At 42.2% G+C, this 124,154-nt stretch overlaps 2 protein-coding genes across 4 annotated transcripts; both read right to left on the bottom strand.

Annotated features, from left to right (window-relative positions):
* Positions 1-24,364: 24,364 nt before the first annotated feature.
* Tpd52l3 (TPD52 like 3) lies at positions 24,365-26,317 on the bottom strand (the record flags this gene model as incomplete). The annotated part of the gene is given in 6 exon segments (XM_060388318.1): positions 24,365-25,596; positions 25,599-25,649; positions 25,652-25,894; positions 25,897-25,963; positions 25,965-26,032; positions 26,035-26,317. Coding segments are annotated over 6 exon segments (876 nt in total), but the record flags the coding sequence as incomplete, so codon positions are not given.
* A 42,611-nt stretch (positions 26,318-68,928) lies between these two features.
* On the bottom strand, positions 68,929-101,788 carry Il33 (interleukin 33). 3 transcript variants are annotated; one of them, XM_021647893.2, is made up of 8 exons: positions 101,642-101,788; positions 79,593-79,700; positions 76,564-76,689; positions 75,912-76,028; positions 74,183-74,308; positions 73,606-73,656; positions 72,365-72,462; positions 68,929-70,733 (listed from the first exon to the last, which is right to left on the bottom strand). In XM_021647893.2, the coding sequence occupies exons 2-8, from the start codon at positions 79,687-79,689 to the stop codon at positions 70,551-70,553; spliced, it is 798 nt and encodes a 265-aa protein (XP_021503568.1). In that variant the 5' UTR covers positions 79,690-79,700; positions 101,642-101,788; the 3' UTR covers positions 68,929-70,550. The 3 variants fall into 3 exon arrangements, with proteins under 3 accessions (XP_021503568.1, XP_021503570.1, XP_021503569.1); XM_021647895.2 differs by having other exon boundaries at positions 74,183-74,290; XM_021647894.2 differs by lacking the exon at positions 101,642-101,788 and adding an exon at positions 83,491-83,634.
* Positions 101,789-124,154: the final 22,366 nt, after the last annotated feature.

Genomic DNA, 124,154 nt, shown 5'->3' with positions numbered 1-124,154 from the left:
TAGTCCCTACTGGCCTCAAGTTAATTGTGCTGGGATGACACCCAATACCAAATTCAGCTTGGAGAGCTCAGTTTAAAGTCTATGGGTTATACAGTTGGCACTGACTGATGAAAGATTAGTGGCTTTGGAAAGCTAGTGTTTGTGCAGGCATATGTTTTTGTGTATGGGTGTACAGTCTTCGACATGTACCTGTCTCTTGCACAAACATACTCATGTATGTATAAAATGTATGCATGTACACGTGTGTGTACACATGTGTTCAGCACAGAGGGACTTTAAATTAGCAACGGTTTCACAATAGAGGAAAGCCCTGAGTCACAAGATGCTGTAGTTTCACTGTTCTTTTACTAGATAGAATAAGCAGGATCTGGGGAAGTGTTCAGCCTCAAGCAGTTTGTCCTAGGAGAAGGTGGGGTAAGAGTTCAGAGCTTGGGACAAACTTCTGTGTCAGGGCATATTTCTAAAACGGCAAGTATAGAAAGAATCTCACTGTGAAGAATCAAGAAAGGGCTCTCTGCTGTGAACCTTAGACCCACAGCACCCAGTTCTATGCTATTGCCTTAAAACAAACAAACAAACAACAAAAAAACAGTCTCAGTCTATAGCCCCAGCTAGTCTGGAACTCACATGCTCCAAAAACTATTTTTATTCACCTTTCTGAAATTATAAGATTGAGGGAGGGGCAAATTAGAGCAAGATTTTATTATTTATTTATTTATTTATTTTGAGATAGGGTCTCACGTATCCCAGGCTGACTTTGAACTTACTGTGAAGCTGAAGAGAGAAGAGAGCCTGGAACTTCTGATCCTCCTGCTTGTACACGCCATGCTGGGATTTCAGGCATGTATCACCACTCTTGGTTTTATGGAGTGCTGGGAATTGAATTCCAGATTTCCTACAGGTTAGGCACACACTCTACCAATTGAGCTACACCCCTAGTAAAGACACAATCTTTCAGTTCTTCCCCACCCCCTCCACCGAGACAGCATTTCTGTGTGTAGCCCTGGTTGTCCTGGAACCATGTAGACTAGGCTGATCTTGAGCTGAGAGATCTGTCTGCTTCTGCCTCCAAAGTGCTAGGATTAAAGGAATGGGTTACCATTGCTAGGCAAGACACAACTTAAGAATGCCTTACGTGTGCGTGTTGTATGTGTGTACTCTTGAATGCCACAGCACTCATGTGCAGATTAGAGTCGACTTGCTGAAGTCAAGATAATTGAATATGAATTATCCTTCCATAATTGGATTCTGGGGATCGAATCTCCTCCTTCTCCTTCTCTTCCTCTTCTTCTTCTTGCTCTCCTCCTCCTCCTCCTCCTCCTCCTCCTCCTCCTCCTCCTTCTTCTTCTTCTTCATCTTCCCTCTTCTTGTTCTTCTGAAAAACATTATATCCTTATTGACCTCCCTAAAATATAATTTTAATATTTCTATGTAGTGCTCATTTTCATAACAGTACTTTATCTGGGGTATTTAGGCCCCAGCCTCCCTCCAACCTTCCAACCCTACAAAGGAGAGAGAAGGTTAGTGTGGAGAGAGGGTCCCTTTACTTCTCCCTGCTGTTGAGGATCAAGGGCTTATATTAGGGCTCTACACCAACCTCTGGCACCCACAGACACAACCAGCAGTCACCTTCACACTGCTGCACCCCAAAAGTTTCTCTACACAGTCCATCTCTCACATATCCCCAAGCTGCTACAGGCCATGTGCCAATACTGCACACACCTGGCCACACTTCCTGTTTATATCCTGAGTCCTAGACTACACCCCTTTCCATGCCCACATGTGGAAAGCCACCACAAGCTGGCAAAAGACACGCCTGAGACAGTTAACAGGTGTGGACAAACTGTAGCTCAACTAAAATCCCACAGTTGGGATTAAAACAAAAGCATATTTACATAACACAGAAAGAAACCAAAACTTCCTTACATTTCTATCTTTTTAAAAGTGAGTCAAAAGCAAACTGTAGGTTATGTAAGACTTCATGGAAGTTGCATATTTTTTAAATTCTTTTTCTTTGTCAGAAATAGGATTTCTCTGTGTAGCCTGAGATGTCCTGGAACTCACTCTGAAGATCAGGCTGACCTCAAATTCAGCGATCCACCTGCCTCTGCCTACTACATGCTGGATTAAAGGGGTGCACCACCATATCTGGCAAATTCTTTATATTGCTATATTTTTATTTTCTATTTTTTAATTTTTATTTTTTATATTAATTACAGTTTATTCATTTTGTATCCCAGCTATAGCCCCCTCCGTCATTCCCTCCCAATCATACCCTCCTTCCCTCGTTTCCTCCCATGCTCCTCTCCAAGTCCACTGATAGGGGAAGTCCTCCTCCCCTTCCATCTGACCCTAGCCTATCAGGTCTCATCAAGACTGGCTGCATTGTCTTCCTCTGTGGCCTGCTAAGGCTGCTACCCCCTCAGCGGGAGGTGATTAAAGAGCCAGCACTGAGTTCATGTCAGAGACAGTCCCAGTTCCCATTACTAGGCAACCCACTTGGAGACTGAGCTGCCATTGGCTATATCTGTGCATGGGTTATCTCCATGCATGATCCTTGGTTGGAGTACCAGTCTCAGAAAAGATCCCTGTGCCCAGATTTTTTTGGTTCTGTTGCTCTCCTTGTGGAGTTCCTGTCCCTTCAAGGTCTTTCTATCTCTCCCTTCTTTCATAAGATTCCCTGCACTCTGCCCAAAGTTTGGTTATGAGCCTCAGCATCTGCTTTGATACCCTGCTGTATAGAGTCTTTCAGAGGCCCTCTGTGGTAGGTTCCTGTCCTGTTCCCTGTTTTCTCCCTCTTATATCCATCCCATTTGCCTTTCTACATGAGGATTGATCATCTTACCTAGGGTCCTCCTTCTTGATTAGCTTCTTTAGGTGTACAGATTTTAGTATGATTATCCTATATTATATGTCTAATATCCATTTATAAGTGAGTCTTTCTGCTTCTGGGATACCTCACTCAGGTTGATCTTTTCTAGATTTGCCTGTAAATTTCATGATTTCCTTGTCCTTTGCTTTACAGAAGCTTTTCAGTTTCATGAGGTCCCATTTATTGTTGCTCTTAGAGCCTGTGCTGTTGGAATTCTGTTCAGAAAGTTGTCTCCTGTGCCAATGAGTTCAAGGCTCTTCCCCACTTTTTCTTCTAACAGGTTTAGTGTGTCTGGTTTTATGATGAGGTCTTTGATCCACTTGGACTATAGTTTTGTACAGGGTGATAAGTATGGATCTATTTGCATTTTTCTACATGTGGATATCCAGTTGGACCAGCACCATTTGTTGAAGATGCTGTCTTTTTTTCCATTGTATTGTTTTGGCTTCTTTGTCAAAAATCAAGTATCCATGGGTTTGTAGACTTATTTCTGGGTCTTATATTTGATTCCATTGATCCATCATTCTGTATCTATGCCAGTACCATGCAGTTTTCATTACTATTGCTCTGTAGTACAGCTTGAGAGAGATCAGGGATGGAGATACCTCCTGACGATCTGTTGTACAAGATTGTTTTAGCAATTCTGGGTTTTTTGTTTTTCCATATGAAGTTGAGAATTGTTCTTTCAAAGTCTGTAAAGAATTAAGTTGGTATTTTGATGGGAATTGCATTGAATCTTTAGATTGTATTTGGCAGGATGGCCATTTTCACTATGTTAATCCTACCGATCCATTAACATGGGAGATCTTTTCATCTTCTGATATCTTCTTCAATTTCTTTCTTCAGAGACTTGAGGTTTTTTTCAAACAGGTCTTTCACTTGGTTGGTTAGAGTCACACCAACGTACTTTATGTTAATTGTGACTATTGTGAAGGGTGTAGTTTCATTAATTTCTTTATCAGTCCTTTTGTCTTTCCTATACAGGAGGGCTACTGATTTTTTTAAATTTAATTTAATTTAATTTTTTTAGTTAATTTTGTATCTAGCTACTTTGCTGAAGGTGTTTATCAGCTGAAGGAGTTCTCTGGTTGAATTTTTGGGGTCACTCATATATACTATCATATCATCTGCAAATAGTGATACTTTGACTTCTTCCTTTCTGATTTGTATCCCTTTGATCTCCTTTAATTGTCTTATTGCTCTAGGTAGGACTTCAAGTACTATGTTGAAGAGATAAAGAGAGATTGGGCAGTCTTGCCTTGTCCCTGATTTCAGTGGGATTTAAGTTTCTCTCCAGTTAGTTTGATGTTGGCTATAGACTTGCTGTAGATTGTCTTTACTGTGTTTAGGTATGTTCCTTGTATACCTGATCTCTCCAAGACTTTAAACATGAATGGATGTTGGATTTTGTCAAATGCTTTTCAGCATCTAAGGAGATGATCATGTGTTTTTTCTCCTGCAGTATGTTTATACATTGGATTAAATTGATAGATTTCCATATACTGAACCATCTCTGATGTCTGGGATGAAGCCTACTTGGTCATGGTGGATGATATCTTTGATGTGTTCTTGGATTCGGTTTGCAAGTACTTTGAGTATTTGTGCATCAGTGTTCATAAAAGAGATAGGTCTGAAGTTCTCTTTTTTTTTGTTGGGTCTTTGTGTGGTTTAGGTATTGAGGTGACTGTGGCTTCATAGAATGAGTTAGGTATTGTTCCTTCTGTTTCTATTTTGTGGAACAGTTTGAAGAGAATTAGAGTTAGCTCTTCTTTTAAGGTCTGGTAGAATTCTGTACTGAAATCATGTGGCCCTGGGCTTTTTTTTGGGGGGTGGGGAGAGACTTTTGATGACTGCTTCTAGTTCCTTGGGGAATATAGGACTATTCAATCTATTTATCTGATCTTGATTTAATTTTGGTAAATGGAATCTATCGAGAAAATTCTCCATTTCATTTAGATTTTAAAATTTTGTGGCATATAGGACTTTTTAGTAAGACCTAATGATTGGATTTCCTCAGTGTCTGTTGTTATATTCCCCGTTTCATTTCTGATTTTGCTGATTTGGATAGTTTCTCCTTGCCCTTTTAGTTAGTTTGGCTAAGGGTTTGTCTATCTTGTTGATGGTCTCAAAGAACCAGCTCTTGGCTTCATTGTTTCTTCAAATTGTTTTCTTTGTTTCTAATTCATTGATTTCAGCTGAGTTTGATTATTTCCAGGCATCTACTCCTCTTGGGTGTGCCTACTTTTTTTTTTCTAGGGCTTTTAGGTGTGCCATTAAGTTGCTTGTATGAGATGTCTCAAAATTTTTTTCTGGAGGTACTTAGTGCTATGAACTTTCCTCTTAGCACTGCTTTCATTGTGTCCTGTAAGTCTGGGTAAGTTGTGCCTTCATTGAATTTTAGGAAGTCTCTAATTTCTTTTTTCATTTCTTCCCTGACCAAACTGTTGTTGAGTAGAGAGTTGTTTAGTTTCCATGAGTATGTAGGCTTTTTGTTATTTCTGTTGTTGTTAGGGTTCAGTTTTAGGTCATGGTGGTCTGATAGGATACCCTGCTGCCCACTGCTGCAGACCTGGGAGGCTGGTACAGTCGCTCGCTAGGAGGCCCTGGGAAGCCTGTACAGCTGGTACAGCCGCCAGCCCACATGCTGTCTCAGTTACCCATCACAGAGGTTCATGCTTGGGGCAATCACTACAGCCTCCACTGAGCAGGGAGGCCTATGCTTGGGGCAAGGGGAAGTGCAGGGCGGTTGAATAGTCACCACTTTCAGTCCCTGGAGATGTCCTATATTTTGTTTTTCAAAAACTTACTTTTTAATTTATTTCCTGTCTATGAGTGTTTTGCCTTCATGTATGCATGTGCACCAGATGGCTGCCTGCTGTCCTCATGGGTTAGAAGGGCCTGTCAGATCCCTTGGAACTGGAGTTACCATGGTTATAAGCTCCCAGGTAGGTGCTGGGAACCAAACTAGAATCCAAAGAGCAGTAAGTGGTTTAAACCACCAAACTCTCTCTCTAGCCCCTAATTTTATATTTTATATTAATTTCCTCTGCTACATACCATGTATTTGATCATTTACATTTCTCTTTCCTTTTCCAACTCTTTTGACACCCCCCCAACACATCTGTCTCACAATTTCATTTCCTTTTTTTATATTGTTGTGTGTATGTGTGTGTGTGTGTGAGAGAGAGAGAGAAAGAACATTCTCTTCCTTTTTGTTCTAGTAGCCATGCCAAACCTAGCTCTTGTGCCTTCATACATGCACTTAGCTCCCTGAATTTTTCAGGGTTCTTGGATGCTTATGGCAGGAACTCAAGGGTCCTGCCTGACTCATCTGGATCACTTGACACTTAAACATGACAGTGGCTTAGAGTCTGTGAACTAAAATTACCAGACATCTTGACATTATACTGAGGAAAAGGGACCTGATCAGGAAAGTAGTAATATTGGAATGGATTTACCTAAAAATTCATCATTGTGTTCCCTTGGAAGGAACAGAGGAACATTTCCATCCCTAAGGCAATAAAAACATTCTAGTGCTAGGTACATTAGTTTATTGAAAACACTATGGCTACCTCTTTTCTGCAAGTTAGCCTTATAGATGTGGCCATGCAATTGGGCTGCCTAATATCAACATAATGATGTGATCCCAGAATGACAGGGACAGTGACAGGACTTAATTTTGAGAAGCATAATAACTGTAATTATTATATCGTGCATCAATGCCACAGTAGCAATTAGAGTGCTTTAATCTACATGGATTTGTGGCTATTTTAGGGGAAAGGCAGATGGAAAACTGACCAGGATATTGCTTGATTTGTAAGATGAAAGAAAATTAAGAGGTAGAAAGCAGGAGGCTGACATCAGTATTGCAATGGGAACACCGAGTAGTGTCAAAAGCTAACCTGAGTCACACATCCAGAGTCTACTGATCACGTGAGGGACCAAGAGTCCCTTGAGAAGAATCTTGACAGCACTTTCCAAGTAAATATTCCGAACCTTTCCTAAATGAACTCTGGGCATTTGCAAAAATAATTGCTAGGGTCTCTCAGCTTCTGCTAAGGTTATTATCCTAGTCTTTGAATGTGTAAGTGGAGAAGATCCTGAACTGTGGATTAAGGGCTCAGTGTCCCTACCCCACCATGGGCCTATATCCTAAAGGTTCCACAACTTCCCAAAATAATACCACTGGCTGGGGATCAAGTGTTCAAACACCTGAGTCTGTGAAGACAGTTCCCATCCTCCCTTTGTAAACTATGACCAAGATCTGTGAATACACAATCTTGAATCTTTTCCTCTTTTTCAGCTTTAATATCATTTATCTCTCACTCTTCACTCCTTGGTACTGAATTTCCAATGAACTAGCACCAAAACTTCTATGTGCTCTGTTTTCTTGAAAATCTCAGCTTAGAAAATGGTCATCCTCTTAATCCAACTAAATAGATTTAGAAAGTGAAGATAAATGTGTAGGTAAGCAGAAGCCATTTTTGGAAGACAGTTTCTCTCTACTGTTTATATAAATATTAATAGAAATGAAGTAGAAGTCAAATAGATTGCTGTCGAAAGTTGCCTGGAGTGATAGACATTCTGAGTACCTGTACAGCACATAATTGTTTTTATTCATACTTACCTTTAAGTAAGTGTCTGCAAGCCAGTGTTCATGAACATTCTTTTCAAGTAACAGGTAGTAAATATCCAAGACCCTACACCAGAACTGACTTGTAATTATAATTGGTCTTTTGGCTTGGAAATTGTTTAAGACCATTATCTTAGTTACTGTGTTCTATTGCTGTGAAAAGACACTTTGGCTAGGTCAACTCTTATAAAAGAGACAGAGAGACAGAAACAGAGGGAGAGAGAGAAACTGAGACTGGACCTAGCATGGACTTTTGAAACCGCAAAGCCCACCTCCAATGACACAGTCTTCAATAAGGCCACACCTTCTAATCCTTCCCAAATAGCTTCACTAAGTAGGGACCAAACATTCAAACATATGAGCCTATGGGGGCAATTCTCATTCAAACTACCAAAACTCTCAATGGCAAAGTTATGTTGTTGAATTAGTTTAGCAGCCAATTTGTGAAACTCTGAAGTTAATCCTCAAACTTCTGAGGTGACAGGCACGTTATAAGCCCTGAATCTAAGTCCCAGCTTAAAACAAAACAAACAAATAAGCAAACAAACAAACTGGCGCTAAAGGCTCCACTTGAGGAATGAGGTTTCCTATATGATTTTGCCTTGATTTTGAGACAAGTTCTCACTGTGTAGCTCAGCATGGCCTCAAGTCCAGATCCCTTTGATCCAGCTTTCCAAGGGATGAGAGTACAATGGTGCACCATCACACTCAGCTGATTTCTGGTTTTAACTAAATTTCAGTGAGTTAGGAATGGAAGTGGGGATGAGAGCTGGGGCCTACAGACTGATTGTATCTCTAATATACTTCATTTGAGAAGCCATGGAAGATAATGGATCAGCTCCTGGAAACCCAACAGCCATTTTTATAAGGGGGTGATGGGGGTACAGTCACTGGAGCAGTCATTGCTGTTTGCTGGAGAAAGGGCTTATCTTCTAGAGCCTTATCAGCTATCCTGTGGGGGCAGGGAGAAGCATTATGATTCATGATTAAGGCCCAACCTCAAGAGAGGAATGTGTGACAACCTGCTCAGGTCACCAAGCTTGAGTCTCCACACATTAACAAGCTTCTAAACAAGGCTCTAGGTGTTGTTCACACATAACCCAGCCTCCTCCTCTTCCTCAGGTGGAACCACAGCGGTGACTGTGTGTGCAGGGCAGTTCATGTGCATGTTCAGACTCTTCTGCCAGCACTTGTCACCCTCATACAGGATCCCTAGCTTTCAATGAGACCTGTCCTTTATGCTGACTGCATTGCTCTTCCTTTACTTCTGAGAGGCTTTCTTAGAAACTGTTGTGCAGCATGTGTTATCTTAATTCTAAGGGTTGTTTCTGTGCTGATAATAATGTTCAAGAATGTCACCTTCTCGTAAGTGACCTTTTGTCCTTCAGAGAAAGGTGCATTGTGTGCATTGTGTATGGTGCTTTACTACAGAGATGTCCCTGGGAAGTCCTTGGTAATAGTGGCTAAATGTTTAATAGTAACAATATCAGCTTGGCTCTGTAAGTATTTGGATGTTGATTATTGAAGTTTGGGGACAATTATTACTGACTGTCTCGGACCACCAGCTCCCAAGTATGAAACAAAGACCTTTTATTAATTATTAAAGACTGGCCTTAGCTTAGGCTTGTTCTCCAAATAGCTCTTAAATTATTCCATTTATATTAATCCATGTTCTGCCACCTGGCTCATTACCTCTTCTCAGTCCCGGTATCTGTTTCTTCCTACACATAAGGCTGGCGAATCTCTGCTCCTGATTCTTTCCCAGAGTTCTGTCTCTCCTGGAAGTCCTGCCTTCCTCTCCTGCCTTTGCTATAGGCGGTCCAGTTCTTTATTAAACCGATCAGAAGGTGTTGGAGGAAGTGTTTGCAAAATATCATGCAGCCAAAGAACAACAATACCAACATCCAGCTTGTACTCAGCTCTCTGCTTGTACAGAAGTCAGCATTTGAATATACAAAGGCAACCTTCACACAGTGTACAAAAAGGTCACCCCAACATCTCCCCCTTTTAGTCCAATAAAAGGCTCTTTTTCTAACACCAATTAATGCTACACAATCTGGCAGGAATTACATTCACAGTATCCAGTTCATTGTATTTAACAGCCTTGGAAAAAGTATTCAGTTATTTACTCACTATTTTAGTGAGGCCAAAGTTCTAGACTTAAATCATTTTCTCTCATAACTTGCATTACTAACCTAAAAACATCTTTTAGACCTTAAATTATTTTCTTAAATCCTTCACAACTTAAGCATTTGTGTCTCTCAACCTTTATAAAGTTTACATCTCTTTTGCAAGTTTTTTTTTTTAATGTGGTAACAAGGAAAACTATAACTATCTAGTCTTCAACCCCATCAGAGACCTGAGAAGGATAAGTATTACCTGAATAAACAGGAAGTGCAGAGCAAGCAGCTTCCAAAACTATAGAAATGACAGAGACTGCGGGCTGCCTGAACAGGCACTCAAGGTTTGTCTACAATGTTGGAGCATCTACCTCTTCAGTGTGCAATAGGGGAGGTTCCCCTTTCTCCACATCCCCTCCAGCATGTGTTGTCACTTAAGATTTTGATCTTCTGATAGACTAGGATCAGAAGGAAGTAGAGGAAGACCTCCCCTATCAGTGGACTTGGGGAGGGGCATGCGTGGAGAAGGAGGAGGGAAAGTGGGATTGGGAGGGAAGGAGAGAGGGGTTTATGAGGGAATACAAAGTGAATAAAGTGTAATTAATAAAAATTAAAATTAAAAAATACAAACAACAAAAAAACAAGATTTTGATCTTAGCCATTCTGATGAGTGTAAGATGGAATCTTAGAGTGTTTTGATTTGCATTTCCCTGATGACTAAGGACATTGAGCATTTCTTTAAGTGTTTCTCCACTTTTTGATATTCTTCTATTGACAATTCTCTGTTTAGCTCTGTACTCCATTTTTAAATTGGATTATTTGGTTTGTTGGTGTTTAATTTCTTGAGTTCTTTGCATATTCTTGATATATATTGAATTTCTTAATTATCCTAAACAGATTGTGATAGTAGCTTTCAAGGACTAGAACTTTACATTTTAAAATCAGTTGCATAGTATAATACCTTAAACAAAAGTTGAAATACACACACACACACACACAATGTTGTAGCAAAATAACCTTAAATTTGAGTGAATATACAAAATCTATACCAACGTAAAATATTTGGCTTGTTGATGCTCTTTAATTTAAAAGTAGATTCAACAATCTATCCTTTTGTTCTATCATTCCTATATCCCCCTTTTTTCATCCCTTCTCCCCCTTTCTCCCCTAACATTAGATAGGAGAGAAAGAAGGATAAAGGACAGAAGAAGAAAGAAAAAAAGAAATCCCTGAATCTAACCTCTACTTTCTTTCCTTCCTGACCAAGACCATTTACAACTTGCAAACAACTGACATTAAATGAAGACAAAAATCCATCACCCTCATAACAAGTAAAAACCACCCACCCCACCTCTTTGGAATGTTCTCTTAAAAGTGCTTCCTGCTGTCTGGGGACAACAGTGTCTTTTGGTGGTCCTAAGAAATTTGGGATATTGACCAAGTCCTGGGAAAGCTAGCTGTATCATTTATTGTTCAGTCTCTATGTGATGAAAAAGTGCATGGATTAACTGAAGTCCTAGCTGTAACAATCTGTGAGGCTGAGCCATCTTAGATGGCCATTTGGAAGTTGTTCTGGATGGAGATTTTTGAAGAAGTAGCTATTGAGGCAGGATGTGAGGATGGATCATCTGGGCTCCTTGTCATGTCTTCATTTGTGTTTGGTCCTTTTGTTCTAAAAGCAATACAAACTTTTAAAGGTAATATACAGTTCTGCATTAACACATGTAGGGAATGTATAGTGAGCACAAATCAGATAAAGGTAATTCTATGCTCTATGTTTGAGCAGGAAAGGCATCAAACTTTAGTCCTTTTGAACTATATAATCAAACTGTGATATAAATTTTCATCCATGCCATATGAAAGGGTGGCATATAAAAAAAAGTTATAAGGACTCTGTAGCTAATAAGTTTTATTGGCTATGCAGAGAAATTTTCATGTCTCAGCCAGTTTCAGACCTATTCCCATGTAGAGGGACCAGCATTTATGTTACCTGTTTTGTTGTTCTTCTTGGTTTCTTTCTTCATGTCTGCAACCAAGATTTTCAAGAGATCTCCCCTGGTCAAATCTGACCTTTTTTTAATTTTCATGGAATCCACAGCTTTTCTTCTCCTGTGGAAACAAAGACCAAACCTTTCCCCTAATGCAACACATTTCCTGACATCCATTCTAAAGTTAGGACCTCTATAGGCTGCTCAAATTCTTTTTAAAATCAAGCAGCTATGCTACCTGTCTCATTAACATTTTAAAAATATAAAGTCAATAAATCATTATTTAATCTATCTCTGGGAGATCCCATATCCCCCTTCTGTTCTATGAGCATTTCCTTTAAAGTCCTGTTAGATCTCTCTATAACTGCATATTTTATAGGATTGTAAGATATATCTGTAACAGTTTCTATGTCATAATCTAAAAAGTTGTTTTATTATAATGGATACATATGCTGAGGCATCATCAGCTTCAGTTTGCAAAGCTTCTCTAAGATAGCCATCACCTCTAATAAACATGCAGTCTCAGAATCATAGTTTTCAGAATTCAAGGCAAAAAACCCATTGGAATTCGGATATGTGTCTATGATATGATGCACATACTTTAATTTTCCACACTCTACAAAATGAAACACATAAGCTATTGTTTGACATTGCTGTAAGGTAGCATCATTAAATAAAATTTGTATTCTTGATTTAGTATATTGTCCTTCATCTAGGAATTGATCCTTGACAATATAAATACAATATCTAGTCTAATTATGTTGGTTCATAGCTGAAGTTTTTTTTATCTATCTTCTCTATGGGCTGTCATTCTGCAGTCTTGTCAAAAGGTAGCACGTAAAGCTTTAGATTGAATTCCTCTGAAGAGATTTTATTCTGAAGGAAAGGATTTTCCACTCTCCTTTCTATTGCCTCCATTCTAGCTTTTTTCAGTCTTTTTCTTCTTGAAGTCTGCTTTAAATTTATCTTTCTTAAAGAGGATATATAAAATTGTAATCATTACCATCTATATTTATTTCTATGTTGATAATAAAAAAATTTTAAGGGATCCATATGTCCTCTGTCACTGAATTTTCCATTTTTTAACATAGAAAATATTTTTTGTAATCTTTCTAACTTTCTCCTTCCTTCACAGAGTTTATTATGCAATTTTATAGAATGTTTTTACTTATTTATCTTTCTCCTTCCTTCAAAGACTTTACTTTTTATATTCAATACTTGTTTTGAATACTTTATATTCAAATACTCAGTATTTCTTTCTATGACCATGTAGTGGGAGTTTTGGATTCATTAAAAACTCAGTTATGTTATGCAAACATGTTTTTGTTTTAATTCCAGGTATGGGATATGGTGCTGCTTTAAATTGTCCATCGCAGCAGACTACTTGCCTTGTGCAGGCTCTGAGAGGAGACTGATCTTTGCCAGCTGCAAATAGTTTAATTATGGGGACTCTAAGAGAGAATAAATGCCAGAGCCAGAAGGGGGGCATGCTTTGAGAAAGAAGGCTGCTGCTGCTCTTCCTGCTGCTCCTGGTTGCCTTTGTTGCAGTTTGATGAGAAGTTGGAGATACTCTGACAAAGAAGATTAGAATGCCCCAAGAAATGATGACCCTAACCAGCAGAACATAGCTAAAGAAAGCTATGCGTCCTCTTCCCACTAACTGGTGTTGGGGTGTCGGAAGTGATTGGAGAGGAGAAGGGAGGTAGAGGCATAATGACCCCCCCAAAATAAATAAACACAAAAGAGTCCCAGATGTAGGGCTTAGAATAATGGAAAATATGGTTTCTAATGTCATAGAGGGGACAGCAGGTACAAAGGAATGAATATACTGTTTCAGAATGTCAACAGAAAGTTTACTGTGGCTGCTGCTGCTGGGTTCTCTCCTGCTTTGCTACAAGAGGGGATTTTCTATTTCTTCCTCTTTGTCTTCTTCCTGTAATCTATTTTTTAGAAGGTTGGGAGAATGGCTAAACAATTGGAAAAGTTGCGAGCGGGCATGGAGGGATCTGAGAAACAAAAATGTATGAAATAGAAAAACCAGAAATGCCATTCAATTCTCTCATTTTTTGAAAGGACTGCAGAGCTGGCTGTGCAGCTAGAGAGTTTGCAGGTAGAGAGGAAAGTGCTTGGGAAACGAACAGCGCCCTAGAAATGGGAGAACAAAGAGGTTCATACCTGGTACCTGAGAGCCAGAGTTTTCCACAGTTTCCTCCTTGCCCTGCTCAAGAGCTTTCAGTGTAAAGTTCCCACAGCCCATGGGCAGACTAGGGAGCCGGAAGAGCAGAAGGCTGCACAGGGTGAAAGGGTTAAAGAGAAACAGCCTATTTTGAGAGAAGGGGTTAAGCTTGGCAAACCAAGCTGCCAAAAGATTACCAATGTTAGCTTTCTAGTAGCCACCAAAAGCCTCAGATATCAAAATGCTCCATGCTTCAAAATGCAGTAAATTCAGTCATTTGAAAAAAAAAAAAAATTGTGACCAAGCTGCTAAAAGCCTCAAAGGTCAAAATAGCCAGTTTGTTAACTGGGAGAAATACAGTACATTTCCCTGGACAAGCAATCAAGCCACTTCTGGCAGCACCGAGTTCTTGGTAAGAAGGCCCAAGCTTCTCAGTGTGTGTAGATGCTGTGGCGAAGAGCATCACTGTACTAGTGAATGCAGGTCCAAGAGGAACTTACAAGGTAGCCTCTTGTCACTAGAGAGAAGCTGTGGAGTCCTAGCTTGAGGCTCAGCAGCAGAAAGAACAATTGTTCCAGACAGAAGCAGCTGAAAGCTACCAGATTACAGAAAAGAAAGAAAGAAAAACAAACAAAACAAAACAAAAAAACCTACTGATTTGCATTTGGTTCGTTGATAATCTCCTCTTAAGAAAGCAACAAGTCTCATTCATTTTCGAGAAAAAGCTTTTTTTTTTTTTTTTTTACTAAAAGGGAGAAATGTAGTGGAAGTTTTGGTGTCTTTAAAAACTATGTTATGTGACCTCCCCACCCCCCCCCCCAAGGGAGGAGCAGTCCTGCTAGGCCACAGAGGAGGACTTTGCAGCCAGTCCTGAAGATACCTGATAAATTAGGGTCAGATGAAAGGGGAGGAGGTCCCCCCAAGCAGTGGACTTGGAAAGGGGCACTGTGGAGATGAGGGAGGAAGGGAGGGATTGGGAGGGAATGAGAGAGGGGGTTACAGCTGGGATACAGAGTTAATAAAATGTAACTAATAATAGTAAGATCTGGAGAGGACAGGAACTCCACAAGGAGAGCAACAGAACCAGAAAATTTGAACACAGGGGTCTTTCCAGAGACTCATACTCCAACCAAGTACCAGACATGGAGATAACCTAGAACCCTTGCACAGATGTAGCCCATGGCAGTTCAGTGTCCAAGTGGGTTTCACAGTAATGGGGAGAGGGACTGCCTCTGACATAAACTGATTGGCCTGCTCTTTGATCACCTCCCCCTGAGGGGGGAGCAGCCTTACCAGGCCACAGAAGATGACAATGCAGCCACTCCTGGTGAGATTTGATAGACTAAGATCAGAAGGAAGGAGAGGAGGATGTCCCCTATCAGTGGACTTTCGGAGGGCCATGCATGAAGAAGATGGAGGGAAGGTGGGAATAGGAAGGGAGGAGGGAGTTGTTTATGGGGGGATACAAAGTGAATAAAGTGTAACTAATAAAAGTTTTTTAAAAAGTTAAAAAAGTACAAGAGAGAAAAGAAAAGAAAAAAAAGAAAAAAAAAAACCTATGTTATGTAAATGTGTCTTGTTTTCATCCTAGCTGTGGGATATGAGGCTGCTTTAGTTTGTTCAGAGATCAGCAACAGATTATTTGCCTTCTGCAGGCTCTGAGTGGAGTGTGTTTTTTGCAACCTGTGGATCACTTAATTCTGAGGACTCTGAGAGGGTGTAAATGGCAGTGCCCAGAATGAAGAGGGGCTAGCAGAAAGAAAGCTGCTACTGCTCCCCATCCCCACCCCACTGGTCCTGGTTTCTGTTGTGGTTTGACAACAAAAAGAAGTTGAAGATATCCTGAAATAAAGATTGTACTTACCCCAAGGAACCCAATGACCCTAGCCAGCAGGAAGTAGCTAAGGAGAACTATGCCCCCTCTAACTTTCCCACTAATCTTTTACCTGGTGTTGAGGTGTTGGAACTGATTGGGGTAGAGAAGGGCGGTAGAGGCCTAGGGAACCCCAATAAAATAAATAAAAAGTATGCATTCATGACTGTCTATGTTAAAATTCTTTACTTTTTTTAGCAACTTTTTTTATGCACCTTTAAAAACATTTCTATTTCTCTTTTTCTCTTCTTTAGAGACTTTATTTTGTACATGCATTTACTTATTTCTCTTTTACTGCTTTCTAATTTAATATCTTTTTCTGCATTTAATTTTCTCTAAGTTCTTTCCCATCTTATGTGGCTTATTCTTTTTATATTATTTAACTCTCTCTTTAAGGACTTTATCATTTTCAAACTATTTTTGTTATTGTTTTGTTTTGTCTGAGACAGGGTTTATAACTGGACTTTGTTGGACTGCCTATAATGCCATGGAGGCCCTTCATTAAATATTAAAGATTGGCCTTAGCTTAGGTTGTTCCTCAACTAGTTCTTAAATTATCCCGTTTATTTTATCTATGCTTTGCTACTTGACTTGTTATCTTTCCTCAAACTCTCAGTCCCAGCACCCAGCTTCTTCCTTCGTGTCTGGCTGGCAAATCTTTGCCCTTGATTTTTTTCCCAGAGTTCCTATCTCTCCCAGAAGTCCTGCTTTCTTCTCCTGTCTTTGCTACCAGTAATTCAGCTCTTTATTAATCCAATTAGAAGGTGTTGGAGGGAGTCTTTACAAAGTATGATGCAGCCAAAGAATAACAACACCAATGTTTGGCTTATACTCAGCTCACTGCTGGTACAGAAATCAGCATTTGAATAAGCAGATAACCTCCACACAGTGTACAAAAAGGTCACCACAAAATGGTTCAGAGTCACATGGACTTAGATTCAAAGGTTCTTGCTACCTTGGATAAGCTGTGAAGACTTGAATGAAGTCCTTGATCTTTCTGTTTCACTTTTAGGATTTGTAAAATGGAAATATTAATTTGTTCTCAAAGGGCAAGATTTTGATGCTGAAAATTAAAGACAGTAATATATGTGAACTCCTTGGCATATAGCAAATTTATCGGTTTGTTTTTTTTTACTGTTCTCAATAATTTTTAGATGACTCCAAGACATATTTTACACAAACAAGCTTTAAAAGTGTCATATGAGAAAATATGTTTCATCTCTTGCTATTTTCAAATTGTAATCCCTTTTTCCCCCAATAAACCTGTAGGACTAAGGTTATATCTCAGTGGTAAAGGGCTTGCCTACCATGTCCAAAGCCCTGAGTTTTGATACATATCCCATTAAAATAAAAGGGCAAAAGTTCAGTGTAGAAACATTTCCATGCACCAGAAGTATGTGCTATGGGTCCCCCAAAAGGACAAGTATGGGTGTTGCTAGCCTGCATGGAAACAGTGGCTAGAGCTCACTTAACCATGGCATCTTTTCACAATCAACTAGGTTTTGGCTGCATCAGTTACTCTTTCTTTATCTCTTCCACATGCACAGAATATTATATTAAAGTTGCTAAAATGAAACTTATAATCTGAGTCTGGATAAATTTTAGTTCACTAAAATAAACTTGTTTTTTTTTTCTTCTTTTAATTATTGTGTATATCTGTATATGGGTATGTGTAGATGTGTGCAGGTCCCCATGGATGCAAGAAAGTGTGTGATGCCCTAGAATTGCAGTTACAGGTAGTTGTGAGCCATCTGATGTGGGCACTAGGAACCAAACTGCCATCCTCTGCGAGAGTAGCAAGCACTTATAACTGCTGAACCATCTTTCCAGCCATTTTGAGATACGGTTTCAAACTGTACTGTCTTCTGAGTCATAGTGATCCTCCTGCCTCCCTCCTGAGTGCTGAAATTACTGACGTGAGACACCATGCCTAGTTAAATCATGTGTTTTTATCAGACACATCCTTATAGTTTTTGTGGTCGAAAAGCCCAAATAAGCTCACATCAAACTTCCTTGTTGGCAGGAATCATAAGTTTGAAGACAGCCTAGGCTACATAGCAAGAACCTGTCTTGAAAAAACAAACCAAATCAAAACAAAATAATCAGGAACCAATGGATGTGCTGGCCAGAGGCTTCAGAATCCTTTAAGATTTTGCCAGAAGGCTGTGAACATTTTTCCTGACCTGTAGAAGGTAGTAAGAGAAAACTCTCAAGCACAAAGGACACTTAAGCTTTCCTTTTCCCACAAACTGGATGATGATAAAAAAAAAAACATAAAAAATAAAAAAAAAAACAGAAAAACAAAAAACAAAACTCAGTGTATCGTTTTCTTTTACTTGAGAGTTTCACCATCTGGCCCCGTTTAGGAATGGCAAGATTCTAGCAGCTTATTTTCAGCCAAATTGCATTTGTTGGCTAGCTATGTGTAACCCATTGTAGCAGATTCACAACTCAACTGAAGGACCGGCCACCCAGTGAAGGTGTTTTAACAGAGAAATGCTTTCAAAGGGTCTAGCCAGCGATCCTCGATTTGAGAGACACTGCATTTCCCTACCTGCCTTGAGCTTCTGTCATGCAGGTCACATCCTCATTCCCCCAAAAATAACACACATGGAGTGAGGGATCTCAGAGCTTGGGCCTGGGGTGAGAAGCACTGTGAGAAGCTATGACATTTTTTTCTTGCTCAGTTTTAGAAACTCCTTCGTATTCACTAACTCTGCCACACACAACCTCTTCCTTTGGAGACAGCATGCGTCTTCTAGTTTTGGCCTGAAACAAAGAGTCATCGATAGTTCTATGGCCTTTGAAGTGAATACATTGCTTTTTCCGTACTCTATGACATTAAGGTGCTAGTCCATCGTATTGCAAGGAGGATCCACAGACTAAAGTCAACCCTAGTTAATGGTAACTCTTCTTCTCCTTCAGAAACTCATGCTTGCTTTGTCCACACTTCAGAAGAAATCTAGTGTTAGGTTCTCAAATAGTTCTTCAACATCTGTTGGCTAATAGAGAAAGGTTTGGGGTAAGAACATGACCAAGGGGAGAGGGTGATGTTGGAGAGGGCAGGAGTTCATGTCTCACAGCCTCCCCTAGTGCAGAGAAGCTGAGCTGAGCACTGGACGGAAAATTAAAAAGACTGCAAAGCTGGGACAGCTGTTCCTGAACAACCACCACCTCCTCCTCATCTTCTTCCTCCTCTCTTCTTCCTTCTTTTTAAAATCTATTTATTCACTCTACATCCTGATTGCAGCCTCATCCCTCCCAGTCTCCCCTCGCATGCCTCTCCCCCCACTCTCCCCATTCCTTCTCAGAGAAGGAGGAGGTCCTCCACGGGTACCAACCTGCCTGGCACATTAAGTCCCTGCAGAACTAGGCACATCCTCTCTGATGAGGCCAGACAAGGCGGCCATGTTAGGGAAATGTATGTTGTCATTGTTTTTGGAAATGGAGAACTGTTGACAAGATTTTTTAAAATTAAAGTAACCAAATAAGAATTGTAAAAATAAGACAACACAACACAACAACAAAACATCTTGAAGGCACCACCTACAGTGAAGCAAGCAGAAGTCAAAGCTAAAGAGCTTACAAGCCAGCTATACAGCAGGTTATATCTCCTCTGCCTTCAGGCTCTTATGAAGGAACCTCGAGTGTATGGAATCCAGACGCCTCGTTAGTTTGGTTTGGATTACCGTGGACTGTTGTTGAAATGATGGGAACTAGAAAAGATCATCCTGAGTGCGGTAACCCAGAAGCAGAAAGACACATATGATATATACTCACTTGTAAACTGAGCCAAACTTTGGGCAGAGTGCCAGAATCCTTATGGAAGAAGAGGAAGATAGAAAGACCTGAAGGGGCCAGGAACTGCACAAGGAGAACAACAAAGCCAAAATACCTGGGCCCAGGGGCCCTGCAGAGACTGATACTCTAACCAAGGACCATGCATGGAGAGGACCTAGACCCCCTGTTCAAAGGAAGCCCATTGGCTGCTCAGTTTCCAAGTGGGTTCCCTAGTAAGGGGTACAGGGGCTGTCTCTGACATGAACTCAGTGGCTGGCTCTTTGATCACCTCTGCCTGGGGGTGCAGCCTTGCCAGGCCACAGAGGAAGATAGATGATGCAGCCAGCCTTGATGAGACCTAATAAGCTAGGGTCAGATAGAAGAAGAGGAGGTCCTCCCCTATCAGGGGACTATGGAAAAGGCATAGAGGGAGAAGAGGGAAGGTGGGTGGGACTGGGAGGGAATGAGAGAGGGGGCTGCAGATGGGATACATAGTGAATAAATTGTAATAAATAAATATATAACTAAATTTAAATTTAAAAACAAAACAAAACCTATTAGGCCTTTTTCTCTCGACATATGCAATCATTGGTACTCTTCCTTACATGCAAGTTAAGAAAAACATTTTCTGCTAATTTTGTAAATTTTCTTTACTTCAAACAATACTTCCTTTCTTAGCGGTGCTGATGATCAAGCCTAGGGCCTTAACAATGGTTATCAACTTACCCACCACTGAACTACACTCTTAGTCTGTATGCATTGCCCTGTCAAATACCCCAGATGTCACTTTGCCAGGACAACAACTGGGAGGTACAACAACACTGGCTGCCCATTTCCTCATGTGCACATTTGTCGTTAGAAGCAACAACCAATGATCAAAGCACAGGTGTTCCCTATTTGGAAGGTGGAACCCTTTCTGCCAAACCCAGCTCCTATGAGGTGTATTCAGAGTGCTCAATGACCCGGTACATAGCTGTCTGACACAAAGTTAAGGGACAGCTGCTAGGAATTAAAATTGATTAAAAATTAACCGCAATTTACACTTCAAGCCTTCCCCTCAAGGTTGTAGTACCACAGCAGTTCCCAGAGTCCCTGAATTATTCCATCAGGCTGATTTTGCCAGTGAGGTTGGTGTCTGGGCTGGAAGATAGAATTACTGTGCTTTTCAGCACTGTACCCTCCAAGCACCTCTCTATGCTTGTTGTGATAGTGTACTGCTTGTCCTTTTGTCTTATGCTCGAGTTCATGCAAGAATTGCAAGTCTATAACCCAGGTACAACTGTTGTGAAAGTTTTGGTGTCTTTAAACATGCAGTTATGTTACGTAAACATGTTTTTGTTTTAGTCCCAGGTGTGGGATACGGGGCTAGTTCAGATGGCCCACAGCAGCAAACTATTTGTCTCATGCGGGCTCTGAGAGGGGCTCTTTGCCAGCTGTGGATAGTTTAATTCTGAGAACTCTGGAGAGGGAATGAATGCCAGAGGCTATAGAGAGAACAGGGCTTCAAGAAAGGCCACTGCTGCTTTCCCATGCTGCTCCTGGTTGCTGTTGTTGCAGTTGGATGAGAAGAAGTTGGAGATACCCAAAACAAAGATTGTACTTGACCCAAGAAACCCAATGACCCTAACCAGCAGGAAGTAGCTTAAGAGACTTACAGCCCTTTGCCCAACTAATCTTTCTCTGCTACCTGGTGTTGGGTGTTGGAAGGTATTGGGGTGAAGAAGGGAGATAGAGATATTTAAAAAAAATCAATAAAATATATATAAAAAGAATGGCGACACCCTACTTCTTGGCAGCGTCAACACATGACACCATTATGCCTTAGTGGCCTCAGCCATCAAACCCATGACCTACCACATGTGCAGTTCTGAGTCAGTGGTCACTGCCTGCCACTCAGTGACCTACATAAGCCATGAGAATGAAGTGATTATACAGTTTTTCCTCAGAGCTGGAATTCAGCACTTTTAATGAATCGTGTAGTAAAAGTAAGTGCTACAGAAGCCCCCAGAAGTTTCTGGTGAATGTTTCTAAAAGTAATGCTGGGTTACAAAGGGTATGTATAACGCTATTGGATAAGAGGTTTGGTGACCCAGCCCCATCATCATGGATCATGCCACCCGTGAGACAAAACATGGCTAGTCTCGGAACATTCAAGCTACTATAACAAAACGTTGTAAACTGGCTTATAAACAGCAGGAATATATTTCTCCTTGTTTTGGAGATCAAAAAAATCCAAGATTGAGGCAGAAGATCCACTGTTTCCTAGTGCATAGATGGTACCTTGGTGTGCCACAGCTATGCTGAAATCCACTTAAAAAATCAAAAGCAAAATTAATATGCCATTTCTATTTCAAAGTTATACATTCTTCTTATCTTGCAAATGTAGTCATCTGTCTCTTCCACAATGTCAGTTCCTCAGCCTGGGAGATTCTCTCTCTTAAATATTTCTCTGGTGACTGTTACCTTTTAACTGAAGTGCTCCGATCCCTCCTTGTTTCCTTCAGGGCTGAGTACTGCTGCCTGAAGCAGCGTAGAGGAGTGTGCTGCTGATCTAGTGCCCGGTTTTCCCCATACACATCACTCACCATCCTCTTCTTTTTCTGGCCTCAGTGACTTACAGGTATTTCTTGGAATATGTTTCTGGCGCATTCCTTCATGGCTCAGGTCTTCTGCACATCATATCAATATTCTACTTGTCTGGCAAACTTCTAGCCTTTTTAAGATTTTATGCTTCTATGAAGTACATTTATTTCCTTCCAGACATTGTCTCCCAGACATAGTCCAGGATGGCTTCAAGCTTTTTTTTGTTTTGTTTGTGAGATAGGATTTCTCTGTGTAGCCTTGGCTTGTGTGCAGGACTTGATTTGTAGACTAGGCTAGCCTCAGACTCACAGAGATCTGCCTGCCTCTGCCTCCCTGAGTGCTGGAATTACAGGTGTGTGCCACTCTGCTCAGCTGGCTTCAAGATCTTAATCCCTTGCCTTAGACTCCCAAGTACATTAGCCATCATGGCTGTCTCTATATAATTTTTATTTACCTTCCAAGACACAACTAAACACAACCTCCCAGAGGACTTCCTTCGTCTGTGGCACACATCTCTATTTAGGCACATACCACAGTATAATCCCAATGATCCCAAGCTAATGATTCAAGAATCTGAGAGTTTCTAACATATGGAGCTCTCATTTTTATAACTCTACTTCATTTGGGGTGTTTAGGCCTCAACTGCTTTTCCAACCTCCCAACCCTAATAGGAGAGAGAAGGTTAGTGGGGAGAGAGGACCCTTTTACTTCTCCTGGCTGTTTAAGGTTGAAGGGTCTTTGGGGGCTATACCAAACTCCATCAACAGCAGACACAGCCAGTGGTCTCTTCCAAACTGCTACACCCCAAAGCATTTTTATCCACCTGTTTGCTCCAGACCACCACACAGTCTGTCTCTGGTCTCTCCAAACTGCTACACACCAACAGCAAACACCAAACCTCCTCTTTCTGGGTTCTCAAATTTATATCCTCAGAGCCCTAGACCAAGCCTTCTCCTTGCCACACATGGAAGGCCATCACCAGCTGGCAAAAGCCACGCCCCACATGAGATAATTAATAGGTGTGTACAAACTATAGCCCAACTTGGCATTAAAACAAAAGCATATTTACATTACATAACTGAGTTTACAAAGAACCAAAACTTCCATTAAAACCGTATGTGGCTCAGGTCTACTTAACCTCTGTGCCTTCAGCACAGCTCCTAACACACAGGCCTGTTTGTCTTTGAATACATAAAAGGCTCAGATAAAGATTATTTTTATTTAAAAGCTGGCCACGGTGGCTCATGCCTTTAATCCTAGCACTCGGGAAGCAGAGGCAGGAGGATGGCTGTGGGTTTTTGGTCAGCAAGGCCAGGACAGCCAAGGCTACACAGAGAAACCCTGTCTCAGAAAAAAATAATAATAATTCAAAATTAAAAATAAATAATCTCTCAGATCCAAGGTTTGCTATCTGATGTGTGTGATATTTTCTCATTAATTTAGTAAGAATTTATTATTTATTTTAACTTAGACATAGTAGGATAGGACGGATAAACAAAATCAGAAATGTGCTTTACTGTTTTCATGTAACTAAGAATCTGTTGAAGATATTCAGGCATAGTGGTACATGCCTGTAATCCCAGTACTTAGAAGCCTGAGGCAGGTGGATCACAAGTTTGAGGACAGCCTTGTCTATTAAATATTAAGACACCCCCCCTCAAAAATTTATTTGGAAAACTGTTCTAACATTTTTTAGTTACTAAATAAGAGAGAATATACTTTAGGTTTGGCCCACAGTATCAATGAGATCATCTACAACACAAGCCTTTTAATATGTAGGTCGCTGCCCATTGGCCAACTTCATTTTTTTTCTTGTTGTTTTCTCTTTTATTCTCCATCATAGAGAACTATCTGAGTCGATAATTATAGTAAATCAAGAAGTAAACATGTAAAAGACTTGTACATCTTGTTTTAATCCAAGCAAAAACGTGGCCTTTGGAACTCTGTGGAGGATTGGGTTTTATCAAGAGCTTTACACTGACAGCAGTATTTAGTTTCTAACAAAAGGGATGTGAGAGGAACACTCAGGAAATAGCAAAATAGGATCAAGTACTTGGCCTGGAAGGCCATCTTGTAGGCAATGATAGGTTATTGAAATATACTCAAGCAAATAGTGGACTGCTGTGCTTCGAGGCTACAGAAACTCCTATTTCAGACAGTGTGGTGGGAGGAGCGAAGAAAGCTGCTGGGACAGGCATTTTGAAAAAGTAAAACAAGAAACAAAACACAAACACAAACACAAATCAAAACCAAAACACGTTTCTGCGAGAATCACATAAAAGAAAGTTTGAACAAACTCAAACCAAGTTCCTACAGGTTCCTATTGACTGTGTGTGTGTGTGTGTGTGTAGGGTTCTTCTTTCTCCCATGTTGAGGTTCAAAACAGGGGCAGGTTTAGAGTCAAGCAGAATAGTAATATACGTTAAGTTAGGCTAGCTCCAAGGCTTAACAGCAGCAATACAGGGTTTGGTATTCTTTCCGGCATGTTTAGGAGGCAGGTGGGGTGAGCTTTATCCTTCTTAAATCTGGCTACTTTGTGTCCCTCCGTCCCTTAGATGAAGGTGATTTCTAATTGGCAATTGTAGCAGAATAGGATGCGGCCACATGGGTTAAGCTTTGAAGCCCAGCTTTAATATACAAAGAGAGCAAAAGTATAGGCAATGTAAATTCATATTTTCACTTTGAGTCCAAAACAGTAATCTCCTGAATTAAAGCTAAGTTGATTTCCTGAATTGGCCACTTTGAAAGATCAAAGTTTTATAAAATGTATTATTTTTAGAATAACAATCAGTGGCTAATATATTTTTTTCTCTTTTCTGGCAGCCTTAAGATGGACAGTTTTCTTGATTGTGTTTTAAAAATAAACAACTGTGAGGTCAGAGATGTAGCTCGGGAGTAGAGAATCTGCGCAGCATGTGCGAGGCACTGGGCCGCACTGCCAAGCCTGCAATAAAATCAAGGTTGTAGGTCAGGTGGCGCTCGTAAGCAGTGGGGAGAACACACAGGCGGGCTGTTTCACACCTTTCTCCAGTGCCAGAGAAAAATGTCTTTGGCCTTCTAATCGATTAATCTTCCAAAGAGTTTGGCATCTGGTCTAAGCCCCCTTGTGGAGCCATTTACTGTGTCCATGAAAAGTCACCTCAGAAAAGCTAACAAAGAGACGCGTTTCATCTACAAACTTTAGTGTTAATAACTAGTATAAAACTCGAGCTTCTCTCTTACTTAAGAACAGAAAATGTCTCTGCAGAAACGGGTATTCCCGTTATCAAACCTGGACCTGTGTCCGCATCCAGAATTATAATAACTTTCCCATTGTTGGCTGTTTGCGGGGTTTTGTTTGGCAAGTGAGATGAGGGAAGAGAGATTTTGTACCGGTTTGGCAGCCAAGCAGGGCGAGCACAAACAGCTTACTGTGGCTTCAGAGCAGAGGAAAGCAGTTGATCTCCAGGTTCTGGAACGGTTCCACGTCCACTCCCCGGAATCGACTGTGGATCGCTGCCACTCGCTGGTGACGAAAGGAGACCACTGCCAAGCTCTCTGCCACCTGCAACTCTAGCCTTGACTGTCCCATCAGCCCTTCAAGAGATCTGAAGGTGGATGGCTTCTTCATGTCTTCAAACTTCCCGCGGTGGCAGAGCCCACCCAGGACAGGGCCGCTCAAGTCTTCCGCTTCATGCAGGAGTTGGAGGCGTGAACATTATGCCGGCTCTTGGAAATCTTCTGCCTCGGTTCCACCAAGGCCACGCAGCCTAGCTTCCTCCCGAGTTCGCTACACGGCTTCTCTTGGGCTGCCAGCACCTCACCTAAGGTTGAGAGCTCTTCCTCCAAGTCAGTGAGCTCAGATTTGAGTTCCCTTTGCTCAGCCTCATCAGATCCGGTTTTGAAGCTGAATGAGATCCATAGGTGGGCGCAGAGGTCTCGGTAGTGGCATCTGGGAGGGGACAGGGAAGAATCTTCATTCAGGAAGTCCAGGTCCAGTTCTTGGTAGAGAGAGTCCAGTCCTTTGTGGAGGAATAGCTGGGGCTGGTGGAGCTGCAGTCCAGGGCTGCAGGCTCAGACTTCTGGTCAGTGGGATAGGACTCTAGGTGAGGTGGGTCCGTATCTTGGACAGCAAAATTCACGTGCTGGCTGATGAGAGGCTGCGTCCTGCCGAGAGGAGCGGGTGCTTTGGACGGGGATGCACTTCCCGGCGGTAGGGAGCGAGGTGGCAGCCTCAGAGGCAGGACTTCCTGTCCAGAGGGCTGGTGGTCGTCCGCACCTCTCTCGGTTTCCGGCTCGTCTGTGGCGGTGTTTCAGGGAATTGTTTCTGCATCTTGTGATGTAAGCGGAGCCCAGATTATTATCGGGATGCATATCTTCTTCCCTAGCAGCAGTGACAGAGGCCAGGTGTGCACACCAAATTGTGTGTCGCTCCTTCTCTACCACACCAGTGGAGCTCAAAACTAGCAGGCTTGCCCCCTCGCCATCCTCCTGGCCCAGGCTCCCAAAGTTCCCCCTCCTCCACAGGAGAAACTCCAAGGACCCTTAAGATGGACTTAAGGTACCCCAGAAGGCTGCAAAGGACCGTTAGGAAAGTAAGTCTGAGCAGCCACAATTGTCTTATTTTGGGCGATTGTGGGTTTTGTTTGTTTATTGGGTTGGTTGGTTTAGTTTGGGTTTTGCTTTGTTTTAGAATTAAGCTCATTGAGAGCAAAGACAATTGCACCTTGAGAATTTAGCGATAAGACATTTGCAACCGGACAGCAAGGAATTTTAATACTGCAGTTGTGTTTTCTTTCCTCCACCTGCATGTATTCATATTCCTCAAAGCATGTCTGTCCACATTAATGGCTGCCAGTTGTGGGAGCTGGTTTCTGTCCAGAAACCCAGAGCCAATTAGGTGGGCTCTGAGAGGGCAAACCATTACTTCCCTTAATTCACCCACTCTGTAACTCACACACAGAGGTGTCAAGTATCTCTTAGCAGTATCTTTGATAAGGCTTAGACCTGGTGACCCTGGACGCTCTCGGTCATCCTTGCGTCCTTGCATTACGTTGTGGAACGTAACACAACACACTCCACGTGCTTCGGGAATCTGTTGTCCTCGTGTCTGTGTGCCAGCATCCAAGCCACCCTCAGCTCTCTTTTAGGTTTATATTCAATAATCCTTTCACACAACCCGGTAGTGCTTGTTCCTATTACCTCTGAGGGTGTGCTTCTCTGGATTAAACAATGATAACTATTCTTATTGAGCGTATGAAGGCGGGTGTGGGTTTTGGCTGCGTGTAGGAAGGTCTGAAAAGTTCAGCAGCGCCTCACCTAAACGCCGCCAGTTTGTTCCCGGATAGACTTTTCCTCCTTTGCTGTAAGCTCCCGTGGTTTCAAGAATACTTCCAGACCCTGACCACACCCTGATCGTCCACAACTGATAATTAAAAGGTTTTTTTTTTTAATCCTCCTGATTAACTAGCTAATGGGAACCATACACTGAACATTCAGAGTTGATATTTCAAATTACTGGGTCTGAATTCCACCTGATATCCCTTCTTTGGATTGTTTTTACCACTAACCTTACCTGCCATTTTCTTGTATATATGTTTCTGTTCTCAAAACATGAATTCTTTGGTAGCTTTGATTCTATTTGGTGCATTATTATTATTTTTTTCTCCTAGCAAAACTGAGTTGTCCCATTTCTCACACTTGGTTTACAGATCCCAAATCAAGACATGGCATCTGGAAGGAGGCCTCCTCGTTGGCAGCGTTCTCGCCTTCTTTATCTAGGCTTAGTGACACAATGGAGCATTTTATTAGGCTGTTATTATTAGGCTTATGTGTAACCATATTGAACATGCTTATATTTTGAAATAGATCCGTCAAACAAAACTTCATTTGATTTACAGAGAACCTAATCAGTTGTTTCCAAAAAGCTGTTCTTTTAAGGTGTAAAAATACCAAATAGTGAAATAACCTATGTGATATACTATTAAAGGGCGTGAGACTGCTCATTAGAAACAGAAAGCTTTTTGAACCTATTTTGGCAACAACAACAAAATCAACCCAGGAACGTGTGGCTTTTCTGTCCTTTGTAGATAACAAAGCTGAAGCTGCTACTGACCTACACTGACTAAAGAACAAGCTTTGAGATACTTAACCTAGTAAATGCGATGGGTTTATACAAGTCTGCCCAAGCGTAAAAAGTAAATGAAATTTTAAGTAAAACTTTTCAGTTATGTGGAGAAACCTGTATAATTTATTAATAAAAATTCTGGAATATAAATGCAAAACAATACCTCTGCTGGAGAGCTTACCTATCCAGGCCTTTTGACCAAAGTTTGCTCTTTACCTACTGAGGAAGGATGGCGTTGTGGAAAATAAGCTCGATGCGCAATGTCAGAAGAATGAGGGTAAAGCGGGCCTATGAATCAGAAAACACTTGGTTCATTACATGCAGGTAGATAGAGATTGTCTGCCCTGTCAAGGGAAAAATGAGCTCGGCCTGTTTCTCTGCTTAAGGCCTAGAAACTCGGAGGCCATCTTAGAAAGGAGCAGGCTCTGGACATAGTTAACTTGCCACTGGGTTCTCATTACCCTCTCTCTCTAACCTACACTCTGAATGAATGGCGTGCCTTTCCAGTGGAGGTGTAGACCACGCTGCTGGAATGCCTGCAGCGGTCCAGAGGCATTCAGAGGAGCTGGTGGCATGTTTCTGTATGTACGACTCATTAGTGAAAAAGGAAAGTTTATCTACAGGCTACGCAGATCTTGAGTACCAGGAGGCCGGGTTCGGTCAGGGCAGGGGTTAGAGTGGCTGCAGGGGTCTCCTTAAATGGCCAGATACAGGGTGTTTTGTCTGCCTAGAGAAGAGAACCAAAACCCATGAAAGGGTTAATCCTGAGCAAATAGACTCCCAGAAGTGATTCCGAGTGGGGGGTTGTGTGTGCTTGCACGCGTGAACAGCATTTGTATGCTCCTGAATGCTAAAGTCCTGAGGCTAGGCATTGAGAGGTTAGAGCCAGCAAATGGGGGCCAAAGCAGTCTGACTTCTTGTATCTAAGTCTTCAGTGCCTGAAGATATAAAGGTTACTAATAGAACCTGCAGACGGTTTAAAGGTTATGGTCATTGTGGTGGATTTGCTGCAATACAAACAAACAAACAAATAAACACACACCCTGGACCAAAGTCTCCAGCAGCTTAGCTACTCTTGTTTTACAACTGCCGTGCCTGCTTTGATAACAGCATGATAATGACTTTATTTCCTCAATCCCGGGGCACGATCAATTACAAGACACCTCTTCATTTTAATAAGAGGTTTCTAGAAGGGCAGCCCAGTATTAAATTGCACATCGATTTTTAAGATCAATTTTTAAGGAACACCACTTTTAGGAATAGTAATTGCCACAAAATGTGTATGTTTAAAATAGGGAAATAGAGCAGTGAGGCAGCCAACTGCAGACATCAACGCCTCTGTTTATTCTACTACAATTTAGGTCAGACTTTCTTCTTCCCATTCTAAGAGGGAAGACAGAAGGAGACTGGTTTCTTGTTAATACTGCTATAGTAATAAAAGAACAAATATCTTGCTATTTATGTTTGGAAATGCTGCAGTGAAACCCTTTATTTCACATGCTAACTTAAAAATTAAATCAGCAGCCAGGCAGTGGTGGTACTCACCTTTATATCCAGCACTCAGGAGTTTGAGGCCAGCCTGGTCTACAGAGTGAGAGTTTCAGGATAGCCCAGGCTACACAGAGAAACCCTGTCTCAATCCCCCACCCCGAATTAAAACAAGACATGGAGACAGCTAATGTTTCCTGACTATGCCCCAGGAATTATTAATATTTTCACATTGCTTCAATCCTCAGTATTCTTGGGAGGAAGGTATAGAAAGGCCATTAAGGGTCTGGGGAGATGGCTCAACAGGTAAAGTGCTTGCCGAATAAGTGTGAGGACCTGTGTTCAGATCCCCAGAACCCATGTGGAAGATGGGAGGCACGATGGGAGAATGCCGAGGCTTGCGGCCAGCTAACTATGTGCCACACTCAACAACGAGGAAGAGACCCTGTCTCAAGGTGGAAGGCACAGACTGACCTCCAAGGTTGTCGTCCGACCTCCGTGTGTGTGTATTGGGATGTACGCATCTATACTCAAATGAATGTGCGCACACACACACACACACACACACACTATATATATATATATATTACAATATACACGTATACATCATACTTATTGCACACATATATATCACACACTTTTCTAGTTTCATTTTTGTTGCTGTGACAAGTACCCCGACCAAAAATAACTTGGTGCGAGACAGGGCTTATTCAATTCAAAATTCCGGGTCACGGTGCATTATTAAAGGAAATTAAAGCAGGAACTCGAAGGCAGGCCTGCTTGATCTTTCTCACCTTACCTCTGGCCAAGAAATTCACTTCCTAACAAAAGAAGTACAGCTGGAGGTGTGGAGGGCGTTGCTCACTGGCTGGTAGGCAGGCAGGCCTGTGCTCAGCTAGCATTTATATCCAGCTTAGGACATGGTGCCTAGGAATGATGTTGCCCACAGTGGGCTGACAAGGCAATCCCTCACAGACTTGTCCACAAGGCAATGTGATCTAGGCAATGCATCAGTTGAGATTCTCTTCCCAGATAATCCCAGATTATGTCAAGTTGACAGTTAAGGCTAACCACACACACACCCAGATCAGTATCCCTCGTTGGCAAATAATAACTGGGTAGCCTCACACAATTTCCCCTAGGCAGTGCCGCTTCATGAACTATAAAACTGTGAAGACTCAGCCTCACAGAAGTGGGACTAAATTATATGGCTTAAAAAAACACACCTCATTTTCAAAGAATGTTCATCCCTAAACTTTCGGAAATGTACCACACATACAAAATACGTAGATCCCTTTAAAAGCCATCACTAAGCAATTATTTACCTGTTACTTGTCTAAGGAAGCGGTTTATGTCAATGATTTCACAGTTTTTTGTATGCCCTTCTTGTTCTTCTCTTAATTGCCACCCACATTTTAGATTGCCACTTTTGGTCTTGATAAGAGTTTACCTCCTATGTACGAATTAGTTAGTTGTGTCTGTTTTTGAACCTTAGATAAACTGAATCACACCTATGTGTTCTTCCGCATGCTTGCATACTGCTTTTAGATCCATGTTGCTGTTACTGCCGCTTCTTCATTTTCACTGGTGTATGGCATCTTAGGCTGTGCCTAAATCTCAGTATATTTATACATTTTATAACTGACGGAAGTTTACTAAGGCACTGGGCGACTCAAAGGTCAGTTTCCCCATGTGCCTCCCCATGCTAGGGCCTGTCCACTGTGGTACATTCTCGTGTATATGCTTAATGCTTTAAGGCATAAGTGATTTTATGCACAGTTTGAATCCCTTTCCTGAGCGACATCCTGATGCCCATTTAAGAGATTCCTTCTCTAGGCCCATTTTCTTTCTTTTTATTTTTTTCTTCACAATTTATTCATTACATATCCCGATTGAAGCCCCCTCCCTCAACTCTCCCAGTCCCACCCTTCCCTCTTCCCCTCATCCTCTTCCCCTAGTCCACAGAAAGGGGGAATTCTCCATTATTGCCATCTGCCCATAGCTTGTTAAGTCTCATCAGGACTGCTTGGATCCTCTTCCTCTTTGTCCTGGCAAAGATGCATCATCAGGGGCGAGTGATCAGAGAGCAGTCAACTGAGTTTATGATAGAAGTAGCCCCTGCTCCCCTCACTCAGAGATCTACATGTAGACTGAGCTGCCAATTGGCTACATCTGAGCAAGGGGACTAAGTCCTCTCCATGTATGGTTCTTTGTTGCTGCCTCAGTCTCTGCAGGACCCCCTGGGCTCAGATCTTTTAGTTTTGTTGGTCTCCTTGTGAGGCTTCTGTCTCCTCTATGCCTCTCTATTCCCACCCCTCTCTTCTTCCATAAGACTCCCTGTGCTCTGCCCAAAGTTTTGCCGTGAGTCTTAGCATCTGCTTCAATCCCCTGCTGGGTAAATCCTTTTCAGGGGACCCTCTATAGTAGGTTCCCATCCTGTTTCCTCTCTTCTACTGCTTCTGGTTTGCCATTATGAATGAGATTTAAGCATCCTCCCTGAGGTCCTCCTTACTGTTTAGCTTCTTTAGGTCTGTAGATGGCTATCCTATATTATGAAGCTAATATCCACTTATTAGTAAGTGTATACCATGCTTGTCTTTCTGTTTAAGGGTTACCTCACTCAAGATGATCTCTTCTAGTTGCCTGCAAATTCAAAATTTCCTTGTTTTTTAATAGCTGAGTAGCATTCCATTGTGAAGATGTGCTACAATTTCTGTATCCATTCCTTCATTGATGGACATCTAGGTTGTTTCCAGATTCTGGCTATTACAAATAAAGCTGCTTTGAACATAGTTGAGCAAATGTCCTTATTGAAAAAGTGGGGAAGAACCTCAAACTCATTGGCACAGGAGACAATTTCCTGAACAGAACAACAACAGCACAGGCTCTAAGACCTACAATTAATAAATGGGATCTTGCGAAACTGAAACGCTTCTGTAAAGGACACTGTCAATAGAACAAAATGACAGCCTACAGACTGGGAAAGGATCTTCACCAACCCTACATCTGATAGAGGGCTAATATGCAGAATATATAAAGAACTCAAGAAATTAGACACCAACAAACCAAATAATCCAATTAAAGAATGGGGTGCTAAGCAGATAATTCTCAACAGAGGAATATAGAATGGCAGAGAAACACTTAAAGAAATGCTCAATATCCTTAGTCATCAGGGACATGCAAATCAAAACAACTCTGAGATTCCATCTTACACCCATCAGAATGGCTAAGATAAAAAACTCAAGTGACAACACATGCTGGAGAGGATGTGGAGAAAGGGGAACCCTCCTCCATTGCTAGTGGGAGTGCAAACTTGTATAACCACTTTGGAAATCAATCTGGCTCTTTCTCAGAAAACTGGGAGTAGCATTACCTCAAGATCCAGCTGTATCACTCCTGAGCATATGCACAAAAGATGTCCCACCATTCGATAAGGACATTTGCTCAACTATGTTCATAGCAGCTTTATTTGTAACAGCCAGCCCCATTTTTTTATCCCCTCCCCAGGACTCATTTTATGCTGTACTTCCCGACTACAGACTATTGCGTTTTTACAAACTGCAAGCTCATTCACACTCTCCTGCTTCAGAGCCTTTGCTCATGGCCTTTGCTTGCCCTGCCTGGAAAGTTCACTGCTCTCTGCCTCTTCCCCATTTCTCAAGTGTCTCCTGGGTAGTGAAGCCTTTTTCTAGTCTGCAATTTTCCTTGATGTGGCAGAGTTCCTGCAGTCAGTGTCTCCGAGTTTATTTATTTGGCTTTCAAAGTGTTAGGTATCTCAGGAAGTGAAACCGCACAGCTTTTCCCAGTGCCTGGAAAGATGCAACAGTTCTGCTTCATGCAGTTATAAGTGTAATGGGCAGGAACTGTGGGGCTGCCACTGAGCATTGCCAGTCCGTCACTTTGCAAACTCCCTTGTTTAGGGTAAGGACACAAATATATTCTTGTCATTTAGAAAGGACATGAATCTTTAATTGGACTTAAGGCCCACTCAACAAGAGGAAAAGCAGGCCTGCTACTGGAAACTTAGCCAGCTACCAAGGGCCAGTGAGATCATGGATCTTGGAGGAGAACCTACAACCATCACTTTACTGAACCAGCCTAATCCCTAACTACATTCTAAATATTTATCCCTCTGTTTACAAGAAATGGAAATCGTTACAGAAAACCACAACCAATCACAACTCAGAGTTGAGGAGCTCAGTCCCAGCTGACATATCTACAACACATCTCCTGTTCCTACGACTAAGGTATCATTTTGCAAAAGGGGATAGAATTATTTTAAGAACCAGAGGAACAGGATGTTTGCTCTGAGACTGTATCTCCTAGAAATGTCAGAAGATGCTACGCCCATGGCTCTCCAATATGGCTTACTAACACATGTGCTGGGCGAGGAGGACTCCAAAAAACTTGCTAAAATGGAAGGGGAAAACTCAAGAGGTCTCAGCCCTACACAACTACAGGCAACTAAAGAAAGCTGAGAGCAAGAGAAATAGTCTTCCCCAGGGAAGGGCACAACAACTAGTTATTTAATATCAAATAGTCAGCCCTGAAAACATTGTACAGACTGAGCAGGTTGTATTTTATTTAGAAACGCACACACAACAATAACAAAATGAAAGGAAGCCATGAACAAGTGTTGGGGGATACATGGGAGGAATGGGAGGGAGGAAAGGAAGAGAAAATGATAAAATTTTATGCTAATCTAAAAAGAATGTCTTTTACGCTGGGCATGGTGGCATACACCTTTAATCCCAACACTTGGGAGGCAGAGGCAGGCGGATCTCTGTGAGTTCGAGGCCAGCCTGGTCTACAAAGAGAGTTCCGGGACAGCCAAGGCTACTCAGAGAAACCCTGTTTCAAAAAAATAATGTCACTTAATGGGAGATGGATGAATCACTTGTTATTTTTACTTGCTTTCAGGACAAGGAGATCCCAGGTGACTTTCTTCAAAACCAACAAGATAAATTCATCCCCTTTGGAGGAGTTAGTTTTATTGCATTAGAAAGAAAATCTCCCTTTTGGTTTTCTCTGTGTTTATCTTATGTCAGCTGCTCATCTGCAGAGGATCTCACTAAGAAAAACCCGAAGAGATAGGCAGAGACAGGAAATAAAAACCAATTTAGTTGGTTGCATTTTTTTTTAAAAATAAGCTCTCCATTTTAGAGTAGTTTAAGGCTTACAGGAAAGCTTAAAGCGTATAGAAAGTTCTTTTGGTTGATTTCTTATCTACCAGGTGCGTTTGTCACAACTGGTGACAATTTGTATCTTGCTATTCATTGAGCTCCACAGTTTCACTGTTTAGGCCTTCATGAGTATTTGTATTCTTAAACCCCATCTGCTGTACTTCCCTAGATTTACTTCTGGTGTATTCGTAGCCTTTTCTAGTGTGTGACAGTTTTCCAGAATTCTCTTATTTTTGATGTCCATGGACTCTTGAGAAATCCAGGTCAGGTATTTTGAGAATGTCTTTCATTTTGAAGTTAATCTGATGCTCCCACGTGAAGACAGGGGTTCTGGGTTTTTGAGAAGGTAATCAAAGAGGTAAGCTAGCATCGTTTGAACTGGATTAATTTCACTTGGGCTAAAAGCCTGGTGGTAAGAGCAGAGAGGAGCCAGAAGGCTAAATTCAAACACAGAGTTTCAGTCGTTTGTCATCTGTGCATGTCAGACAGTTACCCCAGCTCTCTCTGGTCTTTGGTTCTCATCTATAAAGTAGATGTAGTGAGAAATTCATGAAGTTATTCAGTGTAGAAAAGGAACTTAGAATAGTGCTTGGCAAATGGAAAATATTATGTATGTGTGTGGGTTAATGCATGCTGTTAATTGTGCTGTCTAGTCTTATGTGAGCTTGACACACAGTTATCTGAATGGAGGGAACCTCAAGTGGAAAGATGCCTCCATAGCATCTGGCTGTAGACATCCCTGTAAGGCGTTTTCTTCCTTCCCTCCTTTCTTTCTTTTTTTTCTTTTTCTTTTTTTCAAGTTAGGGTTTCTTTGTGTAGCCTTAGCTGTCCTGGACTCACTTTGTAGACCAGGCTGGCCTCGAACTCAGAGATCCACCTGCCTCTGCCTCCCTGAGTGCTGGATCAGAGGTGTGTGCCACCATGTCCAGCTTCTAGGTCATTTTCTTAATTAGTGATTGATGGGGGAACGCCCAGCCCATTGTGGGTGGTGCCATCCCTGGTCGTGGTGGTCCTATGTTCTCTGAGAAAGCAGGCTAAAGCAAGCTATAGTGAGCAAGTCAGTAAGCAGCATCCCTTCATGGCTTCTGTATCCATGGCTTCATGGCTTCTGGAGGCTCTTGCCTCCAGGTTCCTGCACTGTTTGAGTTCCCATCCTGACTTCCTTCAATAATGAACAGCAATATAGAAGTGTTAAGCCAAATAAACCCTTTTCTCCACAACTTGCTTTTTGGTCATGGTGTTTCATCCCAGCAATAGAAACCCTAAGACATCAGTGTTCCTGGCTGGCATGAGATTGATATGCTTCTACTATGTAAAGCTACCAGCTCTCTCTATCTCGGACAAGTAAGCAATTTGTATTTAGTGAAGAAAAATTTAAACTATAAGCATTAATCATGAAAGATCCTTGTCTTGCTGTTTCTGGGAATTTTGAATTTTCCCCACAGTTTTTCCTACAAACTATGTTGCCAGGGCTGGAGACAAGGCTCAGGAGTTAATGAATGTTTGTTGTGCAATCATGAGGATTGGAGTTTGGATCCCAGCACCCAGGCATCCTGCAAATACCCGTAACGTCAACACTGAGAGATCTGATGCCTTATTCTGGCCTCCATGTTCTCACAGGCATTGGTCACCTTTACAAATGTGTGTACATGCACACATGTACTGCACACACAGACACACACACACAATCCTTAGACATCTGTTCCATGTACCAGTGGGTGCTACTTTGTGGATTTTCACTGTCCCTTTGCACAGTTCACCTGTTGACCTGGCATTCAAGTACCTTATCACTCTCAGTCTCACATCAGAATCCTGTCTTTTTAGCCACTGATCCATTGACATGCTTTGGTCCTCTAGGCCAGGAGAGCACCGCTGACTAATAACCTGTGATGGAGTTATTACTGCTTCCTTCCCTTTGGCCCAAGCAGAAGACTCCTCAGCTCTTACTAGTGTTAGAAACAAAGACTCAACATTGCTCACTGGATGCTACTGGCAGGTGTGGACACCCACAAAGGGAAGACCATTGCACCTGCAAATCGGTCTGTTTCCCATGTGCTTTCCACCCGTGATTCTAAGTGATCGTGCGAAATACTGGTTCCCAATGTGAAAACATTCATTACCTGTTTGGGTTTCTGAAAATTCCATTACAAGCTTCAAAAAAAAAAAATTGTGCAAATCCAAATGCTCATGTCGTTTGGATTTTTTTAAAAAAGACATAGGCCGCACTGCCTAACCAAGGCAGGCCTTGAACTCACCATGTAGCCCAAGCTGGCTTTACACTCATGATGATCCTCCTGTCTCAGCCTCCCAAATCCAGGGATTACAGGTATGAACCACCAGGCTTGACAAAAATATCCATATCTTAATATGTAAGTTCTGTCTTTTACCACTTTTTGTTTGTTTGTTTGTTTCTTGGTAAACTGGGCCAGTGGCCACAATAGCAGCATTTGTGGGGACCTGTATGTATTCCACATGTGTGTGCAAGTCAGTGTCCACAGATGAGCAGCTCTTGTGTTGAATCAACAAAGAGAATTTTGTGTTTTCCTTTGGCAGAAGGATCTTCAATTGCAACCTGTAGACACTTTAAAGCACATCACACACACCATTTTTAGAGTAATCCCACGAGGGAGAACTATTGTTGCTCCCAGTTTCACAGGTAAAGAAGCAGAGCCAGGGAGGTTGAACAGCTCTCTCACATTCATGGCACTATTAAGTGGCAGGACTGGAATCCTGTGCTGAGGATTGAACCCAGGACGTTGGGCATTGTAGGCAAGCACCCTGCTGCTGAGCCACCCCACCCCCCAGCCACTTGTGACAGCTTCTCAAAGCTGGCATTCCCCTTTGGCTTTGAAAATAATGTTCTTAAAGCAGAACGTTTGGACAGTAAGGAGAGGCGCACAAAGGAATTCTGCTACCGGGAGATAATTATTAAAGCTCTTGATTACACTCTCCCAGCATGCTCTCTGTGTGCCTGTGTCTGCTAGCTTTGGGTTATATGGACTGTCTTTTTATCTATTGTCTTCTCCCAGCAGAACATATCAACATTCCCCGTATCATTAAATATGCATTCTTCGATAATGATCTATGAATATTTTAAGTACTTTTATTTTCAAAATTAGCCTTTAAAAAATATGTAAAGCAATCACAAGACATAAAACTGTATGACAGAACCTCTGCCTTTTCCCGAGCTTCAGACTCCTCAAAGATCCAGACCCTTCCCTTTCAGTGTGCTACTCTGCAGCTAGTCGGGACAAACAGATACGGGGACAAACTGGTTTTCTCTTTCTTATGCACAAATGTCAGCACCCTGAATTAATTTTACCCTGTGCTTTCTCTTTGCTTAAGGTTCCTGGGAAAATGCTTTGTATTAATATTTGAAGAGCTTTCTTGTTTTTGTTTTTGTTTGTTTCTCTCTTTAAATATATGATTGAATGTTTGCGTGAGTGGAGCACACAGCCACACTGAGAGGCTGTTTTGTCATCTGACTGGCCTAACCAGTATGACGTTCTGCCTCGCCAGTGGCTGCACTCACATAACAGAGGTATGGTAGGCTGCTCTGATCTCTGCAGAGAGAAACGAGGCAACGCGTATCAAAACACGCATGAGCTCTGACCAACAGTCTCCTTCTAGGTGCTGCCCCACACATACCATGGTGTCCACACGTGGGTTTTGCTCCTTTCATTTTCCTTAGAAATAACATATTAAATCACAAATGTATACAGGCTTGTTCACTGCACACACACATTTAAATGTGAGATTTTTGAGATGGCCTGACTATGCAGCCCAGGCTGGCAATCTTCCTTGTCCCCCAAGTGTTGGGATGACAAATATGTGCCACAGTGCTCAACATCTTATTTTAAAAAGCTGCAAAGTGCAACACACACACACACACACAAAATTGCAGGTAACTAGGAAAGGCCTCTGTGGCGGGAGGGCCCCTAAAAGTGGTGCCAGAATGAGGGAGGCACAAGGGCCCAGCTGGCCAGTGGGACCTGAGTCCCTTGATCGTGACTCCTGTCTGAGATTTCAGTACCTTGGCTGTGCCCCAAGTCTGGCGTGGGAGGGCAGATTTTTCCCATGTGTTCCATAATTGCCTGTGGTCAGGCCTGAGAGATCACACACAGGGTTTTGGGCAGAGGTCAACCTCCTCACTAAGAAATAATTTATATGTCCCTCACTGGAGTACTGACTGTTTACGGCAAACACGTACAGCGTTTCGCAGTATGGCAGAGAAACCTGATTCTGGTGGCAGCGTGGTCAGGAGTCTTGCTGGAAACGGATGATTCACCTGAAATGAATGACTGAAGTCTTTAAGGAATGTGGCGGCAGCAGGGCTAGCAGCATGGAGGCCATTGCTGTCGCTAGATCTGACCAAGTGCGGGAGAGAATGGCGAGAGCAGCAACTTGAGGGATGTGCCGTTCAGTAGCCGAATATAACTGCTTCTGAGCTACAGCCCAGCCAGGGGCCTGGGGCCTTCACACCTTGAAGAAGCCACTTGTCTTTTGCTAATGCTTTTTATCTGCCTCACCCATGTGAAGCCAGAGGGCCCAGGAACCTGTTTGATGTGGTCTGCGTGGGCGTAGGATGGAGGGAGTAGGGGAAGAAGAGAAGTCGCAGAGGCAAACAAAATGTCCAGCTCAGCAGGGCCACTGTATGACTACATGCATATTCAAAGTGGCATCTGTTTTGCATCCGGTTTACTTGCAGATAGACCTTTTGCTCATTACTGAGTCATTTAATTAAATATTTGCATGTCTATTCTAATTTCCACAAGAGTGGCTGACGCAGCCTCCAGAAAGCTAGTACTGTTTGCTGCATGTGGACCAGCTTGTCCTCCTGTGTGTTCGTTAACGGTGGGTATTATCATCAATCTTTGCCAGTTCAGTAGAGGAGAATTCTGTCTTCAACCGGTATGTCTGTGGCTTCTGGCTTTACTTAAAACTACAAGGCGGCTTTGCGTTTGCCACACTGCGTCATGTGACACCAGCGCCCCAGATGAAAAGGGCCTCCTAACGTCTACTGGCGAAGCTTACGGCTCAGGGCTTTTTTAGTGTTCTAGATCCCCACTTCTAAGGATAAGCAGGCAAACAAAGACGGTCAGATAGCTGGGGAAAGCTGTATGAAAGGAAAGGTAACAAAACACAGACCAAAAAAATAATAATAATAACTTGGGGGTTGGAAATTTGCTTGAGTCGGTAGAGGCTCTTGTCACCAGAAGGACACGAGTTTGAGCCTCAGAAACCTTATGGTGGATGGAGCCAGTTGGCTCCCAGAAGCTGTCCTCTGACCTCCGCACGTGCAGTGGCCCACTCCCAATAAAGACATCAATGGAAATTTAAAATGATCTGGAGAAGACAAACAGTGTGGGGCCGGGAGATGATAGCGCGGTTAGATGGTAAGGATGCAAGCGCTAGGACCTGAGTTTGATGCCCAGCGCCGGAGTGAAAAGTCAGGCGTGGATTAGATTCCTGTAATTCCAGTGTTGAGGAGGCAGAGGCTGGCCTTTCCTGGGGCTCCCTTGCCACCCAGCTTAGCCTAACTGGTGAGCTCCAGATCCCAGTGAAAGACTCTATCTCAAAAACAAACAGACAAACAAACAAACAAAGATAAAAGCATGGTGGATGGTTCTTTGGGAGTGATGCACAAGGTTGACCCCTGGGCGCACACACATACATGTGTACTCACGTGGGTATCCCACACACATGCACACTTACATCCAGGTATCCACCCCACTTCCTCGCAGAAGACAATTCTGATCTTGCATCTCTGTTTTTGTACTAGGCTACTGAGTCCTTGAGGCCTATGCCAGGGAGTGGTCTAGTTGGGACATCAGAGTAGAGCTACCCTTAGCTTTTTGAGAAGTCTCCACAGATTTCCATAGTGGCTGTGCCAGTTTGCAGTCAAATCAAGAGTGAATAAGGGTTCCTTCTCACCTTCTCAGCACAACTGCCAGCGTTTGTTATCATTTGTCTTCTTGATCCTAGCCATTCTGACCGGGGTAAGATGAAATCTCACAGTACTCTTAATTTGCATTATTCTAATTGCTAACGATAGTAAACACACCTAAAAGTGATTTCTTTTTTTTTCCTTCCTTCCTTCCTTCCTTCCTTCCTTCCTTCCTTCCTTCCCTCCATTCTTTCCTTCCTTCCTTCCTTCCTTCCTTCCTTCCTTCCTTCCTTCCTTCCTTCCTTCCTTTCTTCAGGGTTTTTCTGTGTAGCTTTAGCCATCCTGGAACTTGCTCTGTAGACCATGCTGGCCTCAAACACACAGATTTCTCCCTGCCTCTGCTTTCCAAGTACTAGGATCAGCCTAGCTGTCTGTCTGTCTTTCTGTCTTTCTTCCTTTCCTCCTTCCTTCCTTCGTTCTATCGTTCCTTCCTTTCTTTTATTTTCTTTCTTTCTAAGGTGTTTCTTATCTGTTTTGAATTCTTCTTGTGAGAATTCTGCTCTGATCCATAACCACCCCATGTTTGTCCTTCATTCCATTGGTCCTATTGTCAGTCCTATTTGTCAGCTGTTGACCTTAATTCCTGAGCAAATAAATACAGTGTTATTCAGAAAGCTTTTCCTGCACATGTATCTGGCAGGGCACTAGAGTTTTCATCTAGAAATGTCAGCACTTCAGGTTTCACACTGAGGTTTCTGATCCATTTGAAGTTAAGTGAAACGATAGATACAGGTTCAAGCCAGGCAGTGGTGGTGACACCTTTCATCCCAGCGCTTGGAAGGCAGAGGCAGATGGATCTCTATGAGTTCCAGGAGAGCCTGGACTATAGAGTAAAAGTTCCGCAACAGCCAGGGCTACACAGAGAAACCCTGTCTCAAAAGAACCAAAAAACCAAATGAAACTAAACAAAACCATTCATTTTCTTGACAATGCCATCTTTCCTCTAGTGTGTATTTCTGGCATTTTTGTCAAATATCCGATGTCTGTAATTACATGTGTTCAGATTTGAGTCTTCTATATTTTTCCATCTACATACTAATTTCACATCTTACTGTCAAGTTACATGTGGACCAAATAAGCCAATCCCTTAGGCCTCGAGGCCTAAGTTGTAGCCTATGTATTTAGACGATTCCCGAAGTAGGCTGCGCCTTTCCTGACACTGACAGGGTATGGGGTGATGTCTGGCATCACAACGTATGGCAATGCCCTGACAATATCTGGGTTGGTGACTCAATGACTGATTCTCCAATTACCAATTAGAAAAACACCACCACTTGCTCTAGGGTCCTTTTCGTGTTTGGACCTTTTGTGTTTCTCCATGTCTGTTTCTTCTCAACTTGATTTGCTCATTTCCTTCTAACACGGACTGCATACTTAGCCTAGCTATTGCTTCATGTAAATTTTACGTATAGTCACTTCATTTAGTTCAGAACCTTTATGATAAGTACACAGAGTTTGAAAAATCATCTCTTTCTCTATTCCTTTCCCTTCTGTGTGTTGCTCTGAGCTCTTCTACCCAGGCCACGAAGGAATTAGAACCCTCCCATGTTTTGGAGAGGAAGAATGGTGTGAGTTGAAGAGGACCTTGCAATGGCTTAGCGCTCAGAGTTCTGAAACAAAGCACCATAGACGGTGTGATTCAAAGAACAGGGGCTTCTCACAGTTTCAGAGGCTAGAAGACGTAGCGTAAAGACGGTGAAGACCTCCCTTCTGGCTTGCTATCTTCTCGTGTCCTATGCCTAGAGTTCTCTGGTGTCTCTTTCCCAACCCCGTGACCTCAGGTGTAAGTTAGACACCTCAACACAGTGATGAAAACCTGGGAGAACAATTTAAGGAGAAGAAAGCTTTATTTCGGCTCGTGGCTTCAGAGGTTTTCAAGGCTGCCCAGATCCTTTCCTTTAGGCCTGAGGCTAGGGATCACAGTGGGGCAGTGAGAGTGCTTGGTAGAGCAGGCTGCCGTGTTATAGAAATGAGGAAGCAGAAAGCAGTAAGAAAGGAGCAAGGTTAAACTACACACTTTGAAGGTACACAACCAAAAGCTCACTTCCTCTTATTAACCCCACCTCCTAATTTTTAAAAAAGAGTTATTTATTTTATCTATATGAGTGCTCTGTCTTCACATACAACAGAAGAAGCAATCGAATTCCATTACAGATGGTTGGGAGCCACCATGTGGTTGCTGGGAATTGAACTCAGGACCTCTGAAAGAGCAGCTAGTGCTTCTGATTGCTGAGCCATCTCTTCAGCCCCCTGCCTCCTAAATTTGCTAACACCTCCCACAACAGTGCACCAGCTGAGGACCAAACCTCAAACACATGCTGGGACATTTTATACTGAGAAAACCATTAAACTCATCTCCTTGAGGCTCTGCCTCCAAAGGCGTTGTAAACCAGGGTTTCAACTTAGAAATTTTGGGAGCTCACAGAAGTCTCTGCTCACCCTGAGTTCAATAGCAAATCCTAGCTCCAGTCACTGGCCAGTTAGTTCATGTGCAGCATTTATAAAGCAATGTTTCTTAAACTTTAATGTACATGAAGTTAGCCTGGGAACAATATTCATGTAATGAAGATAATTTAGATCCTTACATAGATCTTAACAATTCCTGCCTCCCGTCTTCCTCCCGGGATGTTGGGGACAAACGCTATACATTACAAGCCCTCTACCATTGAGTTACATCATTATTAGCCCTTGGTCTTTGAGATGGAGTCTTGCTGTGTACTTCAGAGTGGCTAGGAAGTTGCTATACAGCACCAACTGGCATCAAATTTACAATCCTCTTGCCTCCACTACTGGAGTATGCAAACGCTGGGATTGCAAGTATGAGCTAGGGTGCCTGGCAAGAACCTAATTCTAACCTCCTCCCGGGCAGTGCTGCTGCTGCTGCTGTTATAGGGACTGTATTTTCAGGAGCTGTGATGCAGGCCTCAAATACTCAGAAGCATTTGGAAACTTAGGACTTGAGCTCTCTTCATAAGAACCACCTTATACATGAGGTGTATGTATAAGTCACATATGTATAAAATTATGTGTAAAAGAGCAATGTCTGTTAAATATGGCTTAATATGTTAAAATTATATTTGGTTTCAAATAATGTGCTTGGTGCTGTAGATCTTAGACCCAAATTTCACCACCACTTCCACTGGCCTGATTTTCCTTGGCTATTCTAACTCTCCTTCTGAGATGGGACTGAGCAAAGATCTCTCTTTGGGGAAGAAATTAGGAGCTGGAAGGAAAGGACAGAGCCAGAAGAATGTTGGTAGGCATGGGTCAACTTCACTTTTTCTGAAAATTGCATTATTATGCCAGGTGCAGTAGTGCCTGCCTGCAATCCATGACCTTGGAAGGCAGAGGCAGGAAGATCAGATTTTAGGTCATCTTTGGCAACCTAGTAAGTCTAAGGCCAGCCTGGGCTACATAAGATGTCTCAAAACACCAAAAATTCTGAACATTAAAAGTACTTCCCAAACCTTAGGCTCTGTGACAACCACCTCGGGTGCTCAAGAACCCTGCAGACCATGGGCTGCGTTCTCATTTGTTAGCATTTGAGGGGCAGAAGAATGCATTTTAAGGGGTACTCCGGGTGAGTCTGACAGTTGGACTTGGACTGTTTTGAGAAACAGTGAATTTCCAGACTGGCCATCACCCCTGGAGAAGTAAAAGAAAACAGGTAAATATTCCTATCTGATCGCCTGGAACCTTTTGAGTTTCAGTAAGAGAAAACAAAAGATTCCCTCCACCCACCAGCAGACTGTCTGCAGCCGTCTCTCTGTAAGCCTGGCAAATGCAAATCAGCATCACCCACAGTTCACAGGAGCCTGGGAGTGTGGAACTGCAGTCTGAGAGTGTTTCCTCCCTCGTTTCTGTAGTCCCTGGGGAAATGACCTCATTTTACATGGTGTCCAGGAAGCACACTTACAGACGGTGCCTTCACGGAGCACACCACACACACACACACACACACACACACGCACAGACACACGCGCACACACACACACATACACACCACAGTGCATTCACGGAGCACACCACACACACACACACACACACACACACACACACCACAGTGCATTCACGGAGCACACCACACACACACACACACACACACACACACACACCACAGTGCATTCACGGAGCACAGCACACACACACACACACACACACACACACACACACACCACAGTGCATTCACGGAGCACAGCACACACACACACACACACACACACACACACACCACAGTGCATTCACGGAGCACAGCACACACACACACACACACACATGCACACACACACGCGCACACACACACACATACACACCACAGTGCATTCACGGAGCACAGCACACACACACACACACACACACACACACCACAGTGCATTCACGGAGCACAGCACACACACACACACACACACACACACACACACACACCACAGTGCATTCACGGAGCACAGCACACACACACACACACACACGCGCACACACACACACACACACCACAGTGCATTCACGGAGCACAGCACACACACACACACACACACACACACACACACCACTGCATTCACGGAGCACACCACACACACACACACACACACACACACACACACACCACTGCATTCACGGAGCACAGCACACACACAGGCATGCACACACATCTTATACACACAGAGATGGGGCGTGCACAGAGTACACCATACGAGTACACCCATTCACACATGTCATCAGAACTTGTACTACACCAATTTTGTTGTGGTGGCAATCAGATACCTCAAAGTCTGGAGACAACCCGTGGCGCTGACCCTGGGGTTAGGGGCTAAACCCACTTCTTCAGAAACACGAAGCTCCTGTAGCCCCTTCACAGACGTTGGCAAGCCTAGGGCGGGAACAGGGCTGTAAAATCAGGTGGCTAGGGACAGCGGACCTCAAAGCCAGTACTCAGACATCAGACGTTTAATTCAGCGCTATTTCCACCGTGGCCTTACTATAATAGCAAAGTAAACACTTGTGTTTATTTTAAAGATCCCAGTCGGTTTTCTCCCAAAACAGAGGGAGCTATTTGTATCTACTAGATTGCTTGCACAAATGTCTTTTCCCTAACTGACCGCTAGATGGCAGTGCAAACTCTCCTGACAATGGACGATTGATCAGTTTAGTTAAGAATTCAGGTTTGTATTCAATATTGGCACCCATGTCCTGTAACTTTCCAAATTGGTGCTGCTTTGTAGGGAAGCTGAGAATTATTGCCTCCCTGGAGAAACTGTTACGTGATAACTGCTTTCAGCATAGGAAGTCTAATAGATGGTTAAGCACAATTGTAGTAACTATCATTTTTCAAAGAAATACTCTGCTTAGTACAAATAACCCAATTTTAAAAATGGGGTACAGAATTAAGCAGAGGGTTCTCAAAAGATGAAACACATATGACCGATAAGCACGTAAAGAAATGCTCAGTACCATTAGTCATCAGGGAAATGCAAATCAAAACCACCCTGACATTTTTTCTTAGACCTGTCAGAATGGCTAAGATCAATAAAACAAATGACAGCTCATGCTGGGAGGATGTGGAGAAAGGGGAACATTGCTGGTGGGAGTACAAGCTTGTACAGGCCCTATGGCTATCAGCATGGCAGTTTCTTGGGAAGCTGGGAATAGATCCACTTGGGTATATGCCCAAAGGACTCCATATCCTACTACAGAGACACTTGTTCATCCATGTTTTTTTTTTCTGCTTTATTCATAATAGCCAGAAATTGGAACCAATGTATATGTTTATCAACTGATGAATGAATAATGAAAATGTGGTACATTTACACAACGGGATATCACGCAACTGTTACAAAAAAAGAAATTATGAAATTTGCAGGTCATTGGATGGAGTTGGAAAAAAAAATCATCCTGAGTGATGTGAACTCAAACTTAAAAAGATAAATACTGGGTGTTTTCTCTTACATGCGGATGATAGCTTTTAAGCCTTCCGTATGCATGCCAAAAGCCACATTACCACAGCAGTTAGGTTTCTAGTAGGGAACTGGGGAGGAGGGGAGGATCATCCAAAGAAGGAGAAAAGAAGGGGATGGGGAGCTGGAATGGGTGGATTGGGGAAGGAAAGGGAAGAGGAAGTTTGGTGATTTGACACCCCCCCCCCCCAGGCTCTTATGTTTGAATGCTTGTTCTCCTCTCCAGATAGTGGAACTAGAGATGTGGCCTTGTTGGAGGAAGTGTGTCACTGAGGGAGGGGGAGCTTTGAGGTTTGAAAAGCCCATGCCAGGCCCAATCTCTATTTCTCTGCCCACTGCCTGCGAATCAGGATGTAGCCCTCAGCTACTGCTCCAATGCCAGGCCTGTCTGTGTCCTGCCAGGGTGAGCACGGACTAGCCAGCGAAAGTTGCAAGCGAGCCTTCAGGTAGAGCTATCCTTTATAAAAGTTGTCCTGGTTATGGTGTCTCTTCACAGCAAGAGAAACCTCCAGTGCTGGGAAGAGGTTCCAACTAGTTGAATTGTGTGATCCATCTTAAAATTCGTGTGAAAATCCAAAACATTAGGACTAGACAAGACAGTACTGAAAAAAGAAACAAGTTGGAGCACTCTGTATTGGGTATGAGGAGTACAGTGTTTGTGCTGCTACCAATTCAAAGACATACTGACGGGGCAGGGTATGAAGACAGTAAAGAAGCCCCTGCATGTGTACGGACACTAAATTGGCACAGGAGGGGTAGATGTTTGAATGAATGCTGCTGGGAAAAATCGATGTTATCAATGTCATTAAGATAAATTCTAGGAGCAGCAAAATTCGTACGTCAAAGACAAAGTTATAATAATCCACAGGTTAAGAGTGGTCATTGCTCTTGCAGAGGATCTGGGTTCAATTCCCAGCACCCACAGACCAGCTGACAATCATTTGTAACACTAGATCCTGGAGATTTGACACCCTCTTCTGGCTTCCACAGGCACTGCATGTATATAGTACACATACATATACATACATACATACATGTAGGCAAAACATTCATAGATATGGAATAGGAAAGTAATTCTTTCTTAAATTTTTATTAAACCCTTTTTTGTTTTGTTATTTTTTATTTAATTATTTATTTATTTTTTATTTATTTTTTTTTTGAGACAGGGTTTCTCTGTGTAGCCTTGGCTGTCCTGGAACTTGCTCCGTAGACCAGGCTGGCCTGGAACTCATGAGATCAGCCTGCCTCTTATTTCCTCCCCCTCCCCCCCCCGTGCTGGGATTACAGGCGTGTACCACAGTGCTCAGCTAAACTTGATGATATTTTAATATTATATATGTAATGTAAATTCACTAAAAGTTAGCATAAAGAATGAAAATACATGGAGCTGGAGAGATGGCTCAGCTATTAAGGGTGCAGAGGACCTGAGTTTGGTTTCCAGTACTGAAATCCTCACAACTTTCTGTAATTCCAGTTCCAGGTTTCTGTGGGCACCTGAATACGTGTGGCACATACAGACGTACATATATACATACACATGAATAAAAATATTTTAGAAATATTTTAAAAATTAACTGTTTTTAAGTTAAAAAATTTAAATGTATTTTTAAAAACAATAAAGTACATTTAGAAGTGGTAACACATATGAGATAGAGCCAGGGAGGTCACCACTGTGGCCAGCTTGGTCTACATAGTAGTCTTGAGACTCCATCTAAAAAGAAAAACAAACAAGAAACAAAAAAAGAAATGGAAGAGGAGAAGGAGGAAAGAAAAAGAAAGACGGAAAAAATGAAGGGAGAAAGAAAAAAGAGAAAGAAAGAAGAGAAACAAAGAAGAAAAAGGAAATACAAGGCATCAGTCAGATGGTGTTGGACCACACTTTTAACCCAGCATTCGGGAGGCAGAGGCAGGTGGATCTCTAAGTTTGTGACCAGCCTGGTCTACTGAAAAAGTTCCAGGACCAACGCTTCACAGAGAAACCCTGTCTCAAAATGAGCAGCACCAGCACCCCCAAAAGAAAAGAAAAGAAAAGAAAAGGCATAAATTCAAATGCATCATTCACAATGCATATACTTGGCCAAAGGTCAGTATCCAAAATCTGCATATGAGTTCATCATCCCAGCTTTAAAAAGCTCAACAGAAAGATAAAAATGTGGACAAGAATTTCACAGCACAAGAAATCTAATCAGCTCATTAACCTGTTAAGCTGACTCATTAATAGTAAAAGAAATTGACTTTATTAAAACAAAGATAGAATGACACCCAACTAATGAGACTGGCAAAGAGTTAGTCTAACAATGAAGTAGGAGTAAGAATGTGATGTGGCCGGGCTCAGTAGCACATGCCTGTAATCCCAGCACTCAGGGAGGCAAAGGCAGGCAGATTTCTGTGAGTTTGAGGCCAGCCTGGTCTACAAAGCAAGTCCAGGACAGCCAAGGCTAAACAGAGAACCCTGTCTTGAAAAACAAAACAAAAAAGAATGTGAAGTAAAAAAAGAATGCATACATCATGCCCAGGAGTGTAAATTCATATAACCACTTCAGAAAAGAATGTAAGATAATTTTTTTTCTACCCAAGGATTCTATACATCCACTCTGTTAGTTCCTGTGATCGAATGCCTGACAGAATCAATGTAAGGGAGAAAGACTTTATTGTGAGTCACTGTCCAAAGGGATAGAGTCCATGATGACAAGAAGATATGGTGGAAGGAGTGGTGCAGGGCTGGGGCAGTGGAAGCGTGAGGTGGCCAGAGACATGGTAGAATCCAGCAAGCAGAGTGGTAAGCACAAATGTAACTCCACCTTTATGCACCTGTTAGTATAATGTTCTTGTGGAATGTATACAATGTACCCTTGTTCATTCCCATGCTGATTTCTCTACCCCAGTGTCTGGTTTCAATCCAGACATTGCATTGTGATGTTTACTCTCAGCGCCACCTGTGTAAACGTGTTTACACAAACAAGTTCATGTAAACATGCCACCATTTGTTCTCTGTATTGTCAATAAAACAACCAGCCAATGCTGAGCAATGGAGAGAATAGGATGGGGCGTCCTGGTCCAGAGGGGAGGAGAAGAAAGCGAGTGGGAGGAGTCAGTGAGGAGAGAACTTCAGGAGAGGACTTGGAGCCATGAGGAGAGATGAACCAGACCTAAGATATGACTGAAAGCAAGTATAATGTGGGAATCTGAATGGGAGGAAACTATGTGGGTTTGAGGTTTAGGATGGAATAACTATTGCCCAGCGTCGTGCTCTAGGTTAATTTAATACATCCCAGTCTCTGTGTGGTGATTTGGGTTTACAGCTGGTTTAGGAATAACCACTGTTTAACTAAAAGATAAATCAATAATAAATATTAATAATCAACATCACACGGTGTACCAACGTGGGGCAGAGTTTACAGTGATATAGAAAGTAAAACTATAGAGCAGCTCTGTCCTTAAAAACAAAGCAGAGGAAGTTCCTAAACAAGCTCACAGATTCCTGATTAGACAGAGTTTCCACAGAGCAGCAAAGCCTCCCGCAGGCTGCAGAAAAACAAAAATTGAAACATACAAAACCCAGAGAGGCAGTTTGTTTAGGCAGAGAAAAAAAAAATGTGGCTCTTTAACAAGAGAGTTTCTCGAAGCCTTTTCTTAGCCAAGGCAGAAAGCGAAATCCCTTGGAGAGGCGGTTCTTGCCAGTCTGAGGAGCAAATGTTTGTGGACCCAATAACTTTCCAGAGTGAGGAAGGGGTCAGGATCCAGGGAGGGAGGCAGGAAAAAATACCTCTCGCTGGAAACAGGAGCATTGTGAGACACAGCACAGCACAAAAGAACATAGACTGGGAACAGATCTTATGATCAGGTAAACTGTTTAATAATCACACTTTTATGCTATACACAATTTTTAAGTAAAGCAGACAGAATGGGAGAGACAATAAAACAGATTTCTTGGAGCTTGGCTGATAATCTCTTCTACAGTTTTAAGACAGAAATAAAGGAAAAATTAGAAATGATGACTATGATTATATCCATAGGCCTCAATTTAACTTTAATACTGGATTAGCCTTTTATGTCTTCTCAAGGGCAAAGGCTTTAGAAAAGACACTGGAACAATACAAAGAACAAGTAGAACAATATAAAGAAAAAAATGAAGGTTGGAAACAGGACATAAAACAAGAGATACAAAAACTTACAGAATAGGATAAGCAACAGTGAGATAGGGCAGAGGTTTTAGAAAAGATACTGGAACGATGCAAAGAACAGTTAGAACAATATAAAGAAAAAAATTAAAAGTTGGAAGTGAGGCATGAGACAAGAGATTATTGAACAAAACAAACAACAGAGAGATAGGTGTGAAATATGGGTACAGACCTTAAAAGAAGAGTTTAGAATACTAAGTAAAGAAAATACTCAGGCAAAGGTGAAAGATAAAAATAAAGCCAACCAAAGGTGGTTAGAAAACAAACATTAGATTATCCAGTCAGTGTACAGCAGAGACCAGCAGATGATGATGATCCACATAGGATTATCACGAAGCTGAGTGGCGCCCTGTGGAAGTGCTAAACCTGAGGAAATTCAAGGAAAGAGTCACTAATTTTGGGATGCGTTCACCATTTGTAAAACAAATGCTGACTTCCTGGTCAATCAGAAGTAGAGAAATCCCAAAAGACCGCGAGGATATGGCATAGGCAGTATTAGAACCTGGGGCATATTTACAATGGCTTTCATGGTGGAGAGAAGAGGCTAGAGAGATAGCACACAAAAATAGAGCCAAAGGTGCTGGTGTTTCTAAGAAACAGCTGCTTGGTGATGGACGGTATGCTGACACAGAGATACAAGCTGTATGTAATGAAGAAACCTTAGCATTATGTCACCCAGCAGCCTTAAATGCCTGGGACAAGGTTGAACAATCAGGAAAAAGGCTTGAGCCATTCTCTCAGGTCATACAAGGTCCAAGTGAAACATACACTAACTTTTTGCAAAGATTGACCTCAGATGTGGATAGAAGTATATCAGATCCACTAGCTAGAAAGGCACAAATAGAATTTTTAGCTTTTGAAAATGCTAATACTGAATCAAAGAGGCAATAAGGCTATTAAGAGCAAAATCCTCACCAATGGACGAATGGATTAGAAATACGATTGACATCAGACTTCACTCACCCAGTATGACCTTAATAGGAGAAGCTAGCCCTAAAGGCCTTAGGAAATGTCTTAATTGTGATGGACGAGGTTACTACAAAGGAAATTACAAGGAAAACAAAAATAATTCGAAAAGGGAGCCCGTGCTTCCCAGAATATTCAGAAGATGTGGCAAGGGTCGACATTGGCCTAATAAATGTAGAGCAGCAACAGATAAATAGGGTAATCCTTTATCAAAAAACGCCAAAGGGGGCCTCTGAATACAGGACAGGGATACTCTTCCACAAGAAAATTAAACACCACTGCTTTGGGAATAAACATTAAAAAATCAGATAGAGAGGTCGGAGAAAATTCTACAGATAAATTAAAAAAAAAACAAACAGGAAGGAAACAAAAAACAAATATGCTGGCTAACCTCTGTAGATGATCAAAGGTCAAAGTTAAAGATAATTTTAAATAATAATGAAATTGAAGGCATGGTGGATACTGGGGCTGATGTCACAGCTATCACTCCTAAATCCTGGCCCCCAGATTGGCCACTTCAAGAGGTGGATATCCAATTCCAAGGAGTTAGAATTTTATCTAAAGTGAAACAAAATGTCAGATGGCTTAAATGTACAGGACCAGAAGGTCAAATAGGAAAACTAAGGCCATACGTGGCTGAGATAACCATAAACTTATGGGGAAGAGATCAGTTACAACAATGGAAGACCCAGATTAACATCCCCCCAGTTTCAGAGGCAAGCCAAAAAACAGGTAATACTCCTGATAAAATTTTTGATGAAGTAAATAGAACTTTGCCTTGTTGGGGATTATAGATTGCTCCCAAAAAATACAAAGAGGAGATTCTATTAATTGCCTAGGATACAAAATAGGTTTACAGAAAATTCAACCATGAAAGGTACAAATTAGAAGAAACCAATTAAGAACTCTTAATGATTTTCAAAAATTGCTGGGACATAGTAACTGGCTACAGCCTACCATTGGTTTAGCTACCCAAGAGCTAAGTAACTTATTTCAAACCTTACAGGGTGATAAGGACTTACAGAGTTGAAGAACGTTATCAGCTGAAACTGAAAAGGAATTGGCTCTGGTAGAAAGGAAATTACAAGATTCATATATAGACTGTATTGAGTCAGATATGGCCTATGTTTTGGTTATCTTGCCTTCCACTCATTCTCCCACAGGAATTCTTATTCAGAGGGAGGATTATGTCTTAGAATGGATATTTTTGGCACACAAACAAAATAAAAAACTAAAAACCTATATAGAAAAGGTTTCTGAATTGATCCTAAAAGGAGAAATGAAACTTCGTCAATTAGCTGGACTAATTCAGCTGAAATTGTGGTGCCCTTTACCAATGCTGAGATTGTCTTGTTATGGGCAGACAGCAAATATTGACAAAGAGCTTACAGTGAATTTTTGGGAGAAATCAACAGCAGATATCCAAAGAGCAAGGGACTTCAGTTTATAAAAAGAACCAATTGGATTCTCCTTCGTATAAAAAAAGGAACTCCAATTTCTGGAGCTCCCACATTTTATACGAATGCCAATAAATCAAAAAGGGCAGGTTATAAGTCAGAAAATCTGAGTAAAGTGGTGGAGAGTCCTTATGATTCAATTTAAAAAATCAGAATTATATGCAATTTTCTTGATGTTATCAGATTTTTCAAGACTCTCTTAATATACTCACTGACTCTCAATATGCAGAAAGAGTTGTTCTGCATATAGAAACTACTGATCTAATGCAGGATAATTCAGACTTAGCTTCACTGTTTCTTCAGTTACAACAAGTAATCAGAAATAGAAACAATCCATTGTATATAACACATACCAGATCTCAGACAGGTCTACCAGGCCCTCTAGCAAAAGGCAATGATGAAATTGATCAACTAAAAACAAATATGCTGGCTAACCTCTGTAGATGATCAAAGGTCAAAGTTAAAGATAGGAAGTTATGTTAGAGGCCTCACAGTTTCATAAAAAAAAAAAAAAAAAAACACCATGTTGACAGCAACGGTTTAAAAAGAGAGTTTTCTGTCACTTGGCAACAAGTCAAAGAAATTGTGAGAAAATGCCCCACTTGTTCTTTATGTAACCAAACTCCACTACCTTCAGGAAGTAACCCTAAAGGTAACCAAAGAAATGGAATTTGGTAAATGGACATGTTTTATTTTATAGAGTTTAGGAAACTGAAATATGTGTACCATAATATAGACACATATTCAGGGTTTCAATGGGCAACAGCCTTAAGTTCTGAAAAGGCTGATTCGGTTATTACACATTTATTAGAAGTGATTGCAATTATGGGTTTACCTAAACAAATTAAGACTGACAATGCTACAGCGTATGTCTCTAATAAAATGGAACAAATTTTTACATATTATAAAACATGTCACAGGTATACCTCACAATCCTACCAGTCAAGCAGTCATTGAAAGATCCAATCATACTTTAAGGGACATGTTTAACAAACAGAGAGGGGTATCAAAGATCTCCAGAGATAGATTACATAATGCTTTTGTTAACCTTAAATTTCTTAAATGTCAATGAACAACAAACAATGTCTGTGGAGAGACAGTGGGTTATAGAAAAAACTGCCAAGTTATTTCAGCCTATATATTTCAAAGATACCCTAACCTCACAAGGGAGAGCAGGGAATGTGTTACACTGGGGAAGAGGTTTTGCATATATTCATACAGGAGAAGAGAAATTATGGGTTCCATCAAAACTAATAAAAATCAGATATGACAGATGAAGAAGACACCAGAAGATCTTGGCCACACACAAGAAGAAAGAAATAAAGAAGACTAAACAGAACAGGTAACATTAAGTGCTGATCCCTTCACATGGGAACAACTCTGAAACTGACTGAGACAAAGAAAAGAAATGTCTCCAGTCAGAATTTCAACATTACATTGCCAATAAATCCTTGGTTACAATACCCTCAATTTATTATGCCATTTTTTAAAAATTGGTTTACAGTTTGGCTTCATTCTGCATACATTTATAATTTTGGGACTGTATAATATTTTTGAGAAATTATATGTTTGCAAAACAAAAGGACCAGACACTGGAGACGCTGGATCAAACCTGATGGAATCCTCCTTCCAGCATGCTGAGACATTGACACATCTGTTCCAGCATCTTGCATGTTCCAGCATTCTGCTTGTTCTGGCCTCAACTGCTTCAATTGCTGTTTCTCATCAAAGTCTGCTCCCAAGAGACCTTTGAAAAAAACTGCTAGTCTCAGTTGGTCCAACATTTTAGACTGTTTCAAACAGGACTTCTATTAAGCCTGAAATTCTATTAAGCCTTAAATTCTATTAAGCAACATTCACAGACTGAACCACACATGTTAATGCTTACTTAATTAACAATTTTTCCCAATTTCGTTTGGACTCCCGAACATGATTTCTGTGTGTCCAAAATGTCAGCTTAAAAAATTCATGAGAACAAGGTCCAATTTCCTTTAAAGGGGTTTGGGTAGGTTTTGGGTTTTTTTTTTGGGGGGGGGGCTATGATTTGTTTATTATCATTGGGAGATGGTTATATTAGGTAATGCAAGTTAATTGTTAGTTAAGTAACTCATAGTCATATCAGACACTAGTCTAATTTATCACAAGAGTATACATTCTAGGGTTAACAGATATGATTCTATAAAGATAGGTAAGTCTTCAAAAACCCCAGAGACCTACAGAATATGGCATTTAAAAATGTCTTTAGTATTTTAAAGATTCTTTGACGATGAATCTTCAATGAATCAGCACCCAGCCTACCTCGAAGATGATGAGCATTAGAGAACCTCCATATGGAGATGGCTTCAAATATGGCAGACAAGCCACTAGGGCCAAAAAAAATATATGTCCTTATTTCACGACAGACAGAATTCTGCCAAAAATGGGCAAGCTTAAATGCAGGACAAGTTGACTGCTGAACTCTGCTAAGACAGGGTAAGCAAGTTCTAAATAGTTCTTGCTTCAGATATATGTCTGTTAAAAATACTGAGCCAGGAGGCTGAAGATGATACTCTAATGTTATAGAGAGTTTTGGGTGATTGTTGAGGCAGCAAACTGTCTCTGTCAATTTTTTATTTTTTGGAAGCTGCTAACATGCACTTCCTATTTGCTCCAGTAACTAATTTTATTCCTTCTCAAGTCTCTGGTGGGGTTGAAGACCAAATAGGTATAATTCCACAATTAAGCTTAAGTTGTTTAGAATTTAATGTTTTCATATAGGTAATACCAATAAGGATAAAAGTTAATTTAGGTATAGAACTCTAAACTTGTCACGATTGGATAATCAGATACTTTCTCCTAAGTTGCTAAATACACATGGACTGGACATTGCACATGTAGATTTTACCTAATAGTTTTCATAACTTTTTAATTATTATTGTATTGAAAGAAAAGGGGCCTTTTATTGGACTTAAAGGGTGAAATGTTGGTATAATGTTCTTGTGGAATGTACACAATTTACCCTTGTTCATTCACATGCTGATTTCTCTACCCCACTATCTGGTTTCAATCCAGACATTGCATTGTGATGTTTTTCTAAGCGCCACCTGTCTCAAGTTTGTATAAACATGTCACCATTTGTTCTCTATATTGTCAATAAAACAACCAGCCAGTGCTGAGTAATGGAGAGAATAGGGTGGGGCATCCTGGTCCAGAGGGGAGGAGAAGGAAGCAAAGAGGAAGTGGGAGGAATCAGTGAGGAGAGATCTTCAGGAGAGGACTTGGGACCATGAGGAGAGAAGAATCGGATATAAGGTATGACTAAAAGCAAGTATAATGTGGGAATCTGAATGGGAGGAAACTATGTGGGTTTGAGGTTTTGGATGGAATAGCTATTGCCCAGCATTGTGCTCTAGGTTAATTAAATAAATCCTAGTTTCTGTGTGTAGTGATTTGGGTCTACAGCTGGTTTAGGAATAACCACTGTTTAACTAAAAGATAAATCAATAATAAATATTAACAATCAACAACACTAGCTGCTAAGTCCCACATCCAAAGGTTTCGCTAACTCCGGAAACAACACCACATGGGGATCTAGGATGCAGCTACGCGAGACCATGGAAGAAACTGTCATCTAAACCATACATGCTCCTAGAGAAAGCCCGGCACAGCTGAGGCGGGCAACCAGAAAAGCATGGGAACACCCAGAAGGGTGCAGCTTATAATGGAAGGAGACAGAAACTTGATTGGACACCTGGTGACAGAGACGTCTCAGTGTTGATGAGCAATGAGGAAGGATGGTCTGACAATGTGTAGTCCGCAAACAGTGTCTTCTGTGCTGCCCAAACCGTATAGAAATGTGGGATAAATGATTTCTTAAACCCAAGCAATGTAGTTCATCACGTTCCTTCTTTCTTCTTCAACTTTCAAAATGATTTATAAGCCAGGTGTGGTGCCTTTAATCCCTGAAGTTAGGAGGTAGACAAAGGCTCTGAGGTCCAGACCAACCTGGTCTACTTAGAGAGGGTGACACAGTGAGGCCCTATCTACAAACAAAACAAACAAAACTTACAGTAGGGAGAATGGCTGTAAAGGGGAAATAGTTTACTAAGTTGAAGCTCTGACTTTAGAAAGTCTAGAGTAAGTAATTACAAGAAAACACTTTTTAAAACATTTTCATGACCAGGTCTCTTGATTTGCACACTGGCCTTGTCTTCATTTTAAAACCAACTTATACCCTAATAAAATGAGCCAGAACAGCCATGAAGGTACAGTCAGTTCCTTTTGCAATAAGTAATGAGCTAATGCCTGAGAGAACTGCCCTTTTCTCATTGCTGAGGCAGCTTCAGCTGCTGATGAGAACAGCAGCTGCCCCAGCACTTGTCCCCTCCCATTCAGCAGATGAGAACGCCTTCCTCAGTGAAGGCAGCAGTGCCCAGGAAGAGTCTGTTTACTCCACGAGGCCAGTTATGAGAATACCAAATGTGCTCTCAGGAAAAGCCACATCTGTGTTAAGAATTGCATCCCCTCTCCCTTCATTTCTCAGGAACAGAGAGAGCGGGAAGAGGAAGGGAAGAAAGACCTCTTGGGGAGCAGGAGATTTGGTTCATATTCTAGGGCAAGAAATTACTGTTAGCTTCTTAGATTATCTTATTATGTAAAACAGTAATCCCCAGGCAAATAGTGAAAAGATTAGCCAAACGCTGATGCTCTCTAGTTCTGAGAATGCTGTTTAAAATGTTAAGCCTTGGCTCCTTTATTTGTCGCCCAGACGAAATAGTGGAGCCGCCTTGCAGAGTCATGACAATATAATAACACCCATGTTGCTCTTAGCCTGTCCCATGGGACATGCACAAAGACTTTGGGAGGTGATACTGGGTTCTGAGTTGAGTTACTGCTTCTACTTCTCAAAGGTTGACTTACAGGTCTCTCTTAAAGGGTCACCATGCTGCCAAGTTCATGTTCTGTAGTTAAGCCACAAGCTCATGATGACTGTCTAGAAGGCCTAATGATGATAAAAATCTGCCACTGAAAGTGGGTTAGGTAGCAGCTGATCAACAGTGGTGTGCAGATTTTGTCTCTGTGAATTACATATCTGAGTTCCAGAATCCTATACAGAGGCACTTGTTTCACATCTGCACACGGACACTTCAGGCCTTTGTAACTCAGCTCATCCAAACTGGAGCTCTTGCATCAATGTGTTGGTTCTTTTCCCATCTACATAAAGATATTTTTGTATACCCAGATGCTCAAGCCAGAACTCTTAGAATCATCTCCAAGTCACTTCATCCCTTTTAAAAATATTTTTTTTAATTTTTGAGAATTTCTAAGAACATTTTTTTTTATGTACTCCTCGAATTCTTCCTAGACTCATCCTTACTTCCCTATCCACACAAATTTAAGTTTTCCTCTTCTTCTTTTTTTAAAACTCCAGAGTCCAGTGTCTGTTACCTAACTACTCTTGGGAGTGGGGCCTGCCCTAGAATTTGGTCAGCCTACCATGGATCACACCATTTAAGAAGACTGACTCTCCTTATCCCATCAACTCTCAAATGCCAGTAGTTCTTCTGTTAGTGGTGGGATTTCATGCCCACCCCAAATCCTCCCATGGTGGGATTGTGTGTGGCTTGGTCTAAAGTGGGTCTGTGTATGTCATCACAATTGCTGCGAGTTTTAATGTGCAACTGCCTTGTTGTGTCCATTTTGTAATAAATCTTAAATGAGTATTAGTCTATATAATGTTTATTATTATTTGCCCTATGATGATCAGGGCAGCAGTAGCTAACCCACTATCATAAATAGTAAGACACAGACATCTGTTAGATGTTATAATGGCCTTATTTACCTTGGGTAGGGCAGACATTCTTACTACACTATCTAAATAACCTCACCATCCATCCCCCAGCCCCATCCAGTGCCGTCCACCATAACCATCTTATCTTCCATCCACAATCTTATAAATACTTGCTTTTATTCTTCATCTGGGCCTTTTCACACAATTAATTTTGAGTCCTTCCTCCCAGCCCCCCATGGTTTCTTCTCCAGGCTAACCCATCATGGCGTCCTCCTTCTCTCTTCCTGCCCATCTCTCGCTCTGGTGATTCTCTGTCCTCTTTAAGCCCAGGAACCTTAGCCACGCCTAACTCATTTTGCCTTGCCCAGGTATAGGCTATTTGATGAACCAATCAGGTATAATGTTTTAGGAAAGTTTACACAAACAAGGATGGGTGTATTTGGCAGGCAGTAACTAGATCTTGAGGGCCAGTAATTAGCATTAGACCAATCTCCCACATGTCCAGAAAATACTTTCCTTGAAGTTACCAATCACTCCTGGTTGTTACAATCTTTCCACAGCGCTTCCTTGAAGATTCTTGATCTTGGGTGTAAGGATGTGGCATGTAAATCCCACTTAGGGTTGAACACTCCAGGGTTTTTACTCATTGCATTATGACCCGATGAGGGTCTCATGTTAATTGCCATCTTCTTCAAGAAGAAACTTCCTTAAAGTCATCCTTTTTACCAAAAAAAAAAAAAAATTAGAGGTTTTTATGTTAGAAAATCATATACATAATCCAGCCCTGCTAAAGTTTTTCAATAATGAAGATAACTGTATTTCCAGGTGAATCTCTCACCTGACCTTTGCTTTGTCTTGCTTTGAATATGCTCTCTTGAGAGTTCTTTTAAGTCTTTTCTCCCCTGTATGTGTCTATGCCATGGTCTCCAGGGTCATTCCTCCTATTCCGCTCTTCACTGTGACTTGGCTGATCTCCCTTTGCTTAGCATTTTCAGCACCTCTGTTTTGGCTTCTCTCCATCATGGTAAAGCTTCTGGTCCCCTTACTCCTTTCTGGTCCTCTCTGCTCTGGGATATGTTGATGGCTTCCAAACACACAGTCTTGATGAGAATGGCTCCATTTGTTAGTCTCCCCAGAACCATCTTGGTTTTAGAAAACCAGTGGGCAATGGAGATGCAGTTTAGTGGCAGAACACTTCCCTAGAATGTACAAGGCCTGAAGTTGAACCCTGGGTACAGGGAGTGAGTGAGGGAAGGAGGGAAGAAGGAAGGGAGGGAGGGAGGAAAGAATTTTCCTTGGCTCTCTTCTTCAATTCTAAAAAGTTCTTCATAAAGCTTTCTTTCTTTCACTCTTGTCCTCCTCACAGTCACTGTTATTTTCAAATAGTGGTTCCTCTTTCCCTTCTTCCATTCTACATTTTCTTTGATTTTTTACTCTTACTGCTGCTTCCAGAAATCTCAGTAGAGAGAGAGAGAGAGAGTAGAAGAAGAAAAGGATTTGTTTTTATGAGGTGTTTTGTTTGTTTGTTTTTTGGTGTGTGTTTAATTATTCTTTTCTGCAAACTTTTCTTTTTACAAAAAAAGCCCTGTCTTGAAAACCAAACCAAACCAAAACAAAACAAAAAACAAACCACCACCCCACGTTCCCAGCACCCCTCTCCCCTAAAAATCAGCCAGGTGGGCCCCCTTTACCCTGAGTTACAACATTCTCCTGTAATGAGCCATTTGTACACCTTCGGTACACCTTAATTCAGTGCGACCCCACTGTTTCTTGTCTCCTCAGTCAGCTCATGGACGACCCCACACTGTCACTGGTTATGGAACTCACAATGAACACAGAAAGATGGAGCACAGAGCGCTGCCAGTCTCTGTTGACATGACATCTGAGACAGGTATGTGCTTCATGTTTTGAACCTGAACATAAGTGCTAATCTCGGATTTCCGTGTCACCTTTGGCTTTGTTTTGTTTTGTTTTGTTTTGTTTTGTTTTTTTGGTGGGGCCTGGGAAAACACCTTTCCGCCGTTCTAATTTGTTGGCTTAGGATTTCTTTCTCTTTATGTTTTAGCCTTCCATATGGCTTCCTATGAGAAATTTGGGCCATCCTTGGCTCATCCAGCTCCCAGAAGCAGCCAGCTATCACATGGTTCTTACTCACTAAGCTACAGTTGTGTTGCTTTTATTTTTTTAAATCATACGGTATTTTCTGTTCTGTCACCTATACCTTTCTGATGCTGAATTTTCAGGGGAGGTAGAAGTCCTTTTTGTACATGAGGCTGGGCATGGGTTTTCCCATCTTGGGGTCTGAGTTGTGGAGGGCATTGGCTAGATCTGGGAGCAGCATTAACAACCCTCCTGCCGATCAGAATTTCCTGTCGATTTCTTGTTAACCTGGCATAGTACTTGGGAATTTCCAAGAATTTGGAACATACTTCCCTAGAACTGTGGATAAAGGCCAACCAACTCTCCCATCTCTGTTCGTGTATTCTGAAATGAAATCATGCTTTTAAATACTTTAATAATACAAGAATCCACTTCTCAGCATTCCAAAGCACACTTGTCTTCAGAAGGGTGTTTACAGCCCAGAGGCACTTTAAATCTGTCAGAAAAAAAAAAATCTTATTTTAAAAACTAAAGTGAGACAAATGGGAAAAAGATACAAGTGAAACTGGAGAGCTATCCATGAACATGATGAAAGAGAGTCTTCCTAATGTAACCTTGACCAAAATTTAACAATTGCTGCCAAACAAGATTACCTTCTGTCCTTCATGTATTAGGTACATATGTGAGTGCACTCCCCCTCCACACACATACATATGCACACATACATGCATTAGTCTTGCTGTATGGCCCCGGCTAGCCAGACTTGCTATCTAGACTGGGCTAACCTCGAACTTACAGAGATCGTCCTGTCTCTGCATCCCAGATGCTGAGATTTAATGTATGTACCACCACTCCTAGCTTGTATAGTATCTTTTGTAATGTGCTTTACACAGTTATCCAAGCACCTTTACATACATGGTATTGCTGGGATTAATGAAAGACGTATGTAGGCTAAAATGAGCTGTCTCCCATTTTACACCAGGTAAGGGAGGCAAAGTTGAGAGTAGTTAACGATTTGCCTCTGGGTGGGATCCACATGGCAAACTGCTATCCACCTCTTTGGCAGGTATGGATGCTACTGACCTCGTAATAATATGCCTCAATGTATATCTATTAATATTAATGACGAATGCCCTGAGGACAAGAGTTATTGTGAAGCAGGAGTTAAGGTGCTATAATGTATTAAAAAAATGAAATATCTGGGCTTCTATCATGATTATTGCGCATAACTCCTCATTCTCTTGATAACGGTATCTCTTGTGTACTAATAAAATAGTTGGCACCTCAGAGGGCCCATAGAGAATATAAGATTAGCCAAGAAGTCGGACTGTCACCTCATACCATATACCTTATTCCCAGGAAAGGGAAAAGGGTTGCACTGGGGTCAGTCGCCAGTGACAAATGTTTACTCACCATTTCTTTGTAACGGCATCGGCTTGAAAAACCTCTGAAAGAGGGACTTCAAAGAGCTTCCTGTTGGGTGAACACATGAGGAGTGGTATCCGTAGAGACAGGGAACCCCCGTAGCCCTGCCCATACCTTACCATGTGTATCTTATCCTTGTTACTATTCCCCGGTTGTATGCTTCGTAATAAAATCACAGCAGCTGGCTGAATGGTTTTCCTGAGTTCTGTGGATCACCATGGCCAGTTATCAGAGGGTGTTCTGGGAACCCCTGGAAGGAGTCAGATAGAAGGGCTGAGGATAGTATCTCTCTGTTGGCAGAGCACTTGCTTGGCATATATAAGACCCTGGGTTCCATTTTTTCTACTTGAGGTCAAGGGAGTTGAGGCAGACTCGGAATTGTGTTTAGAATCTGAGGCAGGCTGGTTCTGTAAAACTGAGCTCCGTATAGGAATTGAATGCACACTTGGCACCTGGAGAACTGGAGGAGTGGCTGGGACAGTAGCCACAACCAAAGTGTTGTGGGTGCAAACAGTTTGAGATGCTGTTTGTGCTCGTGGGCCAGAGAGAAATTCTGTGGTTTACACAGAACCCAGACCTGGAAACTTGGTCTCGTTTAGACCTCCTTTGCTAGAGCCATCACAGTTTTTCTGTAAGATAAAGACCCTCAGCAATGATAGGAGATCATGAAGAAAGTCAATATGGATATTAAAAATAGTGTTACATGTTGAAAGCCGGGAGGCACTTGACTTTGTGATGGAGCATTTTCTTTCCTCTAAGGAAAACACTGACAAATACTTATATTCAAGCCCTTGATCCCTTGATGGAGTCCTTGATACCTTAGAGGGGTGATCAGGACCATGATTAAGAAAACGCTCTTCTCCACTGCTTAGCTCTGGGGATCAGAGGAGACTGGGCTTGAGCAGGGGCAGTCTCTGACATGAACTCGGTTACCTGAACTTTGATCACTTACCCCCTGGCAGGTCCACCTTGCCAGACCACAGAGGAAGAGGATCCAGGCAGTCCTGATGAGACTGACAGGCTAGGGTCAGAGAGTAGGGGATGAGGACTCCCCTTCTCAGTGGACTAGGGGAGGGGGATAGGGAGGGAAGAGGGTGGGAGAAAAGTGGGGGGGAGGTTGGGACTAGGAGGAGATGAGGGAGTGGCTGCAATCAGGATATAAAATGAATAAATTACAGAAAATACAAAATAAGAAATTAAATACAAAAAGAAAGGAAAATGCTCTTCTCTCCAGCATAGAAGGGCTGTAGAGATGACCCAGTGTAGAGTACTAGCTGCTCTTGCAGAGGACCTGAATTTGTTTCCAGCACCCACAAGGTGGCTGGCAACCATCTGCAACTCCAGTTTCAGGAAACAAACACCCTTTTCTGGCCTTCTCAGGCTCTAAGCAAGCACATGGTATACACATGTACAGGCTGACAGAATGCCTATATGGATAAAATAGCAATAAATAAATCTGGAATAAAAAAGAAAATGAAAATGCACCGATTCTCTTACAAAGGTGAGATGGGCTGGAGGTCAGAGATGGACCAGAGTCTACCGTGTCACCCCTTGCCTGATGCATGGACATTTCTGTTGTCACTCTGAATGGGAGGTACCTCAGAAGTTGTTTCAAATGGATTTTTCTTCAAGAGCGATGCTTGCTGAAAAGACTCAAGAGAGTGCTCCAGAGCTGTTGCAGGGCAGTGTGGACTCTAGTCACAGGTTGTGGGTTTAGAGGCCCACAAACTTAAAGATAAAGAAAGAAAACAGAAGCTGAGGAGTCATTCTGTTAAGGAAAGTCCCTGTCACATAAGTGTGAGGTCCTGAGTATGGCTCCTCATAAAAAGCCGGGTATGATGGGGGTAAGTTTGTAAGTTTGGGAAGACAAGTGGACCCTGGAACTCACTGGCCAACCAGCCTACCCAATCAATGAGCTCTAGGCTCAGTAAGAGGTCCCGTTGCAAAAAGATGAGGATAGTAAATGAGAAAGACACCTCGTGGTGACCTCTGGCCTCCACATGAAGAAGAAGGAGAGGAAGAAGAAGATGGAGAAGGAGAATAAGAAGAAGAAGAAGAAGAAGAAGAGGAGGAGGAGGAGGAGGAGAAGGAAGAGGAGGAAGAGGAAGAAGAGGAAGAAGAAGGAAGAAGAGGAAGAAGAAGAAAGAGGAAGAAGAGGAAGAAGAGGAAGGAAGGAAGGAAGGAAGGAAGGAAGGAAGGAAGGAAGGAAGAAGAAGAAGAAGAAGAAGAAGAAGAAGAAGAAGAAGAAGAAGAAGAAGAAGAAGACGACTGCATTAATGACCCAAATATTACTCGAGGCTCTGAGACATTTGATCCCAGAGCTGGACCACTTCCACCCATGAGCTTAACCAAACTATTAATGTTTTCCTTGTGTTCTTGGAAAATATAATGATGATGACGATGGCAAGAGAGTACAGTTTATACCTAAGAACATTAGAAATTTGGCTGTGTACCTTCAGAGCAGTCTGCTCTTAAGGAAAACATTTTAAATTGCAACTTGGTTATGGTTTTGCAATAGATGCTTAAATTAGATTCTTATGTACAGAAAACATGGGTTCCAAGAATTGCTGCTATGTACAACGAGGATAAATTCACTCTATTTATATATCACTATTTATTAAACAGATAAATTCAAACCACCTGCTGAATTCTTACATTCTGCTGAGTACAAAGGATAAAATGGTAAATATGGTTGCCTCAGCACTGGAGAGAAATACCGTCTAGTACCAAAGAGGGAGCACAGTGCCCTGGGGATAGATAGGAGAGTGGTCAGGATTTTTGGCTTCTCTGGTAATTCTCCTTAAAGACATGATACTTTTTATTTTATTTTATTTTTTTTAAGGATTAGTGACAAATATCATTCTTAAAGTTGACTTTTACTGTTGTGGCTTGGCAAGAATTTCTTGCCCAATTTCTCCAGAAGTGAAGGAAGTGACTTGGGTGACAAATTATAGATTCTGCAGAGTCACAGGCAGGCTAAGTGTTTAACTTTGTGTTAAGGGTTGGGCCCAGTGAACCTTGACAAGTATTCAAAGCTTGCCAACTTTGCTTCTCCCAAGTACCACATGTAGGAAAAGGGAGGACCTACTAGTCAGTCTTATGAATGGGGAAAGTGAAGGCTGGGTGTTAGTTCTGGCTTAGTGTCTGCACATTTACATGTTAAACGGTTGAAAAAAGCCAGCTTAGTTTAGCAACAACAATCTAAGACCTACATTTCTTAGAAGTTTCAAAATAGTTACAGCATGTTTTTGTTTTAACACAGATTATTTTTATTCATTAATTTTTAGTAAGGTAGAAAACAATAAGGTTTACTTTTCTTTCTTCCCCAAGACAAGGTTTCTCTGTGTAGCACTGTCTGTCTTGGAACTTACCCCGTAGCCCAGGCTGGCCTTGAATTGGGAGATCTGCCTGTCTCTGCCTCCCAAGTGCTGGGATTAAAGGTGTGGGTCAGCGATGCCTGGGGACGATGCAGTTTTATGAGTTTTTTTCTGTGTAGGTGTGTGTGGATATTTGTGCGTGTGCTGGTGTACGAGTATGCGCACTGTGCATGGAGGCCAGAGGTCAGCATCAAGAGATGCTCTTTAGGAGTCACCTAACTTAATTTTAGAGACAGGATCTCTCATATGTGTGTTTCAATATGAATAACAGTAGAGGTTAGGCAGCTTGTATGGGACCAGTGGGGAAGAAGGGCGACTTAGAGTCTAGTGTTATAAAGAGATAACTAGAAAAGGAAGATTAAATGGAAACTAGAAAAGGAAGATTAAATGGAAAAGGGAATGAGAAGACAGGGTAAAGGAGAGAATGTGGAGATGGATATCTACAAACAAATAACTGTTGAGAAGTCATATGGAAACCTACTACCACAGAAGCTTTCTAATATATATACATATATGAAAGGAATTTAAATGGAGTCCCCATATAAAGGGCCAGACAACGCCCCAACAGGACATCTTATACCACCATGTAAAACCTCCAGTGCCAAGAATGGGTTAAGTCTTGCTGAGTTGTTGGCCAAAGGGGTCCCATAGGCTACCTCCCCTGACCCCAAACATCACAAGCTATTGCTTAAGGCTGTTGGTTATTCTCTGTAACCTGATGGTAAGGCCCTACTACTGAAGACACAGCTCTTTTATGTCACTGAACACGGAGAAATTGAGCTGGTGCCCAACTGAAAGTTTTGCTCCTTCTGACAAATGTTCATAGTCCTAGAAGGTGCTTTGCAGTTTACTAGAGGAGAAAAGTAATTATCAAGTTTCACCCAGTGGTTTACCTACCTGCATCACATACTGGTCCAATAGTGGCACAAATGCTGTAAAGTAACCAACCACTTTTAAAATTGGATTTAAAGCACACTTCATGAGATGGAAGTCATGCCTGGCACTGCTAAAGTGGCCAAGAACCTCAGACTAGAGGTCAAGGCCTAGGGGAAATCTAGTATTTTTCTGCTAGAGGAACACAGCAATAACATGATTCTTAATGACATATTGCTATACCATGGAGCAGAGTGTCATTTAATTAGGGAGAGAAGCTTCTTCCTGCAGTATGTGGGAATTAACACGGAGATCCATCATTGGACAGTCTGCAGAAACTGGGAGAGTTTGGAGCATTCAGCCCTAAATGGTATGCCTTTATAAAACCTCTCCCTACGCAGGTCAGGGATCTGTGTGGAAGAGGAGGCAGAAAGATGGTAAGAGGCAGAGGCAGTGGATGACTTCTTCCAGACACAGCAGTGCTGGGGAACATGTGACCCCACAGACTGTGACAGCATGCACAAGACCTGCACAGGCTCAGTCCCTAGCCAGAAGTATTTGAGCAACACGAGGCAGACACCATGTTTTCATACGTGCTTTTTGTTTTGTTTTGGTGTTGTTTGTCTTATCTTTCTTATTTTTTCAGTTTGTCTCTTTTGATTATCACGTGTTTGTTTGTTTGTTTTTTGTTTTTTTTTTTAGAGAAAGAGAGCAAACAAAACAAAACAAGACAAGACAAAGCCCCTGGAAGTAGATGTGTAGAGAGGCAGGGAATATCTGAGAGGAGTTAGGGAAAGGGAAAGAATACTATCAAAATAGGTCATATAAAAAATTTGAACACAGGGGTCTTTCCTGAGACTCATACTCCAACCAAGTACCATGCAGGGAGATAACCTAGAACCTCTGCACAGATGTAGCCCATGACAGTTCAGTGCCCAAGTGGGTTCCATAGTAATGGGAACAGGGACTGCTCTGACATGAACTGAATGGCCTGCTCTTTAATTACCTCCCCCTGAGGGGGAGCAGCCTTACCAGGCCAAAGAAGAAGACAATGCTGCCAGTCCTGATGAGACCTAACAGACTAGGATCAGAAGGAAGAAAAAGAAACCCTCCCCTACCAGTGGACTTGAGGAGGGGCATTCATGGAGAAGGGGGAGAAAGGGAGGGGTTGGGAGGGGAGGAGAGAGGGAACTAGAGGGGGGATACAAAGTAAAAAAAAAAAAGTGTAATTAAAAATAAAATTAAATTAAAATTAAAAAATTTTGAATAAAAATTAGAAAACAAAAATCCTCCAAATACACAAAAACTTAAAGAATATAAATAGAATTACATAACCAAAATTTTAGGTAGTTATCAGGTAAAATATTTCTGACCTAGTGGAATGGACAGACTACTTCTGGAAATATCTATTATGAGCCATCAAAGCACAGGTAAGACAAAACGCCAGGACACATCTGACTATTTTAATCAAATAACCCTGATTGTATAATGGGGATAATATGTGCGTGTGTGAGATGTGTGCGTGTGCGTGTGTGTGGAGGCTGGGTACCAGCATCAGGTCTCTTTCTCTGTCGCTCAGTGTGTATTTTGCGACGGAGTCTCAGAACCCGGAGCTTACCGGCCTCCTAGGCCAGCTGGCCAGCAACACCCCAGGATCAGCCTGTCTCCACCTTTTCTCTAGCACTCGGGTTTACAGCCACTCTTGGCTTTTGTGTGGTGCTTGGGATCTGAACTCTGGTCTCCATCTTGCTCAAAAGGCTCCTCAGCTCTGAAAATATGTTTAAAAAAATGTAAAAGGTACCTAAATAAGGAGTCGGGATTTTAGGTTAATTTTTGATGCAGGAATGTGAGGCTGTGTGTTTGGGTTGGAGCAAAAGCCTCCCGTTTGAAGGAGGGGAGGAGGCATTGGGAGGATGAAGGCAAAGTAGACACAACCCCTCCCGTGGGGAATTTTAGTTTTAAACACCCTGAGTTGTCAGACCGCCCGCTCACTTCACTTGTCAACAGCTGTGGACTGGAGTGTGTTCATCTAAGAGCTCAGGACATTGGCACATTCTGGGATAAAGTCATGGCCACACGTAATTTTACAAAATAGTTTATTCAAGGTTACAAACAAGGTCATGAACATATCTGGCTACTTAATTGTTATCTTAATTATATCGCACAGAGTCATATAGTCAACACTGTGGTTTCCAGAGGGATGGCATAGATGCGGTTTTTACTTTTGTCTCTGTAGTAAAACTGTGGCAAATTAATAGAACAGTTACATCATGCTCCAGCTGTATAATTTTGCATAGCAGTTCCCAGCCTCTTTTATCATATACCCCGCCAGCTGTTACATACAATAGGTTTCATCAATTGGAAACTCAGAGCTAACAGTTTCAGAAATGGTCATATTATAATCCATCAATTTTCTGTTATTATCTTTCTCACTTACTATTAAGTTTTAAGCCTATAAAAATGTAGTAAAAAATGCTGTTGTCTAAACAAGCAAAGCTATTTTTTAGTGGCTTAAAATATTACTATATGGTTGAACATATGTTTTACTCCTTTAGTAGCAGTAAAGCACATAAAAAGTTTAGTGAACAACCGTGTAACCTCTAGGTATACATAAAACTCTACAGTGCAAAGTAAACGCAGCAGAATAAAGGTGTTGGCATGTAGATGTCAGAGAAAAACAGAAGCAAAGCTCAGGGAGTAGGAGATACACTAAGGATTTGTTGGTCGAAAGAACCAAAGAAAGGGCAGGAGTTAGGCTGATCTGTTTCACAGCGAGCAGTGCTGCTCTGGAGCCAAACAACAGAACCTGTGCGTAAGGAGAGCAAGCAGTAGAGGAATTTCATCCAAGTTGATATACATATCCAAAGTCATCGCTCTTTGGAAATCGAAGAGAAGGACCCAGTGTGCCACACACCTAGGTGATAGCCAGCTATTAAAAATTAATTCAGTGCCTCTTTAGCATGAGGCCCTCTGGCTGCACCGTGAGATCCCGTTCTACTTGGATATCCTAATATATGTCCCGCTCAGTACTTACAGAAGGGTTTAGGTTTGTTAGATACAGTCAGTCAAAGATTTCAGTCACACGGGTAAAATGTGTTCCTTTCTTAGTGAGCTTGGCTGGCTTAAGGTCAAGTTGCTATGTTAAAAAATAATCAGATTCCTTTTAAAAAGGAATCGCGTACATATAGGTAGGTGGGCGTTTGGAGTGCTAGGGTTCTTGGTAGACGCAGCTGGTCTGAAGGTTGCTGAGATCTACCAGTGCATCTGGTGTTTTATTCTCATTGAGAAACAGTCAGTATCTGCAGCTAGTCATTTGTTAGACCCAGGGAGCATTGTGTAGGGTTTTGTTTTTATTTTTAAGGTTTTTAAAATGTTCCCTGCCTAAAGCATAACATGAGCTATGGTGCTTGCTCTTCTGAGGATAGCTGTTAAGTGTGGTTCTGTTCAGGACCCAAAGTAGAAAAAAGTCAAGGGCGAGGCTGAATCTCTTTCAAACAGTTTCTTTACCAATGTCCTAAGTCATATATTCTTTTTCTTTTTTTAATTGAACGTGTAGTGGTACAGAAGAAAATAAAAGAATTTTCATATGTAATAAGAAAACATTCCACATCATCTTAAACCTTTGAATGGTTTCTATCCTTTCGTCCGTGGTAACATTTGAGTCATTCAGCCAACCCAGAACCCGCAAGCTTTTTATTACATTAAACTTTAGAGAGCTTAAAAAAACTGCTTATGTCATTATTTTTAGTTAGGGCAAGCTGGTTATCTTTTACTCCTATGAACGTCCCACGGTGGCTTATGCATTCAAATGAAACGTAGTCGGAAGACTGTCTGTGAAGGACGAAGAAGGCCTGCTTCGGAGGCGGGACCTGCCCCCTCTGGAGCTGAGGAAAGGAGAGAAAGGACCAATGTGTGAAGTCCAGAACTAAAAGTTGCAATCCCGGGCCAGGCTCCATAGGGGAATAAACATTTATAACTTGGTCTCTCTAGAAAGTTTGTGTGTTGAGTCGAGGAGGCAGGCGTAAGCAGTGGAGGGATCCGGCGGGGGCAAAGGCACGAGGCAGGAGTGGAAGTGATTCAGGAAGAGGCAGAATATTAATTAGCTTGGCATAGACTGACCAGATCTACATGCGGCACATCTGGATTTTCACCCCTCTTTTGCCGTGTACTGCCTCTAATACAAAGAGCTTGTTGCTTTCTCTAGTAAACCACACAGTTCCCTATGGACTGGTTCAGCATTCCCTATAGATTGGTTCATTTCCAGTTTTAATATTTTATATATAATATATAATTAATTAATTTAAATATTAATATTTAATATTTTAATCAAATTAAGTTATTTAATTAAACTAAGTTGATTTAAGTACAGGCTTACTATTATTATCACTTATGTTGTCTTCAAGAATTTATTTTTATTTTAAATTATATTCACGTGGGTGTGCGTCTGTGTGTGGGCATGTGCACCTAAGGGTAGACGCCCATGGAGGCCAGAGGCATCTGGCTGTCTTGGAGCTGGAGTCACAGGTGGTTGTGAGTCACCTGACAGTGAATACTAGGGTCCTAACTCAGGTCCTCAGAATAAGCTCTCAATTGCTAAGGACCTATACGTGATCATTATTCTAATCCACTGAGTTTTGAGATAGTTGTTACACATAGCTGAGCAAGGTAAATTATTCCATCATAAATGACTGTAAGGATTAAAGAGACAGGGCTTGTAGGGTATTAAGCAAGAACTTGATATGCCATGGCAGTCCACTCTTAGTTTTGAGGCATTGTTTTGGCTAGATCTTGCATTATATACACTTGAGGATATTCCCCTGAGCGGAATGCTGACCACTGTCCACGGTTTGTGACACTGTTTCTGTTTTTCATGGCTGGATCGCTTTGAAATTTTGTATATTTATAGAAATCATCTTATGGTCCCCACTTTCTTTCCCTCCCTCCTTCCTTCCTTCCTTCTTCCTCTGGCTTGTTTGTTCTTTGCATGATCATAACTTTTTTTTTTTTTTGTCATGGCTGATGTACACCTGCTGTTTACTAAGTAAGAATGGATCAGAGGTAGAATGTAATGCTGCCAATAACTGCTGATATGTGGACATGTTTGTTGTCCTCCCCTTGACAGACTTGGGGTCACATATTATTTTATAAGAAAAATTCTGGAAGAACCCAGCCAAATGGAAAGGGTGCGAGATCACTCTGTGCGGAAGTGCCTCTCAAACTGTTTAGTGAAATGATGAAGCTCCTGGAGGGTTGTTCAAATGTTAGGTCTTGTTCAGTTGTCAGGAGCCGGAAATCCTGTTTTCTAACAGGTTCCCTGGAGATTCTGTGCTTTTGCTGGAGACCAGACTTCCCTTCTCCCCCTTCCCTACTCTCAAGCAAATCGTTAGAAGGAACTTACTGTATTTTATTTACAATAGTACGCGCACAGCTCTGTCTTCAAAGGTTCCCTAAAATCTAAATACACATAAACTGGTAGAATCAATTTGTGGGTGTGACGCAGTCATAGTTGTGTTACCTCCACTGAGTGCTCCTTGTCGTTGGCATGCAGCCAGATGTCTGTGTATTTGATGGGACTCATGTTCACCATCAGCATCTTCCCGTCCACACCGTCACCTTACAATGAAAACGGTAGCGTGTGAGGTGATACATGTGCCGCTTGGCTACCTTCGACCACTCTGTTACACAGAGACAACTGATACTGCAGAAGCTCCTGTTGCGGGGCTGGAAAGATGCTTCCGTGGGTGAGGGCACTTGATGCGCCCGCAGAAGACCTGGATTCAGTTCCGACAGCCCATAGAGCAGCTCACAGCTAACTACCTGTGACTCGAGCCACAGGACACTCAGAGCTCTCTTCTGGCTTTTTCAAGCACTGCACCTATGTGGCACACTGACATACATGCAGACACAACATTTGTGCCCATAAAATCTTTTTTTAAAAAGAAAAATCTGTTGTGAATGATTAATACAATTTTACCCAGCATTTAAAAGTAAAAAAAAAAAAAAAAAAAAAAAAAAAAAAAAAAAAACACAAGGGAAATTATAAATCAAAAACCCTGTAACTCATCTTAATTTAACATAACCCAAAGACTCATGTTGTGAAGGAAAATAGAAGGTTAATCCATTCAGAAGTGTTTGTACCCAAATAAAACTGAAGAATCATCACCAAGTAGGTAGTTCTGATCTTTTTAAATTGATTACAGTACACACGACTTTGGGCATCGCCTTCCCTGTGAGCATGCTAAGCCGCTGAGAGCTGTCCTCTGATAATAGAACATTCCCCCACCTGCCTTCTCGTGGCTCAGCGTTGCCTTCAGACTAAGTTCCAATAAAGCAAACATGAGCAGACACGTGCTGTGTAACTTCTTAATTGTGTCCTGACTGGGGGGAAGGATGCATTCACCTGCCTTGCTCCCTCTTGCTGATCGGGCCTAATGTTGAGCTGTTAGATATGGATAGAAGGATAATGTAAAAGGAACTGCCTCTGGACAGCCTTTGAGCAGAATCTTTCTAGCCATGGCTGGGGATGGCCTGTACTGTTATAAGTGTAGCTAAGCCCCTATCTTACTAATCCAGAAACAGGTGAGGTGGAATAAGTGCTCTGAGATGCTAAGATTTTACAATGAGTACAGGATTAAGGAGAGCATTTTGAACCCCTCTTTCATGATAATCATGAGCTAATGTAGATTCATCTTTGTTCTGAAAGAGAACTCAAGCACCACCACCAATCCCCACCCCCCATCCCCGCCCTCACATTACCTGATTCACTTGCCGAAAAGGAGGACTCATAATAACGCAGGAGCACCTTGTCTGAAAGACAACACAGGGCATCGAAGGGTCAGAGACACACATATCAAAAGGTTTCATTGCCATTGTGTACACCGGGCCAGGCAACAAGTGTCCTCTCCTTTTATCATACACCAAAAAAAAGCAAAACCTTGGTGGTTCTTAGAAAGATCTCAGAATAGACTGTGCTCTGATGAACTCACCAACACAGGCCTTATTGTTGATGGCAGAGGAAGAGTCTTTCACAAAAGACTATGCTTTGGTGACACTGAAAAAGTTGGGGAGATCTAATAGGCACTCAGCATTAATAAATCCGTGTGGCCCCTCTTTTTGTGTTTCCCAATAGGTGTTTCTCAGTGTCTATATTATTCCCAGAAGAATGTGACTGTACTGAATCCTTCTTGACATAGGAAGAAATGGAATTAGCATGGATGATGAAACCCATTGCTGTTGAATGTCTCAGTTAATCCACTGTTGATAGTATTGGTAGATTTTTTTTAAAACTTTGCCAGTCATCATTACTAAATATAGAGATGAAGAAATATCCTACCTTTTTCTTGGTCTTTTCTAGAATCTTCAACATTGATCCCGTAACATCCATTCTCCAAAACAAAACTAACGGATTGGTCATTATACGTGCTCAGGGAAGCACAAGATTCTGTAAAAAGTGAAATTCCTGTCATCAAGAATAAAACACAAACAATTTGTGAGTCATTCTCTTGGCTATTTCTTTTACTTTCTCTGAAGAATTTTGGTTTTTGGTGTGAGTTATACTTTGTCATTGTAACATAGGCAAAAGCCATGTACCATAGCTGATAACAGGGTGGGGTTAAAGGTGCCGGCTACCAGCACAGTGGAGGGGGGTGGAGGAGGACAGCACTCTTTCTTGCCTTCCTACAGTCTAGGGAAAGAATGTTCATGTTTGGAAGACACAGGTGAACGTATGCCCCTTTATAAATCATGGTCTCTTAGAGATTTCCAAAACTCTGGGGCAGTGGTTCTCAATTTGTGGGGTTAGCTGATCCTTTTGCAGGGATCTTCCAATAGCAAAATTACAGTAATGAGGTAGCCAAGAAAATAAGTTTATGGTTGGGCCTCACCACAACATGAGGAACTGTATTAAGATGTCTGTGCATTAGGAAGGCTGAGAACCTAGGGGGATGCACACAGAAGCCACTTCATGCCTTGAGCACATGACAACATTTTAAAAGCCTATGTAAACTGAAGCAGACTGAGACACATATGATGATCCTACATTAAAATGTACTGTATCTTCTATGTGTTAATTAAATTTTGCAAAGAAAAATAATATACAAAACGAGAATTTGTATGTGAACATCTAAAGCAAAGTAATTTAAAAACGGTTTGTGAGAAAATTGAATATTGATCGGGAGCTTATTATGTTTATATTAAATATATACTAAAATATATGTACTACATAAAATATATACTAATTTGCTTTATGTACTATCCCATATAGAAATAGCTATTAAAATGGCAATAAATGGTTTTTAATCAAGTTTCTTTAATGGTGGGGTTTTCACTTGTTAACTGATTGCTTAATTTGGGTCTTTTGTTTGTTTGTTTTTGAGACAGTGTCATCCTAGATAGCTCCGGTCATTCTGGGACTCACTGTGTAGATTATGCAGGCCTGAACCCCCAGAAATTCACCTGCTTCCCAAATGCTGGGATTAAAAGCACATGCCACTATGTCCAGCCTTCACTTTTAATTTCCTCCCACATTGGTAGAGATTAAATGAAGAGCCTGGCACATGAGCCAAGCGTTCTATCAATGAACTACATTCCCTGGACTTTCTTCACTTCTTGATAATCACCATTTTATTTGGAACTCTGCACAAATTAAAAAAACAACAACAACAACAACAACAAAAAAAACTTTAAACTAGTCTTTAAGCCATACCATGTTAAAATTGTATTTTAAAAAATAATAGTTCTTTTATTTTCTTTCATTTTAAAATTTGAGGACTACTGTAATTTTTTTCTCTCAAAGGAGAATGCATTTATCAGGACTGATGTAGACATGATTCGAATCTAAAGCAAGTATCCCAAAACACCAATGGAGTGCTAACTAGAGAACGCACAGGCATAGCTACACCACCCCAGTTTGGCTGCCATGAACTGGCATACAAGCAGGAAACAGAGGTTTCTGATACATGTGAAGACACACTCTTGAGTCTTCCAAGTGAAGTAGCCTTGGCCAAGACCCCATGTCTTGTCTCCCACTTCATCCCCAGCACAGCCCGTGTGACCAGTCATACCTCGGATACTTGGTGAGTCCAACGACGGAGTGTATGGTTGGAAACTGCGTCCAGCAAACAGGGCCCTCTTCATAACATGCTGTGAATAGGCAGAGAAGTTGTCTTCGTGCTTTCTACCTGCAAGACAGCAGCTGGGGTCAGGGGTTGAGCCATCTCTCTTCCTTCTACAAAGTTACCATCATTTTAGTGGGCAATATAGCGACAGTGGTTAGTGATCCCAGAGCCGTGGTCACCCAATGGTCTGATAGGATCATTTCCTCCCTGATGGTGAGGTCTTCTCTTTAAAAGACATTTTTCCATTCATACTCTAGCAGAGCACACCAAGTGGAAAACAAACAAAAACAAAAACAAAACTACTTGCCACAGTCACAACATTCATAAGCACCCCTGTGAACTATTTAGTTTAACTCTTTTATATTAGAAAATATAACCCCAAATGATTGCATATTTACATATAATCTTGTATCATCTGTTTCTACTCAACAGTATATCCATTTCTCCCATGTAATTAGAACCCTTTCTAAAATGCTCAACACATTATCATCTTTATTCTTTTCCTCAAGGACAATTTGGGTGAGGAAAAGAATCGTATATATAGATGTGGAAAGTAAAAGCGAATAGATGCCATCAGTCTGTCCAGGAATGTACTTACCTGATTTTAGCGAATATCTTTTGGTGGGTTCTTTCCCAAAGTAAGAGTTATCCTTTTGTATGGTGAGGCCAGAACGGAGCCTCATGCAGTACACATGGCAAATTTCTTTGGCCTTCTGCTGGGATCCTAACAATAGGAAAAAAAAAGTAGATTTATGTAGGTCATCCAGAACCTCCCACAGACACAAGAGTAGCACTACTTGATTAAAAATTGACTATACTTATTTTTTAGTAGGACACAGAATATGCTATACAAAATAAAATAAAGTCTTGCATTAACCAGTTCACTGGGACCAGGTCTGTGACCAGGAGCAACTTAAAGGAGAGAGCAATTAGTTCTGCACAAGTAGCAGGTCCTTTGTGGAGGGGAAGGTGTAGCGGTCTGTTGCAGCTGCCCATTTTCAGGGTATGTCTAAGCTAGCCTTTCCAAAAAAAAAAAAAAAAAAAAAAAAGCTGACATAGACACATGTAAAGAGATGCTTCATTAATGCCTTAAGCTGGTCTTAATTCAGTCAAGTTGACATTTGAAATTAGCTGCCACAGACCTTGGGATTTAACAAGCAATAGGCTGGGGTTGTGTTTTGCTGCCAAATGAGTTGTTGAAACAATTTAGGTCTTTAGGGATTTTTGTTTTGCTTGGTTTCCAGAAGGCCACTTGAGGAATCATGACCCTACATTCAGATTGCATAAGCCAGTGCCTGACTGAGGGCACATGAGATTTGAGCTGGTTTTCTGCTCTTCTAGGATGAGCTTTCAATAATCTTTGGAGGGTGGCTGCAGGCCATAAAGGTTATTGATACTATTCAATGGCTGCCATTAACCTAGTATCAACACTAGGCCTAACACTACGCTAATGCCTTTTTTAATTTAGCCATTCATAATAAACTTGCAAAGTATTATTGTCTGAGTCTTACAATGATAATCTGAGGCTCAAGATTCCATGACTCATGAGTTGTGCTAAGGAGTGTGTTACAGTTAAATGGCTCCACGGACTCTTGTGCTTGAACACTTGGTCCCGGCCTGGTGACAGTGTTTGGGGGATTGTGGAACCTTTGGGACCTTGCTGATATATATAGACCACAGGGGACCAGCCTCAGAAGATTGTAGCCTGGTCCTTCAGTCAGTCCCCTCCTCCGGGTTGATGCCATATGAGAAGCTGCTGCAAGCTATGGCTGCCAGAGATCGAACTGATACAGCACCTCTTCCATCTCATGGTGGACTGTACCTTCTAAGCCATGAAACAAAATGACTTGTCTGCCTTTAAGTTGCTTCTGTCAGGAATTTGGCCACAGAGATGTAAAATCAATAATCAGTGCTGTGTGTTTACTATCAGGGCTCTTCATTAGATTCTACCAGCACTGAAAAGGCCAAAGCAGGAGGGTCATGAATTTCCAGGTCTGTCTGAGCTATGTAGAGTCTTATTTGGTGGGGGAAGAAATTGGGCCTGCAATCTGGGGAGGAGGAAGGGGATAGCCAAGTGCAAATTCAATCAACTGCACTAAAAAGATCAACCGGTTATTCATCCATCCTCATTTCATTTAGCCAAAGAAAAATTTAAGGCACATGCAGAAAATTTCATTTGTGTCTTGGACATCAGTAATAGTCTTTTTAGGGTCAGGTGGAAAGGAAGACCTGAACATGTGACTTGTAAGATGTCAGTATTTAAAGTGACTTTGGTGCCAACGTCAGAAATTCTGGCACGCCTACTCCACAATGCAGTGTCTATAAAGGGGTCACATTTTCCGGATACAAAGACAGTGAGTTCTTTACCATCAAGGAAACTTGGGGGCACCAGGTCACTCTCCCGAGTCACTGTTTCTGCACAGAGCATTTTGACATAACAACAAGTGAAAGGATCAATTTAACTGTGATTTCCTGGCCATTCAGAAACCACTGTCAAATCTGTCATTTTTTTAAAATCCTGATTACCAAAGAAGTGTGTGGGTGGTCCGAGCCTCGGGGGAGGCAGAAGGGGGAATCGCTTTATTTTTAGGCCAGCCATCATTATCTAATTTGCTTCCAGACTCCCAGAGCTCTGTTATCCTCCTTGGTGTCACTATTTCAGTATAAAAAATATGCTGTAAGTAGCTATGATTCCTTCCCACTTTGCTGATTTTTTTTTATTATTTATTACAATTTATTCACTTTGTATCCCAGCTGTGGCCCCCTTCCTCATCTCCTCCCAATCCTACCTTCCCTCTCTCTTCTCCCCCTATGCCTCTCCCCTAGTCCACCTCAATCAAAGACCATGCATGGAGAGGACCTAAAACCCCTGCTCAGAGCCCATAGACTCAGTCTCCAAGTGGGTTCCTTAGTAAGGGGAGCAGGAGCTGTCTCTGGCATGAACTCAGTGGCTGGCTCTCTGATCATCTCCCCCTGTGGGGGCGGGGCGTGTAGCCTTGCCAGGCCACAGAGGAAGACAATGCAGCCACGTTACTGACTTTAAGGCTCAAAGATTCTACAGTTCTTCCCTCTTCAGAGGTGTAGCTGTTATTTAACTTCATTTCTCTTTCATTGTACTCCAAACGCTGAGTTCTTTATTAGACTATTATATTTAGTTTCTTCTTCTTTATTTGGGGCCTGGGTATCTTCACTTGTCATTCTTTCCTGTAGATAATCATCACAGTGATACCCCAAAGGTCTTGACAAATATGTGGACTGAAAGTGGATCAGTTTAGAGATTTTTTGGTTAATTAGGGGAGAGGTTTTGGGGATTCGGTGGCAGGAGCCATGAGAGGTGTGAAGAGATTGATATAAAAGACCGTTTTTTACTAAGTTTACACTTCTCTAATGCTCTAAGCTGTCACTCTCCTGTGTTGTGCCAAATAACAACAGAAATGATATAAACTCCATTCAAAATTAAGGCTTCTATATTACATACTTATATATACTTATACACTTACATACTTTTAGTTTCAGTTCTTATATTCTTAGAAATTTTTGGTAAGGTAGCTTGTCTTAACATTGAAATAATTAATATTTGATAATCGGTTTAAAATAGTGTGCAAAATGGGATGCGTAAGCTCTTACTTCTTAGTTTGCAAGGCTGCGCCAAGGCTTTCTCCGCTGTACTGTTGAGCTTTGCTGAGGAAATTTTGGAGTTTGAATACTTCATCTTCGGCTTCATTTTTCAGGTTTCTGTAGGATTAAAATATAATATTAGTCCAACTATATGTATCTGAAATCATCAGAAATAACTTTGGGTAACTCAACAAGAAATTGATAGCCATACAGAAAAAAAAAGAATAAATTTGAGCATAGTATCTAGCCATAGAATAAAAATATTTTTTAAAAAAGCACAGAGAAATCTGAAGCTAGGTAGATTTATTGTTAGTGGCAGTGTTTTTATTGAAACCTCAGGATTGTTTTGTTGTAGTACATAGAAAAAAATTAAAAGTAGCCATACTTATTTGGCATGATTTTCACTGTGGAGGAAAAGAAATACAAATGTATAGTTCAGATGCCAAGGCAAAGCCCCTGTGACGTTCAGTTTGAGTCAGAATTAAACAGCAGTGTGTGTGCAAATCTGCTTTCCTAAATACTCTCTCCACTAAAAGGGACCACGGCTCCAGATATGGGGCCAGGAAAGCAATATTGACCATGAAACACGCTATGCCAGAAAACAGTCAGTTACTAAATGAGTTTATGTCAAAGTCATGGAGGGTTTCTGCTTGTCAGACTTGGCACCACCTGAATATTAAAAATGAATGATGATGGCGATCAAGAATAAGCCTTAACTTCTCAAGAATAAAGGAAGGGAGTAAGATTGCTGATTTGCTCTGCTCACTCACAAGTGAGGTCAGGGTAAAAAGGAGAAGCTATAGTCCAAGAACACGGAGCAGAAGATCTCTGGGAATCAAGGTGGGAGGGACAAAAACAAAACAAAACCACAACTCCAACAAAAACAGGGTAGCGAAAGTTCACGGAGAAACAAAAAGATGACTTGGGGAAGCAGGAAGCTGTGGCTCCCTGTACGGGTAGAGGAGGGCCCCAAGAGGAAGTCAGGAAGGAGGGAAACGCAATCACATGGTCAATTCTAGTTTAGGGGGCCATAATGAGAACAGGGGAACATTGAGGGCAGCAAGGGAAACCCAAGGTTGGCGGCCCAGTTCTCACAAGCCTTAAATCCAGGGCAGGATTTTGGTCTGAGGGCGAGTTCCCTTTCACTGCTAACTAGAGTTAAGAAGCCATGACATCACTCCCTGTAATTTGAAAGAACGCTGTGATCAGGAGCGATCGAGGGAGGGTGGGGCACTGTTTGAGACTGGGCAGCTCAGCAGATCAGAAAATACAGAAAGGTGACAAGTCAGGGCGCCTGGGAACACGCTGCCGTAGTGACTGGCCAGGAGGCAACCTGAAGAGGAGGGTATGAGATGCAGCAAGTCTCACTCACCAGGAGCCTGGGCTGTGGACGGGGCGTGACCAGTGGTCCTGCCCCCTTGTGGCGGAGACCACGACCTGCAGCGTGAGGGTGTCTGCAGAGAGGGAGGCCTCCAGACATGCAGGGGCAGGCTATTACACACCAAGCAAGTCTATTGCTCTTCCCTCCAGTGCTCCCTTCACTCCCAGGCGAACTCGGTGGACTTTGCCACACTCGTGGAGCGTAGGCTGAGGGTCACTGGAGTGAGTGGGAACCTGCTCAGCCTGCAGGATGTGTAAATCACTGTGGGATGCAAAGGCCCCGTAAATGCAAAGGCGGAAAGCCTCCGGGCTCTTAGGCTCTAGAGTAAACACAGCCCTTATGCGAGATACATGTACGCCAGCCTGCTTAATGGGAGCAAATGTTTACCCATTGCTCTCCCCGCACAGACATGGAAAGGTGAGTCTGTCTCCCCCTTTCATTGGGGCGGTCTCTGACATGCAGTCTGGTGCCTGCTTTTCAGTCACTTCCCCCTCGCCAGGCCACAGGGGAAGAAGAAGCAGTCATTCCTGATGCAGCTTGTTGAGCTGGGATGGGTAGGTGATGGTGGTGGGAATCCCCTTTTCTGAAGGGGAGGGGAAGGCGAATAGGGGAAGGAGTGGGTCAGGGAGGAGAGGATGGAGGGGACTATGATTGAGATGTAAAGTGAATAAGTAAATTAATTAATTATAAATTATAATTTAAAATTTTAAACTATTATTTATTATTTTGAATTTTTATTCCCCTTTGGTCTAACTTTATCTACTTCTTTTATATTGAGTTTTAAATCTCTTGTTATCTTCCTTGCATCGTTTCAACTTTACCACATTGTCTTTTTTCTCTTTTAAATTTTTTTTTAAATTAACATATAATTACATCATTGCTCAGGCAGATAGAGCCACCTAATTCTTGAGAGAGAGGTATCAAAAACATATATTAGAAAAAACCATAGCCTTAAATTTTTTTTTTACTGGGAAAACTGGATATCCACATGTAGAAGAATGAAAGAAAGCTGTCTCTTATTCTGTACAAAAAAAAAAGAAAGAAACTCAAATATTCTCTATTCTCTCTCCCTCTATCACCATCCTATCTCCCTCCTTTCTCTGTTCAAAGGGGTTAAAAATTAACACTGTCAAAGTTACAACTCTGAACTACATGACTGAGAAGCCAGTGATTCTGACTGGTTGCGGCTTACAGGAAGGTTTGCAGGCAAAGGACAAGGGGCTTATGCCAATTCTTCCAACAACTGCATTGGCTAACAACTGATGCAGACAGAGGGGGGTGGGCCAGCACTTGGAATTTTGTTAACCCTTCCTATGCTCAAAGCAAGTGTCCTGAAGAAGCTGTGCCAGTGTTCAATATATACTCTTCTCTTTGGCTGAGTTAAATACTGTGTTAAACTTGGCTGAAAGATCAACAGCCAAAATTATCTCTGGCTGCCTTAGGATTTTTGTGTAAGCAGCCACTTCCTATTAATAGGGGCATCTGATGTGATGATCTCGGTGTGTTGTTTATGCATAGCACGAAGCTAAGAAGCTGTAAGATGGCATACAAAACATACAAGGAAGATTTCCTCATTTTTCTGTTCCCACTGTTTGTTGAATGTGCTGATTATGACTTAGCGCAGTTGTTGGATGTCTCGTCTTATGGCTTCCTTTATTCTTTGCCTGCAAACCTTCCTGTGACCTCTTTTGCTTAGGAACACATCACTTATCCTTGCTACTGAGCTGTTACCACTCATCATCACTGGCTCACAATGAATGATCTCCTTCAAAGCAGAATTGTAACTTTTACCAAACAGTTCATCTTAAATTCTTATGTGTGGGATCATGGGGTTAGGTGACCCATATAAAGGCTAGAGTTTCCATTGGACAGGATACAGTTTAAACAGCCTGTACCAGTAGGAACTGAGGCAGCATGAACAGCCCAGCACTGCTCTTCTGTGCTGCTTCAAAAGCAGTGGTGCTTTCTGTTTTCTCTTTCACCCAAGGGTTCATGTGTCCTAGAAATGTTTTTTTCTAGACATGAAGTTGCCTTTTCAATAAATCTGTTTGTTGCAGTCAGTAGCTTACCTTCTTGGAGACTTAGAGTTGGTGTTAGCCTAGTGAAGACACCCCAGCAGCTGAGGAGTCGTGCCTGTCTTTGCTTTTCTCTATTTTCAGTGATGATTTGATTTCAATAACCTTCTCTTCCCTTCGTTACTCTCACGGACTAGCTTGAGCTAACACTTGTGGAAGAACTCTGCTCTAAAGGACCATAAGCTTGCATGGTTGAACAAGATAAGAAACGAGGAAATAAATTTATGACAGAGATATCCGCCTAGAATGCCAACGTCTCTATTAGAATTACGGAACTAAAAGTATAATCCAGAACGATTTTCAAATCTCATTCTGAAAAACGAACCACTTTATCCTTTAACAAGTCTTTTGTCTTTCTATATCAGAGTTCCTTAAGAGCCTGGAGCCAGTACTGTTTCCCTCCCCCCCACAACAGAGAGCAGATATTCTGGTAGATTGGTGTGACACTCACCTTGACAGTGACAAGGAATGGCTGGTCTTGGGTGGTTCTTTCCTGTAGTCAGCACTTGCTGATAGCTAAAGCAGGCATGCTCCACTTCTATTTATATGGGAGCTTAGATTAGGCAACACAGGTGACATTAGCCACTGAATAACATTATGCAAATACAGCTCTCTGAATGGACTAGAATGTGGGGTGTGTAGCTTTTCCTGCGGAGAAATTCCCAACAGAGCAGCACTTTCAGAGTTATACTTGGATTACTTTTTTTTTTTTTTTCTAAAAAATGTAATCTTTAAAATAGATGCTTAGTGATGCCTTTTCTGGGATATAGAATATACAAGGGAACAGATTGTCTCTTCTGTAGAAAGTTGGGTTTTTTCCCCCCTAGGTAAATTTTTTATGATTGTAAAACTGATATATGTACCCTTAGAAAAATATATAAATGTTTAGAAAGTATCCATGCTATCCTTTATTTCCTTTTCTCAGCGTGGAAATGTTAACATGCATCTATTTTTAATTAGAAAGTAGAAACATACTGCAAATATTTTGTGAACCACCTTTTTCATTTTCTAAAAGTAACACTGTATCCTGACTGTTTTCTGCTTTCAGTCACACAAATTTATTTTGACCAGTTCTTTCTCCTTTCACATAATGGCTGTTTCTAGGCTTTTCTGTGTTCCTAATATTAGAGTTCCAGCTGAAGGGGTAGGGTGCATGCCCATGAGTCTTAGAAAACTTTGAAGTTCACTGGCAACATAAATTTTACAATAGTGGGATTTACCCCTACTACATCACGAGATGCATGTACCTTGTGGCTTAACAGTTATTTCCATTTGACGTCTGAAAGCTTGTGTCGGTCTGGAGTTTGTCAACAATCTAGATGAGTTTCCTTTTCGCTGGCCCTGAAGCTGTGGTGGCTGTCATACCCTTTGACACATTTACCTTTCTGAAGAATAGAAATATTTTCTATATGCGACTCCAAATATTGCATTCCCATTTTGGGTCAGGGACTATGAATTTTATCAGAATAAGCCAATGTGACGATTTTCTTTTCGCTTTTTTTGTATCATCTACATCTGGCCAGCCAGTAAGTCCTTTACTAAAACAGTGTCCTTTCAGGTGTCAGGCTGATCAAAGCTGTTGACATGTTGTCACAGCTGGCTTTTCTTTCCTTTGTAAGAATCTTATTTTGAAGGGGAAGATAGAAAGACATGGGGGGAACAGGAGCTCCACAAGGAGAGCAACAGAACCAAAAAAATCTGGGCACAGGGGTCTTTTCTGAGACTGATATCCCAAACAAGGACCATGCATGGAGATAACCCTGCACAGATGTAGCTCATGGCAGCTCAGTCTCCAAGAGGGTTTCCTGGTAATGGGAACAGGGACTATCTCTGACATGAACTCAGTAGCTGGCTCTTTGATCACCTCCCCCTGAGAGGGAAGCAATCTTACCAGGCCACAGAGGAAGACAAAGAAGCCAGTCCTGATGAGACCTGATAGACTAGGGTCAGATGGAAGGGGAGGAGGACCTCCCCTATCATTGGACTGGGGGAGGAGCATAGGAGAAGAAGAGGGAGGGAGGGCAGGATTGGGAGAAGACTAGGGAGGGGGCTACAGCTGGGATACAAACTGAATAAATTGTAATTAATAAAAATTAAAAAATAAAAATAAAATTTAATTTGAAAAAAATAATCTTATTTTGAAAACGTTTTGAACCAGACTGATTTTCTGTAACCAATATGGTTAAAATGCAAGGTTCTTAAGAAAATTGCTAATTTAAACATGCATACTCAATTGGAAAATTTGGACAATATTGAAAAGAGAAAATTCAGCCTTTTCCCTCAGGAAAGTAATTAAGTGCTTTGGAAATCATGCAAGGAAAGCCTAAGTTCCCTGAGGTCGTGAGGCTACGGCAGTGATAGGCCTGTTGTTGACAGAGACTTGCCTAATGATAGTACAGATCATAAGTCAAACAGTTTGTGGCTAGGCTAGTCTCGGGGGCTGCAGTTGTTGCAGTTGTGAAACAATCAAGTTCTGCCCTCTGAAGTTTACTCACACTGAGAGGCAGCTGTTGAGTAATATTCACACAAATACATTCTTTCCAACACTCAAGTCCGAAGCTAGAGTGGAGCAGTGCAGAAGTGTGGTCACAACTTCAAGTCCAAGGTCCATCCAAAAGATGCAAAGACCACGGGGAAGGAGAGGGAGGGGCAGAAATGCTTCCTCGGAATAGGACACTCCTGGGTGAGGATTCATTTAAACAGGCATAATCTCCTTAAAGAACTCAGGAAACATGGCTGGCACACAGTATTCTACCAGGAACAGAGTGGATGGGTTAGAGATGGTAGAGGGCAGGAGGCAGGTTTGCTTGGGCTCAAGGAACCAAAGGAAGTAGCTCCGCTGAAATTTAAAAGACAGAAGGAGCCAAAGAAAAGTTTTAGGCAATATGGATGTGATTTGGCTTTCCTTCCCCCCCACCCAATTTCTTTGTCTTTTCTTCCTTTCCTCCCCCTCCTCTTCCTCCTCCTTTTGGATAGACCTATCTCCTAGACAGAGATTCATGTATCCTAGACTGCCATCAAAGTCACTGTGTAGAGGACTTTTTAAAATTGCATTTATTTATTGTTCATGGCACAGAGAACAACTTGCATGAGACGCTGCTATTCTCTTTTCACTCTGTGGGTCCCAGTCATTGAACTCAGGTCACCAAACCGCATCAAGCTTTTCCCCCTGTACCGTCTTAGAGACCCAGGCTTAGACTTCTGATCCCCCCTCCCCTGGCTCTATTTCACCAGTGCTGGAAGTACAGGCTGCCACCATCACCATTTATAGGGATTGAATCTGGGACTCAGCACGGCAAGCAAGCACTCTCCCAGCTGAGCTCTGTGTCCTGGCCTTTCCTGTTATAAAAACTATGGCTGCCACTCAGGAAATATCTGACAGGACTCGGATTTAGCTCAGTGGTAGAGCGCTAGACTCTGGGTTCGGTCCTCAGCTCTGAAAAAAAAAAAAAGAAAAGAAAAAAAGAAATATCTGAAGGTCAAGAAAAAGGATGAGCAAGGAGTCTACAATAGGTCAGACTCTTTAAAAAATATATTTGTTGTTTAAAAAATTTTTTATGTGTCCCGTATGTGCGTGTGTCAATCTCTGTACAGCATGTGAGTGTGGGTGTGTGCCCCAGAGGCTAGAAGAGGTGTCAGATCTGCTGGAACTGGATTTACATGTGGTGGTGATCTGCCAGATGTAGGTTCCGGGAACCAAACCCAGGTCCTTTCCAAGAGCAGTATAAACTCTCAGCTGCTGAGCCATCTCTAGCCCCTACGTCAGGCCCTTAAGTGAGTAAGGACAGTGATGGTGATAGCTGCCTCCGTGCTGTGGCCATCAAAGGTGAGCCAGAGGCTTTTTCACTAGTTGTTTGGATATGATTTTAGAGGTGAGTAAATCATGGCTCAGAGGGATAGGCTGGCAAAGGCTGCATTGATAACAGTAAGTGAGGCCAGATCTGATATCACACTCTTTCCCTTAAGGTTTGGGGAGCATTGATAGAATGGGGTGTTGTTGAATTCCAGGGCCTCATGTTCTAGTTCACTCTTTTGTCAAGCCTCTGTGGTCTAACATGGGAAGATTCATGAGTTCATGGTGGAATCTCAAAAACCTATTGCTCGTTCATAGAAAATGACAGTGTCCCCCAAATGGTCTGCCCTTGTTTTGTATCTGTGGCTGGGATAAAATACTCCAACAAAAAGCAACTTGGGGAAATGATGGTTTTACTTTATCTCACAATTCCAGGTTATACACTTCTGTCAGGGAGGTCAAGTCAGGAACTTCAAACAGCCAAGAGAGGAAAAATGAATGTTTTCTATGCTTGCTTGCTGGTCCTCAGCTCAGTTTCTCCATTCCTTTACTTTTCTGGGTCGCCCCCCCCCCCACCTCCAGTCCCCTGACTAGGGAATTGTGCCACCCACAGTGGGCTAGATACTTCCATCTCCATTAACCCAACTAAGACAGGCCCCCAAAGACATTCACACAGTCTGGCACACTGCACACAATCCCTCAGTCAGGCTTCTTTCTGGAGTGACTGTGGGTTATGTCAAGTTGAAACCATCACACGGCCCTAGCTGACAGAAAGGAGAGGAAATTTGATCATGGCTAAGTTTTCTAACACAGTAGGACCTCATCACAGGACAGTAATGATGCAGAGTGGGTCTCTTACACCAGCTGTCTGCACAGTGGTTTCACTTCTTCCTTAGTGGAAGTCAGAATAAAGGCTGCAGGGAAGGCAACCTCCTCACCGAAGCTGAATTACTTTCTCTTTCCTTCCTCCCACTGCTCTGAAGTTTCTCTTTCCTAGGGAGAGGAAATGTCCCATGGAGAAACCTGACAAATCAGTGAGTCAAGACAGATCACTCGAGAGAGGAAGTGTTATTACTGGAAAGATGTCTTTTAAGCCTTGCAAGTGGGAGCCGCTTCCTATTTCTTTAATTATCTTTATTTATGCACACACACACACACACACACACACACACAGGCATACACTCACACACAGTGTGTGGGTACCCAAGGAGGCCAGAAGACGACGTCAGCTCTCCTGGAGCTGGAGTTACAAGCAGCTCTGAGCTGCCTTGAAACAGAATTTGGGTCTTCTGGAAGAGCGACACGTGCTTTTAACCACGGAGCCTTCTCTCTCGCCCCAGCCCTTATTACCTGTGAATCTCTGCTACGCCTTTCTGTTACTTCTCTGCTATAGCATTCTCCACTCACTTTCATTGGCGGCAGGATGTGTTCCATCAGCCCTTATCACTTCCCTCCACACCGTCTACCTTTTAGATGATAGGACAGCCTTGTCATTCCTCAGCGCACACCTGCGTTCACACCTGCACATCTTTGCTCAACAGTTCTTGCCAATGATGCCTGATGACATTTCAGTTTGACCCCTGGGGGCATAAGCCAAGTGTTTTATCTTCCTAAGACCCACGGTTCTGGGGATTCTATTGCTTGTCGCTTTCAATGCCGTGTCTCTGTCCCTTTCGTTGAACCGCTAACTCTTTTCTGGCTGTCTGCTGGAGTCATCTTCATTTTCCAAAGAACTATCCACAGCAGGGACTTAGCATGTGTTCGGTAGTTTGGAACAGTGCTCGCAAAAGTCTCCATGAGCCACCTAAGGCAGGCATCGCTCACTGAAGATATGTGGGACCACCCAAGTCCCAAAGGTCGACTGAGGAGGGCGGATGGAACTCTGGATTGAGCTGTAATAAAATGGCACCACGCTGCTTATTTTGACCCGTGGAGGGATCATTTTTATGCTTCCTAGCCTACTGGGACTGAGACTTCTGGTTCTTGGGTGACGATTCTTCTGAAAGTATTTAGGAGCTGACCTCCTGGGTGGCCCATGCCCTGAGATCTTAGATCGACCTTTCAAATTATTCCGTTCAAGGTGTTCCTTTATTTCCCAGCTTCCTCTCCGACCCCACCCTACATTTTACGTTTTTTGGATGCTCCCCATGTACGTACGTTAAGTCTGTAGTGATTTTGAAACCGGTAGACTCTCCCTGTTCCTGGAAGAGCGTAGTCTCAGGAATCTCACCCCTCCCCCCACCCTCCGCTTCTTTCAGTGTTTCTGTCAGGTTTCTGTGAGGTGAGTGCATTTCACAATGTGTGCATAGCTTGGCTTCCTGTCTCCCAAAGTCCCCTTCCACAGCGGCATCTGCACCTGCCCCTCGCTCACTCCAAAGACGCCATCCTGGTCCTGTTTCATCTGCTATTAGCTCCTGCACACATGATGGCGCACACGAGCCCACAGTGGTGTGGTGTTTGCTTTGTTTTGTTATTATGTATTCAGAAAGCTGTGGGTGTTTAGTGGCCCGAAGGGTGTGATTAGCAAATAGGTCTTTGCTTTAGCTTAACTCTGAAGGGCAAAACCAGTTTTCCTTCTATATTTGGAATAGGTTTTAAGTAAAACTTAACAAGTAAATACATAAATAAATTTTATAAAAATTCAAAATGAATATAAAATAGCCAATAGGGATACAGTTTTTGTCTGTTTTTGTTTTCTCCCTTTTACAGGCATAACAAGAAACACATTTTCAAATCATATTTATATATGTGGGTATGTATATGTATAAGATATATGTATATATACATAGAAAAACACTTGAATAAAGCTCCAGGTGACAAGTACTAGACTGTTTTACATAGCTACATATATAATATATATAATTAACACTTGAATAAATATTGTGTACCAAGTACTGTACTTTACATAGTTGACCTGGTCATCATAGAAATCTCACCAGGGTGGTACTGTGTTCTGTCTTACACAGATGAAGAAAATGAAGCACAGATATGTAAGTAATTTACCCAAGGCACGATGGCTAAAAGCCTATGCAAACACTGTAAGGAAATGGGTGGAGTGACCCAATCCAGCTGCATTCCAAATCTCCCTCACTACCCTCACATCCCAGCAAACTTCCTTTTCCATTCTGAACTTACACCTTTCTGGGTGGCAAAGCATTTTCTTGTTAAGTAAGCAAAACTAGACGTTTGCAACTGTGGCATTATTAGGTCAGTGTTGTCTGGATTATTTGACCCTGTGAGTGATGGTCATACGCAAGACTGGGCATCGTGGAGTGAGGTCTCTGGAGAGAGCAAGTTTAACAGTATGGTAAAGAGACATCTACGTGCCTCAGTTAGAGGGAACTCTCAAGACATTTCAAGGCAGAAGATCCTTTTCTCAAAAAAAAAGTAACATTTTGTAGAGCCCTAGTGGATAAACAAAATGCAGAATCATTGATTTATAAATAAATGCGTGTTTTCTAAGTTTAAAGTCATGGTTGGTCACTATAAATTCAGTTAGGCAAAAAGTATTTCTAGCATGATGGTGGATTAGTTACCATGGAAACCTTCCTGATAAGAACGCTGAAACTAAAATATTAAAAGGAATAATCAGGCCTGGGGAGATGGTTCAGCAATTAAGAGCACATGCTGCTTTTGGAGAGGACCTGTGTCAGTTCCCAGTACTCACTTGTTGGCACACAATTTTCAGTAAGAGTAGGCCCTGGAGACCCAACACTCTTCTAGCATCTAGAAGCACCAGGAATGCATGTGGTACATATATGTACATGCAAACAAGACATTCACACACATAAAATAAATATTTAAAAGAAAGAGTTGAAGGCTGCATGTGGCAACTCCCACCAGTAATCCCAGTGCCCTGGGGGATGTAGGCAGGGGATCTCAAACAGGGGATTTGCCAACAGTCTGGGCTGCAGTGTCCAGAACAATGGCAAGCAGGCAAGCTCGGTTTTCTTTATGGCCCAGAAAAAAGATAGAAAGTTACAGGAAGTGCCAAGGTTGAGGGATAAGGCCCAGAACATGCCCAAGTTGGAGATTCTAACAGGAAATTGATGTCTAGAACAAGAGTCCTAGGGGGCCAAATTCGAAGCAGAGGAAGGACTAAATAGATAAACCTGGAACACAGAGGAAACAGCTAGGAAGCCTGTCTCAGCCACATTTGCTTGAGAATTATTTGTCTTCTGACAATCAGGCCTCGCTTGCGTGTGTATGTTGACGTCACAGTGCCTCCGTGCTTCTGAAACCCTGATCTTGAGAGTTGAATGTAAAGCAGTTTTAGTACAGCCGTGTCCTAAAACTAATGGGAACAGCAAACCCAGACCTTAAAGATGTTAGCCAGGCTAATGTGTATCTAAAGGAGCAATACTGAAGACAGAGAGAGCTGCTGAGAACTTCTCAGAACTTTGTAAAAGATGTCAGGCCTCAGATCCACAGACGCCAAAGGACCCGGAGCAGGAGAGAGGGGAGGAGGAAGAAAGGACTCCACACCTCGAGTCCTTGCCTGTGAGACTGAGGGACATTTCAAGAGGAGATGATAATGTCAGTTCCCAAAGACAGAGAAGAGATGTGGATGAACAGAAACAAAGTCTAGAGTAGGCTTCCGGGTGAATGATTATGTCTTACACGAGCCCCAGAGCCTTAAGGTTAACAGCACATAGTCGCAGAAGTACCTCTGCCATTTATAAAACACTGTTGAGGCTGCAGGGATGGCCCCAGACCGTATTATTTCACTGGGGAGGCACAGGTGAGACACAGTGAGCTGAACCCAGGTCCAGGACTCGGCTCTTTCAACTCACAGGGCAGCTGGTACAAATATCATGCTCTCATCCTCCTGGTATTTCTTTAACATGTTAGACAACAGCAAAAAAAAAAAAAAAAAAAACAAAAAAAAACAAAAAAAAAAAAACGTGAGGAAGATTACAGTTTCGTCTATAGGAGAGGTTTTTTGTTCTTATTTAATTTCAATGCCGTTCTTGTTTCGTGTATGGAATTTAATAACTGACTGCATTGTTGATGCCCCTCTCTCTAGGAAGGCTCTCTGAAGCTACTCAAGCTGTTGCACGGTGGGAGGGGGTGGGGTCCTGATTTGTCGCCCTCCAGTTTGGAAGTAGGTATGAGGGAAGGAGAGGCAGGTGTGGTCTCACGTTTAAAGCTGAGTCACGGAATGTTTGGCACAGCATGGTGAGAAATGTGCCAACCCATCCATAACTTCTGATCCAGCCAGCTCACTAAACTTGACCTAGAAGAAATCCAGCTTGAACTGGTGTGGCTTGCCGTCTGAAATGTTTTATCCCGTGGACCCTGAGAGGAAGAAAGTCTACAAGAATAAGGAATGGCGACTTCAGAATGTAACACTTCTTAGGGTTCCATAAGGAGAACATGTGCATGCATGACAAATTATTGCTAGTTCTTGCCTAACTTACCACAGAGAAATTCTGCCAGGCCTGAGAATGACTGCGGCTGGCAGCAGCACAGTTGAAACAGATTCTTTAGCTGGGGCTGAGAAGTTGCTCGCTGGTAGGAGCCTGGAAACAGTACTTAGAGTCCAAAGCTTCGGTGTGCACGATTCCAGACCCTAACTAAGATAACTTTTCAGGCAGGGCCCGGAATTCCATCAGATCATCTGCTGTTTACTTTTTTAAGGGACGTCTGAGACTTCCCAGGCTGCAATGCTTTGTGTTTGGGGGTTCAGCCTCGAAGCACACCGTCTCTTTAAATTGCTTCCCTCATAAAGGAGCAGGCTTGTTTGAGTCTCAGATATACAGAACAATTTAAAGAAGTGTGTTTTCCCCCTGGGTACCACAGGTTTATATTTCGAGCTAGTAAACGTATCCCCTACTTTATCCTCGGTGCACAGGATGCTCCAAGCAGATTCTAGAATAGACCCTATGCACCTGTAGACTTCACTTAAAGGCAATGTTAGAAAACATGAAGGACTAACAAGAGTTCCTGAGATGGGGAGACATGTGTTGATAGAAATGAGAAAAGAAGATTCTAGACTTTAACACTTAAGACCCAAAGAAGGAAGCTACGAGAGCAAAGTAGCTACAATACCAAAGTGCACTGAAGGGAAATGTCCCAACTCCATTTAATTATATAAATGTATAAGCATTATATACACATATATACATAATTTATATACATGCATGTGGTATGTATGTTTTAAAGCCAAGAGGTTAGTTCATACCTGTAAGCCCAGCACTCAGGAGATTGAGGCAGGAAGATTGCCACAAGTTCAAGCCTAGCATGGGCTACATAGTGAATTCCAGGCCAGTCTGTGTCATAGACAGAAAGATAGACATTATTCCAAAATAAAACAAATATGTATGTATAGTCCAATGTAAATGTGCGTGTTTGTTTCGAAGAAAGGAAGGCAGCTGCTGTTGAGTAAAGTGCTTGTTAGTCAACTAAAAGCAAGTTTCAAAAATTTGCCTTGCCTGAACTTTTAAGAAAAGATTTATCTTTTTGGTTTTTTGAGACAGGGTTTCTCTGTGTAGCCCTGGCTGTCCTGAACTCACTCTGTAGACCAGGCTGGCCTCACACTCACAGAGATCTGCCAGTCTCTGCCTCCTGAGTGCTGGAGAATATGCCACCACTTGATACCCATACATATAATTTTGTGTGTATGAGGGTTTTGTGTGCACCATCTGTGCGAAGGGCCTGTGATTTGTGTGCATCACACACGGGTTGGTGCCTGTGGAAGCCAGAGAGGGAATCAGACCCGGAATGGAGTTACAGACAGGTGTGCTCTGCCATATGGGTGCTGGGAACCCAACCCAGGTCCTCTGCAAGCACAGCCAGTGTCCCTGAGCATCTCTCCAACCCAGTGCCTGAACTTGTTATCCTCAGGCCTCTGACCCCCACTGAGAGGTCAGAATTGTCTTTGGAGGGATGTGAAGGAGACAGGATCAATCAGCCTGAGGTGCTAAAGTGACACAAGTAAATGTGATTTGTTTTATCAAGTGTGATAAATTAAACAAATCAAGTCATTAATTAAATAAATTGCATATCAGTTCAACAGTGTTGCAACTGAGAATATTGGTGGAGTAGATTGTGATTAATTTGTAATAACTCAACAATAACCTAACTAAATTTTCTTAATGTACACTAATTTCAGAAGTCTAAAACTTCATTGTTTTTGTTTTATTTTGTTTTACTGTGGGATTAACCCTTTTCTTCAAAATGTTCTGCTACAGCAGATCATTTGAGTAAGAGATTATGACAGGATCTCACTGTATAGCTGAACTCATCTGTTAGGTGATGGCAGAGTCCTTGGCACAAACTTGAGTGGCTTCGGCTGCCCTTCTCAGGTGTGGACTTAAAGTCGTCCAAAAGCAGACAGCAAGGCCAGAGAGATGGCTCAGTGGGCGAGAGCCCCTGCTTCGCAAACACTCAAGGACCTCAGTCTGAATTCCCAGAAGCCACAGAAGGCAGGTGAGGCCACGTGTCCCTCCAGCACCCTGGGACAGAGACGGGAGGAGCCCTCAGGCTTGCTGTCTGCTTTTTAGCATAACTCTAGGGTCAGCACTTTCATCTCACATCAGGGATAACCCAGGGAGTGATGGAGCCGGACACCCCTGGCCTCCCTGCACATACACCCTCCCCCATGAGCACAGATACCACACATACACACATATACATGTGTGAATTACTGTCACCAGAAAATTTCAGATAAATCAGATAATAGTGAGAGTTACAAAGATAAATGTCTCTGAGATAATGAATCTCTTCTCAAACACACACCGTTCAAGGCAATGTCATTTTTACCAGTCAACAGTGGGGCTAAGCCAGATTTAATGGATCATGCCTGCAACTCCCAGAGCTGAGAGAGCAAGGCATTGATATTGGCCTGGGTTGGAAGTGAGCGCGGGCCACACAGTGAGCTCCAGGCCCTCTGGGGCTGCAAAGCAAGGCCCTGTCTCAAAAGAAACAACAACAAGACAGCAAAAAAGAGCCCCACACCAACAATATAAAATCCCAGTAGGTGTAGGCGTGGACCTGGATCTAACCAATGAGATGCAAAAGCCACTTCAAGGCCTGTAACTTTTGCAGAAAGTATATTCCAGTGTGGTAGGTAGCATCACTTTGTTCTTATGAGACAGTAAAACGTCATGTCAGCATATTTACCAGAAAAAGGGCATATATGTCTATATAAAAACGATTATGGGTATCTTATACATGTGTATAAGTCAAGCATCAGTGATTATAGATGAACAGAAAATGACTTTTCAAGATTTTGAGTTGGATGTCGTGGTGTCTGTAGCCCAGCACTGAGGCAGGAGGAGGATCACGAATCTAAGGGCCAGCCTAGGCTTCATAGCAACAACCTGCCTTCCCTGCCAACAAACTTTGAAAATCAAAATTTTATATCACCATAAAAAAGAGGGAGTGATAAACGTAAGACTCCCTTCCTCTGGGTTAGAAGAAGCTATTTTCAAATAATTGCACAGGAGGATTTTTAAGTCTTAGAAACTTTTTTGTTAGAAACGTTATTACTGTTGTTGCTGTTATACTGTTATTGTCCATCTGTCTGTCTGTCTGTCTGTCTGTGCCAGGATGTGCTTCTGAAGGTCAGAGGGCAACTTCGGGAGTCAGTTTCCTCTTCCCCCCTTGTGTCTTCGGCGGGATCTTTGTTGTTTCTGCACTGTGTTGCATAAGCAGGCACACGGTTGGGTCTCCTCTCTCTCCCTCCCATCTAGCCCTAGGACTGCTGGGGTTACATGCTGGAACCTCCGCAGCCAACTTTTCATGTGGGTTCCAGGGATTGGACTTGGTTGTCAGGCTTGTGCGGCAGAGGCTCTTACCCACTGAGTCATCTCAGCCCCAGAAGCATGATTGTTTATGCTGAGGGGTAGAGCCATTTTACTGTTGCTTTTTTTTTTTCTTCTTCAGAATTTACATTTACCTGCGACTTAGTCACCATGTATGAAATGTTTCCTATTTTAAAAGCTTCAATTAAACATCTTATCCATATACTGACCTGTTAAACAGACCCCTATTGCCTCCAGGAGCTAATGTAACTCACAAGTTTAAAAAAAAAAAAAAAAACAAACCTGTAAATATAACCAGCGTTAAGGGCAGGAGATGTGGCTCAGTGGTTAAGAGCACCGGTTGCTCTTGCAGAAGACATGGGTTTGATTCCCAGCAGCCAAATGGCAAATCACAACCATCTTTGACTCCAGCTCCAAGGGATCCTGTGCCCTCTTCAGATCTCTACTCGCACAAGGCACACATGGGTCTTGGTGGTATACACCTTTGATCCTAGCAGAGACTGGAGGATCTGCGAGTTCAAGGCCAGCCTGATCTGTACAGAGCAAGTTTCAGGACAGCCAAGGCTATACAGAGAAAAGCTGTCTCGAAAGAATAAATAATAAATAAATCCCAACAACAGCACTTTAAAAATTAAGCAGAACAACTTGTCATTTGTGGCAATTTGACAAAAAAAAAAAAGCTGATTAAAATTACTTAGCCAAAACAATATAATAAAATTATAAGTCAACAGTGACATTCAGAACAGAGAGCAACTACAAAACATTTTCTGATTAAAATATTATTTAATATTTAAAATTAATCTTAATATGTTCACATGCTACCAGAAAGCTTTCCTGTATCAAAGGCTGTGGTCAATCACCGTATAGCTTTTGTGGAGCTTTCTGTAGTGTCTGTGATGTCTTCACGGGAGAACAATGGAAACACTCACGTGGTAATGACTGTTAAAGGCCCCTTGTTTCACAATGCTTTTACTGCCACCCCTTCCCAAGCCAGCTGGCACAGTTAAAGGCCAAAACAAGAGTCCCTCCCAATGCTGGCGTCCGGCTGCCAGGCTTCCTAGATTTGTCTGAGGCTGGCTCTGGATTCTACTTGTCCAGCTCCCCCCCCCCCCCCCAACAGAAACAGAAACTTTCTGTTTTCATCGTTTTTGTTTTTGCATAGGATTCCTAGTGGGTTCAGTCTTGATTACTAGAAGTTGGGCCGAAATAAAAGCATTAAGTTAAGAAGACTGTTGAATGCCGATCTTCTCAGAGGTAAGGCTAGTGAACAGCATCGTGTGCTAATGTTGGCTGATGGTGAGACATTTGCAAGTTAAGGGGATGAGGGCTTTCAACACGTAATGAGAGTTCCTAGCCATGGAGCTGAGTGAACTAAGCATTGATCCACACCTTAGAATATTTCCTTCCACAGTCTCGTGTTTGTGCATTACACCTCAGTAGAAATAGCACTCAGAGGTCTGAAGATACGCCAACGTTGTGTGAAACAGTTAGCATGCTGCGCAGCCACCGACTGGATCCCTGCCTCCATCCCTTTAAAGGGGACCCACAGCGGGCTTAGTCTTCCTGACCTAGTAGCTGGGTTTGACGTGAGAACTACTGAAGGCAAAAGACCATTGTTAAGTACCTCTCTTCTCAAAGATCACACCAAAAAATTCCCCCTGTTGTGTCAGAATACTGATGGCGTTAGCACTTCTGCATCTGAGTTTGCTCTCATGGGTCTCACACCGAGGAGATGCCTTCCACTTGAAATAATGAAGGAGATAATAGTCACAAGTCCAGATCACAAGCCTGACATCACATCCTAGGCGTGTCAGTCTTCACACAGTTAAGCTGCTTGTATTCCTTGCAGTTAAAAGTGCCCAGTGTAACTTGCACTGATCAGGGGACCATCGGGGTCGGACCTAGGTCCTCTGTATATATTTTCTGGCTAGTAGCTTGGTGTTCTTGTGGGAATCCTGACGGTGGAAGCAGGGGCTGCCTCTGGCCCTTTTGCCTACTGTGGGACCCTTTTCCTCCTACTGGGTTGCCTTGTCCAGCCTTGATGTGATGGCATGTGCCTGGTCTTATTGTAGCTTGTTATGCCATGTTTGATTGATGTCCCTGGGAGGGCTGCTCTTCTCTGAGGGGAGACTGGGAGTAGGTCTGGGGAAGAGGGCAGGTGGGGGGTGGGAGAGGCTGGGGTAAGGGATGAAGAGGAAACTGCGATTGGGATGAACATATAAAAGAAGAATAAAAAATTAAAAAGTGTATGCAATTTATTATGTAAAAAGTCTACTACATAATGAAGTTAAGGATGTATTCACAAAACATACTCCTAGGTCAGTGAAGAAAAAATATGTGGCTTCTTTCATAAAAATAATCTATGTATTAATTCAGGTAATATGGACTTTTTGTTATGGAAGTCAGAAGCAATGTTGGTACCAGTTTCTGTGGCTGAAAATTCCAAAAAAAATATTTGAAAGAATTAGTGCTCGTGAAAGCTTGGCACTGCACACTGGCGCTTCAGTTTGCCAGTATGAAGAAGTTACACGGAGATCTGATGAAGTGTGTCTTTGCTTTTGTTTTGAAACTGGCAGGCTCCCTTGTGGAGCCGCGGCTGGCCTGGAGCTTGCTTTATAGACCTGGAGAGAGCTCACAGAGATCTGCCTGCCTCCGTCTCCCCAGCACTTCCTTCAGTGACAGGCATGCACCACCACACCTGGCTACAAAGTGTTTCTAAACATGATTGGTGTGGTCATATACGTATACGCATATAGATGATAACAGAAAATACAATGCCAGGGAGGGGAAATCCTGAGCTAACACATTCCTGTTTGGTTATGATAAGCTCCAAGAGAGAGCAAGTAGTAGAAAGCTTATCATTCCTTATGGAAAAAAAATTAAATAATAATAATTTAGAAAAAGAACCAGGAATGGTAACTCATGCCTATAATAAATACTAGCTAGTACTTGAGAGAGGCCGAGGCTGGAGGATTGTCATGAGTTCAAGGACAGCCTGATGAGTTCTAAGCTGGCTTGGGATACAGCATGAGACCTTGTCTTAAAACCCCTAAACTTTCTTTAAAAAGGGTTAGAAGTGATTGGTTATCAAGAGAGCTCAGCTGGTTAAAGCCTTGCTAGCAGGTCCAAGGACCTGAGTTCAATCCTTAGAACCCACTTAAAAGTGGAAGGAGAAAACACACACACACACACACACACACACACTCACACTCACACACAAAGACTCTACAGAGTTGTCCTCTGACCTACACACACACACACAAGCACACACACACACACACACACGTGAACAAAAAGAAATATAACTTGTTTGAATATCATTTCTTAAATATCTGTCATTTACAAGCCGGCAAGCTAAAAATGGTCAAGACAGAGCAGGATGGCCGTACACAGCTATGAAGTTCTGTTAAACTCCTCCCAAAACATTGAGCCTCTATTAGGACTCTATGGGAGTTAAGCAAAGCACTCCTCTAGTCCTCCAGTGATTTTTTTTTTTTTAGTGCATTCTCAGATGAACTCAAACTACTAAGGATTTTTTTTTAATCATTTGATTTATGAGGTGTTCATAGAGGAAGGGAATTAGATATAAACTTTAAAGCACCTAGCCAAGTTTGTGGGTGGATCCCTCTGTTCCTGGCAAAAGAAATACAGAAGGGGCGGTAGCTGTTGGGAACCTTCCCATCAGGTAAGCGCAGGCTCAGCCCTGCCCAAGTGGGTGAAAGACTCTATTTTTCACACTAATATTTTACATTTGAAAATGATGCAGATTTTGAATCAAAAGTGTTCCTTCCCAGAGAGGCTTAAAGACATTAATGAAGTTGGTTTAGAAGCATGCTTACTTCTTTGTCTTTTTGTTGTTGTTATTTTTCCTTAGTGAAACAGCCTTAGGCTTTCTGAAATTTACCAACTTTGCCATTTGGGATAGGTCCAGTCTTTCCAAATTGCACTTTCTTAACAAATGATAGCTAGATAACGGACCTGAAGCTGCCACCAGAACCTGCGGCTTGTTTTTTTCTATTGTATGACATCATATTTCCCCTTAACGAAAAACAAAACAAAATACCCTCAGGGGCATAACGTGCCAAGGGCAAGAGCAGTATGTGCCAGCAGTCTGCAGCAAGGAGAAAGTGCCCCAGACTCCCCACACCCTTTGCTTCCTCCAACTCTGAGATTGCCTGCTCTATAAGACTTCTTCTGGAACAACGATGGGATGAGAGGTTCCACCGTAACCCCGAAGCCTTTGAACCGACCGTCGTTTTCCGTTGTTGCACAGAACTGTGGTTCCTTTCTACTGTTTAAGGAGTTCAGATTTGATCCAGTAGAATGTTAAGTGTCCCTTCTGCAAAGTGATGCACACAGAGGAAATTCTAATCCCCAACCTTGGACTTAGAGCGTTCACAAAAGTGTCAACAGTGGCATAAAAGATGCATTGATTTTGGCAAAGTCACACTTATGTTGTAAAAAAAAACAAAACAACGTACTATCAGACTTCCTCAGCAAAGCTGTTCCCAGCCACATATTTTATCTCCTTGCAGCACTGCCTCTTTGTCACATTTCCTTTCAGTGATTTAATTTCTGGATGGAGCATGGCTCGGCAGCTGAAACTCCTATTCCCAGAAGCTGGCCACAAAGCCATTTTCCTGTAATCTCTGGCAGACCCTGAAGAGCAGTCCCCATTTGTCAACTTTTTAAAAATCTACCTCCGGTGCACACAGAGAAGGTTAAAGTTCACCATGGAATAATTTTCTCTGTAAATGTGGAGTATATACTGTAAGTTAACACTGAGCTAAAGAAATAGCATTTAGGTTGTTGAGGAAACCAGAAGGTACTACTCACAGTTGCATGGGAGATCCCAGAACCTCTCAGAGAAGAATGGAGAAAATGTGAATTTAGAGCCAGGGGAACAACAGCTCAAGGTGCCTGGCGTGCTTTAAGGAAACTCTCTCACTGTGTGGCAAGGGTCAGGGAACCCTAACTCTGAGAAATCAGAGGATTCTGAGATTTTGGGGACACAGAGCCATGTATCATGTGGGAGGGAATCAGAAGAGGAACGTGGACTATTTGAAAGACGGACATGAAAAAAAAAATTGTCCAGGATGTTGAGCCCAACGCTGGACCACGGGAGCAAGCAAGGAGTGACTGGAAGAAGCACACTGAAGGGCAGGCAGCACAGGTGAGGAAGACAGCCACATGCAGTCTCCGGCTCCTGTGTGAGCACAGTGTCGGCCATTTCATGCCATGTCCTCTCCTAAAACAATCTGAGGGACACACAGGCGTTTGGAGCAGTGGTTCTCCATCAGTGGGTCGAGGCCCCTTTGGGGGTGTGGAACAGTCCTCTCACGGGACACAAAGCAGATAGACTGCCTTTCAGGCATTTACATTTCAGTTCGTAACAGTAGCAAAAGTTCAGTTAGGAAGTAGCAACAAGATAATTTTATGGGGTGGGGTTCGATGCCACAGCCACACGAAGATCCTGTATTAAAGTGTCTCCGTGTTAGGAAGGTTGAGAAGCACTGATTTCCAGAGAGGTAAAGTAGAGAAAAGTATAAAGAGTAAAAGTTTCCAGGAGCATAAAGCAAGGCATCTCTCAGAAGAGAGTCTCTTAAGCGAATAGTATGAAAATTGGTGGGTTTTTAAAAATTTATTCATTTGAATAGTCAGTTCCTTGCTTTTTTTTCCCCCACAAATGCTCTATTCTCAGTTTTTCTGTAATCTTCCTTTTACTGAGAGCCACCTGTAGGCAATTACTAAGTATAAAAGTAGTCAGTAGAATTATCATCTAGCTTTGTAAAGGTGGTGGGCATTTAAAGGTTAACACTGTCTAATCAGGCAATTTACTGATAATTTTAAAAATCGCCCAAAGGGAAGCAATGACATTATGAGTTAGTAGCAACTCTTTTCATCCACTTTACTTCTATTATTGTTAATCAGCCTAGTAATTGATTTTTCAGAAATAAGGAGGGAGGGAGCATTCCTTAGTACCTAAGATTTCTGTGCAAAACCTGACTAAAAATTTCCCGGGGTTTTGGTCTCAGTCTTACCTTGGTGATCTTGTCCCGATTTCTCACTTCAGCAGCTGCAGCTTCTCTTCTGTGCAGAACGCTTCAGGCTCTTTTTATTACCCAGAACTTGGCAGAGAACCAAATGGTCTTAGAAGGGAGCTGTGGGAGGCAGGATTTGGGCCAATTTTTTTTTCACTTCTTTTCAAAAAGCTAATAGCTTTTTAAACATTCTTATCAACATGGCTGTTGTCATTCTGTTGAAATCTAAGATTCACTGGTTTCTGCCTCCCCTTCTGCTTTTCCTTTATAAGTTGATTTTCTAGGTGTGTTGGGGGAGGCAGTGGTGAGGGAGGAGGTTCTGCTATCCACCTTAGGCTGGCCTCTAATTTATGATCTTCCTGGCTTAGTTTCCAGGCTGGAACTACAAGGTCATCACACCTGTTCTTCTCCTCTGTCTTGATTGTAAATTTTAACTACCAGTGATGGATTTTATCTTTCTCAGCCCCCTCTTTTTTCCAGGATCATGCCAGAATTATCTCACATCCAGCTCTCCTCCCATCTTCATGCCCCAATTCCTTCCCTGCTCCCACCCTTCAAAATTTGGCAAACTTGTACGTTAAACTCCAGAGTTTTACCTCTGGCACTTTTCTTATTGACAATCCTCTGGCTTTTATATTTCACTTTTGCCACTGGCTTATTTTGAAACCTTCATTAAGGTGTCATTTTTTTTCTTTCAAATTCTTTTATGATAAAATCATTCCCTATTGCACATCAGAAACATGCAGCTTATGTACAGATAAAAGCTCTCAGAGCTCTGTGTACCCCAACATAAATGACCTGCCTCCCTACTCTGACCACAGACAATTAAGCTACTACAATTACTACTACTACTAATAATAATAAAAGGAAGAAAACACCAGTGGTTTGAATAATACACAGCAGGAAAGAAGAAAAATTATCCCTTAGGATAACTAGACTCAGATGATATATGATATATGACATAAAGTCACCGTCAGGACAATGAAAAAAAAAAATCTGTGGTTCCCATGTAGACCGAACAAGCCAGCTTTAAGGGAAGAAAAAAGACGTGTTTCTAGGGATGGAGCAATGTTTTCCTTCTTGTGTAGAAACTTCATTGCAAAGAGAGGGATCTGGAGGTGAAGGAGAGCTGGCTTCCCACCCTTTCAAAGGGACCAATGCTCCTTTCCCTCAGCCACCAAGCAGCACCAGGAACAGTGACAGCACTAGCGACAGGCAGGCAGAGCTTCAGATGGCAGCTTGCCAGACTGGAGGAACTCGGAGAAACTCGGAGGAACATGCATTGTATGGCAGCAAGTGGAGGGTGATGTGTTTTAGGAAAGGACCAGGAATATCAAGTCATGATACCTTGAATTCTGGGAGAAGATGTGACTGGGTTGAGAGAGCAGGGGAGGAGAGAAGTGGAGAGATAGATGAAGGGCATACTCAGAATGCCTACCCTCATCACATAGAAGGAAGGGTGGGTTGCATGTCCCATGGCTCAATTCTAAAAGTAAAATTTTAGTTCACTTGTTATAATCCTTAAGAAAACAGTTTAGTGAAATCTTGTCAGGTTTGCTCACGAATGAACAATGAAAGTTACAGAAAGAGAATGGAGGTGGCTTCCAGGAGGGATCGCTAACCATTATTCACCAGGCAGGCTTCAACCTACTGAATCACGGGCTAGTGGGTGGAAAAAATAAAAAACAAAACTGACCATCAAACAGCTACCGGTCTTGGGAAATCTTCAAGCTAATGCTTGATATCATTCCCAGCCTCTTTGTCAGTTCACTTTTTGCTGTGACAAGAAACTTGGCAGTTCTCAGACCTTTCCCAGAACCACAAACATTTTCTAAGATCATTTTTCCTGGGATAGTGTCTGGCCCAAAACTCTCAGAGATCCACCTGCCTCTGCCTTCCTGCTGGGACTGAAGATGTGTGCCACCACGCCAGATCCTAAGATAAAAATCTTCACCAAAACTGCCCTGTATGCCAACCTGCGTGACCCTGTAGCCAAAAGACAAGCACTATTGCTTCAGGTCCTCTAACCTTGGGAGGCTCCCGGACACTAGAGTTCTGCAGAAGAAATGCAAACATCTTCTGATCCATCCGGATGTCCTCCTGGGGTCGCACAGCTAAAGAGAGGTCTGAGAGAGGCCGTCTTCAGTGCTTCATTTCGCAGAGTGTTGCGGCACGTGTAACCCACGGCCAAGAGAAGACGTGGGTGACATGGCATCAAAAGTGTCCGTCCTTGGAGAGTTGCTGGGAATGGTGAAGAGTAAGGTTCTGTAGTCTGGCTGCAGACCCAGCGTCTGAGCCAGGCAGTGTGTCCTTCCCTCCGGGTATCCTGTTAGTGCGAAGAGGCTTTGGGCAGCTTTCTCCTCACAACAGGACCTTGCCTCCCTTGTGCAGTTTGATTGCTTGCCCATCCCACCCACTTACACCTTCTTCAGTTTATAATCACATTCCCTTTATTTCCCTTACAGTTTCCGTTGTTGTATCACCAGTGAGTCCAACCACAGTGTAAGTGATGTTTTATAGAGTGTGCAAATTTTCTTCATAATTAAAAAAATATTTTATATACATGTGTGTGCATGTGAGTGCATGTATGTGCAGGAGCCTGTGGGGGTCATATTTCTGGAAACAGAGTTACAGATGACTGGGAGCCACCATGTGGGTGCTGAGAACCGAACCTGCACCCAGTGCAGCAAATATTCTTAACTGCTGGTCCATCTTTACAGCTCCAATTTACTCGTTTTCAATGATGCAATAAACAGTGTTCTCATAGTGTTGTGCTATTCTTAAATAGGTATTAAATTGCTTGAGAGTTGTAGTTGTTTTCTGTTTGATCCAATAACCCCAAATATATGTCTCCCAAGGCTCACAATCTCATCCACCTAAAACTGGAAATTACCACTTTTCTGTTACTATCATACCAACTTGCCACAAACCCAATGGCTGAAAAGAACACAAGTTTATTATCTTACATGTCTAAAGGCCAGAAGTACCCACCAGGGCTCATTAGACTAAGATCAAGGTTTTGCTGTCGTTTCATTTTCTATCAGGAATCGTGAGCTAGTAGTAGAGGTTGGAATTAGTAAGCATAGTTCCGGGAATAGATTTACAGACCAGAACAGGGAACCTACTAACCCACACAGAGACCTGGTAAGGAGGGAGGTCAGCAAAGAAAGGCTTTGACCTTTCTCCCTTTGCCTCTGTTGCAAGAGTAACTGACCCTTCAGCTTCAGTCCCTCTATAAGATGGATGTGTTCACAGACTCCCAGATCCCACACCCGTCGCTGAGCCAGATAATCACAGATGTGTCACTTCCGCTGACCCCTGGAGATAGAAATAAGTGCTTACTCTAACCACCACCTTGCATCTGCGCCTCATCCCTTTAGTAAGTGAAAGCTTACTAAATCCTTCACTGTGCCTGAAAGAGACTTTCCCCAAGGGCAGCCTATAAAGTCATGCTCTATGGACCCAGAGCACAGCTGAAAGGCTCAGGGAGTAGAGAAGCACACAGATGCCTCCCAGCCCACAGCCTCACAACTCCCTAAAGGTACTGATCATCAGTCATGTCTCCTTGAGGCTCTGAAATCTAGCCTTCTGGTTCTTAGTGATCGCAAGAAATGTCTTGCAATACGGGTACTTTCAATCTGTGTATAAAGTCTTTCTCTTGTAAAGAGGGTATTCTTGGATTTTCCTCTTTGTTAATTCATCTTGAGGTAGTGCAGTAAGACCCCGTCTTTATGCAGATCCCATATCTTCTAAGTGCTTAGGCTCAGATTCTTTATACCAGAGCAAAGATAACACAAAAGCCCACTACTCATCCAAACCAAAGCTTGAGAATGCAGAAGCATGTCCCTAATCTGCCATTTTAATCTCTCCAACACGTGCTCCATGTTGTGCTGGTTAGTTTCTGTCAACTTACATAAGCAAGGTTCATTTTGGAACCTTAGTTGAGAAAATGCCTCTAGAAGACAGACCTGTAGACAGGTCCGTGGGGAGAGGATTTCTTGATTAATGATTGCTGTTGGAGGGTCCCACTGTGAGTGGTACCACCCCTGGGAGAATGGTTCTGAAATGTATTTTGAAATAACCAACAAAACAAAACAAATGAACATAAAAACATGCTAAGCAGGTCATAAAGTATGTGCCAGTGAGCAGCACTGATTTATAGTCTGTTTCAGTTCCTGCCTCCAGGTTTCTGCCTTGAGTTCCTGCCCTGAAGTCCTTACAGTTGATGAACTACAGTTGGAGTCTGAAATAAACCCTTTCTTTCCCAAGTTGACTTTGGTCATGGCGTTTATTACAGCAATAGGAACTTAACTAAGGCACAACCCAGAGATCTTTCCTTCTTGAGCTACAGCCTTAAACTGAACATACTCAGGGATATTTTCACCCTTTAAATGCTTTTCTACATGAATACATATAGGCAAGTTTTCTTTATTGAGGAGGGGAAGGAAAGGAGAGAAGGGAGTTGAGGGAGAGAATATGGGGTGAGATAGCTAGAACTGGGGAAATATTTGAGGGGTGCTATGGAAACCTAGTGCAGTGGAAACTTCTTAAAAATATACGAAGGCAATCCTAATGAAGTAATGAAGGAGACAGAGTCCCATTGGCTATCTCTTCTTACCAAATCAAGCTTCCAATAATGGGACTAGGTTATATCCAACTGAGTTCCTGGCCAAATGGGGTCCCATGGAAATCCCCAAACAACCCAGGCTGCTACCAAGACATAAATTGCTCTACACAAACTGATAACACGGCTGTATTAAAATAAATAAAGAAAAAAAAATAATAATTTAAAAAGAAAGTCAGGCAGCGGTGGCACACACCTTTAACCTAGCACATGGGAGGCAAAGGCACACAGTTCTCTTGAGTTCAAGGCCAGCCTGGTCTAAAGAGTGAGTGCTAAAACAGCCAGGGCTACACAGAGAAACTGTCTCAATAAAAACAAACAAAAAAAAGATTTATTTTATGTGTAGGAGTATTTGGCTTGTATATATGTGTGTGCACCACAAGTGTGCCTGATGTCTGTGGAGGTTGGAAGAGGGCATCAGATTCTCTAGAACCGGAGTTACATATACTTATAATCTACCATATGGGTGCTAGGAACTGAACCCAGGTCCTCTGCAAGAGGAGCAAGTGTTCTTGTACACCGAGCCATCTCTCTAGCCTAGTAAACCACATTATTTATTTATTTATCATTGATGGGCACTTAAGTCCCTTCCATTTGTTAGGTATTATGTTGTAATGACCAGTTCATGTGTGTGTGTATCTAGTAGCAGGATTTGGTCATGGGTAATTCTTTTTTTTTTTTTAAGCCAGAAATTTAGATTTATTTATATCCCTGCCTAACCACATGACCTACATTATCCTTAAAAAAAAAATACAAGCTATGTAAAAAAATTGTTTAAACTCTGAATTTTCCTTTTTTCTCTACTCTAATATCTTTGCAGCACTAGGGAAGAACCTTGCAATCCTGGGATTCTATGGTTCTAAGAAAGGTCCCAATGCTACTAGTTACTCTGTTCAAGAGTCTGAAGTGAGAAACAATTGACAGACATGGACTATTTAGTTTTTTAGCTGGCATGCGAAAACAAAATTGTACCTAATAGTGAGGTAATGTGATGTTTGTAATATGTCATTTTAAATAATGTTCAAATAACATCAAGTAGATAATCAGATTGCTAGAATATGAAGTAGCATTTCTTCCATCACAAATCTTTTCTTCCACGGAGCGTGGTATTGGCAATGCTGGATTATCGTTAAATACCAGTTCCCTTTCTTCATTTTAACTGTGTCCTCTTGCCAGAACAATACCCCTTAATCCATTTTGCCTGGAAACTGCATCTGTCATAATATTGTAGCAAACTAGGTCGTGTACACTAAAGAGCTTTCCAAACAACTTCTAAACCTCACATGAAAATACACACACACACACACACACACACACACACACACACACACACTTATATATTGCAGTCTAGTTGCCAAACATTCTGTTATCGGTAGAAATCTCTGTGTTCAGCATACCTTTACATTGAAAAGAAGGGATTTGTGGTCCTCAGAACAGCAGAAGTTGGCTTGCTGTCACATTACAAATGGAACATTAAAAAAGAAAGATCCAAAAGCTTGCATCATAAGCTTGTTAATGGAAAATCTGCACCTGCTTAGCATGTTTGGTCTAAGTAAATCGAATTGGGTTTCCAAAGGGAATATCTTTTTATTGTTTCATAGCCAAAGCAAGTCCATGTCTGTCTCACAGCACTCACCCATCATAGCCCAAGTTCAGTGTTAGCGTTGCAGTTTACGGGGGGTGGGGGTGGGGGGAGACCGAAGGACACAGATATCGCATGCCAGTTGCCTCGTGTGCGAGTGAGATGCCGAAGGGGCTGTGGACACTGGCAGCGTTTTGGCGAGCTTAGCGTTCACTGAGACATCTTGTCATTTTTAGCAGAATTTCCTCAATCAGCTCTTCCTCTCCTGGAGCTGCACACTGCTCCTAAGCTCAGACAGCTGCTGACAAAAGTGTCACCCATCCCTGCCCTCAACACGGAAGAGCGTTCTTCTGCACGGCAATGGATTTGTCTCAGATGAACAATAGAGCTACTCTCTTTCCCTATCGATTTCTGGAAAAAATAATGTTTTCCCAAACCACCTATACAGTAAAAATATTTTTTATTCTCGGAAATTTTTATACATTTTGTATTGAAAATTACCATAAATATTCCCTTTCTTTCCTCCATCTCTACCCATATCCCCCATCCCAACATCATGGTTTTTGTTTGTTTGTTTGTTTGTTTGTTTGTTTGTTTTAAACGTATACATAGCCCACAAAGAGTATTATTGCTTCCCGCATGAGCCTGGGCACGGGGTCACCCGGAATGTTGGCTGGCTCTAGTACCCTTTTGTTTGGGTTGTGAGATAGCAGGCTTCTAAATGGGTGTTCGCAGAACTGATCCTCTGGGTTAGCCTTGCCTTCCACAGCCGTGTTTTCCCTCTGCCTCTACATCCCTCCCTGCTTAAGCTGTCTGCCTATAGCATTCCACATACCTACTTTTGTTTTACCTACAACCTACTATTTCCCCTCCTTAGCATGTAAGCCTCCCACCAGAAGGCCCCTTTCTAGGTCTACTTGTGCCCCTGTTTGAACACAAAACAAAGGATTTGAACCTAAGCTCCTCATATGAAAGGGAACACGCAGTATTTGTCTTTCTGGGCCTGCCTTACCTCATTTAACATATTCTGTCTCCAGGTCCAGCTATTTATCTGCAAATTCCATGATTTCATTTTCCCTTACAGCCACGTGATGAGCCATTGAGTGTATGTGCCTCTGTTTTTGTGTTCATTCAACTGTTGATAAACATTAAAGTTGACTCCATTTCCTAGCAGCAAATAAACATGGCTTTGCAAGTGTCTCTGCAGCAGAACCTAACTACATTGTGACTACTTCAGGAGCAGTGTAGCGGGGTGTCTCAGTTAGGGTTTTACTGCTGTGAAGAGACGCCATGCAACTCTTATGAAGGAAAACATTTCATTAGGGCTGGCTTACAGTTCAGAGGGCTGGTTCACTGTCATCGTAGCAGGATGCATGGTGGCATGGAGGCAGACATGGTGCTGGAGAGGTAGGTGAGAGTTCTATATATGAATCTGAAGGCAGCAAGAAGTGACAGGGAGCCACTAGGCCTGGCTTGAGTTTCTGAAACCACAAAGCCCACCCCCAGGGGGCCACACTTTCTAATATGGGCCTATGGAGGCCATTTTTATTCAAATCACCATACTAGGTTTTAGGGCAGTTTCTTTCTTTCCTTCTTTCTGCCTGTCTTTCTTTCTTTTTTCTTTTTCTTTTTGTGCAAGTTTTATAGACAGTTTATTTTTTTGTTGAGAAACTTAAGTCATGGGGACATCAAAACCAGTTTCTGGGGGGAAAAATCAGAACCCACAATAGAAAAAAAAAAGTTATCACCATCTGGGCCAGATCTGAACCCAGAGAATATAATTCTCATAATTGAACAATTGTAGGTGCTTCATAATTGACCTTTTGATACAAAATGACCTATTGAATTTGCAACTTGTGGTTCTGGGTGTGGAGGTCCACAGACGAACTAGGCAGTCTTCCAACCTTAGCTGAATGCCGTGAGGAGTTATCTGGCATTTGACTCTCTTTCCTTGTCTAGGAGGTAGCAGCGGCAATGGTGCCCAACTTCTGGGCAGCTTCCTTTTTGGCATGATGAGCCTGCAGGACTGCCACAGCTTCATCCATCTTGGAACAGAGGGACTCAGAGGATTTAGTGTTTTGAGAAACCTCCAGGCTGATTTCCAAAGTTGTTGGGCTCATTTACATATTCCCCCAACAGTATGTAAATTTCCTTTCCACCAGTGGTTGGCATTTGTCTTCCTGGTATAATGGCCATTCCAACTGTGGTGGGATGGGATCTTAAAGCAGTTTTAATTTACAGTTACCCAGTGGCTAAGAATGTTGAGGACTTTTTGTTTTGTTTTGTTTTTATAATTTTAAAGGAAAGATGTGAAATCGAGTACCCTTAAACTGACGACTACATTGCAAATAAGTGGCTGGAGTCAAAGGTTGGGGAATTCTCATTGGGAGGTTCCCTCACTAGCCTCACACTGTTGTGTGACCTGATTCTTCCCTGGTACTCCTTCTCTTAGAGGCAAGAAGCCAGCCCACACCAGCCCAGAAGACAAATGCTAGTGCCTTCCAAGGAGAGCTCCTACAGGAGCTCTTGCAGGAGACCTTGCAGACCCATGTGTAACTTAGGAACAGATCCTAGTGTTTTCTCATCTCAACTTAGATGGTCAGGGGTGAGGGTCCTTAAAGCATCCCCCCTAACTGGCACTGCATGAGCTAGTGATCCAGAAACAGCATCTTTGTGTGCAAAGCCATTATCCAGGCCTTCTGGTCATTTCTATTCATTCCCTCTTGACTGCAAATGCTTCTCTCTAGTGTCTGAGCACTGAGAGTGTGCAGGAGATCCTGTGATAAGATGCGTTTTTTTCTCTCTCGACATCTGCTAGGACTCATGCAAAACCTTGGGAAATGTGAAATTTCTGCACAAACAGATAAGAAACAGCTCAGTTATAAAAATATCTGCAGCCGGTTTCTTTCTTCCAAAAATGCATGTAATGTCCCTGCTTGCACAGGACCATAAGTCTTCTGATTAGGACTCCTCACTTATGTTTGAACCAGATGTACCCAAAGTGACACTTTTGTTTTGGCATCACATTTCTCTTCTGAGAAACAGGTTTTCTAGAAATTTCATCGAGCATTCCCTACCAGATATACTACTGAATTTCCCCTATGTTTGACTTTCTCACAGAGTCCATTTCTGTTGTGAGCTAGCTTTTGTTGTTATAGTTTTTTTTTTTAATTGCACCTTAGTTCTCAGGACAAGATTAACTGAGATGAAATCTTAGGAATCTGTGTTCATAAATCCAGATCATGCCCTGGCAAGTGCCAAGGGAAGGTAATACAGAAAACTGAAATGCCTGAAGTGGTTTCTGAACGCCAGACCCTTTTCATATGTTGTGTTATGTACACAGCTTTATGTCGCTCATCTACATAACACCCCTATGAAGGAAATTGAGGCTTAGCTAATTTTCTTGCCCAAGATAACAGTATAAATAGATACTGGAGCTGGGCTTCAACACAGGGCTGTCTGCTCGCCTTTCTGTAACCGCTGCTGCCGTTAAACAGTGGCTGCTATCTTCCAGGAAGCTGAAGGTCTGCATGGCCCTGAAGCTGTAAAAACTTAGGAGTCCATGGTCCCCTCCATCCCCAGTTTCACTCACAGCTTTTCTCGTCTTTCATTCTATTAGTCTTTCCCCAAGACCAACCTTTACCAAAAATCTAGCTGCAACTGCAAGGAAGCCTGGGAAATTAATTGGCAGGCCTTCTGGCTCCTTGCCCACCCCTCCACCCCTCCTCGAAATAGCTTCATAGATTGACTCCCATCACACACTTGGTTTCACAAATCCCTTTTTCTGTAAACTGTGTGGCAATTCAGTGGCTTGGAGTTCTCTCCTGGCTTCAGGAGAAAAGGGACTTATTGGAAGGATGCTGGGGTGACTCAGGCTAATACAGGAAACCTATGGAGACCGATTTCAGACACAGCAGGGTCTGAGAACTGGGAAGTGACGTTGTTACAGCTGCAAAGAGCTTCTGCTCGAAGGAAGTCATTATAACCACTTTTTTCCTCTTGAGATTTTGAAAGATTCAGAGGAAGAGAACTGAACTGGTCAGCCTTGGAAGGCAGCCCATTCACTGGGAGAAGCAATTTTTTTCAAACCAATGCAAAAATTTTGTTACTTGAAGATATGCAAATAGTTCCTAGGTGGTAATGAACAAACCAACAAAGAGAAGTAGGAATGGCAAAACCAGCTGGCCCTCCGGGTTCCCCAACCGGTTTGGTTCTCTTTCTCCCTCCACGTGAGTCCATTTCATATTCCTTTAGAGCAGTGGTTCTCCACCTTCCTAATGCTACAACCCTTTACTACAGTTCCTCATGTTGTGGTGACCCCCCCCAACTGTAAAATTATTTCATTGCTATTTTATTATAAGAATTTTATGATTTTATTATAATAATTTTGCAACCATTATGAATTGTAATGTAAATATCCGATATGCAGAATGCGTGACGTGCTCCCGCAGGTTGAGAACCGCTGCGCTAAAATAAAAGGATCCGCTCTTCCTTGATGTGTGCAGGCCCACCTTCCTCCCCTCACTGGCTGCGTGGAGGTCACACATCTTAGAAGTGTCGCCTAGGAACCATTTTTCCCTTGAACCGCTAAGCTGTCACTGTTACAGTTGAATGTGAAGTATCTCCACTGGCTCGCGCATCTCAACACTTGCTAACCAACTGGCAGTGCTGTTTCAGGAAGCTGGGAACCTCTGGGGAATCTCGCATGGACACTGGCAGGAGTGAGAGACTAGAAGTTGGCCTTGAGGCTTGCATTCCAGCCCTGCTCCCCGTCTCATTCTCAGCTCTTTCTCTGCCCTGGAGATAAGTTATGCCCTAGCCATAAACACTGCCACGGTGGACCACATTCCTTATATTGTGAGCCCAAATGAACCTCTCCTCCGAGGTGCCTGTGACTGGTAATTTATCATAGCAGCAACTAGTAAACTAGGTTTCTGTACACATGCTAAACCAGATAGTTGATTTCACTCAGATCCCTTAAGAGGGGTTCAAGTTTCATTTGAACGTGAACAGAGTTAAAATGAACTTTGAACTCTTGAATCTGGCGAAGATTTCTTGCCATCTTCTGAGTCCTGTTTTCGCTCTTGTTCTTTTGAATCAGTGAGTTTACTAAGTTTACTAAGCTGGAGTAAAATAATAAAACAGTGAGCAGCAGCTTTAGGGTACCTTTGTAACAAAACAGTCGACTGGAGCCTCTGACAAACAAGTAAGAGTCCAGGGCAGAAAATCTTACCCTGGGTGAGACTTTAATTAGTTACTAGTAGCGCGGGTAGTTTTTGATCGTGGCATAAACTGTAGCCAGGCTTTTGCTTGGAGAAGGTGCTTTGGAATGATCTGTCTATTTATGTAACACAGTGTTTTAACTCAAGGTATTTAGTCTCTCTCTGTTTCTAAGCCACGGTATTTTTATTCTGGGCTGTTTTATTGTTTTCTTGTTCCCCTAGAACAGGACTGTGTGACCAGCCCATCCCTGATCAAGGGCTCTTGGAGGACACTCTAAGAGTGTCTGGGGTCTGAAGTGGGGGGGGACGCAAGCTTATCTCCATAGCTAGCCTCAAAATGAACTCCAGCAGCACATCCCTTGACAGATATAGCGTGAGTTACTCTGCAGATTTCAGCACCCCAAGTGGCCTTCGGAACTCACACAGCTTCCCTAATAAGAATGAAAAGTGCTAGAGTTTTGTTGTTCTGCCTACACCTCTTTCTTTCCTCTCAAGGAATGTTTTCTGGTTTATTTTGTCCTTTTGGCTGGTCTTATCTCCATATTAAATACCTTCAAGGCTACCATTTATTATACATCTATTTGTTTGGGGCATTATACATATCATTTCATTTAATCTGCACAAAAAAACCCAATACAATTCTTACTGCCAAAATAGCACAATCAAGGGTCAGCAAGGTTAAATAGTTGATCAAATGTGGTATCTCTGGTTAATTGCTAACATTCATATTTCAGTCGGAGTCAGCCTGACTCAAAATCTTATCTCTTGTATAAGATTTGCTGTGCACACAGGAAATGGGAAAGGGTTGTAAAATCTACTCATGGTTTCTGAAAGGTCTATGTTTCAGAAGAACTCTTTAGACGGAAGGGATGTGATAATATAAACATAGGATTATGGAAACCACCTTTCTGGGTGCTTTAACTGATTCTTTTTTATATTTGACACTTGCAATAAAAAATTAGTTTGAATGTTAATGCAAGTGACTGAATGCACCTTTTGCTTCCTTCTTGCCTGCCTGCCATCTCCTTTCCTTTCTTTTTCTTTCTTTTTATTCATTCCCTTCTTGCATTTTGTTTTTAGTTCAGGGATTAGGGGATTAAACTGACAAGCAGGCAAGAGGACTGCAATCCAGATCCATAGACACACATATGTGCCAGGGCACTGAAGGCTGGCTTGTAAGTCCAGCCTGAGAAAGGAAATCCCTGGGGCAAGATGGCCAGCAAGTCAAGCCATATTAATCTCTGGGCTGGACTGAGAGAGTGTCAGAAAGATTCGGGTGAGCAGCAATCATGGAAGATTCCAGACTTCAACCTCAGTGTATACTTTCAGATGCACACACAAAAATACGCGCATTTCTGCATGTTGTACATGAATGCACATACACTCACATGCGACAAACGCATGTAAAAAGAGAAAATCTGTTTATAAAGTCCTCTGAAAAGTCAGTTGGGTAGTTGATTGTACTTTATCTTCATAGATTTGAGGAGGATTCTGTGTCTAAATGAAAGCAGCTGTGCTCATTTGCAAATGCTACATTCCTGGAATAGGGAGTTCTTTTTATGTGTTTTGACCAAAGGTGGCAAAGATTATTTCTTTGAGTTCCCAAAGTATTTCTCCTAAATAACAGTGTGAAGTCTTCTCTGGCTGAACCCTCACACTTCTCTTCTCCCTCTGGGGCCAACTCACTGCAAATGGTAGACATCCAAAAATGCCTTCTGTCTCTTCATGATCTGTGAGTTTGTTGTCAGATTTACTAAGAGTCAGAGCCAAACACTTCATGGTCCCAATAAACTAGGCTGAGCCATCCTTTTTCAGTAAACCAAAAAGCACGTCATAGTAAAAAGCAGGGGGAGGGGAGTTATTTAGTGTGGCCTCATTGAGAATATGGACCTGGGAGGTCACTGGACCTCTTTGTCTCTTTTCTCAATGTGGCCACATAAAACAGCTCTCCCCTTTCTGCTTTTCACTGTCAGTTGTTTGTACCATTGGCTTCTTAAGGATGGGTGGCTCTGATGCAGACTCATCTCCAAGCCAAACTGCCACCATTGCCATGAGTTCAGCTGTGCCTGTGAGTAAGAGGTCACCACAGCTGGCCTTGTTGACCATTGATAATCTAACAATACATTAGTCATCCCAAGATTACCTGCGTCACTTGCAAAAGATGGTCACTTGCAAAAAATGGTCACAGGTGGGCTTGTGGGCTTGTTGACTCTTGATAGTTCCCATAGAAGGAAAGGCAGGGGAGGTCATGGGACTCCCACCCAAGTATCCAGTCATACCTCACCATCCAGCTGCATGCAATTTCTTCCTATCTAATTGCAAATGGCCCCAGGAAGAAGATAGAAGTACATAGGCTGGGAAGGACTATGGACAGGGCTCCATCTCCAGAGCCACAAGGGCATTATCATCCGTGTAGGGTACCGACCTTCTAGTGTGGCTGCTTGCTCCTAACTTCTCACCCATTGCTCTGTAAATAAGCCTAATAAACTCACTGGTTCCCCGGAATGAATTGTGGTGGAGTTGTACCTCCATTTGGTTGGGACTTTATGAGAAAGGGAGGCAGATGTTGCCTAGTTTCCTATCACCCGTGAGAAACTCTTAGGACAGTAGCTGAACCTGACATGTTGGGGGTAGGCAGGGCCCAGGCTGTTACTCTTGGGACTGCCATGTTTAAAAGGCACATGGTTTCATTCTCAAACCATCTATTCTCCTTATGCAGCATCCTTCCCTAGGACTATTCTGTGTTCACATCTATAGCTGCCTTATCAGTCAATGACTCTCAAGTTGATGCCACAACTCAAACTGCCCATCACTTATCAGTCTGTTAAAATCTGACTGGGACAACCCACCTGCATTTGTAATATCTCTCTTTACAGCTCCTCTAGTGCAAAGATTACTGCCCGAGGAGATGAAACACAGGTGAAAGAAGGTACAGGTGTCCTCTGAGTTAATGACTGTACACATTTGGATCTTTCATGGTTGGTCCTAATGGCACTGTCTAAAGTCAATGCTGCCAATAACCCTCTGTCACAGATAAGAAAAGTGAGACAGAGAAAATGAACTAACCCAAAGCTGTGGGACTACTGATAAGCAGCCAAGTGGTGATTTGAAGCCAGATGTTTTTTGGCTATTTAAAAAGAAAAAAAAAAGTGTTCTTTTGGTACCAAACCCAATGATGTCTCAGCATTTGCCTTTTTATGATGTAACCTTCTTGTCCCCACTTAAAATCAGTCTAGGACTTATTCAGAGGAATAACTGCGTGTAGACTCCGATGCTCACCTCAGCTACCTGCATGCTATATGACTCAGCGCGAGCTAGCTGTCTGTTCCTCCATATCCCTGCGTATAAAGTGGTTTCACAGGGCTCTTGCAGACGCTAAATAAAAAGCCTAGAGTTCATAATGACACACTGTAACTGTAATTAGTTTCCCCCTCAGGACTGAATATAAGTGTTTCTCTCAATTAACCATAAAATGCTGTAAATGTGGGTCCTTCTGTGCCTTGTCTGAAGTGTCACGGCCCGGAGGATTTGGAGTGCTCCCTCCCTTGACAGCTAGCTGCTGGAGCTCCTAGCAGAGTGACCTCATGGCTCCTCCCCAGGCTTTGTATCCTGTCCTCCTGGCAAAGAATAAATGTGGCTCTTCAAGCTTGAAGGAAATTCTTTCTTGAGTCTTTTCTACAACCAAGAGCCTTCCTTCTCACTCAAACCTTCATTTTTGTTTGTTTTTCACTATTTACCTTCTTCCTCCTCAAATAGTTGGATAACTAATTTGCAGTGATCCAACTTCTACAATATCATTTTCATTTATTCTCTCTAGTTAGCTGTATTTTTACCAAAACAGAACTTTTAAAACCTATTTCAGAAATAATGAGATCACAAGTAAGCCTTGAAAGTAATTTCTCTAAAGATCACAGAAAATCTAATTCTCCCAGAAAAATAAAGCTATTGATTTCTTTTCTTAATGTGTAAAGTAGGAAAACTCAAAAAAATAAAAATAAAATAAATAAAAAAAATAAACAAAACATTCTTTAAAAAAATGATAGAATTTATCAAGTATGGTTTACACATGCCTGTAATCTCAGTTCTTAGCCAGGAAAGTCAGAAGTTCAAGACCAGCCTCAGCTACATAGACTTCAAAGCCAGCCAGCTGCTGAAGACTTGGTCTTAAGAACACATTAAAATAGCCTGTCTGTACATTGATCCATTTACATTCATCTTCATAAATTCATTTTACGTTTTTTCCCCCCTTTGAGTCAGGGTCTATGTAGCCCTGGCTGTCCTAGAACATGCTATGTAGACTAGGCTACCCCGGAACTCTCAGAGACCTGCCTGCCTCTTGCTTCCTCCTCCGTGACGGGATGAAAAGGATGCACCGCCACGCCAGCCCCCTATGTTGACTCATTTTTAAGATTTGTTTCATATCTTCTGTGTATGAGGCTTTGCTCGCATGTATCTGCCCCAGCCTATGTGCCTGGCGTGTCAGATTCCACGGAACTGGGGTTACAGATGGTTGTAAGATGCCGCCTTCTTGCTGGTGAACTGAACCAGGGTCCTCCGCAAAGGCAGCAAGCATCTTAAACCACCGAGCCAGCTCTCTAACCCCAGACATTTATTTTTAAATAAACACTATACCTGGGATGCAGTAATTTTGTAGTGGAACTCCACCACAGTCCTTGTTCCTACAGGTCTTTCTTGGTCCTGAGTCAGGTAACTCGTGCAAATGGCAAGGTCAGCTTTTCACTTATAGAGTGTCGTTGAACCCTGACTGGCATCCGCTTCAGAAGCTGTCTCCCACCGAGGCTGGATCTTAAGCTGCCCTCTCTTAACTTTAGTCAAGCGATTCTTGTACTACAAGTTCTCGATTCTTTTCAAAACTGCAGCTGATTTTTGTGCCGGTTCTTCTTGACTCTCAACTTGAGCGAACTGAGGTATGGCCAAGAGATTAGGGTAGCGCACATCTGGGCGTGTCCGCGAAGATGTTTCCGGGAAGGACTGAGTAAGTGAGAGAACGACCTACCCTAACAAAGAGCGGCACCATTGATGCCTCGAGGTCCTGGAAGCGAATAAAGGATCTTCAACGAGGGAGGAAGGCAGAGTGTGGGGCATTCTGTCCCTGCTTCCTGGCTGATGAGAGATGAGCTTCTCTGCTGCACCAGGCCCCGCCCACCATGAAACCTCTGAAACCATGAGCCCGCGTAAATCTTTCTTCTAAGTTGTTTGCATCGGGAATGATTTATAACAGCAACAAAAAGCTAATGAACACAATATTTATTAACACATGAAAACATAAAAAGTAATACATATTTGTGGGACACTGTAATGTTTAAACATTACATGTTGTGCAATGCTTAAGTCTAATTATGTACATCTACCTGCTCAAATATTTCTTTTTAAAAAGATTTATTTATGCGTGTGAGAGTATCATTTGCATGTAAGTATGTACTACAGGCATGCCATGGGGTGGAGGCAAGAAGAGGGCATTGGATCCCTGGAACTAGAGTTATGAATGGTTTTAAGCCTCCATGCACGTGCTATAAATTGAACCTGGGCCCTCTGGAAAGCAACGGGTGATCTTAACCCACTGAGCCATCTCTTCAACCCATTTACTTCTTTACAGTAAAAACCAAACCAACAACAGCAACAACAACCTTCTAAAATTGTTTCTTCTATCTCTGCAGGGCGGAGAGAACGTTATTGTTGTCTATACTTGCCCTCCTGTGCAGTAACACTGTAGAACTTCATGTTCTAAACCATAACCCGTACCCATTCATCAACCCATACCCTTTCATTTCCATCTTCTTCCCAAGTTTTTAGTTCTTTTAGGTTGAAAATTCATGAGCCTTTGAATTGAGCTTTTTCAACGAAAGGATTAGGGACAGCTTTTGGGCTCACAAGTCCCCAGCCAGTTTGTGCTATTTTGGGAAATGCTGAAAGCTTAGGTGTTAGGACTTAATTAGAGTAAGCAGGTCCTGGGAGTGTAACTTTGCAGTGTATCTTTTCCCTGCCCTCTTCCTGTCTCTTGCCGTCTCTCTTTCCTGGTTGTCATCAGAGGAACACTCTATCACTCTCCACAGCCATACTCTTCCTTGACTCAGGCCCAAACAATAAACCCAGCCAACGCTGAGCTGAAACTGAAATAAAACATTTCCCTTTTAGGTTGTTTCTTGTAATCTGTTTTGATAATTAAAAAGGAACACAAAGCTCTAAACTTTTAGTCCATTCACCAGTATTATCATGTCTGGGGTCTTGATCGTCAGCTGAATTGGATTGAGACATGCCGGAGGAGTTAGGAAAACACGCCTTGGTGGGTCATTGAGGGCATTTCCAGAGAGGATTGTCTGAGGAGGAAAAGGCCCAGCCTAAATTTGGGTGGTCTCACCCAATAACCTAGGAACAGAGAAGAAGCCCACTCCAGCAGGAATTATCACTCTTTCCACCTTCTGGCTACCATGATGGACTGTCTCACCACAGGTCAGAACCATGGGACCCGGTGAAATGGACAGAAGCATCTGAATGTGTGAAATAAACTCTTCCCACTTTAAGCTGCTTTCTCATGTATAGATCACAGGGGTAAGTGCAAAACAAACAAACAAACAAAAACATCCAACATCTTTCTTGATGTTCTCTGAGGTTTGACAATATGGTTGAACATATACCCCTTACTTCTTTTTTTTTTTTTCCTACTATTATCTTAGTTGATCCAACAACACTGGCAATGAAGACTGGCAATCATACTGTGTATTAATTAATCTCTAACCACACCTATGATTTATAGTATTTCTTCTCATTCTCTGGATTGCCTTTTTACCTTTTTGATAGTGACCTTTCTTTTTAGCAGTCTGATGTGTCTGTTTTTACGTGTGTGTGTGTGTGTGTGTGTGTGTGTGTGTGTGTATTATTTGTGTGTGGTGCTATAGACAAGAAATTATTGCCAAATTCCATTTCATTATGCTTTCTCCCAATGCTTTCATACAAAGATTTTATTATTTTAGAGTTTATATATCTGGTCTATTTTTAATAGTTAATTTGGGGCATAGGAAAGTAAGATTCCAACCTCATGCTTTCTCATGTATGTTCTTTAGCATGCTTTCACTATTGGTGGCCTTCCCATCCTTGTAAGGAATTATCTGACCAAACATATAAGGCTTTACAGTTGCATTTGGTAAAGAACTGGCAGTCTGGGTGATGCTCTTCCAAGTCTAGGGAAGGAAGGGCAGCTCAGAAAGCAAACATTTACATTGATAGAGTAGTCAGATTGAAAGGACCAAGGGACAGTAGGGGACAGAGTCAGCTTTAGGTATCAGGGGCAGTTCAAGCCCTCCACTTTATTTATGCTGCAGTTTATTGAAATTCGCCAGTTTCTACCAACACTGGAGAGTTAAACCAGTCAGTATAACCCCCAGAATTCAAAATTCAGATTTAATTCAAGGTAAACTGGCTGAGACAGAAAATTTAGAAAGAAAACAAGAAAGAGAAAGAAAGAAAGAAAGAAAGAAAGAAAGAAAGAAAGAAAGAAAGAAGGAAGGAAGGAAGGAAGGAAGGAAGGAGGAAGGAAGGAAGGAAGGAAGGAAGGAAGGAAGGAAGGAAGGAAGGAAGGAAAGGAAGGAAGGAAGGAAGGAAGGAAGGAAGGAAGGAAGGAAGGAAGGAAAAGTCCTTTGTAGATAATTGGTTGAATTGCTCTGCCCTGGTTGACCCATCTGGGTAGTGGGCATGATAGTAACTACCCACCCGACAAGACTGTTGCAGGAATCAAATGGACTGATATTGACAAAGTATTCAATAATGCCCAGCAGTGACTCATTCAACCTTACTACTCATTCTGAATCATTCAAGCCAGTTTCTTAAAGCTCAGTGCCTTATAGGTTTTACTCTTGGCTTAGTACACGGCTCATGAGTCATGGTATTTTAAATTCACACCATTGATAAGATCAAAAAGCACTGACACGTCTGTTGATTTTGTAGACTTTTTTATTTATTTTTATTTTTCTTAATTACAGTTTATTCACTTTGTATCCCCCCTGTACCTCCCTCCATCCTCCCCAACCAATCTCACCCTCCCTCTTCCCCACCTGTGTCACTCTCCCAGTCCACTAAAAAGGGAGGCCCTCCCCCCTTTCCCTCTAATCCTAGTCTATCAGGACTCATCAAGAGTGGCTGCATTGTCTTCTTCTGTGGCCTGGTAAGGCTGCTCCCCCCTCAAGGGGAGGTGATCAAAGAGCAGGCCAATCAGCTCATGTCAGAGACAGTCCCTGTCCCCATTACCATGGAGGCCACTTGGATACTGAACTGCCATAGGCTACCTCTGTATAGGGGTTCCAGGCCATCTCCATAAATGGTCCTTGGCTGGGGTATCAGTTTTAGGAAAGACCCTGTGCCCAGACTTTTTGGATCTGTTGCTGTCCTTGTGGAGCTCCTATCCTCTCCAGGTCTTTCTATCTCCCCCTTCTTTCATAAGATTCCCTGCACTCTGCCCAAAGTTTGCCTATGAGTCTCAGCATATGTTTTGATACCGTGCAGGGTAGAGCCTTTCAGAGGCCCTTTGTGGTAGGCTCCTGTCCTGTTCCCTGTTTTCTCCCTCCTCTGATGTCCGTCCTCTTTACCTTTCTGGATGGGGATTGAGCATTTTAGCCAAAGTTCTCCTTCCTGATTATTTCCTTAGGTGTACAGATTTTAGTATGTTTATCCTATATTATATGTCTAGTATCCACTTATGAGTGAGTATATACCCTGGGTATCTTTCTGCTTCTGGGATCTTTTCCAGTTCCCACCATTTACCTGAAAATTTCATGATTTCCTTGTTTTGTTAGTTAGTTTGTTTGTTTGTTTTATCACTGAGTAATATTCCATTGTGTAGAGGTACCACAATTTCTGTATCCATTCCTCAACTGAGGGACATCTGGGCTGTTTCCAGCTTCTGGCTATTACAAATAAAGCTGGTACAAACATGGCTGAGCAAATGCCCTTGTTGTATACCTGAGCATCTTTTGGATATATGCCTAGGGGTGGTATAGCTGGATCTTGAGGAAGCACTATTCCTAATTGTCTGAGAAAGCACCAGATTGATTTCCAAAGTGGTTGTAAAAGTTTACATTCCCACCAGCAGTGGAGGAGGGTTCCCCTTTCACCACATCCTCTCCAGCATGTGTTGTCACTTGAGTTATTCATCTTAGCCATTCTGATGGGTGTAAGGTGAAATCTCGGGGTTGTTTTGATTTGCATTTCCCTGATGACTAAGGACTTTGAACATTTCTTTAAGTGTTTCTCTGCCATTCGATACTCCTCTGCAGAGAATTCTCTGTTTAGCTCTGTACCCCATTTTTTAATTGGATTAGTTGATTTGTTGCTGTTTAACTTCTTGAGTTCTTTATAAATACTGGATATTAGCTCTCTGTCAGATATAGGGTTGGTGAAGATTCTTTCCCAATCTAGGCTGTAGTTTTGTTCTGATGACATTATCCTTTGCTTTACAGAAGCTTTTCAGTTTCATGAGGTCCCATTCATTGATTGTTGCTCTTAGAGCCTGTGCTGTTGGTGTTCTGTTCAGGAAGTTGTCTCCTGTGCCAATGAGGTCAAGCCTCTTCCCCACTTTTTCTTCTAACCAATTTAATGTGTCTGGTTTTATATTGAGGTCTGTGATCCACTTGGACTTTAGTTTTGTGCAGGGCAATAAATATGGATCAGAGATTTCGTAGACATTTTTAAAAGATTTGGTTTTTACTGTTTCTGAGTACATGTGTGATTGTGGTTGTGTGCATGTCAGTACAGCAAGGCAGCTGATCTCCTCCCACCCCCAAGCTAGAATTACATGTGGTTGAGAACTGCCATATATGATGCCAGGAAGGAAACTTGAATACTCTGAAAGTATGTGCTCTCAACCACTGAGCCATTTCTCTATGTAAGTTCCAGGGATTGACCTCAGTTGTCAGTCTTGGCACCAAGAGCCTTCACATGCTAAGACATTTCATTAGCCTGAAGAATGCCTTAAAAAAGAAAACAAACAAACAAAAAAACACTACTCTTCATATCATAAGTTTGATATCTTGAAATGCATAACAAGTTAATCAGAATAAGCATTAAAAATTCAACTGTGGGAACACCCAATTTATTTCTTATCACAGCCACCCAGAATCTGCAGATTCTTATCTAAATACTTTGCTGAGGTATTAAGCTCTTAGACTAAACTCCTTTGCAAATGGATGCCAAGTTGTTTTTTAAGGTAAGGTGAGATGCTGTATCAAAAGCTTTTTTGTGCTGAAGAGCACTTTCTTTTAGCAACCCTTCTTGACAGTCTCTCAGCCAAAAAACAAAAACAAAAACAAACAAACAAAGAAACAAAAAACAACTCAACGTATCTTGCCCTCAACTCCAAACTCCAGGTGTTGTATAGTGTTCACCAGAGGAGACTGATCAGACACAGGTTCAAGTCAATAGAAAGTCTTTATTAACCAGCCAGCGATTACTCTGGGCGTTTGGGATCCCAGTGTAGCCCTGAGCCTTTTTCAGAATGAGCTTTTAATCACAAAAACCATGTCCTAGGCTGACATATTTTAGTTAACAGGAACAGTTAGCCAGAAACAGAACTCCAGAGCCAAAAAGCAAGGTCAGTGCAGTTAGAAACTTTCCCAGGACTATGGACTTTGATGGATTAGGTCTTTGTTTTCATTTTTGGCAGGTGGTGCTGTCTATGTGCTGAGTTTTACAGCCTGAATGGTACTTCCATCATGGAGTCAGTTATGCTAAGATCTGGAGGTCCTTGTTACATTGGAGAATTTTCATTGGTCCGTTTGGTTGGTCAGAGTTATGGAAGTCAGGCCATAAATTGCTTGCTACAGGAAAGGTAAGAAATCACTCTGAGGAAAAACTTCAGGCAAGTCACTGGCTTGTCCACTGTGCAGACAATTTAAAGCTGGCTCTTTTAATAGCTATTTCCTCCATTGGTACAGAGATGTTCAAGTCTCCTCTCCACTTCAAGGTTTAACTTTATTGAATAAACTAGTTTCAACTCCTCTCATCACTCTGGGGATTAATTTTTGGCACACTCTTGTTTCATAAGTGGCCTCTTATTTAGGTAGAGGAGATGTTGTG

Source organism: Meriones unguiculatus, chromosome 1 (assembly GCF_030254825.1).
Source record: "Meriones unguiculatus strain TT.TT164.6M chromosome 1, Bangor_MerUng_6.1, whole genome shotgun sequence".
In the NCBI taxonomy this organism is placed as follows: Eukaryota; Metazoa; Chordata; class Mammalia; order Rodentia; family Muridae; genus Meriones; species Meriones unguiculatus.
The sequence above is the reverse complement of the archived record's forward strand: the minus strand, read 5'-3'. Positions and strand labels throughout refer to the sequence as shown.

Excerpts from the sequence above, each read along its gene's own strand:
- Il33 (XM_021647893.2), bottom strand. The coding sequence starts at position 79,689 with ATGAAGCCGAAGATGAAGTATTCAAACTCCAAAATTTCCTCAGCAAAG. Across the intron at positions 74,309-75,911 it reads GGACTCACCAAGTATCCGAG|GAATTTCACTTTTTACAGAA; the intron begins GTATGACTGGTC and ends TCTTGATGACAG. Across the intron at positions 70,734-72,364 it reads ACAAGGAGCACTCAGTGGAG|CTCCAGAGGGGGCAGGTCCC; the intron begins GTAACACAACTA and ends TCCTTTCCTCAG.